The sequence below is a fragment of the Tinamus guttatus genome, unplaced genomic scaffold (genome assembly GCF_059628265.1).
Source record: "Tinamus guttatus ecotype Peru unplaced genomic scaffold, ASM5962826v1 Tinamus_guttatus_pri_ptg000548l, whole genome shotgun sequence".
Lineage (NCBI taxonomy): Eukaryota > Metazoa > Chordata > Aves > Tinamiformes > Tinamidae > Tinamus > Tinamus guttatus.
The window spans coordinates 1640570-1780881 of NW_028289082.1; the positions used below are offsets into that span (position 1 = coordinate 1640570).

General features: G+C 51.7%; 3 protein-coding genes and 1 pseudogene across 3 annotated transcripts; 2 read left to right on the forward strand and 2 right to left on the reverse strand.

Annotated features, from left to right (window-relative positions):
- Positions 1-3045: 3045 nt before the first annotated feature.
- ELP3 (elongator acetyltransferase complex subunit 3) lies at positions 3046-80030 on the forward strand. Its single transcript, XM_088534348.1, has 15 exons — positions 3046-3160; positions 4061-4160; positions 5135-5273; positions 6354-6424; positions 8506-8569; positions 10342-10410; positions 11598-11752; positions 29545-29706; positions 32869-32995; positions 47006-47199; positions 51460-51550; positions 56601-56666; positions 62119-62346; positions 63584-63665; positions 79954-80030. The coding sequence occupies exons 1-15, from the start codon at positions 3142-3144 to the stop codon at positions 80028-80030; spliced, it is 1644 nt and encodes a 547-aa protein (XP_088390474.1). The 5' UTR covers positions 3046-3141.
- A 4588-nt stretch (positions 80031-84618) lies between these two features.
- Positions 84619-88015, reverse strand: LOC104567441 (serine/threonine-protein kinase 35 pseudogene; annotated as a pseudogene).
- Positions 88016-97570: 9555 nt separating this feature from the next.
- On the forward strand, positions 97571-106105 carry PNOC (prepronociceptin). The gene is made up of 4 exons (XM_088534369.1): positions 97571-97645; positions 101957-102102; positions 105573-105897; positions 105933-106105. The coding sequence occupies exons 2-4, from the start codon at positions 101974-101976 to the stop codon at positions 106103-106105; spliced, it is 627 nt and encodes a 208-aa protein (XP_088390495.1). The 5' UTR covers positions 97571-97645; positions 101957-101973.
- A 6421-nt stretch (positions 106106-112526) lies between these two features.
- ZNF395 (zinc finger protein 395) lies at positions 112527-117489 on the reverse strand. Its single transcript, XM_088534370.1, has 9 exons — positions 117367-117489; positions 115566-115729; positions 115257-115369; positions 114551-114789; positions 114366-114466; positions 113580-113823; positions 113177-113269; positions 112957-113060; positions 112527-112638 (listed from the first exon to the last, which is right to left on the reverse strand). Exons 1-9 carry the CDS (start codon positions 117487-117489, stop codon positions 112527-112529), a joined length of 1293 nt encoding a protein of 430 aa, XP_088390496.1.
- Positions 117490-140312: the final 22823 nt, after the last annotated feature.

Here is a 140312-nt window from a genome sequence, read left to right on the forward strand (position 1 = left end):
GTGCATGATGCATGGCAGGGAGCCATGCATCCTGTGTGCTCACTGCATGTTTTAAGGCCATTGCTCACTGCATGTTTTAAGGCCATCTCCTCTGCTCTTTTTTTCTATTTTTTAATTCATTTTTATATATATGTATATTTACGATGCTGTAAAATTACTAATTAATGTTGTTGCCCAGGACTCCGCAAAGCCAAATCATCTATCCTTGAAATAACACCAGGCCTATGGAGTGCCTTAATGCAACTCCCACTATTTATTAGAATAAAATATATATTTGCCATATGCTTTACAAACATTCCTGAGGTAACAGGACGGGCCAGGACCTGGTCCAGAGAGACACAGAGGCTCCATCCGCTGCCTCCGCCGCTGGCTCTGGGCAAGCGGAATCGCCCCGGGCTGCTGATCTGCAGAGGCAGATGGGATTTACCCCGCTTTGATAACGTGCTCCGAGATATGCGGATAAGAAAACGCTAAATAAGAGCAGAGGAGGGTTGTTTTGCGTGTGCCTTCCCTCGTAGATGTGCATTTCCCTGCACTGCTTGGTATTTCCAGATCCTGCACAAGGCCGATTAGCCGCGGCGCTTCATTAAAGAACTCAAAGTACCTCCTAAACCCCGGGGGCCGATGAATCAGCGTTGCTGCATGTGAATTCCAGCAGTAGGAGCAAGATCAAAATGCAGGCCCTAGGCTACAGCCACGCTCAGATGTGGGGAGCAAACCCAAACACGCCGGCCGCGCTGTTACCCAAGCTTTACCACCCGCTTCTGCCCCAAACTCCACCGGAATTCACCTGGTGCTCCTTGCCGAGAGCCGCGGCACAGTTTGGTGTTGAAGCTTGGCTTTGAAGCCAACGTGAAGTTTTCCTCATTATTGCTCTTCGGAAGAAACAGGGATTTGGTTCGAGAAAAGGAGCGTGTGCAGCTGAAGCTGATGGGAGTCACGGGTGGGAGCAGAGTTCGATTAAAAAGGAGGAATTGGGGGAAACTTCCCACTGAAGGGGCAGCCACGGGAAGGAGGAGCATTCACGGAGCCAAGTCCCAGCTGCAGTTGCTCCAGGTTATCATGGGGCAACACGTGGGAACAGAGGAGCACAGAGGTGCCCGGGCAAATGGGAAGAGGCCAATGACAGTAGCCAAGGGCGAGATAAAAACTTGCTGCAATGGGTGGACGTAGCCGGTAGCGAGGAGAGCGCCCAGACCCGCTCACGCAACAGGGCAGCGTGCGGGGTCGCATTTATGGACATGGAAATTACAGGAAGGGAGCGGGGAAGGAGGATCAATTTGAGGGCAATGCCTTGGCCTCGCAGCAGCCACCTCACTGTGTCTGGCAAGGGCCTCCCGTGTGTCCCGTGCTCCTTGGGGACCAAGTCACACGACGGGCAGGGACACCCGGCCTCTCACCACCCCTGCAGAACCGGGTTATTTCCCGGGAAATCCTCGCCTTGCCCATCTCCGTTGCTGCAGAGGGAGGTGCCAGCAGGATCCGCCTGCTCCGACGCCGGCCGCCTGCCTGGTTGCAGCTGCTCTGCACCCGTGCAGTCCGTATCCCGCTCTGCAAACCACTTCCAAGGAGCCGGCTGGCAGCTTGGGAGACCTCCTAGGATGTGAAACCCCCGGTGCAGGCAGGTCCAGGCGCTGCACAGCACATCCCGCACCAAGGAAGCTGGATGCAGCCCTTGGGAATGGTTCCCGGCAGCGCTTCCAGCCTGCTCCCTCCCAGCATCGCTTCCCACCGCCAGGATGCTGCCAAACCCCGATGGATGCTCCAGGATGATGTAGGAGCCAAGTCCCGATGCTCGCGCCGTTCCCACGTGCCCAGGCCCCTTTCTGCAAGCCCTGCTACCCAAATCTGCGCCAGCCGCGAGCGCCGTGCCAAAAACCTCTCATTTTGCCTCTAAATCACACGGCTTTTGAAGAAAGTGCTTTGGAGTTCCCCTTTGCCACCTTCTGCGGCAAAGTCACTCCCGCTGGATTACTCCTGTTGCCTGTTCCTGGCTGATCCAGCGGTTTTTCCTATTCCCCCAAACCACGAGAGCGGGACACATAGAGATGCCACCAGCTCTCCTGATGTTTTATAGGTTTTTTTTTTTTTTTTTTTTTTTTTTTTTGTGGCTGTCAGCAGCAAAGACGCCGGAGGAGAGCGCTGGAGGAGACGTCACTGCAGGTCCCTGCTTGGGGATGCCAGAGCTCCCGCGGGCTCCAGGAATCCCTGGACGCTGGTGGATCCCCACAGCCCTTCACAAGCACCGCAGCGGCCGGTGCCTCCAGAGCCCTCGGAGCCGGATTCCGCCTTTGTGTGGAGGTGGAGGGAGCTCCTTGAAACCCTTTGCCACCATCTAGTGCCAAGAGGGAGCAGAGGAAGGAGGACAAGGGACACAGGGATGGTGTGGAGGAGGCTCAGGGGAAACCTTATCGCTCTCTGCAACTACCTCTGTAGTGAGGCGGGAGTGGTTCTAAATCCCCCAAATAACCATGGATAGGACAAGAGGAAACGGCAGGACAATGGAAATGGTGCCAGAGGAGGTTCGGGTTAGGCATTAGGAAGAATTCCCACATGGAAGGAGCAGTGACGCTAGGCACGGGCTGCCCAGGGAAGCGGTGGAGTCCCCATCCCTGGCAGCGTTCAGGAAAGATGCAGAAGAGGCGCTCAGGGACATGGCTAGCAGGAATGACGGTGACAGGTCACAGCTGGACTCCGTGATCTCCAAGGTCTTTTCCACCCCTAGCGATTCCCTGATTCTCCTCGGCGCCGCTTCCCCAGGGCGGATCCGTGCCCCGCCGCCCCTAGGACACCCCCCGCTCCGCTGTGTCTTTCCCCCTGCTTCTAGGCCACCCCTGGCACCAGCTGCGCCCGTGTCCCCTCGCCTGGAGCCCGCGATGTCCCCGCTCGAGGCCACCCATCCCTCGCGGCCGCCATTTTGTCACCTCCCCCCCAGCCTCTCCCCTCGGGCGGTGTCGGTGCCGCCCCTTCCGCACTGCGCATGCGCCGCGCAACCCCCTCCCGCACCGCCTCCGCGTGTCGCTTTACGGCAGCGCCGCTGGGCGCGCGGCGTTTTCACGACGAGGTGAGGCGTGCGGGGGCGCTTTACGGCGGCAGCCGTTGGCCCGAGCCGTGAGGGGAGCGAGCGGCGGCGCCGCCAACATGAGGCAGAAGCGGAAAGGTGCCCGGGGGAACAGGGGATACGGGATACGGGGACACAGCCGGGAGGACGAGAGACACGGGACAGAGAACATGGGGCTCTGCGGGCACCAGGGGGACAGGGGACACGAGACACGGCCGGGGGTCTGCGGGCGCCGGGGGAACAGGGGACACGGCCGGGGGGACAGGGGACACGGGATACGGCTGGGGGGACATGGGACACGGGGACACAGCCGGGAGGACGGGAGACACGGGACAGAGAACATGGGGCTCTGCGGGCACCAGGGGGACAGGGGACACGAGACACGGCCGGGGGTCTGCGGGCGCCGGGGGGACAGCGGATACGGCCGGGAGGACAGGGGACACGGCCGGGGTTCCGCACCCTCCCCGGGCCCTGTTAGTGCCAGGGGGACACGACAGGGGCTCTGCAGATGCCAGAGGGACACGGGACACGACCGAGGCTCTGCGCCCTCCCCAGGCTCTGCAGGTGCCGGGGGGCCAGGGGACATGGCCGGGGCTCTGTGGATGTCAGGGGGACACGGCCAGGGCTCTGTGCCTTCCCTAGGCGCTGCAGGTGCCGGGGCTGTCTCTGGTGAGGGCAGGTCTCTTTCCAGCATCGTGTTCGAGGCGGCCTCAGGTTCCTGGGGCTGCTGCTGTCGCACGGCTCCTGTGTTTAGCATGCAGGGATACTTAGTTCTTCTGCTGGGAAGGGGAGCTTTCCTTGGAAGTAAAGGAAAAGTAGTGATACGAGCCTCTCTGTGAAGGGAAGGTGCAATCTGGTTGCGCAGGTGCAAGGTTTCCTCCTTGTGGCGCCCTGAAAACGCAGGAAAAGTTAGAAAGCTGAAGCAGATGCGCATTGATTGTAGCAGGTGGCTGAGGAGTCCCCGTGTACACGTGGGTTGTTGTTTGGTTCTTGTTTCAGGAGATCTCAGCCATGCAGAGCTGATGATGATGACGATAGCGGACATCATAAAACAGTTAATTGAGGCCCATGAGCAGGGGAAGGATGTGAATCTGAACAAGTAAGTCCCAGAATCACAGAATAATTATGGTCGGAAAATACTTTCAAGATCCTCAAGTCCAGCTGTAGTGAGTCCCAAGGGAACCTGGCGGTTCATTCCTGTGCAACGTGTCCTGTGCAGCCTGTTACATCTAAGCTTCATTTTAAAACAATATTTTGCTTCCATGGGATATTGTAACTCCTATTCTGTTGCCTGACAATGAAGCATGTTGTAATTTCAGCTATAAAGACTTGTCAGTTTTGTGCTGATAGAAAATCCTGCCTTGCCACTGTATTGGCAATGCTCAATGGGTTGTGTTGTGAAAAAAGCCCCCAAAAACCTGTGTTTGCCTGTGTGTCTCCATCTGTAGGTCCAAAGTGCATCCCATCATGTCAAGGGGAGAATAATTCATGCAATATGCAATATTAAAGCATGTTTTCTTAGTAATGTATTACAAATGAAGTTGTTTTCTCTTTTCCCTTCTTTACTTATGTAGAGTAGTGAAAACTGAAGTTTTGGCCCAATATCCCTGTTTTATTTTCATGATCTAATTGTAAACTTCTTGTTGATGCTGGAAACGAATTATTGAAAATTAACCTCTCTGAGGTCTGAGTTTGTGGGAAATTGCTTGGATGGAAGTTTTATGTAAAGAATAATTCACTGAAAATGGATAAGTTGGAGTCTCTGGGGCTGCTTTATTAATGTTTTGGGTAAAACCACCTTTAGAAATTAAACACACAGAAACTCGAAATATTGGCATTTATTGTGCACCAGTTTCACTTGGAATTTATTATTTTTTTTGTCCTAATGCTGAGTGCTGCTGTTGTGGTAGCTGGGAATATCTCTTTGCTTTTTAAATAAGCAGCCCGAAAAGGCAAATTGGGAGAACCTGCCTAGATCTCCCTCTGATAGCACCTTAGCACGGTAGCCCTGCTGTGGGATACGGCTGGACAAGTTTGATGGTAATCCCTAATTTGAGGCCTTTGTGCTTTTAGGCTGAAAACGAAGACGTCGGCCAAGTACGGGCTCTCCGCGCAGCCTCGCTTGGTCGACATCATTGCTGCTGTTCCGCCCCAGTACCGCAAGGTGCTGGTGCCCAAGCTGAAGGCCAAGCCCATCAGAACTGCTAGTGGGGTAAGAACACGCACCCAGCGCCCCGTCCCCTCCGTCTGCCACCGTCCCCTCCGTCTGCCACCGTCCCCTCCTGCATGGACAAGTTGTGCTGGGTGTAATCGCCCATAAAGATGAGGATAGTGAGTGTCCAGAAGCTTTAATGAAGATGTGCTTCATTAACAGCACTGCCAACTTCGAGGTTGTCTGTTCTGTGCTTTCAGAGCACCTGTGTGTTTAATTTAAGGCATGTGGGAGAAGAGAAAAATGGGATGCAAAGGCTTCATTTTAACTTATGAAGCAAACTAGCATTAGTTGCTCTAGAAAGTGCAGCTTAATCTGCAGGCCCTGCCAGTGAATATTAGAGGTGAGATGTTAGTATTTAACGTGTTTCTTTGAAGAAGAGTATGGATGGAAAGTAGTAATGCTACTGAAGTGCATCTTTTTAAATTTTAAGTTTCTCTATCATGCATATATAGCATGTCTAATGTCAAAGTTAACAAAAAATAAAAAAAATAATCACAGGGAGTGTTCACTTCTTTAGTTTTTTGATTGTTTCTTTCTCCTGTGATTATGGAGTATTTCACTAAAATCTTACTCCAACCAGAATTTCCAAAAATATGATGTATTCAAAGTTGAATGCTCAAAAGTGTCCTTTCACAAGGACACTCGTGAAAATCTCCCTCGTCTCTATCTCTTTTTCCCTTGCTCCTTGTAAAAAACGATGATAATATCTTATACTGTCCTTGCTGTGTGAGACATGACTGGAAAAAAAGGAGGAAGCTAATTTTACTCTGTTCTCTTTGCTTTATGTCATCTCGTTTGAGCACAATGATTATATCAGGCCTGACACAAGACAGCTGATTCTCCCAGATTATTCTGAGTTATGAAAATATATAACAATGGGATTTATATTTCTTGGTATATCATCATCTTTTCTTTAAGAGTTAATGCACAGATATTTTAGGTGGTAAGCTGAGCAGAAAACATCTATAGTGTCTTGTAACTGCCTGTCTTTATATAACCTTTCAAGGTGCACACTGTTTTAGTAACTTCTGATACAATTACTATAATTTCTCTGCTCTGTAACTCTGCTTATTTCAGATTGCTGTTGTGGCCGTGATGTGTAAACCACATAGGTGTCCACACATTAACTTCACAGGCAACATCTGTGTGTAAGTATGACAGCTTGCATCATCTAGGGAGGGCTATTTTCCAGTATTTCTGTATGAATCTAGTATTGTAGTAGCATTCTCTTGGAGATTGTGTATATATCCACAGACTTGTTTTCTCCACAAGGAAAAAAAAATGCAGGAAATTGGATTCTAAGTGCAAACTGCCCATCCTTGCACAATGGACTAAAGAATCCCCTTGATTTCTTCTTCAAAGACAAAACCTTTTTTTTTCATGGGACAAACCCTACTCGCTCAGTGGAAACATTTTAGTGAATAAAGTAGCCAGGCGAATATATGAATGATCAAATTTGCTGTATTACTCTGATTTAGAAACATGCTTTAAGTTTTTGTGCTTGTGTGTAGTGCTCCTGTAGAGCAGACAGGGCAAGTGGCTCTTAGTCACAGCAGTGTATCTCCAAGTCAGAATTAGAAGTATTCTGCAAGGAATATGTTTGTGTATCTGAATATTTTTACATGTGAGAGTAGTCAGACAGGAGAAGACTGTTATGGAAAAGAAATGGGACCCAATCTAAACAATTTGGGAACTGCTGTGCTGAGACTCTCCTGAGATTTGGGTGTTTTCTATAAGAAAACGCTTGCTGTGACAGTCTGGCTCTGGAACGAGTTGCCAGGACCTTGTGGCACTGAGGGGTTAACTTCTAAAGTTTATTTGAATTAAGAAACGCAAGGTGGGTGTACCTTGAAGTGTGCTGCCTCTGCTTGACTTTAGAGTCCTGAAATCTAATCTGTTTTTCTAACCATATCAGTTAATCTACTAAAAAACGTTGCTTCCCCTTCCCATGTGGTCCTTCCTAAACCCTCAGTGTATTTTACTGCCAGCTTCCTGACGGAGCTGGTTCCATTCTTATTTTTGCATCAGCAGCTATTTTGTTTGAGATGTTCCAGGTAATAACATATGTCAAGTGTCTTGGATTAGATGTCATAACTTTCACCAGGAAATTAATTTGGCCATGGTTATTTGGTAATTAATTCTGTAATGGTGACAGATAGCTTAAGCTGAGTTTGCATGGCAGACAACGAGGATGTGAATTGATTTTACTGAGAACAGAATGTGTCTGACTTGACAGAAGTGGATTTTTTTGTGTGATTCTCTGTGTTTGAGATCTGCACCATAACATCTGCTCTACTACCTTGTCTACTGGATGTGGGTATTGCTAAAGTTAAAGATGTTGTTGATCTGGCAGGTGATCATTGAATGCAGAATGGCTGTAGATTTGCCATTACTCCCATAGCTGCCAGGAAAACAACCTAAGGTCCCTTTAGAATAAATGTATATATATTTTTAATTACTGGTTCATGTACAGTTCATCTCGCAGCTAGCAGTCGTTCTGTGCTGCCTGCAAGTCTGCTTTGCTGTATCAAAGAAAGTTTCAAACAAGTTTTCCTTTGGGTTCTGCAATGGTAATTTAACACTAAACTGCCATGCAGTTATCCAGAATAAATGAGGCCTTACTCTTTTTAAGTAATCTTAGTGGGCCATAATCTTCAAATAGTGCATCTGGAGTTAAGAAAACAAATGTAAATGGGCTTTCACATTATCAAGATGCTTAAATTCTACTGCTTTCTTAAAAGGAAATGCAGATTGTTTAACTGGCTGCTGTCTCCATTAAAGCTTTTGTTTCCCAAGACATATATTTTAAATGAGACAATTTTTATTTGATAGATTTGTGGAAAATATTTAGAATTGTTTATGTTTGAAATTATTTAAATCTAATAATTTATTACTAGCCCAAATTTACAGTGCAGCTTCCTAAAATAATTCCACGCTCCAGGAATATGTTCATGGTATGTTTTTGCTTGCAGTAAAACCAAATTAATAGGACTTATGTAGATGCAGTCATCTGATGGGTCTGAATTATTCTTTGACCTCCTATTCTAATTAAAAGTAAGTGAAAAGCTTTTATTCACTGTCCTATACTTAGGAACTGAGCCCCTATCTGGTTAGAAAGGCTCTCAAAGACTGGACATGGACCCTCTCGCATCTATGTGTTAGACCAAGAGAATCATTGCAATTGCATTGATTTGTCTGATGCCTGTTTTCTGTTTTTTCGTATTTGCAGATACTGCCCAGGTGGACCTGATTCTGATTTTGAATATTCAACGCAGTCTTACACCGGATATGAGGTATAAATTCTATTTGTTATAATGCATTTCCTACATTTTCTATAAATTTAGATTAAGCTGCCTTTTGTCTCTACAAATTCATCCTTGTAAGCATAAGCAAAAGCAGGGTCCATAAACTCCAGCCCTAAAGCAGCTCTACTACAAGACTGGGAAGTCTTCTCAATCCTCGTAGCAGTTGTTTCTTTGTCCTGACTTTGCTGCTGTTGATATTGCTTTTAATTTGCTTTAGAGCAGGAGTGAGCAGCCTGGGAGGCTGCGTTGCCTGACTTGCTGCTGTGGGAGTTGTTTTCATCTGAATCCTCACTTGTGGCAAGTAGTGAGTGAGCAGGAGCAGCTGGGCTGGTATTGGTGTCTCCTGGTGCCTCTTTGCTGTTTCTCCTTGGGAAACACTAGGAAAGTGCAACTTTCTACTTGTGAACTGCTTCTGGAGCTACTCTTTCTCTTGGCCTGAGATGCCTGGTGACTCTGGCAACGTGAACGTTTGTTAGGTAGTTTAGGAGCCTCAGTTTGAAACACCAGGAGGTAACTCCTGCTTCCTGCCAACTTTTAACTCTGGCAGAAGTCAAAGGAAAAAGTTTTTATGGCCTCCTGTTTCAGGGGCTTTTATTTAAATGCTAGCTATGATTCCTATTGGAGTTAGCCACCTGCATCAAAAGTTTCCTTCCTAAACAAAGCAACAGGAACACATATTTACATATATGGCTTAATATAGGTTCAGTGGTAAGGGTAGAGAGCCAGAGCCTTCTCCAGATTAGCTCGGTAGAAGACCGAGAGGCAACAAACTAAGTTTAATAGCAGCGGATCTCGCTGTGACTAAGTTATTATGACTAGTTTTTACAAAACAATTTGCAGCCATTCTACAGGTATAAAGTAGTAGAAGGGCTAAATTACCAACTGGATTAATTTGATAAATAGGGATGCAGCATCTTAGTATGATTTTTGTCTGATATTATCCATTATTTAGTGTTTTGAAATTTGTCCCTTAAACATTATTCCCAAGTCAGAAAATCTGTGTATTATAAAGCAGTATTATACCTACTTTATAATTCACATCGGTTTGGGTATCTTTTGCATTCATTTGTTAAGTCTTAACAGCAGATGGGAGTTGTGCATGATGAGGAGAGTCCTTCAGAGATTTTAATATAAAAGATAGGAAATACTAAACAAATCCAGCATACACAAGATACCTAAGAATCTTACCTTAGAGTATTATTAACAGACTTTTGTCAGATAGTAAGATAATTTTTAAGTTTTTAGGAATTTCCATAAAAAGCCTATGTTTAGCTGAAGGAAAGCTTGAAGTTCAGATAGAGCTCTGGAGGACAATCCTTGGCCAACTATTGTGCAAGTGAAGAGAAATTGAATTTAACGAAACACAAAAAATGGTATTTTGAAAACCACTTTGTATTTGAGTTCTGCAGTGTTTTTCTTATGAATTGCTGCAGAGGTTATTTATTGTCCACCCTGTCATAATTCATTAAAAATCCGAAATGATATCATTCTTTTTATGTTGTATTGCCATCTTGGGACAAAAAGGTATTTTGTTAAAATTTTTAAAAATACTGGGTTTGAATTAATATAATATCCAAAAAGATTGGATTTATTATGAGGATTTATATTTGGACTTACAGCTGGATGGATTCTCTACTTGTGAGTTTGAAATCATCAGGTTTAAATGCTTGTAGAACTGAAGAATCCATTTCAATGCCTTTTTTAATCTATTTTTAATTGCGGTTAATAAAACTGTTACTAAATCAATCTCTGTCTTTTAGCCAACATCCATGAGGGCCATTCGGGCTAGATATGACCCCTACCTTCAGACAAGACATCGAGTTGAACAGGTAAATCTCAAATGTCCTGTATTTTGGCTAAATCCAAAAATTATGGCGTTTAATTTGTGGTTAATCTTGTCAGCCCTACCACCTTTTTCATACCTCAAACATTGCATCTCCAAAGTGTTATTTACTGGGAGGTGGTAGCTGGGGACTTGCTTATCTTGTACTTTTTGGTTTTGGATGTTTTCAGTACCCTTAGATATTTGCATAGAGAAAAGAAAAATATAAGTAGCATTTCACAAAGTTATAATCTACCATTTGATTGGCATCATCCAGTAAGAGCATGGGATCTTAAAATTAAAGCATGATATGGTTTACTAGATGGAAGGTGGAACCAAGCTTCTCATCTTGGTGCCCAGTGACAAGACAAGAGGTAATGGACGCAGGCTGAAGTGCAGAAAAATCAATTTAAGCATTTAAAATAACATCTCTTTTACTTCTGAGGGTGGTCAAGCACCAGAGCAAGTTGCCCAGAGAGGTTATGGAGCCTCTGTCCTTGGAGACACTCAGACCTGTGTCCTGAGCAACGTTCTGTAGGTGACTCTGCTTGGAACAGCGGGGTTGCACTGGTCCTCTCCAAATCTATGAATTCTCCATGAATTCAGCCTCATTCTCCTCTCCCACAAGTTTTTAAGGATAGTTCTGTGTGGATTGGTGCAGATAGGAGAAACTTCTTCCTGCTGGCCCTGTCCAAGATTACTTCAAAGTGGAATTAATGTAACCACATTATCAAGACCCACGCTCAGGTTACTCATCTGCCTTGTTAAGAAGGCCTGTTAATGCTGAGCACAGCCCCTTAATGTGACCCTGCATTTCTAAACTAGCAGCTATCTTGAATCTGGGTGGCTGAGTACACAGATTTCGCTGTATTTTCCCATTTAGAAGTATCCTAGTAGTATTTTTCCATTTTGAGCTTCTTTTTATGAAGAACTGCCACTTTTGCTGCTCTTTTTCTTTTGCTCTCTGTATCATCTCTCTCTAAAGCATCTTTCAAAAACTGTGTTTTTGCAGTAAAAAAAGTAATTTTTGATGTTTTGGGTGGGCTTATGAGAAGACTGCAAGAGTATCAATGGTTTGTCATGTCTGAAAGGTTTGACAGGTGGTGAAGGAAACATTTACACTTTTGGGAATGTCAGGGTTTTCACATAAGTCTTTTGGGTAAAAGTCACTCACTGGTAATTTTAATTTTATAGCTGAAGCAGTTGGGCCACAGCGTGGATAAGGTTGAATTCATTGTGATGGGTGGGACTTTCATGGCCCTGCCTGAAGACTACAGGGATTACTTCATCCGTAACCTTCACGATGCCTTGTCAGGACACACGTCCAACAACGTAGCAGAGGCTGTCAGGTAAGCATATATATATGTATATGTGTGTGTGTGTATATATATATATATTATCTAAAAGTATTCTTTAGCCTTCTTACCCTCATTTAAAGGTAGTTTTTTGGTCTAAGAAAAGTACTGAATAAAGCGTTCAGACTTCAGTTTTTGAAAGGCAATATTTCCAGTTAGATATCCAAATAGATTTAGGCATGAGGTATTTATAGCTTGGTGTCCAGTTTTGCTGTGCTTACTGCGTAGCGCCAGCAGAAGATAAGGTCATGGTTTATCTCTTCTCTTTTTTTTTTTTTTTATTTTTTTTTCCTGTAGGAAATGCTAATTTTCTCCTAATTTCTTGGCCTTCCATCTGGTCTTCTGCCTTTATGTGCCTGCTCCTTGCTTTGGAGTCGTGACGTGTGGCGTTGCCCTAAGATCCTTCCCTTCAGCTGGGAAGGGGAGCTGATCCCAGCTTGGAGGGCAGCCAGGCAGCAGCTCCTGGAAGGGATGAGTCACCCCGAGAGCGTCAGCGCTCCCAGTGCTGTGCCCAGTTATCCGTGCAGTGGTTCTGCCTGGCAGGGAGAGGCTCTTGTTCTCATTTTACAGCTGATGAACTGAAAAGCAGAGAATGATTCGGTTGTAGGTGCTTTGAGTTACTAAGTAGGCAACTGTGTGGTGTGAAACAGAAGAAAAACGTCAAAGGTTTCACGTTTTGGAGCTGGTAGGTGATCATCTCTACTGACATTTTTAGCAACGTGCTGCCAAAGTTTAGTGAAATGGGTTTTACTTGATACCGTTGTCACCTACTGCAGAAAGCGCTTCTAAACTGGTTAAAGTAGCTGTTTTCTAGTTTCATATATTAAAGATGTAATTTAATCTTTATTCCTCTGGAGGGCAGCATACACTTTTTTACTTTTGTGTGTGGGTTTTTTCCCCTTTGTCATTCAAAGACAAGAAAAAAGTGCTGTGCTGCTGTATCCAAGTGGAATTATCAAGGCAATAAAATCCTGAACAAGTTGAGGAAAGAATTGCTTTTCTCTGCAGTGTAGGTGTCATACAGATCATACAGAGGTACTTTTAATGGATCATTTATTTTTGAAGGCTTCCTTGAAGGTATTGTTAATATGCAGAAATCTTTGAAACTACCTCATGTTAAAATACACTGCAAAGAAGCAGAAATGTAAAATTTCATTTGCTCTTGTGCCCTGGTTGCAAGGTCTTTAAGAACACAACTCTTTTTTGAAGAGTGGGATTTGCTGTTTTCAAATTAGCTTTCTGCCTGTGTGTACATCAGTGGTTCAGAAGATGGTTATTCAGTGTTTTCTGCTGCAGGTCTCTAGCTAATTTTATTGGAGACAAAATTATTTTTGGAGTAATCTGCCCTTTGCTCTGCGGATTATCAAGGAAGCTCATTATGACGCAGACTGTGTGACCAGGTGATTTTTGGGTGCAGAAGTGAACGAAATGGCTCTGAAATCAGTGTGCTGCCTTGCAAGCACCCAGCGTGAGCAACCCGTCGCTAGCAATGTGTGGGGCTTTGCTTTTTTCAGCAGGAAAATCAAGATATTTATTTTTAACGTAAGATTCATGCTAAATGATTAGTAAATGGAGGCAGGTGGGAGTTACTAAGGTGGCACTTCCCAAATAATCTAGAGGCGACAAGATTGTGCTTGAGATGAATCAGAGCTTTTTACTTTTTGTGCTTATTGCGTGCAGCTGTTGTACTACGTCACTCCAGTACTGTTTAGAGATCAATACGACTTGGAATAAACTTTCAAAGTGGAATTTTTGTTTCTTTGTGAGGGTTCAGCCTTTCCCGCTCCCTCCTTTGATTAACAGAAAGCGTGCTACCAGGGGGGAAATTGTCAATATTTTGCTCGTTTTGGGTATTATACTTTGCAGTATCCTGAGATCTGCGCTCTCTCATGCCTTCCTTCCAGTGAGGCTGCAATAGCCTTGAGATTTTTTTCCTGCTTGTAAAAATGATCAGTAAATTTTAGACTTTCTCTAGTGGTCCTCTTCACGCTGAAAATGACCTCCAGATTTTCCAATAGTATTTCAGAGCATGACCTTTGATTAAACCAGTGCCGCATCTATTTGTATAGGCCTCGGTCTACCTAAAACCACGCGTTTTCCCCCTTCTGCCCTGTCATTTCTTTCCCTTCCTAACTTGAGCTCTGATTTTGTGTCAAGTGTAGGCTTTGCAGTGATTATGCTGACCTTTAATGCCTGAATTGTGCCACGCTGATGGGCTCATGAGTCTGGCATTCTCCTCTTGTCACCGTTTGGATTTTTTTTCATATAATACTTTATCTTAACCAGCCCACTGCAGCAGCTGGTTTCAATCAATCACATAAAAAGGATCTGACCCTTTTTAGTTCCAACCAGCAAGGTACAATCATACCCTGCCATGAGGGAATATACTGCTTCTCATCAGGAAAAATCATGTCTGACTTATTTTTTTTTAAGCCCTTCAATTGTGCTGCCCTTTGGGCCCCAGCTGATGTGCTTAGCTGGCTCCTGGCTTTTATAGATTCAGAAACCTGTGGTCAAACCAACTCGGGCAAGCTATGCAGCTGCAAAAGCACCTGTGCTGGTATCCAAAGTGACATGGGAGTGGGAATGATCTTTCTCTGGGCAGTGGGACACGGGTCCAGCCAGCTGCTACCAAGTAAATACATGTGAATCTGTCTTCTTGTGTCTTTATGGAGTCAGTGCGGAGCCCAGATCCTCGTGGGATGCCTAGGAGCATCTGGGTGAGTTTGCTGCTTCGTGCTGTGGCCAGGTAGACGGAGCAGCTCACCTGGGAGGTGTGAAGAGCCCCCTTCATAGCTGGATTTATGAAGCAGTAGGAGATCCTTCGCGTGAGAGCACCTGAAATGAGCTGAGAGTTTGGTTTTTACGGGTGCTTGCACTGAATGTGTGAGTAGAAGTGATGGTATTTGCTTAGGCCAAAAAATATGAGTAAAAAAGAAAAACTGCTATGCTTTCATAGTGGACTCTATTGCAAGTGCAGGAAGGAAATGACTGCCCCAAGAAGGTCTTGCTAGTGATTCATCTCTCTGCAGCACCTCTTTATGGCAGTAATAGGTGCCTTTAGACGGAAGGCTTTGCTTGAGGTGCTGCTTTGTGAGATAAATCGGCCTAGGAACGAGGAAAGAAATGCAGAGCCAGAGGGGATTTTTGTTTTGGAGAGAATATGCAACAGCGCAAAGAAATTTTAATTTCTGCCTCCTGAGACGACAGCTTAGGAGATTTCAACGCGTTTCTGGTTGCTTGTCAAACAAGAACGTGGCCGGGGCCATAAGCTTTGGGAGGAGACGTGTGGTTACTGCAGGAGAGTCGCTGTGAGATCGATTTTGCACTGCTGCTTTCTGTACCCCGGGGAAATCCATCCATCCTGGGGAGCTGTCCCCACCAAGTCCAAGTGTTGATGGGGACTGTGGCCACGTTTGTCCTTTCGGGAGGGCAGTGAAACCACGAAGCAAGAAGGTGTAAAAGACACATGCAAATGCGAATGGCTTCTCCTTTGGCTCCTCTCACCTGACCCGTGACTCACTGGAGGTGCTGGGCAGATTTAACTGGCAGCGTGACTCATCGCTGGGCTCAAGGGCCGAGCACCTCTGCGTCTCCTCTGAGCCAGGATGTGACTATTCATGGGCAGATGAAGCCAAAAGAGATGCAGCAAGTGGCAAAAAGACCCCCTAGGCTCTGCACCCACTGTGCGTGCAGCTCCTTGGGCTATGACATGAAGTCTCGTTTCTCTCGCTGTATTTAAAAATGCAGAGAAGCAGCTTTATTTATATTACATATTTTGTGGAAAGATCCTTGTGAGGAGGCCTGGCCGCTCCATGCTCAGACCGTTGCTGCTGCTGGAGCAGTGCAGTGGGTGCAGAACCCACACAGCTGCTTGGAAGTTGTCCCCAGCACAGAGGATTTAGGAATTCGTCATCTAGTGGTCATGCAGGTTGCTCTAAGCAAGCCCTAATTCTGCTTTTCAAAGGGGAAGAATAACCCTGCTTGTAAAAGCTCCCTCTTTATTGCCAAATTTGGTTTGAATTCCCCAAAATAAGACTCGAGTAGGTTTCTGCAGGTAAATTAAGTCCTGTCTTACTGCTGCTATGGCTGTTAATTTAACATGAGGGCACAGACATGAAATGAAATTACCCACAGTGACGAGCGATGCTGTTGCACTTGTCCCCACAGGTGTGTTTTGCTGGCCCCGTTTGTGAGAAATCCTGGCCTGCCTGAATCTCAAGACTTAAGCAAACATGCTTGACCTTGCAGTTAGTACAGCCTAAGAAGATGCTTTTATCCCATTCAGCTCGGTGAGGAGCTGCTTCCACTAATTTATCCTAATTGTGTTTTTTAGCTCCTAAATGTCCCTCTGCAGTGAAGGTGACAGGGGCTTGGGCTCGGGCTCGCCAGCTCCAGTGACTGACACTGGAGCAATTTAAGAGGTTGCTGCTCCCCTTCAGCTACCCTGACCCTCTGCTTGACGTTACGGGTTTCCAAAACGGGCACTACGGTTGTCCACCCTTTTGCTGCCAAAGTGTGTGGGGCGGCGGGAACGCGGGATTGAAATTGGGTAGGGATTTTGGAGGATATGAGGCCAAGCCGTGAAATTCCTCCACTGCAAATTCCCGGGATGAGGTAGTCAGCTCTCACCTCCTGGGCTGCCGTAACGAGGAGGTATTTTGACAGGTGAGCTCTTCTAGTTCTCGCACAGGCCACTGTAATTGCCAGTTTAAGCTACTGTTTTCACTATAATTTGGGTATCTGAGGTGTGGGCGCTTCTCCCGTGCGCAGAGGAGCTGCTGGCAGGGAAAGGAGGGAATAGCAGGAGGTGGCGGAGTTGCCGATTGCTGCGGCTGGATCCGTCAGCGCTCGCCCGGCAGATCCCATGGAACAGCCTGTGGGCAGCGACTTCCCTCGCCTCTGTGCCAGCTGGGAGCTAACTGGCTGTTGTTCTGGTGCCAGATCATTTACAGCAGAGGTTCTGCTCACATTTCCTTTTATTTCCAGAGATTTGGAGACTCGTCCTTAATGTTCCGGAGAGGCAGCAGCTTTTCTTTGTTTGCAGCGCCTCTTTTGTGGTGCAGAAGCCACGTTTGCTGTTAAAGCCTCTTTGCTGCCAAGTCTTCCTTCCTAGATGTCTTCAGCATGGATAACATCTTTCCTGCTTGGAGCACTTGAAGGTGTTTGCCCTCCAGTTGCCTGGCCTCTGTTGGTAACCTGTTACTCCTACATCACTTATTTTCTACTGCAAGACCCAACTTTAGCTGCTGGGTGTGCTATATGGAGGATAAATAAGTGCAAGTCTCTTCATCAGATTGTATCCTAATCACATTAAGAGTAGCTGTTCATCTTGTTCCTCCTACAGCTGTGGAACATGATTGCCTATCGAGTTATCTGCCCCATTCACTATTCCTGTAGCATTTTCTCCTGCATGTGAAATATTCATGTTTGGGATTGACTGTTGATGGCTGAGGAAGGGAGATAGGCAAGATCGATACCCACGGACTTCAGTGAATGCAGCAGCACATCAGGCATGAGTGTTTCTAAGGCAGAGGCTGGAGCAAAATACATCTTCAGCAAGAACTTACAAGGTGGTAGTGCTTATTGATAAGAGAAATCTGAATTGCACCAAATTTAGCAGTATTTGTAAATGCTATCGGTCTCTATTTTGCCCTATGCAGGTTGAAAGGATGGTGGCCCCAGCGGTCGTGACATTGTCAAAGCTGAATAATGCATTTCGTGGAGGGGTTGTACACTTGCTGCAAATTACTGCTGAGCCCCTGCCAAAGGGAATACCTTTCCCCTACACATGTGCAGCAGCAAGAAATCTGGCAAGGAGAACAAGTTCTCTGGTGACCTGCCCTAAAATGTTACCTCGAGGTTGGGATCCGAGTGACCAGGTAGGAAGGAATGGCAGCCAGCGAGGGGATTTGATTTGTGGCTCAGTCTCATGTAACAGTTAAGCCAAGGTTATACTTGTACACAGTCCTGGATCAAATTGTGCTGCTGACCCCAGGATAGTGCCATGAAGAGGAAGCGCAGCCTGCCTGAAACAGGGAGGCCCAAGGAAACCCCAGAGCATGACACCTTCCCGTGCATTACACGGGTGTTACCGAGTTGCATTCCCTGTTTTCCAGGTGTGCAGAAGATCACAGAATTAGATTTTACAGAATCACAGCTCCGATATGAGGAGCTGTTTTGCAGCTCGGCCAGGCCGCAGCGCTGGAGACATCAGTGGCCTCCAGCAGTTTCCTCGCTGCGGGCAGAGGGCTGTGCCTGGAGCGTGCGGTGGAAGCAGCCCCATCCCCAGGGCCCCACAGAGCTCCTGCTCGGCCTCGTGCAGCACAGGCTACTTCCCAGCCCAAATTAAAATGCGCTGGTAAAAGAACACAATGCCACTTGCAGTTCCCTCAGCTGCGCTTGCCTCGTTGATGGTGCAAGCTGAGAGCTGTTGCCTTTCGGCAGCACTCAATTCACTCAGAAGAAAAGTCATTTCCTAGTGAAATGGCAGGGCAGTGCAAAAGCTAAAACCAGCAGGTTTAATGTTCTTATTTTTCAGAAAAGGTGTCAAAAAGTGGTGTTCCTGAGACTGAGAACTGCACAGTGCCAAGGCTGTTTGCTTTTGCAGCGAGTCTGCCCTGGAGTTTGTTGCAGCTGCGCGTCCTGGGATGCTGCAAAGCCAAATGCTCCCAAGTCACACACTGACAGCATTACAGCCGCCTGTACAGCCTTAATTCCAGTGTCTTCTCTTTATGCTTTGACTATATATTATTTTTTAAAAACAGTTGGGTTTCTACACTGAGTGGAAGGGCCTTGGGGCCTTGTGTGTAAGCAGGTTCTGTTTGTCCCTGGAAGTTCCTGCGGGTTCAGCCGTGGGGCTGCCCGCGAGCTGGGTGCTGGGCTCCCCTCGCAGCCGTCCGAGCTGCTGCCAACTCGTGACTCAGCTCGTGCCGCCGCGGCCGCCCACGGCCCATTGAGTCACCGCGGGCTCCGGTGGCCCGGGCGCCCTTGGCAGCGGAGCCTGGGTGCGACGCAGCCCGGAGCTGCGTCCTGCGCCCGCAGCCTCGGTGCCCATCCAGGCTTTTGTGCTTGGGCTTTGATGTCTGATTGCCCGTTGTGCATCTTTGGGTATGTCAGACATTCCCATTTCTTCCAGCGTGGGTTTCTGTCCCATGCTCCTTTCCAGTCTTTGCTTTTCCCCACTTCTCCTGTAACGTAAGTGGTCACTGGCTTCACCTCTCCATTGAAGTCTTTTCCTCGTTTTCTCTTCTACCTCTTTGCTGCTGTGTTTATCCAGAGTGCATTCCTGTGAGCTGTCCAGGTGCCAGGAAGGGAGCAGCAGCCCATCAGGAAAACATTCCACACTCAAAATCCAGGTGTTCCCTTGGCAGGGAAGTAGCCAAGGGAGCTTTCTTTGGGACTGGCACATCCTCCCTGGAGTCACGAGGGATTTCATGCCCAGGGAGCCTGTGGGTTTTAACTGTTGCAGCAGCATAAAGTATTTTAATGGGACAGTGCTGGAAGAAATATCCGTGGCTGGAGCATCACGTGCTGCCGTAGAGCTGCGGAGGATGGAAAAACCAAAGCAGTGAAACGGCACCAACAGGTCTCGGGGGCCTTTGCACCAAATCTCATGGACATGGAGCTCTAGCTGTGTGGAAAAAGCAAACGTGTGTTTTTATGCTCTGCAGAACTTAGTTGAGCAAGATCCCAGTGCTGCGTTACAGGTGAGAGCTGCTTTAGCGAGAGAACAGGATTAGCTAAACCACAGCTCCTTGCTGGCAGTTTTGGCTGATGACTGCGCTTTATTGGCTCCGTTTATAATTTTATTGATACAATTTCTTCGTTTCCTCCAAGCAGCAATCAAACTGTTTTCCTTCCTCAGGCCAAATGTGTTTCTGAAAGTGTCAGATGGGAACAAAACGAATTCCTTTGGGAAGGTAGACGTGGAAACGCCAAAACGAGCCCTTTCCTGGACCCTCCCTTTATGCAACAGCAGATTTTAGCGTGTTTAGTCCTCCTCTATGAGCAGCTCTGCAATGCTGCAAGTGGTTATTTTCCTCCATCATAATCTTTGTTACTAAGAATATGCAACTTTCCCTAGGCCACGGTGACTCAATATCCAAACAGAAACGTGAATGTTTTTTTTTTTTTTGATATGTATAAACTGCACCTGGTGCAGTGTCTCACATCAACTGCAGCAAGGAGAGCTTCAGCTTCAAGTTAGATTATTACATCGAAGAGGAGATTTAATAATCTGGGATTATTAAATATATATCTAAAGGATGCTTCCTCTCATTTTCATACTTCTGGATTTAAGCATTTTTCTCCCCGATCTCTTGTTATCCTGTGTCTGTAACTATATATTGACTATTCCATGATAAAGATTAATTATCTAAATAATTAAAACTCCACCATAGATCATATTGATTTGGTATCAGACAAGTGAATTATTCTTTCAGGGTTCCCCTGGACACGACTGTGCAGCGAAGAGGAGAAACCAAGGGCAAATCTTGGGCATGTCCCCAGGCAGGTTTTAGGACAGTCTTACTTCACTGTAGGTGGTGGCTTGCAGGCTGCTTGCACTTCAGTGCTGCTGTCCTGGCATCACTTACTGCTCAGGGGATATTGGACCTGCTTCTGCACACGTGGAGGAGAAGAGAAATGCATGTAAAAACCTGTCCAATGGGAAGAGCTGATAGTAAATACTCAGTAAGTGTGGAATTTAACTAAAAGAAATTAAAAATGTACTGGAATCCACAGAAGGGACACTTAACAAGTGGCCTTAATCCAATCTTTTTCTTATTCATTATATAATCCTTGGGGAAAAGATAGCAGAAAAGAAAAAATTGATCAAAATAAATTATTAACCACAACGAGCTGCCTGTGGAGAGCTGTAGAAGACCTTGCCCTGCTGAGTGTGAGCGGGTGATGGAGGGGCAGGTGGAAATCAGTGGAGATAGATGTGAAGCAATATATATAAGAACAAGAATAATTCACCCTCTTGTACTTAGAGAGCAGTGGGCTCCAACTTGGGTCATGCCACCCAAAAACAAGATTTTGAGGTTCTAATAAGCAACGACAAGAAGCACTGGCTTGATAGTCACTTTTGGTTGAAAGAGCAACACAGTGTGAATAATTATAATGAAAGGAAGAGAGAGCAATATATTGTTGCTACTGTCTAATTCCATGGTGTTTCCACAGATTGAGCCGTGTTTGGATCTCCCTTTTTAAAAAAAAAAATACGATGAATCCAGGGGAAAACACGGAGAAGTGCAATAAGCATAGCCTGATCTACAGAACAGCATGCATGTAAGGGTCAATTAAGTAACTAAGACCCTTCAGGGCAAGAAATACTTGATTGTGGTATAGAAGAGACCTGTAAAATCCTCAGTAGCACAGAAAAGGTGATCTCTCATAGCCCAAGAACTAGGGGCTTGGAAGAAATATGAATTAAGGACAAAGGCAGCACCTTTTCACATAGCACAGCCTTGAAACATGGACTGCTAAGTACTAAAGGTATCTCCTGCTACAAAAGCCATCACCTCTGGTTTGGGAAGCCTCTGCAGAGGAAACTGCCAGAGGCTGTAGAGAAAAATATCCTTGCAGGCCTGCCCTGGTGCTCGTGCTCTGGTCTCTGCACCTGCAGTCACTGTGCTGCAGCCCTGCTCCCTAGGACAAGGAGGCAAAGGGCAAAAAGCAGCATAAAGGAGGAGGAGATGAGCAGTTTCCTCCCCGTGCAAGCCTTGCTTTGTTGGTTTTTTTTCTCCTTTTTCCCTCTATACCTTTAGTTTTGACAGAGGCAGGCAGAAAAGGGTTGCATGGCTCCTATTAGAGCCTTGCTATTTGTGGGTTTTATCTTTTCATTGCTGTTTTTATGTTATGCTTGGAATATTTCACTTTAGCATATGCTTATACCTAGTGGCATTTTCAGTTGCAGCTTGCTTACGATTTGTTGCTGGAAAAACAGCAGCTCTATTGCTCTTTCCTTGAACTTGATGGATGAGGACTCCTAAAAAAAGCCTGTAATGGTGGAAGGTCTTGTCAGGGTTTTCTGCTCACTGGCCTTTCCTCACCTCCGGAGCTAAGAAAAGCCTTGCAGCTCACGTATCCTTTGGGAGCAGGCGACGAGGATGGGTTTTGACACGACTCTGCGTGTTTTAGCCCCGATTGGGAAGAGAGCAGCGGCTCCCGGAGAGGTCGGACACGGCTCCAGCCTCCTCGCCCCGAAGCCCTTTACGTCCTCAGGATGATGCTCCGTGAAAGCTGTGAGTGATGCTACAAAAACAAACCCGCCGCCCCCCTCTTCCCTTTATAGGCGACATCATTACCTCCTCGTCGTTAGAGCTAGAGTTTAATTAGTCCATGGAAATAGCCCGCTTTTGATTAGGCCTGGAGTGTGTTAACGTAGCGGTGCCGCTTCTGCTCGTGCTGCGCTCTGTCTTCAGAGGGTTTTCAAGATGAGAGAGCTGTTCATTGCAGCCACAAATGCGGTAAACAAATTAAAAAGGCAGAAAAAGGCCAAGTTCTAGGGTGTTTTTTCTATTTTTTTTTTGCTTAAGAATGGATACAACATAGATCCTATCTTGGATTTCGAAAACCAAGTAGCAGGAGGGAGCCTAATTATGTATGACTTAACCTGTTGGTTGCATTTTGGGGGAAAAAAAGAAGAAAACAAATTCGTTCTTGCTAATCTGTTAGTGGGTGGTATAAATACTGTTACTTTATCAAAATTTGAACGTTATATTTTAGGCGACAAATTATTGTATTTTAAGGTACCATATATATATTTTTTTCAATATTTGAACACTAAACCTGGGAAGCTGCTGCTGTTAAAAAGACCCAGCGTTTGGTCCTGCTCCTGGTGACAAAGCAAGCCCTGAGATGTTGTCCTCAGCAGGGAGCAGCCTCAAGCCCAACCACTGCGGTTCCAGCTTCTGGAAATACCTGCTCAGGGCAACGATCCGAACTGCGACTTCTGAAGTGCCTGATGAGTAAGATGCCACCCGTCTTCTTCCCTAGCAAGAAATCGTCGATACTGAATTAATTATTGCTAGTTGTGGTACAAACACTGGCGTTGTGATAAGGCAGCAATGGGTTTTCAGGATATTGAGGTGATGCCTGTTTGCAACCACTGCTGCTTGCAGAGTGAAGCACCTTGCCCTGTCATAAGGCCAAGAACCTTCTGCTCAGGACTTCTTTGGTCCCTAATGGAAACTCTCGATTTTCCCACCCAGCCTAGGAAAATTTCCCTTTTTCCAGCAGGCTATAAACACCTTTTAAAGGAGTTTTTTTGCCTGCTTTTTTTCCTGAGGATCATTTGGGGGAAGGTGACAGCAATGCGGGCCCTTTTCCCTTGCCCTTCCCAGCCGAGCTGCAATCAGTGCCCACTGATTGCAATGTTCCCTCTGAAATGCTTTTCCTCCAGATTGATTTTATGACTTCTGGGTCCCTTTGGCATTACTGGAACAGTATGGAGAGCCCTGGTTTGTGGAAGCTACTGCTTTGGAGTAATCCCATTAGCAGCAAACACTGCTCAAGTAACACAAACAGCCCCATAATTCACCCACTCTTCCCACCTGTGGGCGTGGGGTTGGATGAGCTGTCCTGGATCCTTCCCTCCTTCCTATATAGGCAGGAACACCTGCAAACTTCTTGCTCTTGGCGACTGCTTCCCCTTGACGTTGCTTCTGAGCTGCTGCTTCTCCTCATGCCTTTTTCTGATCTTTTTCTCTCTTTTTCCTTCCTCTTTCTGTGCTCTGCTATTCTGAAGCTCTTGTAAAGCAGATGGATAATTCAAGGCCTCGTTAACACGCTGCATCCCTGCAGTTTATCCTTCCTGAGCTTCCTGGGACAGGGCAGGTCTTTCTAGCATCCCTAACCAGGGAGTTTGGATGCTCCTGGGTTACGAGTTGTAGCTAATTGCTGCTTTGATGTTCGGGTCTCTTAGCTAATGACTCTTCTATTTTTTTGTCTCTAGACCAAAGTTTAATTGAGAGTGAGCAGAGGCTTTGTTAATGAGTTGTTTTGTGCCAGGCCTGGGCCATCTGGTTTTTCTCTAAATGAGAAAGTACCCTGAGACCCTGTATCAAAGTGCCGTGCTTGCTGGAGAGGTAGGTAATGGTTTTTGATCTAAAAAAAGGGGCAGTTTAAGAGACAGATTTTGACTTGTGCAGCTTTTCTGCTTGATGTACCATTTTTTTCTGAATATTCAAATATTCTCAAATGATTAAAGTTATTAATCCTCCCCATTAATCCTTCCTCATAGCCATAAAAATCAATGTAAAGCAAATGGGGTACTATAATCATGCTGAGAAAAAGTGACTTTATCCTCGGTCTGTCTATGCAAATCTTAAGGTTTGTGTATCTCATTGCATTCCTTCATGGTGCTTAGCATTTATTTTATTTACACAATTCACACCTGTGGTCACGCTTACTAATACTGCCCCACTGCCATCCTGTGCTATCCACTTGTCTCGACTTCTTATTTTTCTTGGAGCGTGATGGATTTTTTTATTAATTTCACTTCAGGTTCGTTCACACTATTACAAATAGCAAATAAGATTATTCTGAGAATAAGAAGTAGGGGAAATAATGTTACATGCTTGCTGCTCGAGAAGGTAAAAGCCACTTCTGTTTCCAGCTCCCAGAAGAATTTTGCAGGCAAAATTCTGATGTTCCACCTGGAAATTTGGTGAATTTGACAGAGTAGATGTAGTTTTCAACTGGTTGAGTTCATCATATTCTCAGGGCTTTCTTTCTTTTGCTTCTTTGGGTCTTCTAATAGTATTTTGCTGTGTTCATCATCAGGGTTGTCTTAACCTCTTGCCTCTGATTATCCCGAAGGCAGTCTTTTTAAAAAAAGCAAATTCACCATCTCCATTTTCATGCAAAACTACTGCATCCTGACAGTGAGGTTACAGGGATTTTTGGACAAGTGAAAGGTCTAATATGCTTAAGCTTAGTAACATATTTTGGCTTTTAAGAAAGAGGCCAGAACGTGTCACCCGTTGCGTTGCTGGTCAAAACAGGCGTAACAGAAAATGACTGTGAGTGACCTGAACGGTTCCTAATAGGATTCTGTTGGTTTTGCCTTTGGGCCCTGTGTTTAATACTTGTGTTAAAATAGTAATTTCTGAGCGCTGGCAGATGCTATCAGTACTGGAGATGGGCAAATACGGAATAAATCTGTACCCTATAGTGAGCTGTATACAAGCAAGCTGTGCACTTGATTATGGTAAAATGTAAAGCTGTTTTTCTAGGAATGGTGCAGGTTTCTATTCTGAGAAGCAGTGAAGTATCTAGAAGACATTTAGGAGTTAAGTCACATTTATCATGAGCTTTCTGTATGATTCAGCAGCCAAATTACCCTTGACTGTATAAATAGTGGAAAATTGGATAGGAATAGGCAAATCATATTCCATCTGGATTTAGCACTGGTGTTTCTGCAAAGCTCTGGGGCTGTTTTTGGTATTAAAGACAACAAGCAGAATGCTTAAAAACTAGAGATGTGCTGAGAAAAGACATAAAAATATCAAGATTAGAGGATAGGCGCTTACGGAACTACATATAGATCTTCTTGAGCTTAGTTTGATGCCTGGAGGAGAGCATCATGGTGGAGCATGAGTAATTTGGGAGATTTCTGGAGTGTGGTGCAGAGGTCTCCTGAAGTGGCTCATCCAGCTCCTAGTTGGGAGAGGGGCTTTGCGAGACCTGCTGCTGGCAAAGAGGTGTCAGGACCGTGTTCAGGGCTGTGATCCCAGCTGCAGTAACTGGGGGATGGCAGAGGGCCATGAGGAAAGCAGGGAGCAGGAGGAAGGATCCTCAGAATCCAGGAGAGCAGCCTGCAGCTTTTCCAGGAAATGGAGAGGTGGGATCCCATGGGATGCTGCCCTGGGCAGGACGGAGGAGCCCAGCTGGGCTAAATGGTCTTGAAGGTCATCGTGAAGCTGCTCTGTGTTCGCCTTGAAAGGAGGTGACAAAGAGGTCCCCAGTGCCTGAAGAACAGTAAGTGTCAGGCCCATCTTGAGCAGTGTGTGAAGGGGATTTGGGACCTCAGGAACCTCATGGAGCGTGTGCTGGAAGCTGCTTCCACGCACAGGAGGGTGGCCAGGAAGCTTCAGCACAGGCTCATCAAGGTCAGAATGTGCCTGAGCGACCTGCTTGCCTTCTCTGGTGAGATCGATGACTCATTCTGTGGAGTGAGGGAAAAACAGCGGACGTTCACCTTGGCTGTAGCAAGATTTTCTAAAATGTCTCCCATAACATGTTTGTAACTGAGTTAGGGAGGAATGGACTGGGCGAGCGGATGACAAGGTGGGAGAAAAACCCTCTGACCTGTCAAGTGTTAAGAGGAGGCAGTCGATGGCTCAAAGCCTAGACAGAAGAGCAGAAGAACCTTCATATGAGGGTGCCAGAGCCCTGGCACAGGCTGCCCAGAGAGGCTGTGGAGGCTCCTTCCCTGGAGATGTCCAACCCACCTGGATGCCCCCTGTGTCCCGTGCTCTGGGTGTCCCTGCTGGAGCAGGGGTTGCCCTGGGTGATCCCTAGAGGTCCCCTCCAACCTCAACCGTTCTGGGATTCCGTGAAGCTGCTGAGATAATTAGAGACTGGAGCACCTCAAATTCAGGTGACAGAAAACAAACAGGTTCAGTCTGGAGGAGAGGTGGTTAAGGAGAAATCTCATTGCTGTCTTCAACTACCCCCACCAGGGGGTTATGGAGGAGGTGGAGCCAGGATCTTCTGTGAGGTGCCCAGTGAGAGGAGGAGAGGTGCAAGGAGGTAGGCGCAAGGAAAAAATCTTTGCAGTGAAGGAGGTCAAAGCCTGGGACGAGGACCCCAGATGGCTGTTGATATCTCCATGGATGGAGAACTTGGAAAGCTTAAATTTCTCTTAATTCACTGACTTTTTTAGTTGTTTTTTAACGTGGTAGATTATGGGTTTGATCTCAGCTAAGAGATATGGGAAACCACCATGTTTCCAGTGGGAAGACTTTTGATGAAAAGTGGGAAATTCAAGTAGATATTTGGCAGAGTCAGTCTTGAAAAAGCCAATGCACTATTGACTGGGGAGCTGTAAAATGAGATCAGATTTCAAACATCAAAAAAGCAAAAGAAAGCTCCAAGAAGCTTTCTGCACAAAAAATAAATAAACTCAGTGTGTGTCTTGATGCGAAACCAGTGTTTAGGAGATAACATTTCAAAAAGTATTTCCTGCCTTTTTCAGGTCTCTGAGCTTTTCCTCAACCTTGAACTTTCTAGAAAGTCCTGGTGAGTGAAGGAGGTGCTGACAATGATAGGGAAATGATGAAGCTAGATGTGGAACACCAAGATGAGAAAGAAAAAAACCTTAAAACTAACCCTCTGTCCCCCAAATTAGTTGTGTAATGAAAGTTTGTGCTGCGTAGTAATAGTAAGTACAGCTCCTTTCATAAAATCCTGGTTTATATAATCTGGGAAAACTTTTAATTGATGTCCAGCTCTACTGTTCTGTGTTTGGCTTCTGCTGTTTTATAATTTCAGGGTTTGTGCCTTTGCCTGGTTTTAGTATTAGGTTTCAAATGAAATAAAAGCGCCTTTTCTGCGAAGAGGAAAAATGCTCAAATACCCAAGATGTATTAAAGTTGGCAAGTCAGGAGAAGGGAGAAAAGCCCAATTTCTCTTTATTTGGGGAATAATAGAGGTGTGTTACCAAAGCCGTTTGCAATAGGAGGTTGGTTGTCCCACCCTCCTTTCCTTTTTTAATTATTTAAAAGCAAGGTGTAGCTTTTATTAAACAGAAGAACTCTGATTGAGCCGTTCATCTTAAAGATAGATGGCAGATTTGTATATATATTTTTTATTTGCTTAGCACAATTCTTCTCTACCCTCTCCGAGGCGTTAAACATGAAGCACAAGTTGTGATCAGCATCAGCCCTTCAATCTGAAATCCTATTGATCCCTTTAATAGATGTTACAGTTCAGGGTACATTGGTGTTCATTATATTCAGCTTTTCCATAAGTTGGCCATAAATTTCCTCTGGGGGGGGGGAAAAATAATTATTTTGGTCTCCCTTCTGTATTTCTACTCCGATTGCAGGTGGTTATTCCTTCATATGAGCACGTCCCCTCCGGCACCACGGATGAATTATCCGGTGGCTTTATTTTTTCCATAGCAAAGGTTTCCCTCTCTAATTCTTGCAGAAGAAGACAGCCCTTCCTAGCCCCATGTTAATGAGTCACATGTTGGCAATGTTTTCCCTGACACGATAAACAACTGCTCCGTTCGTCTGTCAGATCAGTGAGCCACAAACTCTGAAATGTTTTAATGTTTTATGTATGCTTTTTATTTATTTTTTCTCCCCAATATGCATATTTTGACAGCCATTATAGCCTTCCCCAAAATATCTTAAGCTAAATGCATTTTAGGTTGGAAGAGTTTGAATGGATCTAGTGTTTTTGTTTGCGAAGTTGAATCTACTTGTTTGTACCTCTACTGCTTAAAAAAGAGAAGAAGTTAATTCTGGAGCTTGGTTTTTGGTTGGGAAGTTTCCAGTTGGGCTGGGCTGGAAGTCAGATGAGGAACCTTTAGAGAACATCTAATAAAGTGCTGAAATTAGTCACCCTAATGCTTTTGGCATGCACTGTTCTTTCAGGTATCGGCACAGCTCGTCTCTTACTCAAGGCGTCCTCTTTCTGACCACATTTAACATGGGGGTCTTCATCATCTGGGGTCACTAAAGAGGCCAACGTCCTCCTTGGAGAGGAGCTGTTAATCCTGCTCACATCCTGCTTTGGGAATTACCCACGTTATCTCTGCCGTTTCAGGTGGCTTCAAGAGAAGCTTCCTTCCTCCTTCCGTAAATCTCTTCTGCGCCGCAGTTGCCTGTTACACAACGTCCACATTCACCAGGAGAGGTGGCTATTTTGGGGGTCCGAGTGAAGCCATTTCCATACAGAAACGAATATTATCCCCACTGATGGTGTTGGAGTTTGCGTTGATTTACGCTTTCCTTTTGTGATCCTTGGTTCAAGGCTGCTTTGAATTGCTTTTTGTTTTACCCTCTCATTGATCAATAATTTACTGTTTGTCCCCAAAAGGAGGTTTTTAGATTAGCTGGAACAATTAATCTCAGTCAGACATCCAGTGGTAAATGGGATGGAGGGACAAAAAGGTTAACAAGGAGCTTTTTTGGTGTTAGACGTCAATGAAGTTGAGCGCATGCGAGTCGGTCGCAAGGGTAGAGCTTTTCTGTCCCCTTCGTGGGTGTTTTCTTATCACAACGAGTCAGGTAGCTCCGAATCTTGTCCCGAGGTCTGCAGTTTCCCCTCTGCACCTTGGGGACGCAAAGGAAGAGGACCTGATGGTACAAAACCCTCTCTGGGCTGAGAACCGAGCGGCTGGACGTGGTCGGCCCGTTCTGCAGCGCAGCCCTGAAGCCGAGCACAGTTTCTCGTCGCCCGCTCTGGTGTTCCCTTTTGCTCAGGCCATGTTTCCAGGTGACAAGGACTGCAGGCTCGACCTGCTCTGAGAGCCTGTTCCTAACCAGTGCTGTTTGAAAATAGCTGAATAAAACAAAAGAGCCCCCCTTGTAAGCTCCTGTACTCTGCTTCTCCAAAGCAAAGGCCAGAATTCCCTTGTTTCCTCCCTCATGTTGTTTCCTCCCTGTGTTGTACGAGTGTTGTCAGTTGCATCTTCCATCTTTGGGATTTTTACCTGGATTCTACCTGTGGCGGCGATTGGGAGCAACCCTCCCCTGAAAGCTTTTGGAAACCGAGGTCACCTGCGAGACCATCCTGATTTTAACAGCCTCAATTCCTTGCAGGTACTCGGAGCGCAGCCTCACGAAATGCATTGGGATAACGATAGAGACCAGACCGGATTACTGCCTGAAGCGGCACCTCAGTGACATGCTGTCCTACGGCTGCACCAGGCTGGAGATCGGCGTGCAGAGCGTCTACGAGGACGTGGCCCGGGACACCAACCGGTAAGGACAGCCCTTCCACGTGAAGCCGAGCGCAGCTGCTCGCTGGTTCATTTGAGTGCTCCAAAGAGCAGTGTCTGACCTGCTCGTTTGAACACGCATTTAGTTTTGACCATTTAGCTTGTTTCCTCACTCGCGTGGCCGTATGTCTGTTAAGAAGAGAAGTAATAAAGTGTGAAGACTTCGTGGACGATGTTGTGGTATCGGGTAGACCGTGACTTTGTGGTGTGCTTTTTGGAGAGAGTCCAGCGCAGGGCTACAAGGATGATCAGGGGCCTGGAACATCTGCCCTATGAGGAGAGGCTGAGGGAGCTGGGCCTGTTCAGCTGGAGAAGAGAAGGCTGAGAGGGGACCTGAGCAGTGTCTAGAAGTACCTCAAGGGAGGCAGTGAGGAGGATGGTGCTGGCCTCTCTTTACTGGTGGCCGCTGACAGAACTAGAGGAAACGGCCACAAACTGAAGCTCCAAAAGTTCCCCAGGAACTTAAGGAAAAATTTCTTGCCAGTGAGGGAGCCAGAGCACTGGAACAGGCTGCCCAGAGAGGTTGTGGAGTCTCCTTCTCTGGAGATCTTCAAACCCGCTTGGACGCAGTCCTGTGCCACGTGCTCTAGGTGACCCTGTGTGTGCAGGGAGTTGGACTAGATGATCTCTAGAGGTCCCTTCCAACCTTCAGCATTCTGTGATTCTATGATTCTATATTTTGTTTGCAAGTGGTGTTCTGCTCCGGCGTTGTTTGTTTTTTTCATCGCTTCATAAATATATGCAGTATTGCCAAGCAGCAAACGAGCTCGTAGTTCCTGTCCCGCATAATTCGTAGCGTGTGGACTCGAGGAGGCGTTTGGAGGCACTTCACGAGGTGACAGCGTGTTCTCTCCAGCAGCCACGTTTTGCTGCTGAGCAGCAGAGAGCTGCCTCTTGGCAAGGGCAGCGTGCGAGGCAGCCAGAAACGAGACCTGCTGATGGATGAACCGGAGCCGTTCTGGGCGTGCGGCGTTTCCAAGGATTGCAAAAATACATTCACAAGAAGTCTCCGCTTTATTCCTCGTCATCCCGGAGCTGTGGCCAGAACACTTGTTCTGCAAGGCAGCATGTGCAGTACAGAGGCTCGCTTGCCTGTAAGGGGTGGGAAGAACATTCTCTCTTTGTCATTGCAATTCTGATAATTCCCTTAGCATTCAGAAGAGGTGACTTCTCTCGTGTTTGTCTTCTCATTTCTGACACACGTACAAGCTGCCTTCATTCTCGCTGCATATTCCAGTCACCTACGAAAGATGCTTAATACCCACAATCACAAGTGATGACAGGGAATCACGGGGAAGATTCCGTAAGCAAAACGCATTTTTGTTAATACCGCCCTTAAAGACAGTAGTGCAAAATGGAACATTTTCTTCTGGAAATCCCAAGGAAGGATCCCAAATGGGGTTTCTCCTGAGGGTTTAGCTGTAGTATTGCTGGTGTGTGCGAGTGCAGGATGGCACTGCTGTGCCGTGGCCACCCTCCAGGTCTGAGCAGACAGGGAAAACCATTCGTGGAGCAGCTAAAAGGCAGCACTTCCATCCTCTAGATGTCAGAGCTTTCCAAAGGAAAAGACCCGTACTAAGGAATGTAGCTGCATCTTGCTCCTGGACTGGATGTGTTCACTAATAGCCAGGTCTGACACAGGTTGTAAACCTAACAAATCGTTTGGGTTTTTTTTTTTCCAGCTTTTAATTCTTTTTTTACAAGCTCTTTTTAAAGAGGGAGTGTGAAGCCCCACTTAGATGTCACCTCTGCACTCATCTCCGTTTTCTTCCCTCCCAGCTTTATCCATGAGATGGGACTTGCCGCCCTAAATCATTCCAAGCTCGATGTCACTCCTGGCTGGGAAGCTTCTCTTGCCACTTTGCTTTCCTGCTGGTGAATCAGTAGTAGTACACGACTGACTCTATTTCCCCAAGAAGCAATCCTTTATAGAATTGTGTGTATATAAATATATATATGTACTTTTTTTAAAGGTTTTGGCGCTTTTCAAAGCTGCTTGCTGGATTCTTCCAAGCCTGGGCTGCAGGAATCCCGAGTTTTTTTTGCAGCAGGCTCTTGGCTCAGCTGCCTCTCTCCACCTTTGCAGAACAGGGAATTGGAATGTGTGTCTAGAGGAGGGTGATGCAGCTTCTGGCTTCCCAAACGCCCTCACTTTGCTGTCACTTTGTGGGGGAGGTGTTGTGCTTCAAACTTTTAACATTTAGCTTGTAGCGAAATGTCAGATTACAACCAATTAGGCTAACTGTTTGGAAATTACTTTCTATTATGTTCCATAAGTCATTAGTGAGGTTTTTTGAGCGCTTTGGGTGGCTGTGAGGCAGAAAAATATTCAAGAACAGATCTCGGCATCAAATAATCGAGTTATTGATGCAGCTCAGATTCCACTTCTAAAATGAAAATAATTTTTATTTATAAAGCAAGTCTCCATTTGCTCCCCCCAGGCTACTCAGGGTCTTGACTAATACTGTCCTTGAACAGTCTTATGAAAACACCGTAACATTTCCCCCAAAAGTCATAAATAAAATTGTAGCCATAAAACTGTATGTAGACATTTAACAGCAGCAGAATCTTTGAGCAGAGAGGAAGGAAGAGCCCCTTAAAATAAGGAAAGAAGCTGCCTGGGTTGGTTAGCATTGAGTGGAGAGTTTGTAGGGCTGGCCTGGATGGTGTGAGTTTGGGATCTAGAGGCCTGGTGAGGAGAAGCAGGGCTGAGTGCTGAGCTGTTGGCAAGGGAACCCCAAAAACGAGGAAAACTGGAGCACAGCTGCAATGGGAGGAAAATAGTAGGAAAGGTGGGAGCAGACCCTGGGAGACCAGCAGTGGAATTCCCAGGCTGCCAGGGAGGAGCTGGGAAGAGAAAAGCAGAGATTTGGAGGAGGACCCGTCACACGTGATGGGAGCAGCTGGTACCTGCAAGGAGCCACGGAGACGGGAGTCGAGCGAAGAGCTTGCTGGAGGCTGCTCACATGGGGCACGGTCAACCTTTTCTCCTGCAATCACTTGGTTGCAGGTGGTTTTTCTTCCAGCTGGTTCTATGTAGCTGTCACCCAATTGGGCCTGTGAAAACCCAGGGTCTCGTGCGTGGCCGTGCGGTGCCCGCCGGGCTCCGCCGCGCTTGGTTCTCACCCCGTTTCTGCCCTCGCAGGGGTCACACCGTGAAGGCCGTGTGCGAGTCCTTCCACCTGGCCAAGGACGCCGGCTTCAAAGTGGTCGCGCACATGATGCCCGATCTGCCCAACGTGGGTCTCGAGAGGGACATCGACCAGTTCGTGGTGAGTACGGCCGAAAACACCCTAATGCCTGGGGGAGGTTCCAATTTATCCAAGGCTGCCTCCCCTTCTTAGCTCCCCTAGACACAATACAGCCAGGATGCTTTCTTAAGGACAAATAATTTAAAATTCCCATTTTGAAGGAGCCGGGTAAGAAAGATTTGTTGAACTACTTCATCCAGAAAATTATATCCTTGCCTCGTGAAAGACTGAGTCACTCGGGTCTCTGTGGAATATAGCTCTTCCGATATTAACTATGGCTGTTTTTTCCAAGGTGGTTTTCTTTCCTTGGATTTAGAGCTGTATATGTTTCAAAGGTAAAAGCCTACCATCTCAAAGGCAATTAATTGCAAAGTAGAGTATGTAGGTGCGCTATATAGCGTCTGTGTTCCTGACTCAGTGCTATTCAACATCTTTACCACTGATGTGGAAGAAAATATAAAATTATTTTCAAGAGAAACGGAGATGAGGAATAAAGCACATGCAGCAAACAGGGTAAGGAATTACCCATTAACGCCAACATTTGTTGTCTTTTCAAGATAGATGATGCAGGAATTAGTGTCCTGATACAGGAATCACAGGTGTATTTCCATGCAAGGTCAGACAAGGTGATCGTGATGGGGCTTTCTGGCATGAAAAAGCTATCGATGCACAGGAATATTTCAGTTAGAAATCCTGAAATATTCAAAGATGTTAGAAATAGATGTGTGTTTTATCTCAGAGTTTTGCCAACATCTGGGTAAAAGTAATCCAAAATGAAGATATGCAGTACAGAATGGACAGTGCAACTAGGTAATTTCTCGAAAGGGTTTTATGCAAAATTCTGTGAGCACTTCATAATGTCATAGTGCTTAGTAAATACAATATTCATGTGGCAAACTAGAGATGAAATCAGTGACAGGGCTGGAAGTTAACTCAAGTGTCCTGACCCAGGCTCTGTTGCTCCTGAATTATTTTCTTATAATGCTGAAGAAGATAAAGAATGACAGTGGACATCAAATTAGCTGTGTTCTCATATAATTACTTGTGCTGCAGGGTAAGGCAAAACCTGGGTCCTCTACTGAATACGTAGTGGAGTGGTAGCTCTAAACCTGGGTTCTTTATGGGCCTGTCATTACTGAACTAGTATTAGGCAGGAAAGGATTGATGATGGTAAGAGAGTGGTAGTGACTTAGAGATATAAAACCCTAACCTTGGATACGACCCAAGAAAAGGGAAACACTAATGTAAAGTTTTTGCAAGATGTAAGAATGAAGAGGGAGAAATTACGTAAGGGCAGAGTTACAAGCTGCTAGGCAAGGTCTTATTTGCTGATTTTTATACTTCCATGCTTACTCGTGATGAATGGCAAAGGCTTTTTACTCAGAGACTCTAGAGTTTCGTTGCAGGAGGTTTTGGGAAGCTCTGGAAGAGGTTTTCCAGCAGTCCGTTTAAAAGCTGTAACTTCAAGTGCTGCTGAACTGCCTCCAGGTTCAGCAGAGACTTTTCTTGCTTGTTAGGGGGCTGGTAATGCCGTGCTGTATTTTGTCCATTTAGTGCTGTCAGTTTTTGCAGAAACAGAAGAGACAGAAAGCAAAATACTTTAAAAGAGGAGACAAAAATGCGGTAAAATGCTGGAGGTTTGCAAGCCTGGGGATTGAATTAAACAAAATCTGGGAAAACAGACTGTAGCAAAGAAACAAAGACAAAAAATAGGGTAGAAAAAGTCAAAACCTCTCTAGAATATTTCTGTGAGAAGAGTCACAGCTTTCGGAGCTGGGAGAACCGGTGCTGTCAGAGCAGCAGCTCTGGGACGTGGCAGGAGGGAATTTACACTTTGTGATGGGAAGGATGAGAAAATGACAGGAGATGAGAATGGGATCTGGAGAGAGTTAAGATGTCTGTGAGTGGAGAAAAAGGAGGGGGAAAAATCAGATGAGCCTTGTGGGCTGGAGTGGGCAAAAAGGCTGTAAGGAGGGCTAGGAAGGAGAAATGATGAAGTGGTAGAAAAACAGATGGTGGTTTAAGAGGGGGACTCGAGAATAAAGAGGGGTTGATGGCAGAAGACCAGCTCAAGTGACAGCTGCCTTGATGAGTTAGGACATTTCGGGCTGGATTCGCCGATCAAATTAAGATTTGATGCCAGTAAACACGCAGATAAGGAGCTGGGGGATGAGTAATCGATGTGGAGCCTTCAGGAAGCTGATGCTGCGGCGTGAGGAAGAGAAATGGGATTCGGAAAGGCACGTTGGTGGGGAAGAGGGGAGCAGGGTGGTGCCTGCATTGCTTTAATGCAACGTAAAGGAAAGAGACGTAAAGGAAAGAAGCGCATCAAAGCACATGAGGTAGAGCTCTCCTCCTCTCCTCTGCCTTTCTCCTCCTATCTTAAATGCTTTATAATTTATTTTTGAACACTTGTCTTGGATAGGAGAGAATAGAGCTGGGGAAAAATGACCCTTATTTTTTTTTCAGCTCCCTGCACTAGTGAACCTAATAATAAAAAAAAAAATAGAAAACAGTCATTCTTTTTATCCTGAGGCTTCAGCTAGATACCACGTTCTCAATTTCCTGCCTTAAATTTCTGTGTTGTAGTTTTGAGATGTTAAAAACAACTTATGTTGTAAAAGAAAACAAAAACTACCAACAGCAAAAACAACTCTTTTTTTTTCCTCTGTTCTGCCATATAAATAGTATTCCGTGCTGGTAAATATTAAATGCTTATATTGCAGAGAGAGGAACCAAGTGGAGAGCATCTGTTGTGTTCCCACAACAGTACGGAGCCGTTCATTAATGGGGCAGAGCTGTTTCATGCACTGCGTGATTCTGTATTTTTCTTATTCACAAAAAAAGACTAAATCTCACTATAGGATGCAGCTGACTATTCGGAGCAGTCACTGGCATCTCATAAAGGACCCTGGTAGATTTTTGCTTTTGGAGTAGAGCTAAATGAGTTTCAGAAAATGCCTTTATTGGTTGTGATGCTGAAGCTCTTGCCAGCCATGGGCTTTTCAGACTGGAGAAAGATTCTGGTGCCACAAAGGAACTAAGATGAGTTTAGAAAGAGGTTTGTGCGCCTTGCCTTCATTACCAATTGATAAATTAAATATAGGGACTTCTGGGAAGGTAAAAAAGTGGTGATTTTTGCCTACTGAGTACTAAAAATTCTGCGTGCTGCTTGAACTTGAGCAGATAATGATGTCTGCTAAAAACATCACTTCTGACCCGTGCGACCTATTGATTTTTGAAGCATTTCCTACTACTCCCTTCCAGCCATAAGGACACCCATGGGTTGCTTTTTTGCAAGTTTATCTAGGTTTGCAAATTTGGGTGCACATATAGCAACGGTTTCCTTGGAAAGTTCAATAATTAACAATTAAATTAGTGATAATATAAATGATTTATTGAGAGGAGTCGACCTGTTTTCATTCTACGTGTGTACTCTTTTCGACAGCGTGCGGCAGGTCACGCTCCCTTGGTCCATTTTCCTTGTGGATATTACCAGTTTTAAACCCAGAATGGATTTGCAAGTTCTGTGTCCAGCTGTGCCGCACTCCCCTCTCTTCCTGCCCCTACTATGTCTTTTTTTTGCCCGTTACTGCTGATTCCTTTTATCATCCTGGAGGATTTCCTTTCTACCTCAGGCCTTTTATTCCCATCCCAACTCGGAGAAGACGCCGCAGGAGGGAACATGCTCCGCTTGCCCCGCCAGCGGTTGTGCCGGGAGCATCAGGTAGCGCACACCCAAGCGCACACCTCGCCGCGCACACCCGCCGCCGCCTGTTGCCGGCAAGCCCGACGGATAACACCGCTCCACAGTGCCTCACCTAGCAGGTGGTCCGGGAAAATAATTAGAATAATGGCTGGAATAAATCAAGGGCTCAGCGGGGATAATGGAATTGTTACCAGAGCAGACACCTCATCCTGCGGAACGCGATAAACATTCGGCTTTGCTGCTGGAGCACGAGAGAGAGGAGGTGACTCTAGGGGTAAATGGTTGGGAGGACTCATGAATCACACTTGCCAACAGGGCTACCAAGCAGAACTTCAGGATTTAAGCAAAAGCTTTAGGAGGCTAAAGAATTCCCGGGGCACTGTTGCTAATTCCTTCTGTTTCTGCAGAGCCACGAGGTAGTAATAGCAGGGGCAACAAACTGCAGCTGTTCTAGTATAAATTATATTAAGCGAGTAACATTTATTAATGGAGAAGGTATTGCTGGTTTTGCTTAATTTATTTTTTCCATCGTCTCCATCTAAGCTTGATTCTCTTTGGTTCCACTTGGTCCTGCGGGAGGGGTGACTGCAGACCCATCTGAGGCCACACAGGAATAAAGAAGTGAAGGTGGAAATGCAAGATCCCAGATTCCCAGAACAGTTGAGTTTGGAAGAGACCTCTAGGGATCACCCAGTGCAACCCCTGCTCCAGCAGGGACACCCAGAGCACGGGGCACAGGGGGCATCCAGGCGGGTTGGACATCTCCAGAGAAGGAGCCTCCACAGCCTCTCTGGGCAGCCTGTGCCAGGGCTCGGGCACCCTCACACCAAGGAAGTTCTTCCTCACACGGACATGGAACCTCCTGTGCTTTAATTTATACCCATTACCCCATGTCTTAATGATCCAAGCTTAGGCAGAGAGCTGCTGCCTTCTCTGGGGTGCTGACCACGGGAGAGAGAAAAATACCATCCGAGTGCCACGACAGGCCATTCAGCTGCCCTGAATCAGGGACACGTATTTGATGGTATTGCAAGACCTGAAATGTGGTTGTTTCACCTCCAGCTGTAAATGCAGTTACTTTTCCTGAGGGTTTTCATTTTTTATTAAGGAGCTGAATTTCATAATGAAATTAATATATCACAGCTCTATCAAGAGCTTTTAATAACTGTAATAAATGATGATTAAGCTGCTGATCTACATTGATTTTTACTCTTTTGGGAAGACAATTATCTGTGTTTTTAAATACATCTCTGAAATGTTTAGTGGGTTAAATGATTTGCCTTTCTGCTAAGCACCTCGTAGAAATGCCATCGCTGGCAGGTGGCTAGCATGAGCTTGGAGCATTTCCTGCCTGCTTTTTATGGGCACGTTCACAGAAGCAGATTAGGTGTCGTTTAATGACCAGCCCTTCAGAAAGAGCTTCTAGAGCATTTCTTGGAGACTTAGTAAACGGGAGAACTAAAGAGCACTTCATTTTGGAAATAATGATAGTTTCACAAACTATGGCCAGTGCCGTGATAATTTGATGCTGATGCAAATCCTGGTGGTAAGAAACAGGCTATTTCTAGATTATTTTCACAGATAATTGCGCTCGTGTTTCTGTGGATAAAATATCTAGATAAAGGGCTCACTTCTGCAGATGGTCAAATTATGTGTGCAAAGCTCCTCTCCAGTGCTCACAGGGAAATAACCTTTGCTTTCCTGGTGTGTTTGCGGCAGCTCTGGATGTGTTTCCCATAAAACAGATCTGATTGTTCCGTCTTTGGATACGTGAAAACCACAGCCCTGCGTGCGGGATGCGCAGGAGGAGACGAGCTGGGTCCCTCGGTCCCTTCTCTCTTGCGCGAGCTCCGTCGGCGACACGGGTAGGATGTCACGGTGGAAATGGGAAAAGGCCAAGGATGACGGCTCCGGTGGCGCCGCCGTCCTCGCGGCGGAGCGTTTTCCAGCATGGAAGCGCTGCCTATCGCCGTACCTCGAGGCTGGACATGATGAATTGCCAGACTGTGCAGAAAAATTGCATTTGTTACGGGTCTGGGCTCACCTCCTTTGTCTCTTTGGAATTAGTATTTTGTCTGCACGCGCAACTTGCTCTAGCTCGCCAGCCGTGAAAGGTGGATAATAACAAACATGGTCTTTAAATAGCCACCCATTCAGAAAAGGCTTCTGCTAAAGATAAGGGTACAGCTCAAAACCTTTTCCTACCTGAGCTAAAATATCATTTCTGTGTTTAACGCTCTCCAGACAGCTTGGGTTGCCTGCAAGACGTGCACTGTTGCTCTGTCTCTGTTCATGGGGTGGTTTGCAATTCAGAAGGTTTCCTGGGGGTGTTTTATTCGAGCCCCTTGCTGATGAAGTCACTAATGTTTATACAGCTACATATATGGGAACATGAAATACATAAAGGAGCAAGAATAGGATAAAGGGTTGAGCCTTGGGTGGAAGGTGCCAATTTTGCCAAGTATTCAGGCAAACAGAGCAGCATTAAGTTATGCTGCCAAATTGTGGTAAAATACGTGTTTTAACCACAACTCAGCAGCACATCCTAATGCTTGTCCCCAGGGTGGGGACACCACAAAGTCCAAATTAAAACCCTGAGGACTTAAATAACTCTTTTACACTCTTTCTCCTTTAAGGCTACCAGAAAGCATTAGTGCTCTTGCTGGTTTTGCAGTGAACATAACTGAGAGAAGCTTCTGCAGGGCAAAATGGGGTGGGAGAGAGCATATGGTTGTATCATGTTCTTTATGGGGAGGAGAGGCCTGCTGAAGGAGGATTAGGTTATTGGAAGCATTATGAAGTTGTGGATTTCAATGTTTTCTAAGGCAGGAGACGTTATTTAAGGTGATCTGTGTTGCAAAACTTGTGCGCTAACTTATGACAAAAACAAAATGCTGTATTTCCTGCCCTTGGGTATAGCTGACCCTCTCAGAAACATGCAGACCAGAGCCCTGTGTTTGGTGAAAGTGAAGGTGAAACTTCACAGCAAATCGATGGAGGTGTTCCCATGGGTTCCTCCAAAACTGTGTAATAAATGGAGCCTCGCGTGGAGCACCTGCAGGACGGAGCAGATGGGGCTGCTTGGTGCACTGAGCACAATCTGGAGAGGCCGCTCTGATAGATGCTGTGTTCAGGGGTCGGAACACGCTCCAAGGTCGTGCCGTGATGCCCACGGCCTCCTGCAAATGCTGAAGTCCTCTTCTCGTTGCTGAGTGCCGCAGCCCAGGGTCTCTGTGGGTAAATTCTGTGCAAATTTGGTGAAAATAACATCTTTGGGAGGCCACATAGAGGTCCTGAGGGTCCAGAAGTGAAAATCGGCCACGAGAGATCTGGAATGGGAGGAAATTCAGCATTTCCTTCGTTCTCCAACAACAGGAGTTTCCTCATTTTAGCAGGTAGAGAATTGAACGTGGCATTTATGAAGCCGCGAGGAGCGCAGCCTTGGTCAACAACTTGTTGCAGCTTTGCATTTGTGGGCTGACTTTTGTGTTCCTCTAAATTAGTTCGTTTTCCTTAACACAAGAGCAGATGGTTAATGCCTAATGTGCCTAATGCAATGTTATGAGTGACTGTTAACGAGGAGTCTCTTGTGTTATGAGACACTCCTGGAAATGTTCCCTGGGACATCTGGATTTAATGTTTTTGAGGCTGGGGAAGGGAGGAGGCAAGAACGGCCCTCTGAACCTTGAAGAGGGAACTACAAGATCCAGAGTGAACAGCAGGTAGGATATTAGCACGCAAATCTACTTTTCTTTATTCAGCTTTCCAAATCAACATATGATGCATCACAGAACATCCTCAGGTAAGCATGTAAATGAGGCAGCAACGAAAAATACGTGTGTTTACTAATTTGTCTCAATTACTCTTAATACCCCAATATGACGTATTGGGGTCCTCAGGGCTGTACTGCTGCTAAGCTCCTCGTGTATTTTGAGCCTGTTCTTCTAGGAGTTTAAAGACTGGCAAAAGAAAGCTGAAGAAGTCTTCTGTTCCCCCTCTGTGCTGCAATATTTGATGTGCTGTTTTTCCACACATCATTTTATACCAGTGTTGAAGAAATTTGTGGGCAACTGGGCAGAAAGCAGATGTTAATGGTGGTTGTAGAGCTGAACCTCTTGTGGCAGAAGAGGTGGGTTTTGTGGCACAGCTCTCTTGGTTTAGGAGCTTCCATAATCATAAACCGTATGGTGGAATTTGACAGCTCGACATGTCAGTAGCAGTAAGGACTTTATTACGTAGCTGTCAATAGCCAGGAACATTTTAGCAGCCTGCTGGAAATGGGTCTTTCCTCCCTTGGTTGCAGAGTGCTGCATAAGTGGTCCCTGGAGACTTGGAAATTTGAGTCTCCTGCTTTGGAAACTCTTGGCCACCCGATCCCATCTGCAGGAGATGCTGTTGTGAGCGCAGGCGTTCGACTGAAGTGGCTTGATTTATGTCTGCGCCTCTGAATCATTTTTAGACAGGTTCATGATATCGAATATATTGCAAGGTGCATTTCAAAGGAGCCTAATTAAAAATACTGCTGTGCTGACCGTGTTTGCATCAGCCATCATCAATTCAGATGCAGGATTTATGAATTGCAGCTGGGAGTGTCTCCAAAGAGCACCTGAACGTGCAGTAGACGTTGCTGATGGAGAACAGGAAATGCTTCTCTCCCTGGTGGTCCAGAATTCTTCCCTCTTCTCCTCCTGCTTTTGCGTGTGTCTCCCGCTACCTTGGGAGTAGATTGTGGGCAGCAGATTGCGTATTAAAAATAGTGTTTCCTGGGGAAACCGGGCTGGGCTCATCCTTTTGCTCTTCAATCCCCGCTGCGAGCAGATGACCCGTCATGGAGGACTGCGAAGCCCCGTGGTGGGACCTCGTGGGTGCAAGTTCTGGGCAGCTGTGAGCTTTTGTCATCTTGGAAAACGCAGAAATTAATCATTATCTTCACCTAGAGTTAGTTTGCACACAAGACACCCAGACTTAGAAGTGGCTTTCCAGCACAGAGCAGAAATCTCAAGGGAAGGTGAACAGAGCCAAAGCTCTGATCATTGGTGGTCGTTGAGATCCCTGGGTACCAGCTGGACCCTGGCATTGCTTAGTTTTCATGTAAAAGGTATGGAAGAAAATAAAGGAAATTTTAAAAGCTTTGGTGCTTTACGTCTGGAATTGTGATGTGTTTGCCATGAGCAAACACATTGCCCATATGTGAACCCAAAGCAACCTTGGGATTTCCCAAGCTTGTGTTGGGGAGATATTTGAATTGGTTTTATTTCAATTACACATATTTAAAGCTCATAAATGATATCATCTCATGCTCTGGTAAGTCCAGGGGGTCTAAAAATTCCACGACTGAGAGACGTTGAGGTGGCTTAAAAATGACAGTGCCTCCTGTGGCTGCCGGTGCTGCGTGTCCCTCCTCCCCAGGTGACAACCGGTGCCCAACACGAGCCCTAGAGTCATCGCTCAATGGCCACTGTAGGTATTAGCGAATGCAGATCCTATCGCTACATTTAATTAGGCTGCTGTTTGCCAGGAAGAGGGGGGGAAATGCAAATCTGAAGTTGGAAGGGAACCGCGTCTTTGAGCCACAAGCTTTTATTAATGCCTATAATTAAACCACTAAGTGATTGTTCATTCCCTGGAGAGTTGGAAGTGTCATTCAGCGTTGTAGCTTTCAAGTATTAACCGTGTTTGTGGTTATAAATAATACAGCTGAGGGAGATAAGGGATGCTGTAATATGGAGAGTTAAGATATTGTTTCTCTTAATGCGGCTGGACACGAATTTAATCATCTGTTTAATGCAGGTAACTGAATAAATGGACCCGTTTGAGTACGTTTATGGCATCGGACTGAGCAGTAACTCAATTCTACTGGGCAGTCACTCAAAGCTGGAGTTTGATGACCTTTATTTTTAATATATCCTGACATTTTAGTAAATAGCTTAAAAATGGCTCTACTCATCCTATAACTGTTATCTCCTGAACTATTGAACATCTCGAGAGCAGGAGATTGCAACGGATTCTCTTTCTGTTGGAAAGAAGCACAGGTGAAATCCCACAAAACGTATTTCTGTTTTTTGGAGCGAGGGGCAGAAATGTGGCTTTTGGTGCTCTTTAAAACATGTTTGTCCTATGACAGAACGATAAAGCAGGACGAAACCACTGCACAGCCTGATGCTGATCCACATCATTTGACCCTGCTGCTGCAGTTGTGAGTAGAGAGGTGGATGACGGATTTTCTATTTAAAAAAGATGTTATGAGGCAGATAGGGAAGTATTTTCACCTTGCTATTTGAGATCGTGGCTTCCTCTCCAGGCTGCATCTCCTCTTGCATTTTGTTATTTCTCACTCATTTTTTTCTTTATTTTTTGCTCTGTATTACTGTTGACTTTTGTTTCTTAACCACGGTCTGCTTTGTTGGGCAGTAATAATAATGTCAGGCAGTTTTTAAGGCTCAAAGCAATTATGGGCCTTGGACAAAAGGATTCCATCATCCACTTTGATGCATCTGCATTGATGGAAAAATCAGTGGCTTCTTGGCATCTAAATGACTAATTTTACACCCACTAGACCCTGATTATTCATAGTGGCAGGGAGTTTATGAGCTGCTGGATGAATGGATCCTATAGATGCCATTAGCTTTAATAACAGGGAACTTCTACAACAAAGGCAGATGCTGGTAAAATCAATTACTATTCTCATAAAACATGTTAGTGGCTAACTTGTATAACCTTGTGGACTGAATAGGTACTGATGGGATCTTACTAGGATTCGTGGTTTGTAATTCATAGAGCAGCTGGTCCTGCGAGTCAAATATGTTTGTTTGGTGCTTGGATGAAGCAAAAAATTCTGAATTCCAGGACTTTCTGGTTACTTGTCATATGATTTGCCGTGGAAGCGTGCTCAACTTTTCTCTTAATACCACATAAATTGGGCAAGGATGGGAGAAACATTATATAAGGGCATTTGACCACTGTTATTAAGCTGCTTGAAAATCCCACGGACTCTGCCCATCCTCTGTGTGCACAAATTAAACATTTTACTCTAGTGTCCATCGTTGTTATACAAAAAGTGTTCAGCTGCACCGGGCTTGCAGCCTGGAGCTGGAGGGGAGAAAACTTCACGTCCAAAGAAAATTGGTTTTGTGGCTTTGAAGTTGCCTGTGTTTCCATCTGGAATATTCATGCATGCGAGAGCTGCATCCTCAAATGATTTGAAAAGGGGGGAAAAAATGGAAATACACAGGGATCCTTTTTCCTCTAGGTTGTCTTTAGCCTCTTGCTTTAAAGTGCATTAGCAGATGCTGATTTAGGTCCCGATTGCTGAGTAGTGTCGTTGAGAAGCCTCCTGTTGACTCTAGAGATGCTTTCAATGGTGGTCGCTGGAACAAATGCTGCTTTAAGGATTGAATTTTTTCTCTTGGCAGCGACATGTTCTGAGCATTTTTATCACGTAAAGACACCTTTTTAAGGTGTCTAATTTAAAAAAAAAATTGGCTGGCGCTCCTACCAAAGCTTTGGATGTGTTTGCATTTTGCCTGCCTTTATTTCAGAGAGACTCAGCCGTTTTTCCTCTGTAAACAGGTTTGATTAAGCTCTTAAAAGCAGGAATTTAAAGCTTTAAGGTTTGTGGCACGGACCTGCCTTGGCGTCGCGCCGCGCCGTTCCACAGGAGCAGGGGCTCCGGCAGCCAAGGAAGGGAGCTGTGTTGTATTTAGAAGGTTTTGTTTAATAGCTAAACTTGAGGAATGCTTTGAGAAGCAGTTTTAGACCTGAATGCCGAAAGCTGTTAGGTTTTTAATAGCAGCGTAACCAAAATACGGAGCGGCGTTATCAGCTGGCTTCGTATCCGACGTGAAATCCACAGCGCGCGGGAAGTCGCCGGCCTCCCCGTGTGGAACTTGTGCCCTTGCCTGCACCAGCCAGGTGGGTTTCACCTGGGCCGCGTCGATGTGTTTGCAGCTGATCTGCAAGGTAAATGGGCCAAGGTTTAATATTCCAAATATTAAATATTTGGGGTTGCTGTGGATATTAATCCGTGTCCTTACGGGGGATGGGATAGCTGGTTTCCTGGCCGGGTCGCTGTATCTACCCTGCGTTATCTCGCCGTAGAAGTGCCATCGTGGTCTTATCTTCAGGTCTTTCCCGTGCTCGGTGCTGCTGGGCTCCCCTCTCCGGAGGGTTTCCTGCTCCTTCTGCCCTCTTTGCTCTTTAGAGCACCTCTAGCTGCCTCCCGAGGGTGGCAGCGCGTCCGTTTGGGCTGTGCCAGGATGTCACTCTCCTGAATTAATCGCTGCCCCTGTGCTGCCTAATGTGCCGTGTGGCTTCGGATAACGCACCTGCTGCCGCCGCCTGCCTGGGAAAGGAACCCGGTGATTTGTCTTCCTTGCGTTTTGAGGGACAGCAACACCCTGGAGCAGCGGGAAGGGCGGTCAGCCGAGCACGGAGCGCGTCCGCCTTTGCCGCTGGCCTTGCCCGTAATGTCCAACAACCTTTTGGGACAGCAGGGAGGTCCCACGCTTCCGAAAGATGCATGGACAGGTAAAATGGCCCCCTGTTCCCCCATGGGGACAAATCCCCTGGCTGGTTTTGCTCCCCCTTGGTACTTGGCAGGTTCCTCCACGACCTAATCCGACTGCCACACGAAGGAAAACTGCTCCCGTGCGTTATCCTCTTGGCCAGGAGCCCGCTGGGAATCGGAGCGGGCACGGAGGGACGCGCAGCGAGCGGTGCAGGCCGGGGAAGGAACCAGCACGAACCACCCCAAAGGGCCTGCAAGCAAGGGAAGACCCTTTGTTTACTCTGGTTGACACCAATATCCGTGTTTTCCGTGATATCCCTGTTTTCTCACCTTGGGTGGTGAGGAGAAACCTCACAGCTCGTATCTTGGCCTCGCTGTGCAGAATTATCTATTTCTGGCCCACTTCTTTTTAGACCATTTCATGAATCATGTAGCTTGACGGCACACATGGACGGTGGCTCCCCTGCCTGGTTTGCAGCCTGGGTGAGAAGGGAATGAGTTTGACAACACGCCTGGAGCCTGACCGTGGAGGTGGTGGGTCTTGCACTTTCTGCACAAACATTCTCCTGTGCTGAGGATCGTTCTAGCTACCCCACGGTGGGGAGTGCGTGGGCTTCTTGTGCCCACGGTGCCCTGGTGGCCAAGAAAGCCGGTGGCATCCTGGGCTGCGTGAGGAGGAGCGTTGCCAGCAAGCGGAGGGAGGTGGCTCTGCCCTGCTGAGACCACATCTGGAGTCCTGGGTTCCCGGATATGAGACATGGAGCTACAGGAGCCAGTCCAGTGGAGGGACACGGCGATGATGAAGGTGCTAGGAGGAAGGCTGAGGGAGCTGGGCCTGTTCAGCCTGGAGAGGAGAAGACTGAGGGGGATCTCATCCATGAGCATGAGTATCTGAAGGGAGGGTGCAACGGGCACGGGGCCGGATTCTCCTCAACAGGACAAGAGGCAACGGCAGCCACTGAAACACCAGAAGGTCCCTCTGAACATGAGGGAAAATCGGCCCTGGCTGGGAGGGTGACGGAGCCCTGGGTCAAGCTGGGGATTTCAAGTGGGCATTAGTGTAATCCAGTATTAGATTTGCCCCTGGGCACTGTGAAAAAGATGGTTGTGTCATTGCTTAAGTGGCTTTGATGGTAACTTGGTGCTTTGCAGGGTGCTGCTGTGGTTTTTTATTCATTTTTGTAAGTGATTTTAATCATTGCTACTGAAATTTAATATGGGAAAAATAGTGCAATTGTGTAGTGTGAGCTAGTGTTGATCAATTTGTAGCTCCGTATTGGTATCCAGTCATAAGTAAGGAGGAAATGCAGCTTGTTCTCCCTTTCTGCAGGATCGTTCCGAACATCCCTGTAGAATAACTCCTTTTTTCTCCGTTGTTATTCAGATGATGTGTCCCAGACACATTGATTAATCTCTAAATGTTGTCTATTGAGATGGAGGATAAGTACCCTCGTTTCTATTGTTCTAATTCTGGGTAAAGTCTGTTACAATAAATGGTGCAGTATCTGTTGGATCTATTGAATTCCTGCTGAAAGGTAGCAGGAATGCACAGGTCTGACTTACAGCAGTCACGTGTTTGTTTTCTTCAGTGCCTTTCTCCCTAAATCTAGAATATACTCCTTTATTCCTAGAAACGTTGTAAACTGATAAATATTCAAAATTCAATGCAAGCCGGGCATTCTTTAGTAGCACTTCCAGTTGTGTTTTATAAAATCTATTTCCCAACCTGTTTTGTTGGGGATGGTTTTGCCCAGCTGGGGGCTGCTGTAGCCCCAGGAAATCCAGCTCTGACTTCAGTTTTTGTTCTGTTTTCCAGGAGTTTTTTGAGAATCCTGCCTTTCGCCCGGATGGGATGAAGCTCTATCCGACGCTGGTGATCCGTGGCACGGGGCTGTACGAGCTCTGGAAAACTGGGAGGTACAAGAGCTACCCCCCCAGCACCCTCGTGGATCTGGTGGCGAGGATCCTGGCCCTCGTCCCCCCCTGGACACGTGTGTATCGCGTTCAGAGGTAATGATGTTCCTTGGTGGGCCTGGCACATTGATTTATTGCACAGGGAGGGGTCGTTACTTTAATTGCAGCAAGATGTGACTCACTCTTCTATTATTTTCCAGTCCTAATCGTTAGCGCATTAAAGATTTTTAAAACCGCTTCTGTCTGACTACGCGAAAGGCCAAGTAAAACAGGACGATATTTAAACCGAACTGCCTCTCTGATGTGCCCATATATATTTCCAGATTTCTGGAGGCCTCGCTGGTGCTGTCAGTTAGACCAAAGCATAGGATGTGGAAGGAGTAATATGATGTTGATGGGAAAATTGCCACTAGACTGTGGATTAAGTTTCCTATGTTCAGATTCCATCTAGATCCCCACCTTCCAGAGAGCTAGGTAGTACTTACATTTGAGCTCTGTATTTTCAATGCCTCTCTTGGCTCTTTTCTCTTCTATTATGTCTTTCATCTGTCCGATGTTAAGAAGGGAGGCTGTGCCATCATTACCCATTTTTGTATGTGCAGACAATATTCAGTTGATTTCTAGCTATGTGAGTTGGAAGCAGTGCCAATGCATAGCACTCAGAGCAGGCAAAGTGAGAAAGCCTTACACACTTTTGGAGCACCTTTCTAAATTTGCTAAAGAGGAGGAGAACCAAGTTATTACTATGGTGTAGCTTGATTAGATTTATGAATGTGATTGTGATCTGACAGTCTGCAGTAACTGAGCCGCAGTTTGAGATCCCAGGAGGTCCCTTCTTCAATTCTTTGTTCCTTTGAGAAACTGGGAGCTGCAGCTAAATTCTGAAAAGGGGAAATGTTAACCACATAAAGAAGGTAAAACATGTCTTACAGGATATCTTCTTTGATCAGAACCACAGGCTTTTCACGTCACTCGTGGAAGCATTTTCAAAGGCAAAACTCTTGTCCTCTTCCTAATGCACTCCACTACAGACACAGCAGTGCGTTTGCTCATGATATTGCTGGCATAGCATTGTATCCAAAAATAAAGCTGCTCGTTTTACAGGGCTATGAATTTGCAGCCTAGTGGGTTTTCTCCTAAGGAACACAGACCTGGAAAACCCACTCGTGCGCTGCGTCTGTCAGCAGCAGCAGCCTCCAAGCAGCTGTCATGCAGTCCTCGGTTATTACGTTCCAGTGCAATAATTGTTTTCTTACTGACTGGCTCGTGTTATCTGAAATTTGTTCTTGGTGATTACAGATTTTGACACCTCCGGTGCAAAGTGCAAAAGCTATTACTTGGATCTAAATTGCCTTCAGGATCATTGTGTTGCTCTGTAGCACAATAATGAACAAAGCCTGGTTTCTAAAATGTTTGCCCTGTATTCCCAGGACTGCTTTGCTGGCCCTTACCAGGGTCTCTGTTGGGGATTTCTGTTCTCTGTTGGTTTTCAGGTTGCATAAGGACTGAACACTTCAGTAATCGGTCACATATTCAAAATTACCAGCTTAAGGAGTGGAGTGAGTGTGGAGGAGGCATCAGGACAGTGGAAAAACCTTCTGCTTCCAAAAACCTAGTTAAAAACGTGCAAAATGATTGTGAGGATGTTACTAATGGCTGGTTGGGAGAGAAGGTCTTCATGGGTGCCTCATGACTGAGATGTTTAATACTCTATTTAACCAGAGTGCTTCAGAACCTGCTGTGCACCCAGGTGCTTTGGTGTGTGAGACCTTTCCTCCTATGGATCCCTGTGTTTTGTGTGAATATTATTTTCACTTTACTGATGGACATATAGGCCTGGAGAAACAGAGCGCCCGAGTCCTTTGGGATCACCTAACAAGTCAAAGTTGAGGGTAGAATCCAAGTGTTTTGATTTGCACCGTGTGTGTGAACCAGCTGCTTCACAAGTGCTAACGTAGAGTGTTTGCCTGTGATTAAGAATCGAATCTTCGACTTTGAAAAGTCCAAGATTAGATACCCGCCATTGAATGTCCTGGCAAATAACACATTAAGTTTAATAAGGTCGTGATTTAATTCCAAATCCCTGATTTAGCTGGAGTTTATTTAGCATTTTAACAAGTCCTGAAATCACTAGTGCAATGTTGTCTTTCGGCTGTCCAGAAAACACATCTATCTTGTATACCCATGATGTACATAGAATATTTATTGATATATCCTGCCCTGATCTGAAATGGGGATAAAAAATTCTCCCTTGCTTCTTTTTTCCTTAAAACTTTGTTTATCACAAAAGTGCATGTCTTGTTTTCGTTTATTCCCTAGTCGGCAGATGAGAGGCTACTGTATTTTGTATTCTCCATTTATTTGCAATAGTTTATTTACTCTTTCTTAGATGACTCTGGGTTTTTGCTGAAGACCTACTTCAGGAAGATGCAAGTGCGTTTCATCCGTGCCCCTTTAGGGGCAATACGTGCAGCCTGACTTTTTGGAGCTGGTCCATAATTAGAGGAAAGGCATTCGGTTAGATTAGCACTGTAGATCTAACATGCCCTGATGAAAATGCTCTTCTCCTCCAGTGTGTCCCTTAGTCACAGTGTGAAGTGCTCATTTCCTCTAATTGAAGCCCTTTGAAATATGTTGTGTGGGCTCTGCAGCCTCTTATTTACTCAGAGAAATCCACTGAATAAATGAACTGGTTAGCTAAGTGTATTTTGCCTCAACTTTTCATCAGGCAAGTTTAAGAGGTGGGGAAGCTTTCTGAGACCCTTGGGCTTTAGAGAAAGAAGATTGAGGAAAGTAAGAAAACCACAAGGCCCCCAGGACCCAGCTGTCTGTTGGCAGAAGTTGTGCCAAAATTGGCTTGTATTTAATGCTGAAATAGGAGAATACTGGCATCCGAAATACTTGTTTTCCCTGTCCACAATAAAGGATCCCTCCTTTTCTTGCCCCCTGCCAGCGACTTGGGACAAGAGTGAAACAGCCCAAGGATGGGGCCTGCAGGACCCTCTTGGCCCATTACAGCTCATGTTCATGTACTTGCCCAGAATAGGAACTGCTAACGGTGGCCGTGATGTGAACACAAGTCCACAAGGAACTGAACAGATCTCAATTAATACCCTTTATAGAGGTCATCAGACAGCTGCTCGATGGTGATGACTTTCAATCACTACTGAACCAAGATGGATTAAGCTAATTACATTACCAATTCCCCAACCATCCATTTCTCTGTGTGTTTTTTGATGATATTCTCTTCTTTGCTCTGCCAAGTGCTTGTAGAGAAGAAGAGAAAGGAAGAATACTCATCAAAGGATGTGTGTGAACTGCATTTTGAGACTAAATTGTTCTACATCGTGCTAAGCATCTTTCACACTTGTATAGTTCTTATTTCCCTGTAGAAAATCTGAGGGGTTTCGGATTAGATAGTACTTGAGTAGGTTTGTCCGTGTCTTTTTAGAGTGTTTTTAATTTTAAAATACTCTAGAGTTTTATAAGTGATGTTTGAAGATCACCTGTGTCTAACTGCCCCAACGCTAGTTGTAATTCCTACTTTATTCTCACAGCCAGCTTGTGCTTTCTAACGTGCCTTTTTGCCTTCTGCAGTGCTGCTTATTACATCCAGGGGTCTAATGGGTTATCAGAGGTGTCAAGGTAGATTTTAAGTCAGAAGAGGGGGAATAATTTGAAATTACTCTCTATAATATAGTGTTAAATGGAAGTACCCTTTTAGTACCACCCTTGCAGAACTGAAGGAAGATTTCTTGCCATTTACACACTCACCAATTCCCATTCACAGGAGGGCCCTAGATTTTATGTCTGGGCTTGGCTGCAAATCATTTCTTAAGCAGGACTTCTTGACTTTTAAACAGCTAGTATCCCAGTTTAAAATAAGTTGTAAATCTGGTGATTTTTTTCCGTATTGGACATTCAAGTTGGTCGCAGCAGAAAGATGTGGCCTGGTTCCCAACTGCTGGTCTCCCGCAGCAGATATTGTGACCTATGTCCTAGGCAAGGCACAGGCTACACTGCATGAGCCACATACACAATTTTTTCAGCTTTCCAAGTGAAAAATTGAAAACAAAATTACAACCTACCTGTCGGGATTGCAAAAGCCTAGTCTTGTCTTCAGTCTTCTTACTAAAATGAGTTCTGTAGTGCTGTTACCTCTCCATTTTTCTTGTGTCTTTAGTTGACATTGCCGGTTATTTTTCATTCAACCAATGACTTGAAGCAAAGATGATTCAGATAAGTACTTCAGGCTTCTGCATAAGATCTTGGCCTCCGTGACCACAATAGCACTTTCAGGTTTAATGCCTTCTAATGCAATTTTTTTGAGGTTTGGGTTTTTCCTTTCCTATGCAGAGATATCCCCATGCCACTAGTCAGCTCTGGAGTGGAGCACGGGAACCTGAGAGAACTTGCCTTGGCCAGGATGAAGGATTTTGGGACACAGGTAAAATATTTGTTGATTGTTGACTTTATGCCAAGTAACTGATTCTGGGGGAAGAAAAGGGATGACCACAAGACAGGATAGGGGTTAGGTTTGCCGCTGGAAAAAAAATAAGTATGTTAAGTTTTGTGTTAATTATTATTGTTATTTTATAAGTTAAATGGTTAAAAATCACCTTAAGGATATAAACTGTTTTGGATCTTTTGGAACAATTTTTAGTTTAGAACTCTTACCTCCACCCATGTAGGTACTTGATAACTAGTTTGTGATGTTCCCGTTCTTAGCAGAGTTAAACCTTCTAAACCAGAGAGAAAGCAGGAGGGTTTATTTTTAATTTACGCTATTAGAAATTATCCTTCCTTTCTGTTTCCCACGCATGCACTTGTTTGACTGAACAACTGGAAGAAGGCTCTTAGTCTGAGGCCGGAGAAATCTTCCAGGAGAGATTTCGGCAGAAACAAATGAGACTTGATATTCTTGATATTTCTGAGTTTAGATAAATATATACGCGGAGGTGGAGAGAAGGAGGAGAGTGAGAAATTACATTTATATTTTAAGTCTGAAGCAGGTACACATGCCCACTCTTGATTTTTATGGGAAGGTGACTATAGCAGTCAGCATCTATAGTGCCCCATATAGTCCGCTGTGACACTGCTCCCTCTTTGCAGAATTACAAGGACAGGTGGAGGGTCCTGCCCCTGGGCAGGAATAATTCCAGGCACCAGCACAGATTAGGGGTTGACCTGCTGGAAAGCAGCTCCATGGAGAGGGATTTGGGAGTCCTGGTTGACACCAAGTTCCCCGTGAGGCAGCAACGTGCCCTGGTGGCCAAGAAGGCCAATGGGCTCCTGGCTGCAGCAGGAGGAGCGTTGGCAGCAGGGCCAGGGAGGGGATCCTGCCCCTCTGCTCAGCCCTGGGGAGGCACCTGGAGCCCTGGGGGCAGCTCTGGGCTCCCCAGGACAAGAGGGACGTGGAGCTGCTAGAGAGGGGCCAGCGCAGGGCCACGAAGGTGATGGAGGGACTGGAGCAGCCGTCGTGTGAGGAAAGAGTGAGCGAGCGGGGCCTGTTGAGCCTGGAGAAGAGAAGGCTGAGAGGGATGTGAGCAACATGGACAAGTAGCTGAGGGGAGAATGTAGGGAGGATGGGGCCAGGCTCTGCTCGGTGGTGGCCAGTGACAGGACAAGGGGTAACGGGTACAAGTTGAACCCCAGGCAGCTCCATGTCCATGTGAGGAAGAACTTCCTTGGTGTGAGGGTGCCAGAGCCCTGGCACAGGCTGCCCAGAGAGGCTGTGGAGGCTCCTTCTCTGGAGATGTCCAACCTGCCTGGATGCCCCCTGTGCCCCGTGCTCTGGGTGTCCCTGCTGGAGCAGGGGTTGCACTGGGTGATCCCTAGAGGTCCCTTCCAACCTCAACCGTTCTGGGATTCTGTGATTGAGGGTTGACAAGGACCTGTGCAGATCATCTTGTCCAACCCCTCTGCTCAAATAGAGTCACCTAGAGTAATTTGTCCAGGATTCTCTCCACGTGGCTTTTGAATATCTCCAGGTGTGGTGGCTCCACAGCCTCTCTGGGCAACCTGTTTCAGTGCTCAGTCCCTCTCATAGTGAAGAAATTCTTCCTCATATTCACGTGGACTGCTGAGAAGAGCCTGGCCCTGTCTGCTCTACACCCTCACTGCAGATACTTGCACACACTGGTGACATGTCCTCTCAGTCTTCTTTTCAGAACAGGCCCAGCTCTGTCAGACTTGCCCGGGTACTCCAGTCCTTTCATCATCTTAGTACCCTCTGGTATTAAGATGGTACCAGAGGTACTGGTACTAATGCTCAGGTGCATCAGGCACTCCTCCCAGTTTTGCATCATCAACAAACTCGCTGAAGGGACCACTCTGTGCCTTTATTCAGGTTGCTGATGCGCAGGTGGGGCAATATTGTGCTCAGGATTGACCTCTGAGGGACACAGCAAAGCTGCAGGTCTCCAACTGGACCCTGTCCCACTCATCACAGCTGAGCTCGGCCCTCAGCTGCCTCTGTCAACCTCTCTGTCCCCACACCTGGCCTGTACTGCCTGAGTTGGCACCTCCTTCCTGAAACCCACTTGTCCATTGGTTTGATCCAGTTGTCTTAAGCCTCCAGCAAAGTCACGTCCAAGTTCCCAGACTAAGCTTGACCCAAATCTCCTACTTTTGAGCCTATTCCAAAGACATTTCATTGCCTTGATATCCCGGTGCTCAGGCAGGCCAGATCCTCACCACAGCTGCTCGCTGGGTTTGTATCATGAGTTAGTGTGCCCTATTTCTAACTCACCTTTCCTTAAAGAGGTTTTAAGGCATTACCACATCCAGCAAGGTGGGATAGGGGCCGTTATGAGGCAACATAGACTGTAATCAGCCCTATGGATTATTCCCAAGAAGGGAAATGCAAGAGAAACCCAGACGTGTGGTTGCATGTGCTTTTGTACTAAACATCACACAGACAGTGAGTATTGGATGAGTGAGTTAGGGGTGGTTTTTATCCTAATCCGGGGGAGGGTAGAACAACTACAAGGAGAGGTTTTGGCCAGTACCATAATTACAGCTTTGATAGGTGTGCACAAGCTTTTAATGTGGTTCATTTTGTATCATGGACAACAAGAAGCAACTGTAAAAGCTTCAGCTCCAACGCGTGTTCCAGGAGCCCCCCACAGGTTTGTATTTTGTGATATTGTTAGTATTTAACACAAATAGCTCTCCAGGCTGTGTTTAACTGCGTAATGCTCTTGCCAGCTCAGTTGCATCTTGTAGCTGTAGCGCAAAAGATCAGGCAATAAACTCCGGACTTCTGGCGTTGACTCCTCCTTCCAGCTGGGCTCTCCATAGTGGCTTAATCTCTCCTGCGCTGAAGCCGCAGACTTTTCCATAAATCTTTCCTCCTGATCTCTCTCCAGCAGCAAGCCAGGAATTGGCTGACAGCTTTGCCAGCCATTGAAGCTTCCATCTCTCCTGCTGACTTTCCACTGCAAAGGCAGACAGGGGGCACAGGCTCCGTGCTGCAGTTCAGCCTTTGCCGTTGAGCTCTGTAGGGCTTCTAGCGAGTCCTTCCCTGAAACCACATCCTTTGAGCTGAATCCGATCAAGATCAGCTGGAGAAGCAGGGATATCTGATCCATGGCAGTCGGGGGTGAGCCTGGTGGCTGAGCTGAACTGAGCTGCAACTTATAGGGCCTGTCAAGCTGGCAGTCGTTGCCTTCAGAAGAACCAAATCTGTTTTAAAAAAGTCTCCGCTGTGCAGATAATTAGAGATTTTAATTTAGCGAGGCAGAAACGCTGCAGCTGGTGGCGTGAGGAGCCAGGCCGTTTGCTGCAGTAGAGCTTGGAACGTAAGATCTGTTGCGTTCTCCTCGTGTCGTACGAGTCAGCTCCGAGTGTGCTTTTCCCTTTCCTCTGAGCTTGGAAGAGGAGAGAGGAAAGCCAAGGCTGAGAGGGCACTTGCAGGAAGCTTTATATTTAAGGTTTGTGGCTCTCACTAGCAAATACCAGTCACTTCACTAGTGCTGGCACCTCTGGCATCATCTTTGTGCATTGGCTTGGTGAGGATGGGGTTGGGGGATGAGGTTGAGCCGTGGCAACGCTGCAGCGCGTGGCTGCGGTTGCTGCAAAGAAGTGATCCCCGAGCAGCTTGTTGGAAGCACAGGATGCTCCTTGCGCATTCGCCAGCTGCTGTCTGGGGCCAGAGAAACGTGTGTGTTGGACACGGAATTGCAAAGCATCATCACAGAAATACGCTGCCTTTTCCCAGTCCTGGGATTCTTAATGGAGAGTTGGCTTTCGTGGTGCGTGCTGGTTAGGAAATTGTAATGTAGAGAAGTGTGCGTCTCCTCCAGAAGCCCGAGGTTTTATTTATTTATTTCTGTACTACGATGAATGACACTGTAAAAAGGAAGCATTTATCCTCTGCTTTTTGGGAGAGTTTTGTTCTACGTCGATAATGGCATTTAAAAGCAGAGCAGGGCGTGGGATGGAGCTCTGCTTGTTCTGTGCTTCAGGTATTTCCCATAAATTGGTTTTTCCCACACTCTGCTCTTGGCTGGAAGTCTTTTGGAGTTCCTACACAGATAAGTGTTGTTGCTAGAGCAGTTATAACCCCTGTAAGGTTATATCTTCCTTTTCTCCCAATACAGCACACGTGTGGATTTACACCTCGCCGCTTTGGGGAAAACTGTTGTGGCTGCACTTAATTTTTGGCAAGAGTTGGGTTAAGGTTAGCGTTGATCTTTACATCAAACCCACTAGGATGTGAAAGCACCGAGTCCGCTGCAGCAGGAGCCCTTATATGACCACAACTGTTTGCTTATCAAGATGGGTGCCAAATTACTTAATTTTGTCAGTACTGCTGAGAAGTGCAAAAGTTTTGCAGACTATAACCCAACTGTCAAACCCCGAGCTTGCAGCTCTGTCTTCTCCTTTGATTTCTGCAGGAGGAAAGTGTCTTTTTTCAGCTATTTCCACTTTCTGTATTGTTGATCCCAAGCCTTGCTGATGCTCTGTGGATGCTGCATCAGCATGAGCTTTGCTTTCTTATATTTGGGTAGGAATTCTGCTGCTCTTCTCATGTTATCACCTAAAAGCAGGAAAAAGCTTGTTCAAATTCAGTCTTTTTAAGGAACATCTATGGTGCCTTGGTTTAGATTTTTGTCAGTGTCAAAACCTTCCAATGTAGAGTAAAAATGGATAATGTCTAAGTCTTTTCTTGTTGTTCTTTCATGTATGTTGACTTTCCCTGCAGTCCCTGCTGTTTGTGAATCAAAGGGTACGTTTTCCCATGAGACACAATGGTTGCTCAGTGAATTGATTTCTACCAGCATGGCTTTCCATTTAGCACTAAGACCTCTTTCCAAGGTGTATTAGGGATGGATCGGTGAGCATTTTTATTTTGAAGTCTGCCCATTTGAAATTCATCCTCGCAACTTCACGCTATTTCAGTTTAATTTTGAACCCAACGGGTGGCTGGAAATCTGTGTGTTTCAGAGCCTAATGTACTTCTGTGTGATTTTTCTCTCATTTTCTTTTTCCAGTGTCGTGACGTAAGGACGAGAGAGGTTGGAATTCAAGAAATTCACCATAAAGTGAGACCTTATCAGGTAGGATTTGTCTATTCTGCAGGAGTTTGCGTCCAACGCAGTTTGTTGTATGTGTTTGGCATGGAGGCATTGGGACCCATTTGCTGCACATCCAAACCTGTGGTTTGCCATGGTAACTGACTCCAATTTTTCATTTCTATTCTCTCCAGCTTTGGATGCTTTTTGTTTGGGCACAGTCACGCGTTGAAATTTATGGACCACCATGTTCAGTAAAATGACTGGAGCCACCAGTTATTTCACCAGCAGGTTTGCTGTAGCAAAATAAACAGTTTTTCTTTTTCTGCTGCTGTTTAGCCTTTCCCCACTCCATACGGTTACAGATTTGGACTTAGGAGATATCCAAAAGGCTGTGTGCTCATGCTGAACAGGATTTAATATTCAGCAGGCTGAACTTGCAGTCTTTTGTGTCCGCGTGCGTGTTTATATGGACACAAACTGTAATAGACCTCTGCATTCATCTGTATATACTCATATGTGAGTAGATCTTCTTAGCATATGATACAGTTGTGATTTTTTTGTTTTTCCTTTTTCTTTCTGAAATCCTAAAATAGTCCTCAAAAAAGATTACCGTGCGTATTTTAAAGAAAGGGAAATTATATGCAGCTGAATTTCAGTCATCCAATTTAGGCGACTAATTCCCTAGCTCATTTCAGTTATGAGAAGGGATGAGTCCTTTTAGAAAATGATCAGGATGTCCCTGGCTGCGTTTGGGAGCTGAGGACATGAACCTTCTAAGCTTGGGGTGGGATCCACCTTGGTATATGTGATACAGAGGCCACTACGTGATGCCCTGGAAGTTTCTCTTCCTGCTTCTTGGCTGACAGCAAGATGAAGATGTCTCCTCAGTAAACATCTAAAGCTGGGGAAGATGGATCCAACATATGGTGACTCAGACAAATTTGGGAAAACAAAACCAGTAATCTCTCCTGTTCTGTCACTTGTGCTGCCTCTCAAATTAATGATGGTGCTGTTAAAATCCAGCTCGCTGTCTCTCATTTCCCCTGGAGGGTTTTAGAGTTTGTCAATCATATATTGCCTCTTCCTTCCAACGTGGATTCCTCGTGGCAGACGGAAGATGCTGCTGTGGAAAGCTGAATCAGGACGACGCTTGCGTAGCTCTCCCCTCTTCCGTGCGATGGGCACCTGTTGGTTACCCTAAATGCAGGTGGCTGAACTGGAATCAGGCTTTCTGTGCCTCAGCACAGAGAGGGGTTACTTGCAGAGCTCCCCAACTTGCATTTTGGAAGTTCTCCTGGTGATTTCGGCTTCAGGGAGGCTCTGAAGCGAGGTGCCAAAAGTTAGATAGCGTGAATATTTGCAGTGCTTGGAATCTGGGTGATGTTCTCCCTTTGCAAATTGGATGTTACTGGGAGCCATTCTCTGGTTTTGATGCTGCCATTATTTGGAGTCAGGTGGAGGGGAATCCATCATGGAAATGGGTTCTGAACCCAAGCAAATTATCTCATTCTTCTCTCATTCTTATCAGATTTCCCCAAGAACTCAGGCTGTACAAGTGTATTTGTGCCTCGGCCATGCAGCCTTTCTGCTCCCCTTATCTAATCTGTGGTCATTTCACAAAATATCTTCCAAAGATGTCTGTTGTCTGCAGTGCTAATCTGATTTAAATTGTAAATGTCTTGGGTAGTTAGCAAATAGCTTATCACAGGGTTTTCAAAGCAGTGTTATGTTGAATCTTGCCTTTGTTAAGCTCGTCTCCGTGAGTGGCAGGAGGATGTCATTATCTAGTCTCTGCAAAATTTATCATGACAGCAAGCGAGAGGAATTCTGAAGACAGTGTAATTTTTCATGTGCTTTTGGCTAATGACAAGGTATGATGTTTTCCTTGTCTTTGAAAGTAAACAACCCATCCTTTTGATAAGAGAGGCTATCATGTCAGATCTAAAAGTAATTAGTTCCTTCCTATAATTAGTTGCACTTCATGCAACCCCTTTTTGTTAAGGATCAGTAGGCTGTATGGTTTTTTTTATATATAGGTATATAATGATGGTGTGTCTGCTTTTAAAAGTATTCTGAATCTTTTTTTTTAATCAATTTGAAATAGATTACTTGCCCATAGCTACTTATTTACAGGCCTGCCTCTAAGCTGCCTTTTCAATTAATGGCATTTTTCCACAGCCTCCGAGGATATTGGCTTGCTCTTAGAAGTGGTTAAAGCTGCACAGAGCTACGTAATAGTCTTAAAACGCTGTCGTGAGAGCTTGCTGAGAGGAGCTGCTGGAGTGAAGGCTTCTGAGAGGTGAGGGGCAGCGAGCGGGGCTGCCTTGACACTAATGCAGGTTTCTATCTGCAAGAGGCAGAGGCTGCTGTTTCTGCGAAATAAATGCCTTTTCAATCAAGATAGTTATCTCCATGTGGAGCCTTAGTAGGGATAAGACAGGTTTTTTGGTTTGGGGTTTTTTTTTAGCTGCTTTAGGTCAAGAGTGTCGTCTCCATGTGGGATTTTCCTTTATTAGAGCGAGTCTAGCAAAGCTTGTGCCAGCCTTTAATAGGATTGCGAGCTGAGGTGGTGATCTGCCCTGCAAGGAGGGTTATTCTTACCCCGCTCACAGGGTGCCTGGGGACAAGGGACTGCCACCCGCCGGGCACCGGCCCCTGCGTCTCTCCATGCCCAGGCAGGTGAGGAGGGCAGCAGGTCTCAGCCTGCTTCACCTCAGTGTGCCCCAGGATAAAGCCTGGCTGCGGAGAATCGCTCCTCGTTCCTCCTTGCAAGTGTCTTTGGGATGGAAAACGCATAGCGGGGCATGGAGGCCTGCTGGGCTCCACGCAATAGACTGATTTCCCTCCCTTTTTTTCCTTAGGAAAAGGCTGTGAATTCTCAGATCTTGCTGAACTCTTAGCATGGCCGTGTTTTTCAGTATTTCTTATTCTTCCCTTTTTTATATCAGCAATGAGCTTCACCCTAACCCCTTCTCCTATGAGGAGAGGCTGAGGGAGCTGGGCCTCAACCTGGAGAGGGGACCTGAGCAGTGTCTAGAAGTACCTCAAGGGAGGCAGTGAGGAGGATGGGGCTGGCCTCTTTCCACTGGTGGCCACTAACAGAACTAGAGGAAACAGCCAGAAACTGAAGCACCAAAAGTTCCCCAGGAACTTAAGGAAAAATTTCTTCCCAGTGAGGGTGCCAGAGCACTGGAACAGGCTGCCCAGAGAGGTTGTGGAGTCTCCTTCTCTGGAGATCTTCCAAACCCGCTTGGACGCAGTCCTGTGCCACGTGCTCTAGGTGACCCTGCGTGTGCAGGGGGTTGGACTAGATGGTCTCTAGAGGTCCCTTCCATCCTTAAGCATTCTGTGATTCTACGATTCTCCCCAGCGAGCTCAGTGGTGGCACCGCAGCGTCGGAGCGCTGTGTGGATCTTGTCCCCCCCTCGTTTTCCCCAACGCTTCTGCTTTGCTCCTGGAGCTGGTCGCTAGCAGGAGACTCCGCGGGCCACCGTTTGCCAGCGGAATTTGGCACATCCGCAGACATCTGTTTGGGTGCTCGCCCCACGAGCCCTGCGTCAGTGCTGAAACGAGCCCTGCTCTGCAGGCAGCAAGGGCTCGAATCCTTCGTCATGGAGCGCCGTAGGGAGGCAGCAGGGTCCCTCGTGTCTTTTTAATTATTTTTGTTCAGTAAACAAATCTTAATTCATGGATTTCTGGGCATTAGAGATTTGCAGTAAAATAGCGAAGCTCCTTTCCTGAGGCTATGTAGAGAGGAGGACAGTGAGGTGCACGTTGGGGTCAATCCTGTGCCGTGCTGTCCGGAGGGAAGCATTGGAAATGCCAGCAAAGCTCCTGCTTGCAGGGCATCTCTTGTGGTCAAAGGAGTCTCTCTGATGATGGCAGGTAAGTCTACGTGATGGTTCAAATGGGGTTTGCTTTAATAGTCCTCCTCTTGCTGATTCCCCATTTGGAGAGCATCAGAGCGCTCTTGGAGCACCCAAACTTCAGTCCTTTTGGATGGAGGAGCCTTCCAGAAGAGCAGCTGATGTTCTCCAGCTGTTAGCGGGTGCCCAGTTCATGGGATGAGACTAGAACTGGTCTGTTCTGAAAATCCCCACGCGTGTGTTGTGTTTATGTGATGCTCAGGCATTGCAAACCAAGAGGGGCTGCCACCCGCGTGTTGAGCCAGCCAAGGTGAGCAGTTGGGTCTGCTCCCCCGGTGCTCGGGTGGCCGAGGGAACCCTCACAGCAAGGCTGGGTAGCTAGTCCAGCTCACCAGCTCAACTCCAAGCCCAAGTGCTGTGACTCACTGTGTCACCAGAGATGTGGCTTCGTCGTCATCATCAACAAGATACATTAAATTAACTGAGTGTTAACTCTGCTACGTTATATCAGATCTGATCTGATCTCACATTGCCTTAGGGAAGCCTGATCTTGTGTCATTTCTTAGGTCATGGGCCTTGATGATGCTCCCTGTGATGCTAAGTTTCCTTCTCTGAAAAACAGGTTTTCCTGCATTTTGCTCTCTTACCTATCAGTTACCCGTTAGAGCTTCTAGGTGACCTGCAAAACTAATTTCTCCTGCCCAGGCAGAGTCTTTCTCATATTCTCCATAGGCAGTCAAGCCTTTGCTTTTCCCTTCTCCTTGTTGTGGTCTTCAGAAGTGCCTTTGTCTAGATTGTCATCAATAAATGAGGTTCAAGGCAAGTAATACTTTGTTACTGGTCAGTTATCAGAGTACTTGTCCCCATGGTTTGAGTGTCTCCATCAATATCTGAGCACTCACTGCTGAGCTCTAAAGTGCAAATGCACTTCATGATGCATTGCAAAAACTTCTGGGACTTCTTAGTCAACGCCAACCGTCTCAGATCTGCTCCGTTACACTGTCCCGATCATTAATTCATAACTAGGAAAGGGAGTTGACTGCTGCTTAGAAAACCACAGGTTTTAGACACTTCAAGCCTTTTCTTTTGCAGAACAGGGGAGATGTGGCCTAAGTGCAGGTTCACTGAAGGCAGGTGTGAAACTGCTCCTTGTGCTTTAGCTCATCTATAATTAGGAGTAGAAGCTCAGCGCGAGTCCCTTGGTTAGTGGAAAGAGCTGTTGTCCTCATTGATTTTAAAGGAATTATGAAACTCAAGTAGTGTAAGGAAAATAGTTTTATAATTCTGACTCACCAGCTAGCTCTATGGGTCATGAACCTTTCTGGAGAGCTCGCATGGGCATGGAAGACTAGTTTTATCCTGTTGGCAAATATATTTCTATTAAAATAGTCACATGCTTTAATATGACTGTGGTAATAGCTCCTTCGGTTCTTATCCATTACTGCTAAAATCCATCTAGAATTAAATTGGGCTTTAAGAAAGCACTTTGTGTTTTCTCTGAATCATAATAATTTATGGATCCATGAAATTGGTTTTGGTCTGTTCAACGTGTCGCTTAAGTATTTTTCCCAAGTTTCTCTTTTCTCTCCTTGTCTTTGTGCTCTTCGCTGCGTGTTTTCGTTGACCAGATTGAATTAGTTAGAAGAGATTATGTGGCCAATGGTGGCTGGGAGACCTTCCTGTCCTATGAAGACCCGGAGCAGGATATCCTGGTGGGCCTCCTGCGCCTGCGGAAGTGCTCGGAGGAGTCATTCCGAGCGGAGCTGAAGGGAGGCGTCTCCATAGTCCGGGAGCTGCACGTGTACGGGAGCGTGGTCCCGGTGAGCAGCCGGGATCCCTCCAAATTCCAGCATCAGGTACTCCAAGACATCTCGGATTTTCCCTGTGCCTCTTCCTCATCCCTCCCCATTCTAATCAGTGCGAAATGGTATTCAATCTTTGATATCCATGCACATGTTTGGGTTATAGTCTGCTGCAGGAGGAAGAGAATTGAAATCAAGGCTTTTCTTGTATTTCACATGCTAAAATTCCTGTTGCTCCTGGGTTTTTGCTAGTGTGATTGAGTTTAGGCCCTGGTAGATTTTAAGCCTGAAGATTGAGCTTTTTAAAAAAGCAATCACTTTGTCCTCTGTGCCAAAAACGCTCGGGGCTGAGGGTTTAAATTAACTTCCTTGTATTTAATAATCTTTCCCTGAGTATATGCATTAAGATGCAATTTCGTTGGACAGCGATGACGTATGGCCACAAGGCAGCAGCTGGGGAGAAAAAAAAAGGTTTCCGCTGTAAAATAGTAACGTTTCAAAATCTAGGAAGGGCAAAAGGTGGTAATCCCAAATGATTAAAAAAAAAAATAAGGGGGGGGGGGGAAGAAAAATCCATTCACAGTTACCAGCTACGAACATTAAAATAAGCTGGAAATTGAGATTTCACAGCATATGACGCACTGATGTTCATTCAGAAGAGCCACTGTTCAAGAGGTTAAGCAGAAACTGCTCTCCTCAATTGGTGAGGACAATTTCTGATTAGAAGAACGTTTTCAGGTTGAAGGGTTGTGTGCATTATTTAAAATGCCTACAAGTATTAAATGTTCTTAGAATTAAGTCACATCCAGTTCAGTTTCACCACAGCCCGAGCCTGTACATCTTGTCAGGCAAATACACAGACAAAGAGCCCAGCGTAACTCCCGCATCCTAATATTAGATGTGAATTAATCCAACCAGCCATTGGGAGTATTGAACCACCTAACTTGTTAAATAGGGTGGAAAAGCTGTTCTTGTTGGGAAGCGTTGGGATTCCAGCGGCGTTCCTGCCCCTCGGTGTTATCGGGATCTTCTGCACCTTGTGCTTTGGCAGCTCCTGTTTCTCCCTCATCCCGTGAAGCCGGACACGAGTCTGTCCCTGCAAGAGGCCCACGGGTCCCCCAGCCACGTCCCACACCAGCTTTTGTCTTTACCTGCAACAATGTTTTGAGCGTTCCTGCGCCAAAAATAGGAGTCTGCTGGGTCTGTGTTAGTGTTTGAAATGGGACCTTGCTTCTATTTTCCTATTTTAACTGGATTTTTGTTTTCTTCCTTTTTTTTCCTTCCACTATAGGGATTTGGTATGTTGCTGATGGAGGAGGCAGAAAGAATAGCCAAAGAGGAGCACGGGTCATGGAAAATTGCTGTTATTTCAGGTACCTTGCTTTATCCTTTTCCTTTTTTCCTTTATTTTTCCCCCCCACCCCTTTCCTAACTTAATCTGAAAATGAAGCCACTGCAGCCAGCACCACTGCTGTGACCATTCATCGTATTAGGCAGAAAAAGGAGCATCTGCAGCTGCTGCTTAGCCAGGCAGTCAAGCTCCAGCCTCACTTTGCCCAGCACAACACTGTTATTGGGAACAACATGCCAGAGGACACGCCGTGGGGATCCCTCCTGCTCCTGGCTCCGAAGGAGCCCGGCTGCGTGACTGGAGGGTTCCTCCTCCTCCCAAAGCTGCTGTTTCTGAGCTTGCTGCTTTGGCCCTGTCGCAGGTTGTTCCCATTCAGGGCTGCTTTCCTGAATTTAGGAGCATAGGAAATTGTCAGCCTCCCTTTTATAGAAAATTGTCCCCTCCCTTGGAGAGGGTTTCTGCAAGTCCCGTCGTTACGGTGGGCAGTTGTGCTTTTAGGATACATTAAACGTTATCAGGAGGGAGGATGCTGGCTAGGAAAGAGCTGCAGCCCCTTTTCCCACTTCATTTTTCCAAGCAACGTGACTAAGAAAGGCAGCATCAGCCCGTGGAGTCGCGTGGGTGCAGTCAAGGTCAGGGCTGCCTTTGGTTATTGGTACCACTCTCACATCAGTAACTTATAGTAGCTATAGGAAGCTTTTATGGGTTGTATGACTAAGCACACTGGCAAACTGGAAGAAGAAACTCTTGTTGGCATAAGATGCCTTTATCCTGGGGGACTATAGCATAAAAGCTGTAATACAGGAGTCAGTCTGAATGGGGAATTTCATACAATTAACAAATGTCCATCCCAGGTCTGTGACAATAAGGAAGAAGCACAAAAGTGAAAATAGCTTCTCTTTTTGGCTAGTAGCCTCTGGGCTTGGGATGCCCAGAGAGAGGAAGCAGCAATTTCTCTGTGCTAAAGAACACTTCTCTTGACAAGAACAGAAAAAGTACAGCAAATATTTAGAAAAAAATGACTTATCGAAGTATTTGTGTTACTAATTTTAGCAAACAGATGTGATAAAATATATTCTGCATGCAGACACAGTACAAAAAAAATCTGTCTTGCTGCATACGTAGTTTGTGGTATCTTACCAAGACCTTGTCTGTGTTTTTTTTCTGGGGTGCAAAGCATGGTTTTGTGCAAGGTGTCTATAGAATAGAATACTAGTGCATCTGCAAAGAGCAGAAGCTTTCCAGCTGTTTCCTTGGAGATGTTACCACCCGGGTTTCAGTTCTCCTGTTGGTTTTATCCGAAGGAAAAAATGCAGCCAGGAATTCTTTCTCTGTTGAAGGATGAACTTGTTTTTGCTCGTGTTGATTCCAAAATACATGCCTCATCTAGGAACCCCTTCACAAGGTCAGGTCTCTGACACACTGCAGAATTTTGACCCCTGTCTAGAGAGAAGTTTTTAATGGAGAGCTGCTTTAAAAGTGTCTCTCTGCAGGCCTGTCTGTCTCATTAATACTGTAGGTTTTCATTAATGATTTTTTTTCAGTGTGTCCTTTAACTCTGTCCTTTTTCAGTGTTATTTTTCAGCCTGCCACTTTCCAGCTGCATCAATACTAGTCAGCTAAATAGGGGTTTTGAGTATTGGCTGTAGGTTAGAGCTCAACTGTAAGATGATCAGTCGCCGTTCAGCTCGGGTTAGAATTCACCTTATTCTGTACAACATCCAGCACAGCCAACACAGTTACAAGCAGCTATGAAAAACACAAAGGAAAGGAAAAATCCTGGCCGATGTGCACATTAGAAACCTGTCTCCCCGTGCAGGTTGTTGTTGACAAAGGTGGTATTCAACATTTCCTGACAGCTCCGACTGTGCCCATTAGGTCTCGCTCGTTAGAAACCCCTTTCCTTCATGGCAGAGCATGTTAGCTGTCAGAGCCAATTTTCCTTTTGTCCAGACTCCTCAGGGGGTTTGAAACATAATCTTATCTCCTCTTACTCTGCTTGCCTCCTTTTGCACATATAAGCTAGTAAATACGATTAATTAAAAAAAAAAAATCATTTCACTTTCCCAGGAATATCCCCTGCCCCAGGTGTCCCATTTCTTGCTTCAGAAAGAGCTGAATCTGTTTCCCCTTCAGGGCTGATTCGGAGGCATATTTCAGGGTGAAATATTCCCATTTTTATATTCTGTATCAGGCAGTGCTGCGAAATAACTCACTGCAAACATGTAAATGGGAAGCAAATGAGTAATTCATGATTGCCTCCCGATGAAGATCAGTAGGGCCATAATGATCAGTTTGGGGTGACTGATCCCAGCATCCTTCTTCCAAGCACACCGCAGCAGTCAGGAATCCACAACCACGAGGCTGTGAATAGAAATTAAACTAATGCCACCTCTTCCCCGTAGTCTCCACGAGAGATAAAATCATTTATTGTGTTCGATGAGTCACCTCCCAGTCTGTTGGTGCTGCTCGAGCACGCTGTCTCATGTGTTTAAGGAAACTGTGCTACTCTTGCCTTTGCCTTTTTGCAGTTACGGGTAAAAAGGAGGATTAGAACTTTCTAAAAGTAAAACGATGCATCATACCCGAGTTAAATTCAGCTACAGTGAACAACATATTAAGGGGGAGAAGCAACTGAGCTGGCATATAAATCCAAGGTAAAGCTTCGGGACACTTTCAGGGGTACTCTAAAGCATCTAATTCACTCATGTAAGTAGGCTCTTGGTCAGCCCACAAGTGATAAATTACTTGAGTAATGAGTGTCTCCTATGGGATGTTGATTCACGGGCTGCCTTGGAGGTTGCCGAGTGCCAGGGGAGCTCAGCCCTCGGTTTGGGAGCGTTGCTGGGAGGACTGAGGGGCTTGGGACCATGCCCGGGTTTGCTTATTGTTAGAAATGCCATTTTTCATAGCCATAATGAGTGAAGGAGAGGCCCAAGATAAGTGACAAGAATGGGAATGTTAACAAACTTCCTTGCTGATGCTTCTCTCTGCTTCACATTGATGGCATTTGGGGGAAAACTAACCAGAGCTACAACACTGATTAGAGGGATTTGCAAGAACCAAGGCTAAACCTGCCCTAGCAGCTTATTGCTGTGGAACAGCTACTGTGTGCAGTCCTGTAGTTCTTAAGAAACTTCAGTTCTGAAGATCTGGTGGTGTAACAGCTTTTAAAATAAGATTGATTTCTGTATTAAGATTTCAGTATGGGCATGAGCAGGAATGCCACTGTGCTTCATTCTGCAAGGGGCTTTTGGTAGGAAGCTTTTTCTCTTAATATAGCTCTTTGTATGATCTTTTATAGCCACATAATGCAGACTGGAGGCTTTCAGCTCCCTCGCAGCCACTCTATTTGAGTGTCATGTTTTGGAAAGAGAAAACCTTTCTTGATTTGTTAAGGCCAGTGCACACATTCCTAGGTAGTGCTTTTTGCGGTGTTAAATCCCTCCCTGTTATTTTTATTGATTGATTTGTTTTATATTCTCAAACTGTGGTCAGGTGAGTGTATCCTCGTGGTGTTCACTCCCTACCCTCTGTGCTCGTGGATGCTCTGTCAAGTTTTTTGCCTTTTCAAAACAGGAATGTTCCTCGGAGTGGGCAGAGAGCCAGCAGAAAGACAGACCTTACAGGAAATCCAGAGGGCAGGAATTGAACGTATCGGGTTTCCTCCTCTGGGCTTCCCCCTGCTTTATAAAACCCCCAAACTCCCCAAAACACTCGAATTCTGAGATCAGGCAGATACAGAAATCAGATTCATGAGGAAATGAAGGCGATTGCTGTACTGGTGACTGCACCACGCAGCGGCGTAAAGAGTGTTGAATCAAATTGGGAGCAATAGCAGTTATGAAGGATTAATAAATAATCTAGTTTTCTTTCATGGGAGGCTGACACTTTGTCTCTGGTTCACCAGTTTGGGCTCCTGGGTAGCATTTTTGCCTCTCATCAGCTGGGATGGTCCCAGCCGGAGCAGGGTGAGGAGCTCTCCCCATGCCAGGAGTTGAGGTCGGATTTGAGGTGAGCAGCCTCACCTCCGTCCCCGGAAAAGTGATGGAACGGCTCATACTGGCCGTTGTCTCCAGGCACATGGAGGACAAGAAGGTGCTCAAGAGTAGTCAGCATGGATTCACCAAGGGAAAATCTTGCCTGACTAACCTGATAGCCTTCTATGATGAAATGACCGGCTGGATAGACGAGGGGAGAGCGGTCGATGTCGTCTATCTCGACTTCACCAAGGCTTTTGACACCGTCCCTCACAACATCCTCCTGGGCAAGCTCCGGAAGTGTGGGATAGATGAGTGCACAGTGAGATGGATTAGGAACTGGCTGGATGGCAGGGCCCAGAGAGTGGTGATCAGCGGTGCAGAGTCTAGTTGGAGGCCTGTGGCTAGTGGGGTCCCCCAGGGGTCAGTCCTTGGTCCAGTCCTGTTCAATTTATTCATCAATGACCTGGATGAAGGCACAGAGTGCTCCCTCAGCAAGTTTGCTGATGATACCAAACTGGGAGGAGTAGCCGATACCCCAGAGGGCTGTGCTGCCATCCAGAGGGACCTGGACAGACTGGACAACTGGGCGGTGAAAAACCTCATGCAATTCAACAAGGCCAAGTGCAAGGTCCTGCACCTGGGGAGGAATAACCCCAGACACCAGTACAGGCTGGGGACCGACCTTGTGGAGAGCAGCTCTGCAGAGAAAGACCTGGGTGTCATGGTGGACGACAAGCTGACCATGAGGCAGCAGTGTGCCCTCGTGGCCAAGAAGGCCAATGGGATCCTGGGGTGCATTAAGAAGAGCGTCTCCAGCAGGTCGAGGGAGGTGATCCTGCCCCTCTACTCAGCCCTGGTGAGGCCGCATCTGGAGTACTGTGTCCAGTTCTGGGCTCCACAGTACAAGAGGGATGTGGAGCTGCTGGAGAGAGTCCAGCGCAGGGCTACGAGGATGATCAGGGGCCTGGAACATCTGCCCTATGAGGAGAGGCTGAGGGAGCTGGGCCTGTTCAGCCTGGAGAAGAGAAGGCTGAGAGGGGATCTAATCAGTGTATATAAATACCTCAAGGGAGGGAGTGCAGAGGACGGTCATGGTCTCTTTTCAGTGGTGGCCACTGATAGGACTAGAGGAAATGGCCGGAAACTGAAACATCAAAAATTCCATAGGAACTTAAGGAAAAATTTCTTAACAGTGAGGGTGACAGAGCACTGGAACAGGCTGCCCAGAGAGGTTGTGGAGTCTCCTTCTCTGGAGATCTTCAAAACCCGCTTGGACGCAGTCCTGCGCCACGTGCTTTAGGTGTCCCTGCGTTTGCAGGGGGGTTGGACTAGATGATCTCTAGAGGTCCCTTCCAACCCTAAGCATTCTATGATTCTATGATTCTATGATTTTTCCTGTCAAGCCCGTTCAAACCAGCGCTGTGCAAACACCATTGCTTCCCGCAGTGCTTCAGAGTACATTAATTTGCACTCCTAGGGAAAGGGGAAAAGCAAAACCAGGGTTTCCCAGCAGACTCTTTCCAAAGCAGCTTGTTCTCCCTGCCCTTCTTGGAGTAAACGGGTTGGGCTGAACGCGTCTCCTCGTAGCCAAGTCTTTGTTCTCAGGGATGCTTCGTTTGCGGCCAGCGAAGGCCAAGGTGCCGCGGGATTTCCCGGGATGGCTGGAGCTTGTGCTACCTTGGAACAAAGGGAACAGGCGCACGGCGCCCGGGAGGCCGCGCGGGCAGCGAGGCGGCGAGCGCCGCTCCGCTCCGCAGCAGCTGCCGGCGGTGCCCGCTTGAATATCACTTAATTTGAAGAGGGCCGGTGGGAGAGCTGCTCTTAATGGGCTATGGAAGGAGCGCGTTTGTGAGGAGAGAGGAGCATCTGAAGCCAGGTCAGGAAGGGCGTTTGGGGGAAATTGGGTCGTGGATGTGATGGGAAAGGCAGGTATTCCGCGCTCGTGTTGTGTGACGCTCCAGTTGTCCCTCTGGGCTTCCACACATTCCCAGAATGCTGGTTTTAAAGCCCGTTCCGTGGATTCTAATGATTGCAAGTACTTCCTTCCCCCCACATCCTCCCCAAAAGTGCACCTGAGGACCTGCATGTTGGACCAAACAACCTCACATCCCACATCGGCAATGGGAGAGCAGTTCTGTCACCCGCTCACGAGAGTCCGAAGGCTCCGTCCGCTCCTCAGCAGGAGGGAGGAGGAGCCCCCCACCACCTAAATCAAAGAGCAAAGTAACAAAGCGAGTGGCTTGTTTATCATGAAGTCGTTGCTCATTTAAGGTAATTTTCTGCATGAGTGGTGCCTTTCTACTCTTCTGATGTGAGTAGTGTATTAGTATGCAGGCTTGGGTAGCTGAATGGTAGACCCTGGAGGCATCACTCCATTATTCAGAGCTCTGGGGAGGTCTGATCTGAAATGTCTGTTTTTCCATTTTCCAGCATTTGTAATTGCATGTGTGTTTTCTCTGCCTTTTGTTGGTTTTGGGTTTTTCTTCTGTTTTTGTTTGTTCGCGTTCAGGAAACCTGCATCTTTTTTTTTTCTTAATTCCACTGAAACAATTTTAAACATCTTCCTCCTCTGCTGTCCACAAGTCCTTAGGCACTGAAAGTGTAGAAACCCTTGGAAAGTTGGAGACCACCATAGGCTGGCTGAATTCATGATTTTCTTTTTCCATTTGGGGAAATGATCATGTTAGAATTCTGTGTTTAACCTCTTCTTCTTTCTTTCTTCTCCTTCCTTTTAGAAGGCTGATGAATGAAACTTTTGGTCCTGTTTTTTTGAGTTGTGGACCTCTATGTTGAGCTGTGGACCTGTATCTCTATCTCTGTCTCTGTCTCTCTGTCTGGGGTGGGGTTCTGGGGCTGTACTGCCCGTTTTGGAGCCTATAAGTCTTGGTGCTTGCCGGGATCCCCTTTGGAGCTGGCAAAGGGCCGCTGCATGCGGTGACTCGAGCGGCTCTTCCCAGAAAGCTGGGAATTTCTTGGAAACTGCCCCGCGTCCGTGTGGGCAGAATGGAATCGCGGAAGGGAGCGACTTGCAGCAACTTCCCTGCGCGCTGCCCTTGTCGGGAAGAACGAGCAGGGGCTGCGGCGGCCGGATCAATATGCGGCCCGTGCCGCCCCGAGCAGCTCGGGGACAGCGTGAAGAGGATGTCACCTCGGCCCCAACCCCGTGTGGCCCCAGGGCTCCGTGAATCGCAGCAAGTCTTCACATCTGATAGCCCCCGAGGGGCTTTTCTGCCTTGCCAGTCCGTGTGCCTGTAAGAGCCGGCGGCGCTTCCTGCCCTCCCGGTGCCCGAGATCCTCGGGGGTGGTTGCAACGGCCCCCACTTGTACCTTGGGGTGGGAGAAGTGAGAAGGTGGATACAGGACAGTCCTCCAACCTCTCCTGTCGTTTCCTTAGCCGTTGCTCCTACCACTGCATTGATTTATTTGCTTGATGTCTCTTAGCTAGTCCCTTCTGGTCCTAATCCTATAGCAGGTGCTTCCATGGGGCATGGGGGGACATGCACAGCACTGACCCCAGGCAAGAAAGTTTCACCTGTGGCTCTTCACTATGGGCCTTTGATTTTGGAGCAGTCACAGATTGGAAGAATTACACTGCTTCATTTGAACAGCACCAGGCATAAGTACATAAAATACAGCATCAAACTGTGAGCTGTTAGTCCTTCCCCCTCCTAAATCAGATAAGCCTAGGCCTCCTGCCTTAATATACTTAATCAAATTAATAGATCATGGGTCCTTGGTCTTTCTCCTAAGCAGCAATTTGATTGCTCTGATGTCATCTTCGCCTTTTGGTAATGATTTATTTACAGTAGCGATGACTGGAGGGATTTGGGTCAGAGCTGTCCAATTACTTGCAATATCTGACAAACAGCGCCACAAGCCGGATACCTCTCTAAAGTACAGAGGTTGCACGTGGCCCTGAGAAGCAGCAGCATTTCCCCGGTCCCTGGAGGGCGTCATGGATAATATAGTTGGATAATATGGAGGCTCCTGCAGAGAGGGACGGCGGTGGCGTGATCAGGTGTCCCCTGGGTGAAAACCCCTTTCTGCTAAACCTTCTACCACAGGCACGTGCAGAGCCACCTCGGCACAGGGAGCTGCCTCCAACCTCCCTTTTTATGGAGAAAACAGTGGCCGGGTTTAAAGGAGGTGACAGCAGCTTCCGGAGCGGCTCCGGAAGCCGAGCCGGCTGCCGGCTCCTCCAAGGGCAAGGCCAGGCGTGCCCGGACCAAACCCGCTCCGGCAGGAAAAGGTGGCTCCGTGGGCACAGCGCGCTCGCTCGGCAGAGCCTTCCGGGCTGCAGCGCGTGCCGTGACGTCCGCGCGCGTTATCTGCGCTGGCATTAGGCGAGCTGGGCTGCTGCCAGCAGGATTTTCGCCTTATCTCTGTCCTGCTCAGCCGAGGGGGCTGGGATTGAGCTCCCCTATTAAGGGCGCCGTTAACGAGCACCCTTTCCTCCCCGCTTCAAGCAGAGGCCTTTTTGTGGTCTCCGGCAGCGTGGGGAGGTGTCTGCAGCCCACCCTGCCCCGTATCCCCGCGCCGCAGCGCGTCCCCGCCGCGCGCCGCTGACGTCGCAGCCTTATCGCGGCGGCCGCTCCGCTCGCGGCTAATTGCTATGCGGCAAGCTGGCGGCGCTCCCCCCGGCCCCGCTTGCCATTTGTGTGCCGTCAAGGAGAAAATTAACATGGACACGGGCCAGGAACGGCTGCTGCCCGCGCGCGCCGGGGGCCCAAGGTGGCGCCGGGAAGGCACCGCGGATTTCTGAATGGGAGCTGCGTAGGAGCAGGGGATGGCCAGAACCCACGGCTCCTCGTTAGCCGCCTCGTCAGGGAAGTGGAGGAGCCAAAGGAGAGGGGGGAATAATCACCCGGAGCGTTCGCACACCCCTCGCTAACTGCTCATCTCTGCTCAGCTGAGCGCTCTCTCTGCAGAGTGCAGATTTTTCAAGGGAAAAGAAATCCTGGCTGCCCTGAGCGGTATCCGTCGAGTACGGGACACCCTTCCAGCAGGGATGCAAACGGCACTGCTGGCCGAGGGCGCTTGCCTTGTGGTTGGAGTCCAGGAGAACACGGGAGCACCCAGGAGTCCTATCGGGAATTTGCCCGAGGGACTTGCGAAGCGACCACGTCCAAAAATGAGAAGAGACCACAAAGAGACCACAAAGGTCTCTACAAAGAGACCACTACCTTCTGGTAGTCAGTAAACCTTTTCTTGGAGTGCTTTGATGCTTTTATATCAGAAACGCGTGAGGTGGGAACCTCCTTTGGGAGGTGAACCTGAAGGTGCGTGTTGCTGTTGAGGGGAACCCAACATCCCAGAGCTGCCCAGGAGGGAGGTGGAGGGTGATCTGCTCTTCCTCGCTGTAGTTCCCGTGGCCAGAAGTCATTAATATCTGATTTAGTGATCTGTGCTATTAAACTGCAGATCTATGGGAGCCTCTTAAATAGCTTTTAGGTACCAAGACGTTATGACGCTAATGATCTCCTGGCTTTGATGAGCAAGATGGGGAGGGCAAACGAAAATGCTGATTTCTGACCTCCCTACACTGGATAAATCCTGAAAGAGATTCCCAAAGTCATGCACGATGGGCCAAAACTTGCTTCAAGAGCGGACGTGGGATGCAGTAGGTGCCCAGGTACCTGCTTGTTTAATGACTGGTAGACTGTATCCATCGAGATTGCTGTGCTGGTGTTTAAAAACCCCAGCACACAGGAGAGCAAATTGGCTGTGAATTCCTCAGACGCTTGGTGAGTCATCCTAAATCCCCAACCTCGCAGTAATACCTTGCCAGATGGGTTGAATTTTTCAGCAACCATCTCTGGAAGAAGCCTCAAGCCATCGCGTAGAGCTCAACTCCCACAAACCCTTAACGTGACGGATTTGGGTTTTAGCAGCAGGAACGTTTCACTCCCCGTCTCTCGCAACGCCGGTGGCCGCACCAGTAGCAGCACTTTATTAAATTGTAGGAGAAGCTCTGTATTAACTCGTAAATATTTAATTTTGCGTGGTTGAGAGTCAAAAGATCTGTTAAATCTGGCTTCATCCGTTGGAGTTAAAGGCACGTTGGCTTGTGGCCTTCCTTCCTCTGGAAGTGGAGGCTGTCGGTGCAGCTGGGTTTGGGCAGGCCTGTTTAGTCATTAATGAAATATTGCCTCTATAATAAAGAGATCAATGAGATGTAATCTCACCATCTGGAAGCTCCAGGATGGTGCCTAACTGATTTTTAAATGACAAAAATCTGTAAATACGAGGGCATCTCCCGTGTGCAAAATAACACCCCAAAAGTGGGAAGCTGCAAAATCAGTCCTTTATTTCTACCAATAGATTTTATATTGCTTGTGTTTATATAGATTTATATTGGTGACAGTTTTGGAGTTTTCTGCCTTAAGAAAACCATAAAAATGCCCAAGGGACCCATTTGTTAATATTACAGAGCTTTTGCTCCCCTTTTTCTTGTTAGCTGGGTGCTCTTACCCACGACCAAATTCTTGGATCTTACAAGACCAGAGAAAATCTGGTTTATCTGCTTTGTTGCAGTGAAACAGCATCGTCGAGTTATTAACCTACTCTGCCAAGCTCACGTAGCCCTTGGATCCTCAGTTAATTTGTATTTTTATAAAGAGCAAGTTGTAAAAGGGAGGAATAAGGGTCTCCCTTACTCTTTAAGCAGTGGTTGCTCCATCTTGTACGTGAAGCAGTAGAGCTGGCCACAACCTGGGGAGAAGATCAGCCCTGTTGAAGGGGACAACATCTCCCTGTGATGGCATCAAGTCCAGAGCACTCATTTAAACGTGAGTTTTCAGAGCAGGGATGTGATGGGCAGAGGGGAGAAGGGGACAGCAGTGCTATGTGCAGGGCTTGTTATTTGGGAGCAGTGGAGTCAAAAATAATCCAGTCTTGAATTTGAGAGCTTCAAGGATATATCCTGTGTTGCTGGCTGGGTTTGTGGTTTCAGGCAAATTATACCCAGCTGCTTGGGATCTCGGCCCTTCTCCTGGACCGTGGTGATGACAGCACCTGCTAGACAGAGGTGTTGTGAGAATAATGCTTTAAAAAGGAGGAGAAGCAGCCTTTGCAGGAAGAAAGCACAATTTGCATCTGATAGTCACAAAAATAAAGGGTTTCGGGTGCAGCTTTCTTTTTCAGGTTCAGCCAAAAGCAGCATCTAAACTAAATACAAGGTTGGACACAACTGATGTGAGTTTAGTTTCATGGTTATATTCAGTTATCATTTTGGCCTTACTAGAGGATTTCTTTTTTTGGCCTTACTAGGAGAATAATTATGAAGAGCTTCAGACACGCTGGTATTAACCATCGTGTAAGTACATTAAAAAGATATGTCTAAATCACAGCTCTGGCTGTGAGGCTAATTAGCTCGTTATTGTTGCTTCAGCAGAAGGAGGTCATGAAATACTGAACTTTTCTCATCCCGGGATTTCATCCCTTCAGAGATCCTTGGAACACGTGGGTCTGGTGGCACAACTGCTGTGCAGGCAGAATACGTCAGGCTCCAGGGCTGTAACGTGCTTACGAGCGCAAAATCCTTTAAAATATGGAAACGAGTTTCCAAGACTCAGTGGTTTTGGAGCAGAATTATTGAAATACAAGTATTTTCAAAGAACTTTATTTAAAAAGAACCCAGCTTATCCCCGCTTTCCATTAGTATTGTCTGGATTAATGTTGTCTGAGGGCTGCCAGCACATTGGTAGTTCTCAGTATTTCTCACCAGGAATCTGTGGTGTGGAGTAAACGTGGGCACATCTGTGTTTCCTCGCTGTGCTAATTTGAAAATTAGCATCATAATTTGGAGAGGAAAAAAAAAAGGACATTAGATACTGGCTAATATTTTCAAAAGGCCCTAGTTCATTCTAAATTTCAGAGAGTTTTAACTCCCACTATCTGTGAGGAAATGAATCGCCAATTATCTAATGTTAAAAAAAAATCTTACTGACTCTTTAATTATTGATCCAGGGCCTGTTCATGGGCTTCTTAATCTAACAACTTTGGTTCTGATTACTCTGAAGTGCTCGGGCTTTCTCAGTGCCTGCTACGAGCGCTGGCTTTTTCCATTCCCTTGGTGTGATAAGGATGCTTCGGTTATCTCCAATCCTTTGGCTTTTTCCCACTGTTACTATTTTTCGCAGTTGGTGGTTAGTGATTCATGTGAAACGGCCTCATGTTTTCCCTGAAGATAAAACAGCGCTGCGAAAACTGTAAATACCAAGCCAAACTCATCAGAGGTCATAGACGGATATTATGTGTGTTCGTAGCTCGTGCATCATTTTGCAAATGTGTGTTTTTAGGTTGGTTTCCAAAGCATGTGACGAGATAGTTTCCAAGCATAGACAAGACAGTTTGCTCTCCTGTTTCCTTGGGTTGTGTTTGACCTTCGCCGGGAGCTGGAACGTGCTGTTAAATCAAATAGGTTTGTTTGGAGAGCCACAGGTAGAAGGGACTTGGTTCGCTCCTTCCTTGCACGGCTGTCGCAGCTGGAAGCTGAGGACTTGGCCACCTGATCCTGGACACCACAGAGGCAGGACCGGAGAGGACGCCGCGCGGATCCGGCATTCCCACCATCCCTGGGTATTTGAAGCTGTATTTTCAAGCGTTCCTTGTATACACAGACCCTACCACCTTTAAGAACCAGGAAACCTGGGGAAAAGTTGGATCCAGGGCAGGCTGGGGGCACTTGGGTGCTGACCAAGTGAGGCAAAATGTCACCTTGCTTTGAAATCCTTCCCAGATCCAGCTGGTGAGTGGCTGTGGGCTTCCCTGTAGGACATTTGGTTGGGAGCTTAGCAGAGTCGCCTTGGACTTTGTGGAGGTCAAAGCGAGGAGCATAAGGAGCATCATGAAACCCTGGAATGTTTTAGCAGAAGCCTGGTGTCTCCGCCAACACCCATGGGTTGTGTTTGCCCCTGACATCAGACCCCAGATCCTGAGAGACCGTAAAACAGGAGCCGGGTGATCCCTGAGGAACTCCCTTGGGAATACTGGGAGTTCTCTGGCGGTTCCAGCCGTTCGTGGGAAGTGTGCCTGGACCGAGGCAATTCCCTCACAGCTCTTGCTTTGCTTGTTCTTTCAGGTGTTCGTTTAGGTTCTTTTTTTGTTTATTTGTGCCTTTTTGAAAGCACAAAAGTTATACTGGGGCCAGGGCAGAACATGCCCCTTGTTACAGAACTCAGCAGCTCCACAGCCGTCCAGGAAGGAACATCCTCAACCATCCCAAATCCTGAAGGCTACTTGGAGATTGACTGGTGATTCTGGGTCAGATTCCTGGTGTTTTGATAAATGTAGCTGTCCCGCTGCCTACCCTAACCAAGAACCCATTTCTCAGCGCTTCTGCAGGAAAATCCAACTTGACAGAGGTCCTGGGGAGAATTTGAGCAGCTCTGCAGTGAACCCAGGGCTTTATGGTCCTGAGACAAAGGAGAGGGAAAAAAAAAAAAGTGCCCAAGTAAGTTATTCCTGCAGAACTCCGAAGAGGCTCCGCTGTCACCAGGTGCAGTTGGCGCGTTAATGGATTGAGGCAGTTTGGCAAGTGGAGCTGACTCAGGTCTGCTGCTCGCAGCTCCTCGTGCACAGGCTCCACTCGCAGTTTCTAAGAAATATTCTGAGGGGGACGGAAGCCGTGAGGCGTCGCGCGTCTCGACGGTGCCGCTTTAGGAGAGATTTCAGCTGTTGCCGAAAGCCGGGGAGGTCTGGGCATGGATAATTCTCTCGAGTGCCTCAGTAAGTCTCCGCTATGGAGGTTTTATGAACTATTAGGAGCTCTTTAATGATCCTGAAAACAATCTCATTTTCACTTAGTTCTGCGCCTACTGAGCCACGGCAGAGGAATCTTGGAGGATACTCGGCCGTAGGTGCCGTGCTGCAATGTCCCCGCGTGCCGGGGTGAGTCACAGGGCCGTATTGACAGGACCTGCCTGGCAAAGGGGGGTTTGCAGTGAAAGCTGATTCCCACCTTCCTCCGGGTAGGGATCTGGTGCTCACGGCTTGGCCTTCGGAGCTGGAAGAGTGGTGAACTGTGGGGACAAAAAAAAAAAAAAAAACAGCTTGGGGATTTTATCCGCAGAATTCACTGTTATTCAGAGTCCCAGCAGATGAGAACAAAAGACTGTTAAATTAACCAGAAGCTGTTGCCTCAAAATGTGCAATTTGAAGATTGCAGCAAGGGATGCTCCCCAAAACCCTCCGCTGGGGGTTCTTGGAGTAGAGATGACTCTTCCATTAGTGGACCTGAATCCCTGCTGCAGGATTTGCAGCCGGTTATTAGTGTCCCACGGATCTCTTATTCCTGTGAATGGCGCCTCCGTGGCGCTGCCCTCTGCTCGTCGGGGAGGATGGCTGCAGCCAGATTCTGCCTTCAAGTCCGTGTCTTGGCCCCATGTTTCTTCTCCAGTTCTGCCACACTGATCTCAAATCTATCTGCCTCCATCCCGGCTGGGATTTCCCTGGAATGCTTCGAGATGCCTTTGCATACCTGAATCCACATGTTGAATTCCCAGTTCCATGGTGGGCAGAGGGTGAAGGTGTTGTGGGAGCATCTCTAACCCTCCACATGTGGCTTCCATGCTTGGATGGGGTGGCCCTTGGTGAGAGCTTTCCCCCTCAAAACAGCCCCAAGGTGCTCCATGGTTTGGAGCTCTTGAGATGCCCCAGGTTGGGTTGCTGGAGGTGGCAAGAGGGAAGCATCTCTGGGTCGTCCCATATGGGCCACAGCTTGAGGGGTCTCCTCTGGGGAGCCCTTCCTGCTGAAGGACAGCAGTTGTGCGCCAGCTGCAGCAGCGATGACAGAGAATTACTGCATCGTCCCTCTGTTTTGAGAGGATTCACTTAGGCCTTTTAACCAACTCGCTTTGGGCTCTGTCTCATGGGCGCAGCCCTGAGTTGGGGGTTCAGTGCCTGGGCTTCAGTTTGTGTTGGAACGAGGAGCAGCGAGCGCCTGGGGGTCCTGGGTTCGGCCATCTCCGTTTCCATGGGGCAAGTGAACATGGGGCTGCTCCGAGCCACGCGGGGCCGGCTGCTGTTGCAGGCCGGGTCGGGGGCCGTGTTCAGACTTGTCTCAAAGCGGCACTTGGACTGAGGCCGCGCCGGGGCCGCGCCGTCCCCGGCAGCGATTCCTGGAGGGCCCTTAGCGAGCGCCGCCGTTTCCAGGAACTCTCCGCAGGGACGAGATGAGGCAGAGGCGAGAGGGGCCTGGCGCGTCCGCTCTGCCCTTCCGTCCCCCTGCGCCTCCCGCTGCCCCCAGCTGCCGCCCGCGCCCTGTGTAACCGCGTGAGGTGACGGGGGCGGCCGCCCTGCAGGACCTGTGAGGCGATGGGGGCAGCCACCCTGTGTAACCGCGTGAGGTGACGGGGGCGGCTGCCCTGTGTAACCGCGTGAGGTGATGGGGGTGGCCGCCCTGCAGGACCCGTGAGGCGATGGGGGCAGCCACCCTGTGTAACCGCGTGAGGTGATGGGGGTGGCCGCCCTGCAGGACACGTGAGGCGATGGGGGCAGCCACCCTGTGTAACCGCGTGAGGTGACGGGGGTGGCCGCCCTGTGTAACCGCGTGAGGCGATGGGGGCGGCCGCCCTGCAGAACACGTGAAGTGATGGGGGTGGCCGCCCTGTGTAACCGCGTGAGGCGATGGGGGCGGCCGCCCGCCCTCCCGCTGTGGCGCTGAGGAGAGCGGGAGAGAGTGGAGCGGGGAGAAAGGGTGGGAGAAGCCTCTTGTGCTGCTCCATGGAGAGCCCTTGAGCTCATGTGGTCGGGCGGGCAGCAGGGCCACCCTCAAGAGCCCCGCGCTGCCGCCATCGTCGTCACAGAATCCCAGGATGGCTGAGGTTGGCACGGACCTCTAGGGATCACCCAGTGCAACCCCTGCCCCAGCAGGGACACCCAGAGCACGGGGCACAGGGGGCATCCAGGCGGGTTGGACATCTCCAGAGAAGGAGCCTCCACAGCCTCTCTGGGCAGCCTGTGCCAGGGCTCGGGCACCCTCACACCAAGGAAGTTCTTCCTCACATGGACATGGAGCTGCCTGGGGTTCAGCTTGGACCCGTTACCCCTTGTCCTGTCACCGGCCACCACCGAGCAGAGCCTGGCCCCATCCTCCCTACATTCTCCCCTCAGCTACTTGTCCATGTTGCTCACATCCCTCTCAGCCTTCTCTTCTCCAGGCTCAACAGGCCCCGCTCGCTCACTCGTACTGCCCCGGGTAGTGCCCGGCGCCTGCCCTGGGCCCTGCTGTGTTGGCTCTTGCGGTGCCGCGTGTCCCTCCTGCACAAGGGCTGGGCCAGGTTGTTGGCACCCGGCCTGAGGCCTCTCCTGTCGTTGCTCCCGCAGGTGTCGGCACCAGGAACTACTACAGGAAGATGGGCTACGAGCTGGAGGGGCCCTACATGGTGAAGAGGCTGCCCTGAGCCCGCGCGGCCGGCGGTGACACAGGGCTCCGTGTGGAGGGGACGCGCGAGGGGACGGCCCGGGCGCTGCAGAGCCCCTCTGCACCGCGCGTCCTGCCACCCTCCATGACCAGCCCCAGCGTCTGCATCAACTGACAGCTCCGAGCACGGGGCCTTGTTCAACGCGGGTAGGGAATAATTCCCGCTTTTTTATTACGCCGTCATCAGGCCTTTTCTTAATCCCCGCGTGTTGGACTAGTGCAGGTTATTCAGAAACACGAACAAGCTCTTTGTGCTTCGCTCTCTACACCGACGTGTTTCGGGTTAGCCCAAGGGGTGCGATTTGGTGCACTGGAAGCCGCTTCCTTGCTGCTGGTGGGGCTTGAGTTTACAGCTCCAAACAAATCCGTCCTGGGATACAAGGCATCAAAATACCCAAGGCTGGAAGGGAGGCTCTAGCCCGAGTCGGGCTGCCCCCGTCCTGCACAGCAGCTGTTTGAGCAGCCCCGAGGCGGGCGAGTCTATCACCCTTGGCTCCCTGCTCTGGGTTTTGACACCTGAAGGGTTTTCCTGGTGCCTGGTGGATTCACCATGTTGCAGTTGGTGCCCGTTGCCTCTCCTGCACATCAGCCATTCCCACCACCACAAGCATCGCTGGAAACGCTCCCCGCTGCCGCGCACCTCAATCTATGGCCCTCGGGCAAGGCCAGAAGGTATTTCATGTGCATTTCTTCATGCTGCTGCTTTCCAGGTGCTTTATCACAAAATAAACCGATTTTTGTGTCTGATTTTTAGCTTCCTGTGTCTTTCTCCTCGTCCCTGGACCGCTTTTGTGTACACTTGTTTTCAGCGTTAGCTGTAACATCAGTGAACGCCCGAGGATAAGCAGTATTAAGCCTTGGTTAGAAAAAAAGTGGCACTTTTTGAGCCCAAACTGCAGCCCCGGGGGCTCAGCCGCATCCGAGGCCGTGAGCGCTGCTTGCAGGTGGCTCCTTCCCCCTTTCCCTGCTCCCGCCGGGAATGCATCCTCCAGCCCTCCCCTTTTCCAATGTGCAATTTCACAGGAGTTTTGGCCACACAAGGTTCATCCTTCCAAGCGTGAGAGCAGCCCCGGGGCTTGGGCTGCCACCAAGGATGGGGAGGGGAAAATTCCAGGGATTTTGGAGCCTGGCATCAAGGTTCCCAGACTGGGACCACTCTGTGGGGGAGCTCAGCCCTTCCTTAAGGGCAAAGGCATCCTTCCAGGAATAATATATATGTAAATATATATCTATTTTAAAGGAAAAGATGAGACATGCCCCCTTCTGCATTAATTGCAGCCTGTTGCCTTTCTTCTCTACGCTTTGGGGGAAAAAGGGGCCCTTTCCTGCCTCCCCGTGCTCACCACTTTGTTGGCCATCCCCATGGCCACCAAGGCCTCGCGCCACCACCCTGCGAGTTGGGAGGGGTGGCACAAAGGCCCCCTGGTCCCCAGCGTGGGGACCCCAGCAAATACCCCCTGACTTCAGCTGCTCTTCTGTCGTTTTTTTTTTTTTCTATATGTTTTTTTACTGCAGCTCTTATTTTTTTAACGTTTTCTTTTTTTTTTTAAACTTCCCTTTAACAGATGGAAAATGTTCTTGCCCGTCTTAATGTGTAATTATAAATTAATAAAAATGCTGGGTTTTTTTGTATAATGTACAGCGTTTTGAGCGATTAAAGCACATGTATAGACCAGCTAAAAATAAACAGCGAGCAGCTGCGAGGATGCTGGTGCAGAAAGGCAAAACAAGGAGGGGAAGAGCTGAGGAACCGGGTTTGGGCCCCCTGGTTTCCAGCGCTGCAAGGATGTGCAAACCTGCCTGAATCCCCCAAAACACCCGGGCTCACCGGAACGCGGCCCCTAAGACCAGCAGCACCAGCCTTTGCTAAGAGAGGGCAGAGGAGCCGGCAGCAGGTTCAGGGTTATGGGCTGAACGAGCAGCTGAGAAACCCCAATTCCAAATTAACCTTAATTAACCCCCGCAACAGCCCAGTTTGCAAAGCAGAATGGTTTCCTGACTGCTGTTTCCCAGGTTTGTGCAGCTGGTCCTTGGGGACCCTCCAGTCTCGCATAGTCCATTCGTTAGCAAACGAGGACGGGGATTAAGCCCAGTGTCTTCGCTGCGCGTTATTAAACGCTGTGGTTTAGAGCCCGGGGCACTCACAGCATTTCCCCCCTCGAGGGCAAATTAACCTCCCCCTTTACCTGCCCCACGCAGAGCAGCTGCGGCAGCCCCGGCCCCGCAGGACGCGCGAAGCCCCCGTGACGCACACGTTCCAATCGAGTCGGCATCGTTACGAGTCGTGGTATTTATTTTAAGAAAGCGGTTTAGTTAAGCTAAGCAAGAATATTCAAAAGCTACTGTGAAGAAAAATGCTTTTTTGTTGCTGCTAAAAACTTTTCGGCGTAGACACTGCACGCGCTGCCAGCTCATCTGGGAGCCAGCGCTTGGGTACATGGCCAAGCGCCACGGAGCAAAGAAATTATACAAAAAAAGCTCTAATTAAAATCTTGTAAAGACAACGTCTAGGTCCTGGGCCAAGGACGAGCAACCCAGTGTTATCAGGGAGGCTGAGGAGCCCAGGCAGCTCCCAGCGGGTCAGAGACTCCCCTTCCCGGGTGGTTTCGGTCCATCTCGTTGCAGTCCTTACAGGATGTCAGGAAAGACGGATGTGCAAGAGGGAATTAAAAGAAAGCAAGTTCAGACATTCCTGTACGGCCACATCAGGCAGGACCTGGCAATAAAGGTCTTTTTAGCCCTGTTTTCACCTGTGCTACTCACTGCGTAGGACAACGCAGGATCTTACAACACAGAAGTCTTGCGCAAAAATAAAATCTCTGTAGTTCTCCTCTTAAAATTACTGTACAAATAAATAAGTCAACGTCCGCTTAAATACAACCGGTTGGGGAAGCTGGAAGCAGGTGGGACTCCCGTGTGTCTCCCACTCAGTCCACTCGTTCCAAAGGAATCCGGAGCCCTTTGCCATGGCCAGCCCCAGGAGAACACGACACCTGCAGAGGAAAGAGGCCAAAACGCACCGTGAGAGGCTGCTGGGGGGACGGCCCCGCCGCCACGAGGCCCCGAGTCCAAGCAGTCGGCAGCTTCCGGACGTCCTGGGGCAGAGGTTATGTCTGGATTTCATCTTAAATTCAGAGGAAACAGGACCTGAAGTCGTTTAGATGCTCTTCAAACCGCTCCGAAGAGATTCGTAATTCAGCTACCTGCTCTGGAGACTCCCTTGCCCCGGGTAACAAAGCCTCACTGGGAAAAGGTACCTCCTTCCTTCTGCTTCCGACTTGCCACTGGGCATTCCCTCTGCTATTCCCGCGTTTCGCTTTGTGGGAATCCTGCCCAGCTTTCACCCTGCTCCCACCCTGCGAACGCACTGAGCATCACGGGGAAACGCAGCCTCGACAGCAAGTCCGACACCACGGGGAGCCCTCCGAGCCTCCCTCTTCCTTCTCCTCCCAAGGAATTCCCTAGGGAATGGCCCACGCCGGGGCGCGTGCGGAGGCCCCCTGTCAGGTTGGGCTCGCACAGGCCCATGGAGTGGTTTTTGGTGTCAAAAGGGATTATTTAGACAAAAAGCAGTGCTGCTGTTGGCCACTGAGATGCCAGGAAAGAGGAGTCGGATGCGGCGGCGCCGTGTGAGAAAATCCTCCATAAACAGGGAGAGGGGGGTTAAGGCAGTTAACCTGGCCCAAGGGTAATTTGGAAATGAAAAGGCTGGAGGAGAGTTCATCAAGGCTGGTGCTGCAGCCAGACCTGGTTAATTAATATTTTCATTAACATCCCTGGCACAATTACTAGGAGTGCTCTGCTGATGCAAAGCGGGAGGTATCACGATTATTAAAATCGAAAGGATGGAAAAACCACTCAGGATCATCCACCCTTTCTTGCAACAGGGGGTGAAGTTCAGAAAGAGAAAAACATCAGGTCATGCATTTGGGACCAGAAGTTCCTGCGGCAACCAAGAACATTACTGATTTGAAGTAATTCAAGCCAAAAACGTCCCTAGGATACACAATAACTACAGGATTGCAAAGGATTAAGCGCTGTAGATGGGAAAGATGTGATCCTGGAACACAGCAGGATGCCGCCCGGCCGGTCAATGTTGGTGCTTCACAAGGGCCTCGAGCCTCAGCCAGAGCCAAGGCTCATCCATACGGGGAGAAGGGGGCACCAGCAGCCTGGGCAGAGCCAGCCCAGCAAGGAGCTGCTGCCAGGGGCACAAGTGACCTCTACAAATACTGCAAAAAGCAACAAATATTTCATTGTGAAAGCGCCAAGCAGGAGCATGGGCAAGGGCGAGATCTAGGGTGAAAAGGCCGGCTGGCCTAGACAGACACAGGGCCAAAACTACCTAAAAAAAAATGGAATCCAGGAGAAAAACCTCCTTTTTTCTTTTTTTATGCGGTGCTTCAATCCAGTTCCCTTTTCCCCACACTTATCCAGGCCTTATCTGCTGGTTTTACCACGTCCTTCTATCAGTGAATTCTCAGAGCTGCCTCAGGTTACGTTTGAGCCTTGGCCAGAAAACGGTCCCGCGCGAAGCCCGGCGGCGGCACCGACCTGGCGGCCCCGTCCTACGCGACGGAGCGCGGGCGCTTCCTGCCGTAGGAGACCTGCCGGATGCGGCGCTCCAGCTGCAGCGCGTCCGGCCGCTCCCGGGGGCTGGGGGCCAGCATGTCGCGCAGCAGCTCGCAGAGGTCCTCGGGAAGGGCCTTCTGGCTCCGCAGCGGGATCTGCAGCTTCATGTTGGGATTCTCCAGCAGCGCCTCGCCGAGGGGGATGAGCTCCTGGCCTTGGCACACGTACGTCCCTGCGCACGGAAAGGGGTTACACACGGAGAGCAGGAGGCTGCACCAAGCCACGGCCGCGCGGGCTACTCCTCAGGAGCCTCCAGGACCATTTCCAGAGAAATTACCCGGGAAAGGAGCTCCCTGCTCCCTCTTACGCCGCCAGGTCCCAAGGGGAAGCGCAGGGAGAGCCCAAGCGCCGCGGGGCGGCTCAGGAGAGTTAAAGCACAGCCCCTGTTTGCTCAGTTGGCCAAACACTCCTCCATTAAAACGACAGCACAGGCCGTCCACCCTCAGCCGACCGCTGAGGGAGGGAAGTGTAAATTTGCTCCTGGTAATCTAAATAATCCCACCGCTCGCTGGAAATGATTAACCGGCTTCCAAAGGAGCAGCTTCGCGGCCCCCAACAAACGTTTCGGCGGCGGCGGCCTCCGCGCGCGGACAAGGTCGGTCCTTATCGCCCGGCGGCGGCAGCTGCTTTGTTGGAGCCTCCTCGGGTTCCGCCTGCGCTGCAGGACCCAAAACATTTATCAGTGCTTGGCACTTCGGAGAGAAATAAATAACAGGGCCCAAACGGAACCGACTTGAAAACGACGGGAAAAAAAAAAGCACGATAAAAGCAGAGAGATTCCGTGCTGCTTCCCAGGGCTGCTGCGGAGCGATTCCTTTTAAGTTAAGGATTTGAGCGTTTAGCAGACAGGTACATTATGATCTCGGAGGCTGGGAGATGCCTTCAATTATTATGCTAATGTGCACAACTGGCAGGCTCTGCTCTCGGGATGGATTTTGTGCTGCAATATGTGTTTCTGCAACCATTTAGCTCTGTGTTTCACGTGTGCTTTTACACAGGGGATGTGGGAGGAGGACGAGTCGCCCCCACGAGATCCTGCGTCTCCGAGCAGGGGGGGAAACGAAGCTCATCCCAACACCCAAGCTGGGATTTGGGCTCCTTGGAGCCTCCTTTCAACACCCTGAGCGATCCCATCCCTTGGATGCGCCGAGTTAGCGACGCCCACGAACTCAGCAGCCCCATGCTCAGGTTTGGGGTTTCAGAAAACACTCCTGAGCAAATGGGGCACAGATAAAAAGAGGCCAAGTCTTGCAGGGAGATCGTAGCTGCCACCAGACGCGTCACCAGCAGCTGCCTGAGTTCTCTGGTTGCAAATCCTTAGTGTCACTAAGGGCCATTCCCATTTTTGCAGAGCATTCCTAGGGGTAAGGAAGTCTGAGAGAAAAGAAGCCAGCACCGATCTCGTCTCAGCCTTTCAACCTTACAGCAATATTTTGAATGGAACCTTCCAAACAAAGATATCACTTATGAGTACAGAAGGGTTTCCCTGACTTACTGATACAGCCTGAACACCTGGAATCCTGCATAAAAAGCAACCAAATAAGGAGATTGTTCTACAGTTCCCTAAAAAAAAAGACTTAGGAGAGCAGAAAGCAACGTGTGTGCAAATTCCTGGAGAAAACCACATCCCACAACAGGCTAAAAAATGCTAACGAAGCCCGAGGGAAGAAGAGGGAAGAGAACATTCCCAGCCAACAGGAGAGCTCGTATCCTCACCGAGCAATTCCTTCTCCGTGTCCCCGTCCCGGAAGGTGATCCTCTCCGCCATGGCCCAGAAAATGACGCCGAGGGCGAATATATCGGCCTTGGCAGTGTAGTGGCCCTCCCACACCTCCGGGGCCATGTAGAAGTTGGAGCCGCAGGCGGAGGAGAAGCGGTGCTGGTTCACGTTGCCCTTGCCCTGGCACACCTTGCTGAGGCCAAAATCCGCCACCTGCAACACAGAGAACCCCACATCAGGGACTTGGTGAACACCAAGCTCACGGAACAGCGCTCGGAATTCCCGTTATCGCTCCGTTCCCCATTTGCTTCCTGCTGTTTGCTCGTCCGGGGATGCACAAAACAGATCCCTGATTGCTGGCGTCCTGCAAAGCGCAGTCTGATTAAATCCATTTGGGCATAAATGTCCCTCAAACAACAGCGGAGGCGACGGAGACGGGAGCAGTGGCTCTCCCTGCTCCACAGTGGGCGCACGGAGTCTCCCACATTCCCTTCTTAGCCAGGGCCATGAAGATGACGCCGATTTAAGTGTCTCTCAGTCTCTTAAGTGTCCCCAGGTCAAAGGACAAACTCTCAAGATGTGACTTACCTGCAGTGTGCAGAGCCCCTGCTCTACACGCAGCTCCTGGAAGTCTGGGAGCAAAGTGACCCCCGGCTTCGGAGCTGCTTCCCGGAGAGCCCCGGCAGACTTGCAGTCGGGATACAAGGAATGTGGTTAATGGGCTGTCGCTGCCATGGGCTGTTAACGGGCAGGACGACGCTCTGCACGTGCTCCAAGCAGTGATATTGGGAGTGGGAGCAGGTGGAGCAGGGCAGTGTGTTCCCAGATTTAGGGGAAGGGAGGTTATTGCTTGCAACCTCCTTGCTTATCCGGCAGGAGTCGGAGAGCCCTGACCAGGATGAGCGACGTGAACGAAGGATTTTCAATAACGCGTCACCGTGACCCATCCCCACCCAACGCTCCTAAAAACCCCAAACCCACAACCGCCCCACAACCTTCCCGCAAGCTCCGGGATACGCCGCATCCCGACGCTCCCAAAGCCCGCAGGGCCGCGTTTCCTCCCGCTACCTTCACCACGGGCCTCCCGCCGCTGTGCGCCACCAGGATGTTGTCGGCCTTGAGGTCCCGGTGCACGATGTGGTGGCCGTGCAGGAAGGCCACGGCGCTGCTGAGCTGCCGCATGAAGCTGCCGTTGAGGCGGGCGTCGGGGCCGCGCGCCAGCAGGTACTCGTTCATGGTGCCGCCGTCGCAGAACTCCATGACGAACCAGAGCGCCGAGGCGGCCGCGGGCTCCGCGCAGCGCCGCCCCTTGAGGCAGGTCTCCACGAGCCGCAGGTGGCTCTCGGAGCGGCGGCAGCGGCGGCCCAGCGGCTGGAAGCGGCGGCCGCTCTGCAGGACGCACTCCTCGAGCCGCACCACGTTCTCGTGCCGCCGGCACACGCTGCGCAGCGCCCACAGCTCCTGCAGCGCCAGCTCGGCGCTCTCGGGCGCGCGGCAGCGCACGCGCTTCACGGCCACCCGGGCGCGCGCGCGCGCGCGGCCAGCGCCTCGTACACGACGCCGTAGCTGCCCCGGCCCAGCTCGCGCACCAGCCGGTACTTGGCCTCCGCCATGGCGCTCACGGCGCGACGCCGGGCGCCGGGGCCTTGCCGGCAGCGGGAGCCTGCACGGGAAGAGGGCAGGAACAAACGGGTAAGGTGGGAGTTTTGCATTGAATCTCGTTAGAGCCCCCGCCAGCCCCTTCCCGACCTCCCCCGGAGCTGTCCCCCAGCCCCTCCTCTGCCTCCTTTTTTCCTGTTTTCTGCCCCAAACCCAGGGCTGGTACTGCCAGAGCTCTGGACCCTCCTCCGCTTCCCACCTCCTGCCCGGCCCTGAGGGCTCCCTAGGGCCCGGCTGCCCCATAGCCCCCCAAGCCCCGCCCCCTCGCACAAACCCCGCCCCTTCCAGCACCAGCCCCGCCCCCGAACCAAGCCCCACCCACTGAACCCTCTGAACCCCGCCCCCTGAACCAAACCCCGCCCCTTCTGAATCCCCAGCCCCTCAAACTAGCTCCGCCCCCAAAATCCAAGCCCCGCCCCAAGCCCCGAGTCCAACCTCGACCGTACCCTGCATCAGCCCCGCCCCCTAAACCAAGCCACACCCCTTCTCTACCCTCCGCCCCTCAAACTGGCCCCGCCCCCAACAACCCCCACCCCACCATCCAGCCCCGCCCCTTCCCAACATCAGCCCCGCCCCCTGGACAAGGCACCCCCCCATGTTCAATCCCCCGCCACAAGCCCCACCCCCAAATTCGCCCCGCCCCAACAGGCCAAGCCCCGCCCCTCAACCCACGCGCCCTCAGTCAAGCCCCGCCCCATCCAGCGCAAGCCCCGCCCCGTCCAGAAGTCCTGCCCCTTCTCTTCCCTCACACTCAAGCCCCGCCCCTCAACCTAGCCCCGCCCCCGTAGGCCAATCCCCGCCCCCTCCGTGCCAGCCCCGCCCCTTACCCTACCGTCCCCAACCCCCTCCCGCCCGGCCCCAGCGCGGCCCCGTCCCGCGGGTCCCAGCGCGGCCCCGTGCGGCGCCGCCGCCCCGGGCGCTGGGTCGGGGCCCTCCCGGCGCCGCCGGCCCCGCGCGCCGCCCCGCGCCGCTCCTCACCGCGCCGCCCATCGCCCGCCGCGCGCGGCGCCTCAGTCGCAGTTCCCGCCGCCGCCGCGCGCACCGCCCTCCCGCCGCACCCGGCCAACCAGAGTCGAGCAGGCGCCCCCTCGCCCAATCACAAGCGAGGGACGGAGCGCGGTGGGCGGAGCGGCCACGGCCCGACCCAATCGGCGAACGCCTCCATCCCCCGGCGGGCGCTGCCCCGCCTGAGCGGGAACTTCTGCACATGCGCACACACACTCCCCTCTCCGTTAGAACTACAAATCCCAGCGGCCTTTGCGGCGGGACGACGGGAGCGCGCGGAGGTCAAACCTCGCGCGGGCGGCGGAGCGCCTTGCCTGAGGGATGTATGCGGTCGAGGAGAGGTGGGTTTGGGATGAAGAACCGCTCTGGGCTCGCACTGCCAGCGCACGAACGTTTATTGCACGTCTATGTATATTATATATCATCGCACCAACCCGAGGTGGCAGAGACAGCGGGCTCAGCGAGAGCCAAGAGTGATTCTTTTCCCCAATCTCATCCCTTTTTTGCCACGGTCCCGCAGGTGGGAGCACCGGGAGGAGCTGCAGGAAGCCCCCCTGCTCCTGGCCCTGCTCATGCAGGAGCAGCCCTCAGAGGCCAGGGATGTCGTGGGAGTAGGAGAACATCCTTACGGCTCCAAACCTGCCCGAAAAGTAGAATATCAGGGCTCTGCCTTTTCTTTATGCAGAGAGCCAGCGGGAGGGAAAGCCCTGTCAAACCACCCCCCAAATCCTGTCTCCCAAATCTTCTCTCCCTGTTTTGATTCCCAGCCTTTTCCCATCAACTTTCAGCCTGCACTGTGTCCTGCAAGGAGGATTTTCTGCTGCTCAGCTCCTTGTGCTGCTTTTCACATTCCATGTCCCTTCTCGCCCTGCAAAAGGTCATTCCCTTTTTCCTCACGCTGGCCATCTGCGATCGGAGAGACCTCCGTGCCGGCTGCTTATTCCCAGTCCTGGAAACCCGCAGTCTTTCTGCCCCGGGAGCAGGACCGGGATAGGCGACGACGTCTCTCCGCGTTCCCTGACCCGCGACCCGCCGAGCTTTTCCTCCCCGTCCATTTTAAGGTCATGCAGAACCTCATTTCACTCCACGTTTATTTCCGTAGCTCTTTTCAATCAATGCCACAGCCTGCTCGCCCGTGGCTGCCTCATCCCAACGGGGCCGGCGCTATTTTTACATTCCCCCAAAAAAAAAGAAAGGAATAATGAAGCGGAGCATGAAGAAGCCGCTGGCGTGGAGTGAGTCACTCCGTGCACGTCCTCCCTGGCCCGCGTGACCCCCAACTCCGGCCGCTCCAACCTGCTGGGGCAGAGCCGGAGCTCGGGATTCGCTCCGGCGAATCCAGCGGGCCGCGTGGCAGGATAGAGAGGGAAAAGGAGGGTCGGATCCGTCCCGGAGCCGCCGGCTTTGAAGCACCGTTTGTAACCCCCACGGATGGCGCCGGCACCGGGATCCTTCCGTGGCCGAGCCGGGCTGGGAATACGTTAGCGGCACGAGGCTCCGTAAGGAAAAACAGAATAAATCAAAGCCCCTGCAAAGAGAGTTGTTAAACACCCGGCCCATTAAGACACTTTGGACTCTATTAAAAAGCGCCGCACATCCTCGCGGTGACTCAGAGGTTTTATGTGCAAAGAAGACAGTGATGTAGCAGTTCTGCTTTCGGAAAGCACTTCGGGCTCTTTTTCCCCCCTTTTTTCTCTTGTTTTGGTGCAATGGGGCTTAGCTGCTCGCGGGCCGTGGGTGCGGGCGAGCGGAGGCCGCGGGAGCCCCCCGGGACGGCGGGTGGGCAGGAGGCTCCGGGGCCGCCGAGGAACGAAACCTCTTCACGTTATTATTTTTCCTTTTCTTTCCCCCCTTTTATTATTATCGATCCGTAAATGGGTTTCATTAAACTTCCCGAGTTTTCTCCCTGCAGCGAGCACCAGCGTCTTGGGATCGCGGGGGTATTTACAGCCCTTGGCAGGGCAAAGGCTCCGGCCGAGAGCTCAGGGCTCTTCTCCACCCCCAAAATCGGCTTTTCCGCACCCCAAAATCCCATTCCTGCAGGCGGGAAAGGCACGGAAAGGCGGGAAACGCTTGCGGCGGGGTGACTCAGTGCTTGCAATCTGCTTCCCTGCATCCAGCGCCGGCACCATCCGTCGCGGGAGACGGGAACAGATTTTTTTCCCCAGGGAAGAGCGGTCCAGGGAGCGCTGCCACCGCGGAGCGGGGGATGCTGGTGCCAGCTCCGCGTCACCAAGCTCCTTTCCGGCTTTATCCCAAGGTCCCGAGCCCTGCGTGGATGATCCAGGTGCGAAACTCATGGCGCTTGTGCCCGCGTGGCCGGTGGCTCCGCAATTACTGGAGGGGTTTTTAATGGAGCCGCTCGCTGAGCACCACCCCTTGGGCCCTTGAGCCCATGCACACACACACATATATATGTATACATATATATATATATATTTGCATGCACACGTATATACATGCACGTGCGCACACCCACGCTCATCCTGCAGGTGTTGCTGCTTTTCCCACTCCATCTTTGTCACTCGGACCAAAAGAAGCCATTCCCGTCCCTCTCCCTTTCTGCCTTGATGCTTTTCCATGCTTTTGCCTAAAGCCAAGCGTTTCCGCCGCGGAAACCTGCCTTTCCCGCTGGCGCAGCCGAAGAGGAGCAGAGGGAGGCAGCACGGGGAGCTGTGGGGATGCAGCGGGAGCTGCTCCGCAGCCCATTCCGGGTCCCTTTGGTGGCAACGCGTGGACGGAGCCCCGTGACGCGGCTCGGACGGCACCATTGGAGGCCTCTGCTCGAAGCCCTGGTCTCCTGGAGCTCTCAGTGTCTCCAGGGACTGAGATTCCTCCGAGTTTCCCGGGCGCCGTTCCCGTTGTTGGCCAGCAGCTCCATGGAGAGCTTTTCCCTGCTCTCTACCTACCCCCTTGTTGCCTCTTGGGCCCGTTGTCCTGCCCCTCTGAGACGAGCTCTGCGGCCTCCACCGGTCTTGGTTGATCTTCTGGAGCAGCGGAGCTGAAAAGTGGGCCTAACACTCCAGATGTGGCTTCATAAATGCTGAATACAGAGGAGCAGCCACCTCCCTCGAGCTGCTGGATGTGCTCTTGCTCTTGGTTTGTCCTCCACCACCACCAGGTCCTTCTCTGCCAAACTCCTCCTGATGCCCTCTGCCCCATCACCCCAGTGAAGACATCAAGCAGCATCGGCCCCAATATTCGCGTCTTTAAGACACCGGCCAGGCCAGCTCCGTACGGACACACCTGATTTATCCATACGAGGTAATTTGGGAAAGGACGTTCAGCAAATTGCGTTGCTCCCTGCTCCGGTGCTAAAAAGCAGCTGCAGAGCAGCTCGAGCGGCAGCGAAATGAGAGCGATCGTTGGTTGCAACGAGGTGACACCAGTGCCATAAAGCAGCCACCACCGCCTGGGAGCTCCCGCTGGGCAGCAGCGCCCTCGGCGCACGTTAAAAGTGTTGCAGTGCAATCGGATCCGCACGGACGCCCGGGATCGGCGTTGGGATTGCGAGCGGGGGGCTGTGCTGGAGGTTGCTGTGACACGAAGATGTTTCTCACCCCAGGAAGTCACCGGCTTTTCTCAGGCCGCTGTCCCAGGCGCGGGACCAGGCGGGTACAGGGGACATGGGGCGATGGCCCCATGGGGTGGATGGAGCTACGGAGCGCAGGTCGGCAGCGGGTTGGGATATGGCTGGGAACGCTCTCCGGTGTTTTTCTGGGCACAAAGACCCTCTTCAGCTGCTGTCGCTCTCCAAAAGCGGCTCCATCCTCTCCAGCCCTGCGGTATCAGCTCTCAGACCAGCCTGTGGGGACGCCCATGTCCTGCTTCTCCTGGACAATCCAAAGGGACAAATCCTCCTTCTTCAGATTTCCTGGACCCTGTCACGAAGTTACAAATAGATGAACTAGCTCCCCATCTTATTATTTCTAATAAAAGTCCTTCCTGACCATTACAGAATCTCCATTGCCTCCTCCCTCCCTTTGGATAGAATCAGAGAACCACCAAGAAACGCAGGTGGGTTGAGATCTCCGGAGGTTCCTGGTCAAACCCCTGCTCAGAAAAGGGTGAACCTCAACCAGAGGAGGCTGCTCAGGGCCTGTCCAGTTGGGCTTTCCATATCTCCAAGGATGGGGAGCTCCCCATCTCTCCAGAACCAGGTTTCCAGCCCCCATCCCAGCTTCCCACTGCCTCGTTGGCACCAGCTCCGGCGCCCGTCAGACCCTTCCTGCACTCACTAAAGTGCTGGAAAACCAACCTGGCAAAAAAAGCAGCTATTTTTCCACCCAGGGAATGGAATCAGCCCAGTCAGAGGAGCTGCCCAGCATTAAACCTGGCTCAGGGAAGGTGGTAGGTGTGTGGGAACAGGAGGATGGAGATGTGGGAGCAGGAGGATGGAGATACAGGAGGATGGAGATGCAGGAGCAGGAGGATGGAGATGCAGGAGCAAGAGGATGGAGATGCAGGAGCAGGAGGATGGAGATGTAGGAGCAGGAGGATGGAGATGCAGGAGCAGGAGGATGGAGATGCGGGAGCAGAAGGATGAAGATGCAGGAGCAAGAGGATGGAGATGTAGGAGCAGAAGGATGGAGATGCAGGAGCAGGATGGAGATGTAGGAGCAGAAGGATGGAGATGCGGGAGCAGGAGGATGGAGATGTGGGAGCAGGAGGATGGAGATGTGGAAGCAGGAGGATGGAGATGCGGGAGCAGGAGGATGGAGATGCAGGAGCAGGAGGATGGAGATGTAGGAGCAGGAGGATGGAGATGCAGGAGCAGGAGGATGGAGATGTAGGAGCAGAAGGATGGAGATGCAGGAGCAGGAGGATGGAGATGCAGGAGCAGAAGGATGGAGATGCAGGAGCAAGAGGATGGAGATGTAGGAGCAGAAGGATGGAGATGTAGGAGCAGGAGAATGGAGATGCGGGAGCAGGTGGATGGAGATGCGGGAGCAGGAGGATGGAGATGCGGGAGCAGGAGGATGGAGATGCGGGAGCAAGAGGAGGGAGATGTGGGAGCAGGATGGAGATGTAGGAGCAGGAGAATGGAGATGCGGGAGCAGGTGGATGGAGATGCGGGAGCAGGAGGATGGAGATGCAGGAGGATGGAGATGCAGCAGCAGGAGGATGGAGATGCAGGAGGATGGAGATGCAGGAGCAGGAGGATAGAGATGCAGGAGGATGGAGATGCAGCAGCAGGAGGATGGAGATGCAGGAGGATGGAGATGCAGGAGGATGGAGATGCAGCAGCAGGAGGATGGAGATGCGGGAGCAGGAGGATGGAGATGCAGCAGCAGGACTTGCCCAGCTGGCAGCACCAGGCCAGTGGACACCGTGATTCATCCCCTCTTCAGCCTCTTCCCCATGGACCATCCCTTCTCCCAGACCCCGGAACCTCGCTGCTTCCTTCCCGCAAGACCTTTGCACCCTTCCCTAGACCCCAAGGTCCCTGATTCCCGGCGGGAGTTTGCTGCACCTGCAACCCCTGGAACTGGAGCCTTGCTGCAAGCCCCGAGGCCGGATCCCTCCGGATTCGCTCCACGGGAGCCGCAGCTCCCGGGCGGCTGTCGCTGCCTCCCGGCGTCGCTGCCTCCCGGCGCCGCTGCCCGGCACATCGGCTCCCGTCGGAGCCGGCGGGTTTCCAAGCAACCCTCCGCATCCTCCGCGGGGCTTCGATCGCTCCCGGCCGCGGTGCCGCGCGTGGCCCGCGGGCAGGCGCCTTCGTTAAGGTGTGTCGATACCGAGACCAGAACCGTCTCCAAACGGGTTCCAGCAGGGCCCGGCGGCTGCTTCTGAGCCCGCCTGCTGGACCGAGAAGGGACAAACTGTGCGTGGGGACAAGGACACGGCCGCGCTCGTCCCCCCGCCGCCGCTCCGGGATATCCCGGTTTGTGGCAGCGGTGCCGCGCGGGGAGGAGTGCCTGTTCTCCGAGGGGAGGAAGGGCTGGAAACGCCCCCGAGCTTTGCAGGACCGGGAGCCGGCCCCTCCGTCCCGGCGGGATGGGGAATGGCCCGTTGCTGGGGGCGCTTTGGAGAGGAGGATCATTTACGGCAGCACCCAAAGTGCATCCACGGCTGCTGATCCGCGTGTGCTGGGTCCTGTTGCTGCTCCCGGGATGCTGCTCCCAGCTTTCCCGGCTGGAACGTGGCTGCCTTGCACAGAACGGGTTGGAAGGGCCCTCTGGAGAGCATCTAGTCCAAACCCCAGGGCTCCAGCAGGGACACCCAGAGCACAGGAGGGTTTCCAGAGCCCTTTGGACTCTCTCCAAGGATGGAGACTCCACAGCTTCTCTGGGCAACCTGCTCCAGGGCTCAGTCACTTCCCACAGGGAAGTTCTTCCTACGTTTCCGTCGGTGCCTCTTGTGCTATTGCTGGGCACCAGGGAAGAGCCTGGCCCCATCCTCTCTACACTCTCCCTTCAGCTATTGAGTCACCCTGGGGAGATCCCCCTCACTCTTCTCCAGGCTCTCCAGCTCCCTCAGCCTTTCCTGCCGTGTCCAGATGCTCCAAACCCTTCAGCATCTTGGCAGCTCCCATTCCCAGATCCGCGGGACGGAGTTAATAGGAGCAATAACCGGGCAGCATTTGCAAGCAAAGGGCCTGTCTGGGGAGGCATCTCCGAGGCGGCTGCGTCCTCGTTCCGCTGCTGGCGACGTTTCAGGGATCCATGAGTCCAAATGGCTCCTTATGGGAAATAAAACTTCCCCTAAGCGGCAGCAGGGCACCGCACAAGCACACGAAGCTCCTGTTTCCAGCCCAGAGTCATTCCCGTTTCCAGCATGCCCTGGCTCCGGAGTTTTCCAGCTCCTGCATCCTCCTGGCAGCTTTAAAATCCCATTGATTTTCCCCTCGTGTCCACTCCCATCTGCTTTGCGTCCTCTTTATGGAAAGGTTGGTTGGATTTTGTTGCTAATTGCCCCTCAGTTTGACTCCTCCAGCTCCATCCCTGCTGGGATTATCTTCCCCTTGAGCCCCATGGAATTCATGGTCGGACTCCAACTTCCCAACAGAACAAAAACAAAAAAGAAGGAAAAATGAACCCCAAAACCCCCCCAAAGGGGTGTTGAAGGACAGTGGTGGCCCCATAAGCCCAGGCCAGAAGGTGCCACCACCGGCAGCGGCTGATCTCCCAGGGACACCGCTAACAAAGCCGCCAGATTCGCTGTCCTCATTCCGCAAAGGGGCAGATGTGCCAAAAATCCCAGGCGAGTATCCAGGCTGCTCCCTGGACATGGAAAAATACCGCGGGGATCTATGTGCAGGGAGCTGCTCTGCAAAGAGGGGCGTCTCTCCCAGGCGCCGGCTTCGCGCTCCGGAGCTGCCGGCATCCCTTGGCAGGGCTGGGCCAGGCCGAAATTTTCCCCTAAAACGCCCCAATTCAGGCTCTGCTCCCGTTTGTTATTCCGGCTTCAGGATCCAACCCCAACACGACGCCTTGGCCACGACATCAGACGAGTCCCCACCGTTGCCACCACCGTTCCTGCAGCTTCGCCGCTCTTCAGCTATTCCACGGATTTCCATCTCCCGATGCCCCCCACTCCAGGCGGATGTGACGGGAAGGGGGGACACCAGCGTGCCAGGAGACGGGCTAAGGAGGTCGTGTCATCCACGAGGACGGCTGGGAGCGCCGGCGGGAGCAGGCGGAGCGCCGGGAAGCGCCAGCTGGGGCAATCAGGGCATGGAGAGCCCTCCTTCCTCCTTTTGCTCTTCCCGATTTAGCTCGGGATCAGGCCAATCGCCCAATTTCTTCCCCAACGCTTCAGCTGAGGGTCACGGTCTCCCTGCCGGCTGGATGCTAGGAAGGAATGAGCCAAATCTGAGGAAAACCTGGATTTGGTAGGCTCTCCTTGAGGACCTGGGCAAAACACCTCAGCCCCATACCCTACTTGCAGGAAAACAACATGCCGGGAACAATTTGTGAGCATTGGTGTGACACAAGGGACACTTTCCAGGGGGAAAACCAAGCCAGAACGGGGAAGAGTATCATTCCATGTGGAAAGGCTCCCAAGGAGGGCGTTTAGGCCTCTTCCCCGAGGCCGATCCGGCTCCAGCGTTTCACCTGGCACGTGGCTCCGTCTCCTCCTGGGGAGGAGGAAGAGGTGCCTTCCTCGCCGGAGAGAGCCCTGGCGGATAAGCCGGGAGCGGGTTATCCACAGCCGCTCGGAGCCCCACGGCAGCGGGATGCGAGGGAGGATCCCACAGCCTCCATCGGGAAGTCCCCCACATCCCCCTGCATCCAACAGGGACCACGGGGGACGTGGGGGCACCCGGCACATCCCTCTCTGCCCGGAAAACCCGTCACTCGCCACCTCCATCGGCGTCTCCCGCCTCCATCCCAGCGCTCCGGCCCTGCGCCGTGCACCTGCCTCCCGCGGAGGCCGGCGGTTTTCCCTGCGGGAGCGGGGTCCGGAGCGGCGGGGAAGGGGGGGCTCCCGGGGGTGGGCTCAGCGGCGCACGTGTTCGCGGGCCGGGGCGGGAGGCGCGTGGATGCGCCGCGTTCCCGTATATATATCCCGGCGTGGCAGCGGCGCCGCGAGAGGCGCCCGTCCGAGGAGCCCCGCGGCCGCCAGCGCACCCTCAGGTAGGCGATCCGCGCGGGATCCGCGCCGGCTCCTCCGGGGACGCTCCCGGCCGCGCCGCCCTCCGCACCGAAGGGTTAAGCCGGAGCTCTTCCCGCGGGAACGGCCGGCTCCGCGCGCCCGGGATGCTGCTGCGGGGCGAGCGGCCGGCGAGAAAGTTTTGCCGGCGCGAGGCGGCTCCGTGGGAAAAGGCTCCTTGGAGCGGGAGCGGCGGGGATGCAACAGGAGCCACCAAGAGCCGCCAACGCCGGAGCCGACGCGCGGCATCCTCCGGGCGGCATCGCCGCTGCTTCCCCCGCTATTCCCGGCAGGAGAGCAGCTGGATAAACGCCGGCTCGCGGCTTTGCCCTCCTGCGAGGCTGAATGGGGGGATTTGGGGGGCTTTGCCTTTTTCTCCTGGGTTGCTGTTGGTTTTTCCCTGTTTTTCCCTAACAAAAGCTTGGCGCTTTGTGCCGCTCTCCCCGCGCCGCTGCCTCCGCTCCCGGCTGCGCCGCGACTTTCCGCGCTCCCGGTCCGCGCTCGGCAGAGCCGGAACAAAAGGGGCTCCGGGAACTTTGCGCCTTGGCCGGGCTCGCGCGGACGATGCTCCCGCAGCCCCCGCTCCGAGAAAGAGCAGCAAGGGCAGGAAAACCGCTCCGCTTCCTCCCGGCGGGAAGAGAGGAGGGTGGGAAGGAGCAGCTGGGAATCAGGGGGTGGCAGGTGGATGTGGGAGAAATTCCCTTCCCGGGGTTTTCCAGCCTTTCCCCAGCCCGAGCCCCCACGTCGGGGGCTGCTCTCTCCGCAGTGGATAATTTGCTCAATTATGGGTAATTACCTGATCGAGGGGAGAGCAACAAAAGGCAGCGCTCGCTCCTTTCCCAAGCGCCGGCAAAGGAGACGGCTCCCTGGCTGGAATAAAATCCCCCCGGCTCACAAAAACCCCGGCATCGAGGTGCTCCTTGCTGCTGCGGGAGCTCCTATTTCCCCCTTTTTCCCCTTTTTTCCCCTGCCTTTTGCCAGAGTCAGACTCACTGCGGGGGTTTTTGTCCGGTGATGGCAACTTTGGGATTTTATCCGGTCGGGAGCGGAGCGTAGAGGTGTTTTAGGCGGTGCCGGAGGGGGACACTGTGGGACCGTGCCGCGCTTTTCCTCTGGAAGCGGCTCCATCCCGGCGCATCCCGGGCTGCCGCGTCCTGCCCGTGGGCCGGGGTCTTGCCGTGGCCGCGGAGTGTGAGGATAAGCTGGGAAAAAAGGAAAGATAAATGAGCCGGGGCGGCCGCGGGGCGAGGATTTCGTTTGCACCCCGATGCCGATGGGTTTTCCCGTCCCCTCTTTCCCAGCCGGACGGAGCCCCCCGGGCACCACATGCACGTTTGGAAATAAAATAAAATAAAATAAAATAAAATAAAATAAAATAAAATAAAATAAAATAAAATAAATGAAAGGACATCTCTGCAGCCACCTGCTTCCCCTCCCACCTGCCCTTGCAGGGTATTAATGTCCCGGGTGCGCGGCTCTGCCGCATCCGCTGGCCTCTGAATTATCCTTGTTCGATCCATATATCCCCCCCGGAATGACGAGCAGGGAACAGGGGAAGCTCCTCCGTTAGCGACCTGCAGGCTGGATTTGTGGGAAGGCTGTTGTTTTTACCCTAATAATAATAATAATATCCTCAATATGAGGGCAGTTCAGCTGCTAACGGAGCACAAAGCCGGTGTGAGGCGCGGGCAGGCGTCACGTCCCTCCTCCATCCATGGGGAGACGGAGAGTTTTCGGAGAGGGAAAAATCGGGGCAAGGATGGAGGGGAGAACTTCACCCCGTCCCGCCGAGCAGGGGCCGTTTTGGGGCAAATGGCAGCATTTTTAGCAGCTCTCCTGCTTCCAAACGGAGCTTTAGCCCTTCCTTTGGCCTCCCGACACGCCTGGCCAGGGCGGCTGAGCCGCTTAACGGCTCGGGATGCTCCGGAGCTGGCGGGGGGGATATTTTTCCCTGTTTCCCGCTGTATCCCCCTGCCCTTGAGCCTTATCGGCAGCGCGCGGGCGGCCCCGCGGGGAATTGCGCGTGCCCGGCCGGCCGGCTCCGATAACGGCTTCCAATTAGCAGGCGCCAAGAGCCGGGGCCGTCACCGCTGCCCGGTGCCACCGGCTGCTCCTCGAGGACGCCGCGAGCTCCAACGCGCTCGGAGGGACGCGGAGCCCGCGGGTGCCCGTGGTGCCGGGGATGCCCCCTTTGGGGCTCCTTTTTGCTGGATTTGCCCCCAGAAGGGGCTTTGGGGACAGCCCCGGGGTGCTGGGGATCCAAGCTCCGCGGCACGGCCCGCCGGGGCCCGCGGTGCCGCCCGGAAATCCCCAGGGATGCTCCCTTCTCCCTGCCCTGCTCTGCAAAGAGGTTGCCAAACCCTGGGGGCTTTTGCCAGCGTCCCCGTGCCGCAGGCAAGGAAATCCCAAATCCCGACGGCGTTCCTCGTGCATCCTCTTTGCTGGTGGCCGGATCCACCCAAGGACCCCAAATCCGGCCTTTCCTGGCTGCAAGGAGCAGGGATGTCGGAGCCACCAGTGCAGAAGAGCTCTGGGATGAGCCCTGAGCCCGCTGGCTTTGCACATGGAGCAAGGAGGAGCAAAGCCGCCCTCGGCACCCCGGAGCCTCCCGCTCCGCTGCCTCCTTCCCTGCAAATCCCGCGGTGCCCGGGATGAGCTCTCCTGCCAAAACCGCCCGGCTCGGATGGGAGGAGGCGCCCCAAAACTCCCACCTTCCCGCTGGCTCGTGGGGAAACGGAGCCGGGAGAGGGGACGGGAGCTGCAGAGCCGGCTCCGGAGCCGCCTTCCCCGCCGAGGCCCTGGATTACAGAAAGGAGAGGCCGATGCGGCGCGGAGGCCGCGTGGGTACAGCAGAGCTCCCCGGATTCTCCTCTCTGCCACATCCTCCTTGGGGGACTGGGAACACCTGGAGATCCATGGCCGAGTCCCTCCCACTGGACAAGGCTGGGGGCGTTTGCTGCCGGCTGCAGGATTCCCTGGATTCCTCATGGAGATGAGCACGGATTGCGGCACCGCTGTTGGGGACCGCCAAGGAGGACACACGCTCCGGCCCAGGATGGGATTCCGCTGCGTGGGACACCAGGGCGAGCCCTCGGCACGGAGCTTCCCGTGGCGCCTGCCAGGGAGGGCACAAAAGACTCGACTGTTTAGGGGCGATCAGTTTTAGGGGAGAAAAGGGAATTCTCATCCCTTCATCCCTTTGCAGAAATTCCAGGAGTTCTTCCCACTTCCCTTAGCAGGGAGCCCCTTCTGCTGGATGCAGCTGCTCCGAGCCAGCTCCGTGTTACTCCAGGGACCCAAGGTGCCACCAAGGGTGGCCTTAACCTTCATGTCGGCGCCCTGCTCTGCTCCTCCACTTCTCCCTGTCCCCTCACACGAGTCTCCTCGCCCACCGCCGTGCCCGGAGGAGCCTCTTCCGCATCCCAGGCGCTCGATCCCTTTTTCCGGCACGCTCCAAGCCAGAGGTTTCAGGGCTGGCAGATGTCTGTGGTGACCCATCCATCATCCCCCGAGGGACCCATGGCGGCAGGGCCGTGGTCCGGGCTGTGTCCCTTGGGATGAAGGGAGAGCTGCTGGCCCGGGGAGCGGTGACGGAGCCAGAATCTCCTCCCGCTTGGAAGGGGGCATTCCCCAAGGCAGGGAAATGGGGATGTGCCATGGGCAGCCTTGCATGGCTTCTCCACTTCTCCACTGCGTTCCCTGCTCTGCCCGCTCCGGGACTGGTGCGGGAAGCAGAGCGAGGGCTTGGGAAAAGCCCTGGAAAACAACCCCAAGGGAAAGGGGGCTTGGACAGGGCACGGCAGCTCCCTGCCTCCGTGCTGGGAAGCAAGGAGATATCTGCTCGCAGGGGCTGTCCTGCGCCTCGGCCAGAGCCGGGCGACCAGGAGCTCCTCGTTATCCTTAATGATGGCCCATGCAGGCGGGAACACCCGGGAGCACCGGGGTTGGGCGATGCCGGGGGATTTTAGCGGATTCCGGCCAGGATTTCGGACATCAGCGCTCCTGGCTTTGCGTCCGGCGGTGCTCGAGCTGCGGCTCCGCCGAGGGGGCTGAGTTTCTGTGCCAAATCTCCAAAAGGAGACGATTCCTGAGCTCAGGAGTGTCAGGATCCAAACCGTCTCCCCAAACCGCGCGGGGGGCAAACGGGCGCAGGGCAAGAAAGCAGGTTCCGAAGAGCTCCGTGCATCGCCGGTAGCTCCGTTGGGACGCGGAACCTCGGGAGCAAACGCGCCGCGGGTGCCGGGAACGCGCTCTCCGGGGAACGCGCTCACCGCGTCCGTGTCCCCGTGCCGCAGGCGCCGCGCTCGCCGCCATGAGGGCCGTGCTCTGGGACCTGCTGCTGCTCTGCCTGCTCGCCCGCGTGCTCGGCGACTGCCGCCGCGACTGCCTCCGCTGCGACCGGCGCGCGCACGGCAGCCAGTGGGACGCCTTCGACGTGCTCGTAAGTCCCCGGAACGCGCCGCTCGCGCCGTCGGAGGCTCCGCGGACCCTTCGGAGCGTCGGGAGGGCACGCGCGGCGCCGCGGGCGCACGGGTGGCAAAGGGGCCCCGGGTGCCCAAAGGCCCTGGCAGCACCAGCTTGATGCTCGGGGCGGGTTTGCAGCCGCGTTATGAAATGTGGTGATTTGGAGGGAGAAAAACAAAAATAAACCCTCCAGGACTGCCGAGGCAGCCTGAACTGCAGTGCAAACGAAGCAGCTCGATGGGAAGGGAGGGATTAGCACTGCAGACCCCCGGGGCATCCCCTCGCCGCCTGCTAACCCGGCCCCTGGATGTGTTTTGGGAAGAACGCCGTGTTGCCAGGTGCCTTCCGGCACCATTCGCGATGCTCCAGGGACAAGGCCGGAGCTGGGAGCTGTTGGGAGCTCTGGACAGGAGCGCGCTGCTTCCCGGGAGCGCGGCAGGGCAGGAGAAACCTCTGGAAAAGCAGCCGGGCTGGGAAAATCTCCCTCCCAGCCGGGACCCTGGGATGGGCTGGGGAGAGCAGGGGGTTAATGCAGCCCTGAGAGGGACCGGGGCGGCTGCACGAGGACGATTGGAGCTGTCGGGAGCAGAGGAACCGGGAGCCTCTATTGGAGGTGGAAGAAGTGGCTGGAACTGGGTACAAACTGCCAGAGCAGCGACCAGCAAGTCCCATGTGGCTGCCCAGACTTGGGCAATGTGGAAGCAGTTTTCCAAGGGCTGCAGAGCCGAGACTTCACGGAGAGGAGCGAGAGACCCCCTGAGCTAACGGGCACGCGTCCCCCACGGGGCTGCTGCTGCCAAGGCAAGAAGGAACCGATGGAGCAAGGAGGAATCACCGACACCCTGGTCCCTGCAGCCGTGGAGCGGGGGGCAAATCCGCGCTGGCACCACAGGTCTCACCCCCTGGCCCAGGGGCTGCTCGGGGTAGCGTTATTCCCTGTTCCTCATGTGTGCTTGGATGCCTGGGCTCAAACAAATCCAGCAGGGAAAACCTGCAGACAAACGGGAGCTGAAGTGCCGTGCGTGAGCAGGAGCCAGCAGTGCCGATCGGGAGCCGTCTACGCGCCGGCGGCAGGAGCGGTGAGACTGTTCCCATGTGAATAAAGGGAATCGCGGGATGCCAAAGACCCCGGGATGTCCACGCTCCTGGTTTACGGTTCGGTCACAGGACCACAGTGCCCACTGATGGCATCTGGCCTAACGCCCAATGCTCTGGTGCATGTTTCAAGTCAGCTGGTGCTGATCAGACGAGCGATCTGCAGTTTGGCAGGGCACGTAACCCCGCGGCAGTGATAAACCGGCTCTGAAGCCCCACCAGGGCCAGGGCCAGCTCCAGTTCAAGCCCCAGAGGAGCTTCCAGGGCAGCAAGGACCAGCGCAAGTTTCCCCTGTCCTCAATACCCGACGCCAGCTCAGGGCACTGTGAGCGGATCGTGCTCCTTCCACGTGTGTCTTGGCTGCGGCAAATGAGGGCTGGATGGGGACACCTGAAGGGCTGCCTGGATCCAGGTGACGCTGAACAGCCTCCAGCTCATGGTGCCACCCAGATCCATCGCACAAAGGGAAGGACACAAACCTCGTCCCCACAGCGTCCCTCCTCACTGGGGCTGCTTTGCTTTCCTCCTGCTCACCCAGCCAGGACGTGTCCTGTTACCTGCAGAGATGCAACGCGGTATCCGAACAGCCTGGCTTCCCTCACGCACCAACATAAGGGATTGCACCTGTCCGAGTGTCTCTCTACTGTTTTCTCCTGATTTTTTTTCCCCTGGGTGTTGGGTTTTGCTGGTACTGTGTAGCTTGGTAGGAAAAACAAACACCCCACAGCGGTCATGGGGTCTGGGGTGTCCAAGGAGGACAGGGTCCCTCAAAAATAAATGTGTAAAGTGCTGGAAGGCACCCACAGGTGCTCAGGGAGGCAGCAAGGATGAAGCCACTCGGTGACCTTTGGAGGATCACGGCAATCAGGGAAGGTTCCTGAGGGTTGGAAGAAGGCAAAAGTCACCTCTGGCTTTCAGAAAGGCAAGAAAGAGGATCCAGTGAACTACAGGCTGTTGGATCTCATGCCTCGATGCCTGGGAAGGTGATGGAGCAAATAATCCTGCAACCATTACCAAGCGCATGAGCAACGGGAAGGCGAGGGACAGCACGGATTTACTATGGGGAATCATGCTTGAGCAACCCGAGTTGCTCACGATGACATGACTGGCTGGGGAGATGAGGGAAGAGCAGTGGATTTTATCTTGACTTAACTGTCACTCCCTGGCAGCTGACACCATCTCCCATTACACGCTCATAGGCAAGATGACAAACGACGAGCCAGGGAAGTGGTGAGTGGGGTGGGTTGGAAACTGAACGGCTCAGAGAGGTGGCATCAGCCACAGGAAGCCCAGCTGGAGGCCAGCACTGGTAGGGGACACTTGGGGTTAATATTGAGGCCAATGCGGTTTGTTTAACCTCAGTGAAGGGACAGAATTTCCCCTCGACAGCCTTGCAGATAATGAGGAGCTAGGACGAGTGGGTGACACAACAGGGGGTTGTGCTGCCCTTCAGAGGGACCTCAACAGGCTGCGGGGATGGGCCGAGAGCAACCTCATGAAGTTCAGTAGAGGGAAGAGCAGTTCTCCTGCACCTAGCGGGGAACAACACCATGTCCCAGGTCAAGCTGGTGACTGACCTGCTGGAAAACAGTTTTGTTGAGAAGAATCTGGGTGGGTAGTCACTGTTGACATCAACGTGACCATGAGCCAGCAAGGTGCCCTTGTGGCCAAGGAGGCCAATGGTCTCCTGCGCTGCATTAGGCCAGGTCGAGGGAGGTGATCCTGCCCCTCTGCTCAGCCTGGTGGAGGCCCCATTTGGAGTGCTGGGTCCAGTCCTGGACTTCCCAAGACAAGACATGGAGCTATCGAAGAGCACGGCGTAGAGCTACTAAGATGCTGAAGGGTTTGGAGCATCTGGACATGGCAGGAAAGGCTGAGGGAGCTGGAGAGCCTGGAGAAGAGTGAGGGGGATCTCCCCAGGGTGACTCAATAGCTGAAGGGAGGGTGCAGAGAGGATGGGGCCAGGCTCTTCCCTGGTGCCCAGCAATAGCACAAGAGGCACCGACGGAAACGCAGGAAGGAAGAACTTCCCTGTGGAAGTGACTGAGCCCTGGAGCAGGTTGCCCAGAGAGGCTGTGGAGTCTCCATCCTTGGAAAGAGTCCAAAGGGCTCTGGAAACCCTCCTGTGCTCTGGGTGTCCCTGCTGGAGCCCTGGGGGTTGGACTAGATGCTCTCCAGAAGGCCCTTCCAGCCCGTTCTGTGCAAGGCAGCCACGTTCCAGCAGGGAGCCTGGAAAAGATTCCAGCGCTCTGGAAACCTTCCTGGCCATGCTGTAGCACCGGGGGTGGCACTAGACGGTCTCCAGAGGTCCCTCCCGGTGTCTGACTGTCCTCTCTCCGTGTCCCCTCGCAGATCTGCGTCCTGGAGTGCGAGGGCCAGGCCGTGCCGCGCGCCACCTGGGAGCTCTGCGCCGCCACCACCGCCGCCGCCGGCCCGCAGCGAGCGGACGAGGACGACGCCGGCGACGCCGCGGCCCGTTCCTCAGAGGCGGAGGGCGGCGGGCCGCGCGGTGCCGGCCCCTGGCCCGCGCTGGCGGCGGCGGCGGCGAGGCGGGCGGCGCAGGTAAGCGCCCTGCTGCGGCAGCGGGCGGCCGAAGACGGCGGCGGCGGCAGCAGCAGCGAGGCGCTGCTGGAGCGGAGCGGCCGACGCGGCGGCGGCGCCGCGGCCAGGCGCCCGGGTGCCGGCGGAATCGAGGCGGCGGGCGGGCGCCAGCGGCCCGGGACGTGCAGAAGCGGTACGGGGGCTTCATCGGGGTGAGGAAGTCGGCGCGCAAGTGGAACAACCAGAAGCGCTTTAGCGAGTTCCTCAAGCAGTACCTGGGCATGTCGCCCCGCTCCAGTGAGTACGACATAGCCGCCGACCTGAACGAGCACAACGAGATCTAGCCGCCCGCGCCGACCCCCCCGCCGACCCCATGGCCCCTTTTAAAAGCGGCCAAAAAAGTCAACCCTTCCTCATCCTCTTCCCTCCTCGCGCGCCAGCACCCAAAATGGCGCCGGGCGCAGAGCCCCAAAATGGCGCCCAGTGCAGCCACCTCCCGCCTCATGAGAGGCAGCGAGCGCCTCTCTGCCCACCTCAGCCCCTGCTCCCCACAGGCCCCAGCGGCTCCCTCAGCCTGCAGCAGTTATTTTTATGGTTTTTATTTCAGTTTTAGCTTTGCGGCCCCCCTCATCTGCTCCCAATGCCCCCAGCTTCTCCCCTGTTTTCCCTCAGCGAGCGCCATTTTGGATGCATGGCGCTGAGGCGGCGGCTCCTTGGGGCAGGCTGGGGAGGGCAGCGCGGTGGGGAAGAAACACATTTCCCAAGGGAAAAAAAAATGCCAAATCTTAAAATTCAAACTGCCTTTTTGAGTGTCGGCTCCCCACAGAGGAGCCGCGGCCCCTCCATTCTGGCAACACAGCCCGTCCTCCCGCACCGCCATGGCTTTGCTCAGCGTCCAAGGACACGTGTTTTTGTGTGTGGCGGCCCTGGGAGCAGCCCCTTTCCAGCAGGCAGAGACCTGGCCAAAGCTCATCACAACAATGGGTGAAAGGATGTTTCAGGGCCCCCTCCATCTCCCTCACAAAAAAAAAGGTGGGGGGGATAAAGAAAAAAAATCAAAATATACCCCTAAAATACCTATAAAGTGAAAGAATTGGGGGAATTAAGGAAAAAAACCCACCTTTTTTCTTTTTTTTTCTTTTTTTTAGTTCTCTAAGAGGCTTTGCCACGACACCCCCCGGCCTCATCCCCACTGCCGGAGCCCCGCGGGGGAGAGAGCAGCTCGCGGGCCGAGCTGCCCCCAGGCCTGCTGCGCTCTCCGCTCAGCTGCTTTTTCCCCCATTTTTTTCTTGTGTTTCTTTTTTTTTTTTCTCCTTTTTTTTTCTTTTTTTTTTTTTTTTTGTAGCGTTCCGGCACCGTGTCCCGGCTCCCGCCGCCAGGCACAGGCAAAATTAGGCCCCGCTCCCGTGTCCGCCTAGCCGGCCTCCACCTCCACCCTGACGGACCCCCCCAAAAGCGCTCCAGACTCGCACGCGTTCGGCAATCACTTTTCTCCCTCCTCCTCCTCCTCTTCCTCCTCTTCCTCCTCCTCGAGAGCTCGGGACCGCGGCCGCCGCCACCGCTTAAACCAACACGCGAAGAAGGGCGGCCTCCGGAGCCCGAATTATCCCCCCGCTCCCAGGGGGCAGTGGACTGCGGGCAGGGATATTGTTGGGGTGGGAAAGAAAAAAAAAGTTAAAAAAGGTAAAATAAAAACAAATCTGGCAGGATTTTTGCCAAATTTTAGTCTGGAAACACCCCGGTCTAGACCCGGGATGGGCTGGGAGGGGGGAACCGCATGGAAAATGATGCACTTGGGCTTTTCCAGCACCGTGGTACCTCGTGTGGCCGCTGTGATTTTTGAAAAGCCTTTGGGTGTTCGATGTCCCCAAGCCGCTCCTGAGCCCGGCCCTCGGCTTCCTCCCCAGTGCGGGAGGGCCCCGGCGCCCCACCATGCCACCCATCCATTAAACGCCGCTCCAAGAAAGCACCTGGCACCATTTTCCTTTATCATCTATTTTAAATCTTGATTTATATTTGAGGGCGCTTTTCCTTGCGGTCTCCCGAGGACTCCGGGGTTGACTTCTTTGCTCAGCAATACGGCCGTGTCTGTGTGTCCCTTGTACCTCTTCCCCCGCCCCATGGCATGTCTCGTGTCCCAGCTGCTGTCCCACCACGACGGGGGCGGAAAAGGGGGTTATTTGGGGATGGGCCATTCCCAGGCTGACGACCGGGGCGCTTTCCTGCTGCCTATCCCGCCGCCGAAAGCATGACCGGGCAAGCGCCTCGCCGGGGTCTCCCCCGCAGCACTGCCCCTAACTGTTTGTAAAAAACAAAAAACACGGCAAAAAAAAAAAATCTCAAAAGAACCTGTTCTTTTTAATTGTTTCATACAAAGATTTCTCCATTAAACTTGTACATAGCAAAAAAAATCAATAAATTAGTTTACTATTTCTACTATATCATTGCGACTGGCAACCAATCACTTGGGTCAACACTGGCAGCGCAGGGCCCTGCTGGCCCCGCTCCCCTCGCAGCTCCCAAAACTTGGAGTTTTCCTAAAAGTTACATGAGTCACTGTGAGATGGGTTAAAAAACACAGGATTTAAGGGGGGAAGGGAGGTATTTTGAGTATCAAAGCTTGAAGGGGAGAGGGGGGATGCCCCAAGTATCCAAGAGCCACCCGATATGGAGAGCGTGGGAGATGCCAGGTTTGAAATGTGGGTTGGCTCCAGCGGAGCAATCCCGTCTCTATTAAGGAAGGGCAAAACCAAGAAGGAAGCAGCCTGGATAGATGGGCAGTATCACCTGCCAGCTATTGCGATAAATTGGGATGTTGCAAATGTTGGGATGTCCAGGAGGGGAGAGGATTTCTGCTCCCGTCACGCGTCGCACCCAAACTCCTTTGTGTAAAGCAGCAGGGCCTTCGCGTCCGGGAAAGTGCCAGGATCCCGGCTTGTCCCAACTTGTCACACACGATATCACTTGATAATTAACTTTGCCCCCTTGGAGCCTTCTGCATCTCTCTGCATCCCGCTTTTTCCCATCTCCCGCAGAGCCCCAAGCCAGAGCACGGCTCGCACAGCCAGAGAAAAGAGAGGTGGCGGTGAGGGCAAATCCCATGGATTTGGGGGCCGATCCCGTGGATTCGGGGTGCCGAGCGGCATCTCCAGCGAGAGCCAGGGCACTATTTTTTAGTGTTGCCATGGAAACGGCGCCGAGCTGCGGGCGGCCGCCTCGGGAGCCGGGGCCGCGCGGCAGCCGGACGCCGCTCCCGGCCCTTTGCCGTTATCCCTTCGGAACCGCCTTTCTCCTCCCACCGCCCTTCCCTGCAAACAGAAACTGGAGGGAATCTGGATTTTTCTCGGAGAAAGGCAACCAAAACCTAACTAAAAGGAAGGAGCGCCGCCACCCGCCGCGGCGAAGCCGGCGCGCCGTTCCCAACGCCGGGCCGACACTGCTATCTAGTGGTGCAAAGTCCCGGCCGGAGCTCCGGGAACGCCGGGAACCCCATCCCGGACATGGCGGCGGGCAGGAGGCAAAAGCCAAAGCAGAGACGATGAGCGACCAGCCAACATTTTTTTTTATTATTTCTTATAAAATATATTTCATATTGCTGCTGTAAAAATTACATTTCACTTTTTAAAATTTTTACAAAAAAAATCCTTTTTTTTTTTTTTTTTACAATAAAAATAATACTTGGAAGACAGCTGAGAAAAGCTCCAACAAGACAAGAGAGTCACTGATACAGCAGTCCCTGCCTGGCCAGGTGGCCACAAATACCCTCCCCGTGGCCACGGCTCCACCGAGGACCACGCTGCGCTCTCCATCGACCCAACTTTGGGCTGAAAAACCTGGTTTTCCTTAGGGTCCAACTGTGGGACATCACAGTATCCAGCCTTCCATTAGTGCCCAAGAGAGCTTCCTATATACATACATACATATATATACGTGCCGGGCCAGGGGAGAGCGATCCCAGCCGGATTCGGCAGCCAGGGTGACCCGCCACCGGCCCAAAGAGCTCGGAAAGGTTTTAAAGACTCGCGTGCCAGGAGAGAAAGTCAAATATTTGGGAATCTGGTTGGAAGCAAGTTGAAAAATATTAATAAAAATAAGGGAGGGGGTGAAGGAAGCCAAATGCCACCAAACCGGATAGACGCTGTAGAAGTCTGCTGTTGTTTCTGCAAAAATAGGATTTTTTTCCCCTAAATGTAAAAAATAAAGATACCTTCGAGCCATACAAAACACCCTGCACCTGTTTCTCTGTAAAAAAATGCAAACGTCACAAAAAAAGCAGGAGAGCCGCGAGCGTCGGGGCGGCTTCGTCCAGCCAAGTCCGCACGGCAAAAAGCCGGTGGATAGGGAAGCCGTAGGGATGTCCTGCCCGCTCGCCCAGCCGGTCACAAAACGACCCGATACAAAATATTCCCTGGGGAGAAACCCCTCGGCTGTGGGGGGATGAGGCACTACAAGGGAATGCGGGACCGGCTTCCCGGGATGCGCCATCGCAGCCGGAGCTCAGGCTGAACCGGCCTTGGCCCTTATTCCCAAGTTATTTACATTTTCCTATTTCTCCCCCCTCTCTTTTTTGTTTGTTTGTTTTTTAATCGTGTTTAACATAAAGCAGAACCTTCTGATCTTCTGTTGGTGAAAAAAAAGGATTTTTGCAGGAGACGGAAGGGCTTGGGGTGCTGGTGCCCGATTGTCCAACGCGACACCCTGTTTTTGGAGGGATAAATCCCTTCCGGAGACTCCCCAGATTGTCATCAAGAGGCAACTGGGACTCCATAGGGCTTATTTTAAGTTTCCTGAGCTCTCACCCTCGGGAGCTGCAGGATCGAAGCAAGGAGGAGGGGAGCAGTATCGGGAAGGGATGCAGCCTGCCGCCTCGGAGCCGGCTTCGTCCTCCTTTGGGGCAAAAACGGCACAGAAAGGGCAAAGCAAAAGCCTCGAGTCTGTCCCCTGTCTCTGCAAGTTGGGGGGAGCAAAGGCACAAAGTCTGTGGATAGTCCAGATTTGATTTTTCCCTTTTTCTCCCCCACTTCCCTGCTCCGTGCACAGCTCCAAGCTTTGATTCGGAGGAGTATTTGGGAACTGAGAACAGAGAGAGGCACCGAGCAGAACTTTCCTGAACACCTTAATCTCCAACCCACGGGAATTTGGGGGTTTACACCCGTTTTTTTGAATGATGCAATCACTGACCACCACCCAAAACGCAAGTAGCAGGTAAAAGCAGCTCAGAACAAGGGAATTTCATCTTTCAGCAGCCTAATTTTTAACTCTTTCCTACCGGGCTCCCTGGCGTGCTGCTCCCAGGGCTAAAACCCTCCTTTTGGCCACGTTTTGGGCCAGCTGCTCGGCCAGGGACAGGGCTTTTTTTCCTCTCTCCTTACTTTCCAGAGGCCAAATGTGCATCTGTCAGTTTAATGCGGAAGAAAGATCAGGTTTGGAAACAATATACTGTTCATATGTACAAAATTACAAACAAAAAGATAGTCAGCAAGCACCTGCAATACATATATATATATATATATAAACCCGCTTTGCCTGCCCACACACCCCCTTTAGTGACAGGACTCTTGTTGACCCAGGAGAATTTTAAAAATAGTAATAATACTCTAATATTTGAGGGATTTTTTACTATTTTAGACTAATTGTACGGTCCACCACAGCACCGAGGCCCCAGCCTGCTGCAGGCACCCGCTCTCGGTTGCATTTTATGGCCATTGAGAAACACGGTGGGAAATCCAATCCTCCACCGACACAGGGGGAAAAAAGTGGGGGAAAAAAGGCAAACAGGGTGTTTTCCACCCAATCGGAGGCCGATTCACGGGGTAAAACCTGTGCAATATTCAGGAAGACGCCACAGAGATGAGACATGAGCAAACACCTGCACGGAGACGACCGCTTCGGTGCCCGACGGCTAGGAGCAGTCTGAAGAGCGCAAATACAAATATTAAAAATAATTTTTAAAAAGTTGGAAAAACGAGGCATCTCCCAAGCCTGCTTTTGCACTCTGGGGTTTTCTGACGTGTCTCTGCTGCAGCATAAGCAGGTCCTTTTAGCAGACCAGGGCTCCAGAGGCTCTAAAAGCAAATATTTACGTGTTGCTGAATTGGGGCCGTTCTGACCCGCTTAGGGCAAAAAAAATCTCCCCCAGTCCTGCCGGGTTGCCAGCTGCCTCTGCTAGAGGAACCTCTATGTTTTTTAGAAGTTATTTTGGTTCAGTCTAGCTTCAAAAGGCGCCATGAGGACCACGGGACACGAGCCAAGAGCTCCGATTCCTGCCGCTGGGATAATTCGTGCACCGCGAGGGCCCAATGGTTTTTGTTTTAAAGCTCTGAACGTTACCAAAACGCTGTCCCTTAAGGGGTTTGCACTTTCTAGGTAGTCAAATGCCAGGGGAAGCTGCCTCGGCACCTTATCCCAGTCCTGATGTGGAAATCCAGGCGAGTTTTAGCAGTGATCTGGGAAAAATCAGGAAGCGCTTTGGTCCCTAGATCGCCCCTAAGCTCTCCTGAGCACCAAGTAACCAGCTTCTTTCCTCACATCGCCCCCCTGTTTTTGTGGTAAAAAGGGAGATTTTCATCATTTCTTTTTAAAAAAATCCTGGAAAAAAAGGTAAAAAGGAAAAGAACCAACCCAGCAGATGTACAATATACAGAAGGGGGAATTTACAGGCAGCTCTCGAGGTCTCTTGTGGGGTGGCAGGAGACCCCGCCGGGGTCCCGGCTGCGGCTCCGTGGGCGCAGGGAGCGGGAGCAGCGCCGCGCGGCGCCCGTGGGCTCAGTCCAGGAATCGCTGGCAGGCCTTTTTCCACCGGCACGCCGTGCACCACTGGTCCCGGTGCTCGATGCCGTAAACCTTCCGGCACTTTTTGGCTTCTCCGCGGACTTTCCTGCAAAGGAAGCGGGACGGCTCCGTTCAGGGAAGTTGCAGGTGTGGCGGGGGCTACGACACGTAACCCAAACCAAGCGGCGTTGCAGGAAGCCCCCAGCTGAGATACGGGGATTAACCCACCTTTTAACACCGGAGCAATAAACAGGGGGGGATTAGAACTGCTCTGGTTTCTCAGGGGGGACACGGGGCTTCTGGAAGGGCCTCCGGAGCTCCCCGGCTTGGCCCGTGCTCAAGCTCCCTGTTTGGGACGGGCTGGATGTGCCCCGTGCCCGTGGCTGCCTGGTTGTGCCCGCGAACGGGGCGCGCGGCCTCTCACCTGGAGCCGAGGGACACCCGGGGAGGGGACGCGACGATCAGGTGGGACTTGAGCAGCGGGGTCCCTGGCTGGGGCTCGCTGAAGCTCAGCGAGCGGCTCCGAACCTGCGGGAGAAGGGAAAACCATCAACATCCAGGCAGGGCCAGGGGCACGGAGCCGCCGGGCACTGCAGGGAAGCGGCACGGAGCCGCGGGTGACGCCAAGGACAAAGGGGACTCACCGGCGACAGGGACGGGAGCGTCGAGGTGGCCGTGGCCCAGCTGATGCTGGTGAAGATGTGCGGGGACACCGGGATCTGAATCGAGGGCAAGGCCTGCGGGACGAGAGGATGCGGCTCCTGTCAGGCTCCCAAAACCCCAGCTCCTAAGCGTTTGGGAACGCACGGGATGCCGGAGAGCCGCGGCGGGCGCTCCGCGTCTCCGGGTTTTCCGTGCCTCAGAAGCCCGCGAGCTGCTGACTCGGCAGCTCGGGACGTGCCGGGATGCAGCGGGGCCGCATTCCAGGCGCGCGTTATCGCGCCCGCCCGCCGGGGCGGGCCGCATTCCGCCGGCACCGGAATCGCCGGCGCCGGGAGCGCCCGCCCCGCCGAGCGCCACCGGCTCCTCCGCGGCGGCCCCGCTCACCTGGTACGCGTGATCCGCCTGGATGTGCCAGAAGGAGCTGGGCGCCGACTGGCTGAGCGCGCTGCCCGGCGGCTCCGGCGCCGGCGCCTCCAGCAGCAGCGCCTCCGCCTTGCCCTGGAACACCACGGGGGCCGACGGCGACGTGGGGCTGGCGGCCGGCTCCGCCGCGGGCTCCTCTTTCACCTGCATTTCCGTGTAGTAGAAGTCCTCCTCCCTCCTGCGCTGCTCCGAGTCCGCGCCGTCGCTGCGGCGGCGAAAAAGGGGGAAAAAATAACAAGGATTGAGCGGCTGCAGCCCGTCCCGCCTTCCCCAGCACCGTTCCCGCCTCGGGAGGGTGCTCCCTGTTCCCGGGGGATCAGCACGTCTGGAGATGCTGCTGCATCCAACGCTGCTGCCAACCTCCCTGCTTTCTCACTTGGTTTATTTCACGGAGGGAAAATAATAAAAAAAAATCCCCAAAGTTCATCCACAGGGTCAGGAGCCTCCCCCAGCTCTTTCCTAGGATACTTCTTTTGCTCCGGACCCGTGTGCTGCCCACTCTGTCCCCTCCCGGTAGCACATTCGCTGCTGAATATTTCTGTATTTTAGGGCCCCGCGCGCAGCAGCCTCGGAGCCACTAGAGGGGGCGGCCGCCGCAGGAACGGCGCAGGGAAAAGCCCATGGAAAACCCGCAAGAGCCTTTATCCCAAGGAGGAGGGCACGGCGGAGCGCGACCAACCTCCCCCTCCTCTTCCCACCCGCATTCCCGGGAAGGGGACGCCGAAGGAGACGCCACCTCCGCCCTACCCGAGGTGCTGGGTCCTCACGTGCCGCTTGATGCCGACGCTGGAGCGCAGCACCTTGCCGCAGCCGGGCCACAGGCACTTGTACACCACCTTCCCCGAGTTCTGCGCGGAGAGACGGGCGCCCGTGAGCGGCGCGCGGCGCCGGGGCCCGCGCGCGCCCCGGCCCGCCCCGCGCGGCGCCGCTACCTTCCTCTTGCGCGGCGCCGGCTCGGCCAGCAGCACCGGGTCGCCGTCGGTGTCGAAGCCGTCGTCGCGCGGCGGCGAGCCCGGCGCCTCGCTCGCCGGCTTGGGGCTGCCGCCGCGGTGCGGGGGCGACGGCGCCGCCGACACGTCGCTGCCGCCGCTCCAGTGGCCGCTCGTGGTGCTGCTGCCGCTGTCCGACACGTCGCCGCTCTCCTTCCAGGGGTCGCAGGGCGCCCGCGGCGCTGCGGGGAACAGGGCGGACGCCGAGCGGTTAAGAACCGTAACAAATTAGATATAAAACACAAATAAAATGCTTTTTCTTCCACACCGGCAAGGGCCCGGGATTCCCCTCCTCCCTTCTCTTCTCCGGCCGAGCGCGACCGTCGTGCTCTAATCCGGCTTCCCGGTGTTTCCCGGCGCGGGGGCAGCCGGCCGGAGCCGGCATTTCCCACGGCTGCCGGCTGCTATTTTTATCCCTTGACTCCCGGGGAATGAAACCTCCTCTATAAAAAGGAGCGGCCGCCCCGCGGGGGACTCCGAAGCCGCTCGGGAATATGTCCGGTGGATTATCCGTCCGGGAAACCACCACGCGGCGTTGGGAAAGGGGAAACTGAGGCAGGGAGCGGCACTGGGAGCCGTCCCCTGCCTGCGCTTCCCAGTGAGGAATTTCTCTGTGTGGATCCACGCGCGGGAAGCCGGGGGGACTCACGGGGGCCGCCGCTCTCGCCGGCCGGGGGGCTCTGCAGCACGGGGCTGCAGGACAAGCTCGTCAGCACCATGGCGGCCACCATCTCGTCCATGTCCACGGCGGCGGCGGCCTTCCTGCGGCGGGAGCAGAGCCGTGAGAAGGGCAGGGAAAGGGCGGGATGCGGCGGCACCGGGTATTGGCACCCGGCGCTCGCCCCCGCGGATACGGGGAGGAGCAGGCAGCGAGGGCCAGGAGGGGCTTTTAAATCCCCATAAGCCGAAATTCCACCGCCCCCCGGATAATCCATAGAGGCTGCTGCGGAGCACCCACCTCCCGGGCACGTCGATGCTGCTGGACACGGCCCTGCGGAGCGGCCCGGCGGCGCCGGCCTCGGCCCTCGCGTCCTCGCTCCGCTCCGCCAGCACCACCGGCGCCCGGTCCCTCGGCGGCCGCTCCGGCCCGGCGCCCTCCTGGCCGCTGCAGCTGGGAACACCCTGGAAAACACGACGAGACGCGGCCGTTTGAGTGCCCCGAACGGTGTTTCCGTGCCGCTCCTCATCCCCACCTTCGGCCTCGCTCCCGGGCCCCCTCCTCCTCCTCTGCATCCCGGTGCCGCGACGGGACGTCGTGCCGGATGCCCGAGGAAGCGATGTTGGGACTCCCCAGGACAGAACCGGGGACAACTCTTGCCGCTGGGGAGGACAAGGATCATCCAAGGAGTCGGCTGCTCTTCCGACGCCGCTTTTCCAACAGCAGCCTCAGGGCAGAGGAGCCCCGTGCACTGTCCTTGCTCCATCGTGCCCTGTCCTTGCTCCATCCATGCCCTGTCCTTGCTCCATCCGACACGGCCAAGGCAGCGCCGGAGCCTGCGGTGCCAAGAGCTCATTCCACGCGGAGCAGCTGCCACCCGAATCCTGTCACTGTCCTTCCGCAAGTCACGTTCCCGATGGGAGCAACCTGCAGCTTCAGGATGTCCTCAACGGGAATGTTGGCCACGTCTCCGGGCAGCACGGCTTTGGAGAGGCTTTTTCCCTGGATGGATTTTGTTTGGAAACCCAGCTTTGCTTTGCCTTGGTGGCATCGTGTGCCAAGGGCTTAAAGGAAACCCAAAGGGGAGACGGGAACGGAGGTTTCCTGGACAATCTGATCCCAAGGTTGCCCCTCATCTTCTCCTTCAGTGTGAAGGAGACATTCCCGCCTCACCTTTCCCATGGATTGTCTCATTTCTCTCACTATTTTCCACCACCAGCATCCACAAGCCTATTCCCGTTGACAGAAATGGATCCGTGCCCCAACACCCCGCACGTGTCTCCAGCCATTTCCAGGAGCCCGGCACCTCCTTACGGGAATGCCGCGAAGAAGCCAACGGAGCACGGCCGTGGCCATGGCGAGCTCCCGTGTTCCGGGAGCACCTCGGCTGGGAGAAGCCTTCCCTGGGCTAACGGGAGCAGGGCCGGGATCGGCGGGGAGCAGGAGACGCCCTCGAGGCCGGAGCACGGAGCAGGAAACAGCTCCCCGTCCTCTGCTCCAGACCCGGGGCAGGATGTGCCCTCGCCACGGGTGGCGGTGCCGGCTCCCTTGGGCCCGTTCCCGAGGAGCCATCCCAGCACGTGGGGCAGCGGCCACAGCCCGGCTCCGTGCCCGGAGCAGCCAGCGCTTCCCTCGAGCCTGCCCCAAGGAGCTGCTCCGTGCCGGGCTCCGCAGCACGGCGCTCCCGGCCTCTGGAATCCAGCAGGGGTTCAGGTGGAGAGGGGACTGGAACAGGCTGTGGAGGCTCCTTCTCAACCCGCCTGGATGCCCCCTGTGCCCCGTGTTCCGGGTGTCCCTGCTGGAGCAGGGGGTTGCACTGGGTGATCCCCAGAGGTCCCTTCCAATCTCAGCCATCCTGGGATTCTGGGAGACACGTTCCCAAAAGAGAAACCCACGGGGAGTTATGATGCGCACGGGAATCACCTCCCGTCGGCACGAGGACGCCGGAGGTGCCGCGCGCTCCCGATGGAGGAAGCAGCACGGCCTCTCCCGACACAACCCCACGCCTGGGATCAGGATCCCGCGGGACGCGGCTCCCCGGAGCCGGCACGGCTCCGATCCCTCGCGCGTCCTGCGCGGGGCGGCCGGCCCGGCTACGTACGTGCTGTCCCGCGCGGAGCGGCGGCGGCCGCCGGGCGCTCTCCTCCGCGGCCGCTCCGGGCGCCGCCACGCGCGCGCCGAGCAGGGAGCGCTTCCCCAGGCGCCGCGGCGGCGCGCCGGCCATCTGGGACACGCTGCGGGCGAGACACACACGGGGCCGTTAGCGCCGCCGCCGCCGCCTGCTCCGGCCTCTCCCGGCTCCCTTCCCAGGGGACACCCCCGGCTCCGCTGTTCGGGATGCTCGGGAGAAGCGAGCGCTGCCCCAACACAAGTCCCACTGCAGGGATTGATCCTCACGGATGTTCCCTGCTCCTGCCACCACCCTCCGGTGGCCTCCAGCTCCAGAGGGAACCCTATGGCAATTCCACAGCGCACGGGACCCGCTCCCGGCCCCGCAGCTGCATCCGGAATGGGCGAAGCCCACGGAGATGCTCCATGGAACTGCCAGCAAACCGGGACGTGGCCGGGATCCCCTTCCGCAGGGATCCCAGGGGCGCTTCCCGGCGGAGCGGGAGCCTGGCTTTGCCACCCGCCGCACACATCCCGCCGGAGGAGGATCCCAGCGCGCGACGGAGCCTCTCGGAGCCCGACCTCTGCGCCTGGCTCCGGCCCAGCCGCCTCCCGGGATTTCCCAACGGGAGGAAAGTTCTCCGGCAGGGAAACCACGGCCCCTTTCATCCACTCCCCGCCGGGGCCGGGCTGCCCTCGCCGGCACCTCCTGCCGTTGCTTTTTTGGGAGCAATCCAGATCCCAGCTCCTATTTCCCGACCTGCTATTCACCCCAGCCCAGCTCCGAGCAGCTCTGCCGATCCCGGCGCCCGCAACACGTCCCAACCTCAGCTGCTTTTCCCGAAATGCCCCCCGATGCCGGCGTTCCACCCCAAAACCATTTCTCCGCAACGTTCGCAGCCGCGCGCTCGCCCCGATGCCGCGCGCCGGCGGCTTCCCGCGCTTTCACATTCCCGGCGCTATTCCCGGGCTCGGCCCGGGGCGTTTGCCAGCGCCGGGATTAGCAGCGCGAGCCCCAGCGCCCGGGACGAGGAGCGGCGCCTTGTGCAAGAGGAGGCGGCGACCGCGGGACGTGCCCGGAGCCGCCCGCTAAAAATACTCCCTGCAAACGCCAAGGGGGGGTTTTCCCCCCTTTTTTTTCGCCGTCAGCAGCATTTTCCACGCGTTGCAATTCCGGTGTCCCAGCAGCCTCTCCCTGCCAGGTGCTGCCGGGTTTTAAGGGCTGCTTAAGAGCTAAACCGGCCGTGTTTTGCGATGCTCCGACAGCTTCGCTGCTGCGTTTGGGGTTTTTTCCCCCCAAAAAAGGCTCCGATGGGCACGGGGAAATAGCAGCTCTGAATTTAGCCCGCTCCCGCGTGAGAAACATCCATAAATCCATTAATTTAAAATAGATGCATGCAACGGGCAGGAGTGCTTTTGCACTGCAAATTCGGACCGAGGTTATTTCGAAGGGACAAACCCGGCGCTGCAGTCGCTTCACTCCAGCCCCGCTCGGACACAGCAGCAATGTCCGGCTTTTCCAAGAGGGATTCCGGCTCCCGGAGAGGTCTGGAGCACTGCCGACCTCCCTGGAAAGGCAGGCTGCCGAATCCATGCAAAGGAGCCCGGTCGCTTCCAGGGAAAAGGGGAAAAGCTCTTGGGAGAACTCGCTGCAAAATGCAGCTTAATGAGTGTTTTAGGCCGCTTCTCTGGGAAAAGCGGCAGCGGGAAAGCCGGGCGCGGAGGGGTTAAGCGGCAGAGGTCAGGAAGGAAAAGGCGGCAGCTCCCTGCAAGCCGGGAGCGATGGGAGCCGCCGGGAGCTCCCGCACGGGGACAGAAAAGTGGGAATCGAGCGCGTGCAAAGGGGCAGGGGGGCCCGTCCGGAGCCCGATGGCTGCAAAAAGCAGCGCCTGGGGCAGCTGGGACACGTGGGCATCGCTGCAACGCGGAACGCGGCACGCGTGAACTGTGCGCGCGCGCACACGCTTGCACGCCGCACACGCGCGCAGCGTGCAAGCGCGACGTGCATGCGCGAGGCGAGTTGTACACGCACGTGTGTGAATGTCGTGCACACGCCGTGCACGCACACGCGTGTGTTGCACGCGCACACGCATTAGTTGCGCCCGCGCCGCACGCACACGTTTGCACACGCGTGGGCCATGCACGCACGTGTGCGCTGCATGTGCGGGGGGGGGGGGGGGGACTCCCACTCCACCCCCCCCAAAAAACGGAGCCGCCCCCATTGCGCACGCGCGGGAGGCGCCGCCGCCGGGACCCCCCCCCGCCCCGCTCCCGTCCGCGCGCTCCCGCGCTCCGCGCCGCGTTTTGAAATCCCCCTTCCCCACCCCGCGCCCGGCTCGGCCCGGCCCCGCCGCGCACGTACGCGGCTGCCCGCAGCTCCCGGCCTGGATCGCGTCCCGGATCGGGAATGGACCGCGCCGGGGAGGCGCCCGCAGCGCGGCGCGCCCGCGCCTCCGCGCCCATTTTACACCGCATCTACATAAACATACCCAAAACACGCGCGCCCGTGCGCGCATACGCAGGGAGAACGCACCTCTCACCCCCGCGGCCACGGCCCCGCGTGGCCGCGCACACGCCGCCCCCGCGGCGGACACGCGCGCAGCCGCCCCGCGCAGCGCCGCGCGCGACACCCCCCACGCGCGCCCCTTCCCAAACCGCGCCACCCGCCGCTCGCACGTGGCCGCCCCGAGCCGCGCAGTTGCAAAAAAAAAAAAAAAAAAAAAAAGAAAGAAAAAAGGCGGTAAAACGAAACGCTCCTTTTTTCTTTTCTTTTTTTTTTGGCAAAAAAATGTATATATTTTCGTTCTGCCCCTTTTCCCGCCCGTTTTCCCGCCGCACTCACCGCGCCCGCGGCGCCGCCGGCCGGTTAAAGCTCCCGGGGCCGCGGCGCGGCTGTAAACAAGCCCCGCGCTCGCTCGGCCCCTTCCTGCGCATTGGCCCCGCCGCCGCCGCCCCCCGGCCCGCGCCGACCGCCCCCTTGGCTCCTTCCTCCTCCTCCCGCGCCTCGCGAACGCGGTTTATCTCTTTCTTCATTATTTTTAAGGGCGAGAGGAGGCGCCGGTGGCGGCCCCCGGGCACCGCGCCCCAAACCCGCCCGCTGGCAATGCCATTACCCCCGCCACAACGCCCTTTCGCTGCTTTTCCTTCTTTCCCATTTTAAAAATCTTATTTCTACTTTTTCCCCCGATCTCTTCTAGTGCTTTCCCCCCTTTTCCGCTTCTAAAACCTTATTTCTACTTTTTTTTTTTCCCGAGCTCGCCCAGGGGGCTGCAGCCCCTTCTGTCACACCAGGTTAGCAAGGATTAAACCAACTCCGTCATCGTTTGCTGTCAAAAACGGGACAAAACCCCTTTTTCCCCACTTCGGAGAGGGGAAAATGAAGCTGGCATCTCTGGGAATAAGCCACGGCCGGCGCTTCTTATCATGCTGAAAAATAAATAATAAATCGGTGTTTTTTGCTGCTCCAACAGGAGCCGATTGCAAACATGGCAATGTGCAATCCAATGTATTTTTTATTACTGTAATATTTCACATCACCCTAGCCCCACGGGGCGTTTTGGGGGAAATACTCTCTGGATAAGTGTATTGCATTTTTTTTTCTTCTTCTTCTTCTTCTTCTTATTATTATATATATCCAGAAACAGGGTGAGCAACAGGCAAGGAAGATCCCTGCCCTAAAGCACCGGCAATGGGCTAAAACGTAACTTTCCCTCCTATTTAAGGCTTAATGGCTCAAGGCACCGACCTTAACACTTTTACATTAAGGAGTATCATCAGCAGTGCCCATCACTACGTTTAACTTTTAATTTTAGGGGGGAATAAGGAAATTAAAAGCAGAATATCCTTCCCCTGGCAGCAGTGCTCCCTCCTGGCCCACTCTGGCTCTCGCCTTTTAAGAAATCCACAGAGGCCAGTTTGCTTCAACACATTAACCCGGCAAGAGAGAAACGCTGGGCCCTTTTCCAATGTATATAGGAGGGAAAAGGGCGTATTTCTTACCATTTTTTATTATTTACCACTTATTATTAAAGTGCTGATGTGGAGAAGAACGCTTGCAAAAAGTAAGTTTTTAGAGAGGATTGGGTTGTTGTTTGATGGTTATACTAATTTTCTTAAGCTGCGCTGTCCATATTAGGACTCTGGTATTTCTTAACGCTATCTGCCGCCTTATTTTCCTCCCGTAAAGACGGGATATGAAGGCGGAGCAACCAGGGAACATTCGGCACATCCCGACGGATGCGGAGCTCAAGTCGCCACCTCCTTCCAGCGCGCTCGGGCTCCTAAGTCACCTTAAAGAGTTAAATTTGGGGGCTCTTAGGGGTGTGGAATGAGGCAGGTGCTCCGTGCTGCCTGCTCCCAATGGAGCCGGAGGGAGCTGGGAGGCGCCTGAGGGATGGAGGGGGCAGCCGTGGGGCTGGGAGGTGCCCCCCAACCCACAATCACCCCTCGCACCCCGTAGTTGCCCCTCGCACACCCTAGTTGCCCCTCGCACCCCGTAGTTGCCCCCATAGCCCGTGGCCGCCCCCCGCTCCCCTCAGCGGCGCCGCCCCGCCCCCCCCCCCGGCCGCGCGCCTACGTGACGCTCCCCACGCGGCGGCCGCGCGCGCCCCCCGGCCAGGGAACAGCGCGCGCCGCACGCTCGGCGCAGCGGGGCCCCGCGAGGGGGTGTGTGCGCGCGCGCGCCGCAGCCAATCGGCAGCCTCGGCCGCGCGGAAGGCGGCCAATCCCGCCGCGCGGCGCCGCGCGCCGGCCAATGGAAAGCGGGCGAGAGCGGGGAGGCCCCGCCCTCCGCCTCTGTGGTGAAGGCGCCAGCGCGGGGCGGCTGAGGCGGCGCGCGGGCGGCCGCGGGGGGAGAGCGGGATGGCGGCGCCCGGCCGGGCCCGCCTCTCTCCCTCTGCCTCCGTGCCGGGAGGGACGAGCTCCTCGGCGGCTGGGGGCGTCCCCCGTGTTTCCCCGAGCCTCAGCGCCGGTCCCCGGCGGGGCAAATTCCCCCCGCCCGTAATGGCGTAGGTCGCTGCCACTTGCTTCCTCCTCCCTCCCCTTCAGGCTTCAGCGGCCACCCCGTGCTCTTAAGAGTGCTGCTGGTAACAGGCCGTTTTGGGGCGTTTTGGCGTTATGTAAAACCCTTAAATGCACCAGCCACCTGGGAAGGGCTCTTTGAAAGAGTAGGAGGCACCAAGCAAATGCTGGGGGCCAAAGCTTAGCCAAAGAAGGAAAAGTGCCATTAAAGTTTTGAGAGAAAACTGCTGCTCTTGCTTCTCAAGCATTTGGTCCTGAAGTGCAGGAACTTTGGCTTCATAAATACCATTTTCTTTGTGTCTGAGGCTAAAGCAGACCTGGTGCCTGCTGTAGCGCACGTGCAGGTTTCTATCGGCCAGGATGTTTCTTCACCCAAGCGTTGCAAAAAATAACCGCTTTTCAACCCATTAACAAATGCCGTAAGCCCAGGAGAAGTGAATGAATAACCTGTTGACTTGGGGAGGGTAAATGAATAATTCTGCCCATCAAATATCTAAAATCCAGAAAAATTTCTTGCTGACAGTGGCAAAACCTGCCTTAAGAGGCTGCTTGTTTTTTGCTTTCAGGGTTTGGGACTGATGTAATGAAAGAGGCTGAACAAGTGCTAAATCACAGAGGAATTAGTCCTAGTAACACCTATATAAAATCTAGATTTAAAGACTGGGTGTAGTTGTAAGAGCGAGCATATAGCTTAAAAATATATGGTCAGGGCTGGTTCATACTGCTTGTTTTTTAGGTCAATGTTGCTGAATCCCAAAGGCGAAGGTCCATGGTTGGAGTGGGATCAGTGAGTGCTAAGAGCGAGTGTCACGGGGAAAACTTGGGTTGGGATTCATGGAGCTGCCTCACGTCCAGCGGGAAGCTTTCCTGGTGGCAATAATTCACTTTTAATCTTACTGTCGCGCTTAATGGCGCTAACGTGCCTCTAATCCATTCATTTGTTTAATCTCTTTTGGAACCCTCCAAACTCTTGGGGTCTCTGCCACATCCTGCCCCAGCAGGTTGACCATTACCATGCTTTGGGTGAAAAAAAACACTAAAAAAGCCCTTATTTTTGTTTCGGTGGGATCCTAAGCTTTTGTTGTTGGAGTTTGCAGCACAATTATTCCGTGTTCTTCTCGGCTGAGCTCATGACTCATGGGGACCTTATCAGAGTTCTTCTTGCCCCATCAGTCGTGCCATTTGCCAAGGGCCCTAATCTCCTTTTTTTTTTTTTGGTTTTCCTTATGTGGAAGCGGTCTTCTCCTGCTGTTTATCCCTTCCCGGCAACTCTAGTGGTTTTTTGCATGTCCTTTTGGAGGCGGCGTGGCCTGAGCTGCAGCAAAATGCAAAATGTGGCGCAATACGGATTTATATAGCAGCAAAATGGTGTTTACTGTTTTGTTTTCTGGTGCTTTCGTAATAAGTGCCAGCATTTCGTCTGACTGCTGCTCAGCAATAAGCTCATGTTCCCAGAGAACTATCAGCAGTAACCCCCAAATCTCTTAAGGCCATAATTGTATATATGCGATTAGACTTTTTTCTTCTTTTTTTCCCCAAATGTGTTGCTTTGCTCTTACTGACATTAAATTGCATCGTCCGCTTCATCTCTTAATTGCGCTGTGCCATGGGATCTTTCCTGCATTTTACAGTTGCAGATATAGAATTACATATATATTTATTTATTATATAAAATCATTTTGTGCTGCCTGCAAACTTTGTCACCTCACTACTCACTCTCCTTGCAGACTGGGTAATGATGTGTTGGACAACAGATAGCCCAGTCTGGATCCTTGAGGGATCCCATCTGCTAACCCCTTTCCTTTGGGAATAGACATGAAACTTTATTTCTGTGCTTTTCTCTCTTTTTAAAATCATTTTTCCAGGTTTTAAGCAGTTATTGATCGAGCAGAGAGCCTTCCCTTTCTATCCCACGATAACTTGAGCCTCTTCAGGAGTATTTGACGAGAAATCTTGGGAAACTGCCCAGACCGGTAAGTGAAAAGCTCCAATAAAACATCCAACACAGTGGTTAGGCTATTTCACATTCTTTAAGTAAAACGAAGGCAAATCTACCTTCATCTTCTTGTTTATTTGTCTTTATAGATTTTTTCCAATATTTCTATGTATGCAATGTGAGAAACATCTTTTTTAAAAAAGAATTAATTGTGCAACATTTTAAAATAGGAAAAAAAACACAATTAAAAAAAAAAAACAAAAGACCATACATAAAAAAAAGTCCATGAGATGATCATTAGTCACAGCTTTATATTCAATTAATATTAAATGTTAGCTCAAGTCTCCCAGTGCTGAGCTGTTGAGCAAGAGATCGGCCTGGCTCTACCCACCCCCTCACTGCTCTCCCTGGCATTTAACTTTGGCCTCTGTCCATCAGCCTCAAAAGCTTCTTCACTTCTGAATGTTCAGGCTCAGGATAAACTGCCCAACTGACATTTTGAATCTATTAATATAATTCATTCTGTTTTGATACGAGACGTAGCCAAGCCAAGCAGCTAAATTAACCAAATTAACCAAGTCAATAGGAGCTTGTGCCAGATTTGCCTGCGTGCCGTTGTCATTGGGCTGGACCAACGCTTGCTAGGAGCTGAGCATCTCCAGACCAAAAAAATCCAGATCTGTTGCTAATTTTTGCAAAGTTGTTGCTAGTCCTGTGGAATTTCTTGTTTTTGAAGGCCTCAGCTCATGGGATCTAGTGATTTACAGAGAACTGGGGCAGAGTGAGGATAAAATTGAGTAAATTTCTAGCTAAATTTCTAGCTCCAGCTCGTGTGCATTCTCAATACTGAATTTTTACCCTATAGACAAGGCCAGCGGGGCCAGGCTTTTCCATGAATGGAAAGGTACCTGCTCCTTCCTCCTGCTCTGAAGCAGAATTATCCCTTAGTCCAACCAGATCTGAAAAATTCCCCGAATTTCTGTGAGAAGGAAGGGATAATGGCTGGGACACCATCCTGCTCAGGAAGCTGTTGAGTGTGTTCCTGGCTGCAGAAGCGAGAGCAGTGCCATTGATCAAAGCCTCCCTTTGGGGTGTCCATGTGCTCGTGCCACACTCAGACGCAGCTGGTAGTGAAAATCCTCCCAAATTTACAAGCAATGAACGTGGAATTTCTTTTTTCAGCTAGGATGCAGCGAGCGAGAGGGATGTTTCAACACGCCTTTTACACTCCTTGGACTGAAAGCCGGCGCTCTGATCAGTTTTTATGTCCTTTGGATAGTTCTTCCACATGGGAATGCATGAAGCACTGAGCAGGAAGAGTCCATTCTCAAAGCCTCGCATCCTGGACTGAACAATCCCGCTGGGAAAGCTCCCTGAAAGGCTGTTTTCACAGCACCCCCCGGTAACACAGAAAAGCTCTTTGGAGTGGGTCGGATTTGCCGTGGCAGCATCCCACGGGGAAACCCTGAGCCGCACGGTTCCGACTACTGCTCTCCGCAACGGCTGTTTTTTTACGTTAAAACTCCCAATGAAAACCACGATGTAGAGCCACGCTCCCGAGTTACGTAACGCTGCTGTGTGCAATTTTGCTTCCTTCAGATGCCCTCCAGGCTCCGCTCTGCCGACGAAACCGCCTGCAAAACTTCATTCAGGCGGCAGCAGCGGCGCCTGCAAACGCCGGGCACGTTCATCCGAAGGAACTGCGAGCTCTGCCTCCTCTCAGGGTTGAAACGCGAGCTCGGCTTGTGGGTATTTACTGCCATAAGGGGCGGCCCGGCTCGCTCGGTGGCGGCACGGCCCCGAAACGCCGCCGCGTTTCCAATCGCGCTACGAAAAAGGAAACAGGAAAGAGCTCTGTAAACATCTGCGACGGAGCCGGCGGCGCAGCGGGCTCCACACGGCCACGCTCCTGAGCCGCCTGTGCCGCAGGCAGCGCCGTTTCCCAGCCAGCTTTTCCGCAGCAGTGGGGAAAACTTGGAAGCAGGAGAGGCAAAATCTTTGCTAATCCTGCAGCCAGGCTGCGTGCGCTGCAGATCCCACTTGCTTTCCCTCAGCTTCTGCCTGAGCTCGGAATGGGGAAATCTCACTGCATCCTGGAGTCTAAGACAGGACAACCTGAGCAAGCACGTAATAAATCACAGCAATAACGGCGGGGACACAAAATTCCTGGGGGTTTGGGGGTTGCAGGTGTTTCCAGCATAACTCTGTACAGGCCAACGCTGCCGTGAGTGCAGTGAGCCAGCTCCTCGCCGGCAGATGTGGATTTTATCCGCTTTCCCACAGGATGGGAACAGCACAGCCGTGGGTGCCCCCATGACAGAAGACCCAACCCTCACCATTAGCCCAAAACTCAGGTGATTCCAGAGTGTTTCTCAACACACCGTGCGACTAACCCCCTCTGAGACACCCTGCTTGCACGTATCGCACGTTGTTTTCTCCGCCTAATGAAAGGAGAAACAAAAATGTTTGGAAATGTGATGCAAGTGTTCCCCGACAAAAACAAAAAACAACAAAAAAAATCAACTGGTCAAAAAAAAGCCACTGAATGTGTGTCCTGTGGTTGCACAAATAGACTCGCTCGCGCGCACAGCTTTTACAGTTCCTGATTTCGGCCATCCCGATTCCTGATTTTTCTGTGCTCGGGGCTGACACGACTGCAAATTCAAGAGCTCTTGGCCGTTCCTGGCTGCGGCGGAAAAGCAACTGGCTGCGCGAAGGGGAAAAAACTCCTGGGCGCCAGCGCCGAGGCCGGGGAGGGAGCTCTTCTCCGCGCTCCTCACGCCCACGGGCCCTCGCGCCGCTCCTCGGCCTCACGCGCTGCAGCTGGCAGCGCTTCAGGCAGCGCCAGAAATAACCGTGCCGGGGAGGCGCGCGGTGCCCCCGCGGCGCAGGGCGCTGCACGTGCGCGCCGGCCCTGCCGCGGCCACGGGAAATGCCCCGAGCGGCTGCGTCAGCTTCAGGCGCTGCTGCCCGAGCCCCTCAGAGGTTTCCTTGTCTGCTTTTTGCCTCCTTGCTTTTTTATTTTTTAACTCTGGCCTTTTTGCCTTTTTTTTTGTTTTTTTTTTTTTTTATTCCTCTCGTGCTTACTCATATTTAACTCTTCGCTCTTGCAGTTTTGAACTCTTCCAAAACCTGGGAAAAGCCAAAGTGGTGGGAAACAGGGATGGATATGTGGAGGGGCAGGAAGAGCTTCTCCGCAAGGAACGGACAGAATATCCCGGGAAATGCCACCCCCAAGCCCCTGAGTGACTTGGGGACAGTGAATTAACTGTCCTAGGAGGGGAAGTTAGTGGCTTGTAACCCCTTCCAACCCAAGCCAAGACGTCCGTCTTGCAGCTCCTGGTGATGCTCTGGGACGCCTCGTCTTGGGATGTTCCTGGTGCTGAGGGTTTGCACGGCTTGGAAAACCCACGGGGGCTGGTGGTGTCTCCGTCTGCTCCTTGGAGAGGCTTTTGGGATCCCGGACCTGTGAAACTCGCTTCGCCCTGCCCCACAGTTCGGACCTCCTGCCCAGCCAACTCCAGGTCCTTCTCTCTGCTTCATTAAAAGAAAAAAAAAAAAGGGAAAATTAATGATTAACCGTCTTGTCCTTCGAGCCGTGCGTAAAGAGGACAGACGTTTGCTGCCTGGGAGGAAAATCCCTGACACCCAAACACCTGCACTGCGGCGGCCGCCTCCTGATGAGGCCACCCCTGCCCTGTTTGCTTTTCCAATGTCCAGTCGATATTGTGATACAGACCTGTACTTTACATATATCAAGCTAAAAAAACGAGTTTTTTGAAGGGGCATGGCTAGTTTAAGAACCCCCCCATGAGAAAGTTGTGCTGCCTTGGGAGCGCTCCAGCCCTTCTACGGAGCGGCCAAGGTGCCGTGGGCCTCATCCCGCCGTCCTGCCGCAGCCCAACCGCTGGGTTAATGTTTATGAAGGGCCGGGCAGTGCCAGTGCGGAACCATGGAATAGCCAGGGGACACGGGAAGCAGAGCAAACCCTTGGGAAGCGTTTTCCCAGCTGGCTTTTTCGACGTGTTAAAAAAGAACTAAATACTCTATCGCCGTTAAGTCCCCCGCGCTGGGATCCCGTGTGCGGGGAGAGCTACAAAGTGCTGCTGCTCCAGAGCTGCCGGCTGCTCCTGGCGGGAATGCCAACTTCCAGGATCCTGTTTCTCTGTGCCAGCTGCCCTGAGGGGATCGTCCCTGCGCCCATCCATCACTAGGACCGTCACTCCGGGGCCAACGTGTTCCATGGGCTTCGGTTGAGCCCCCGTCACACTTTGGGCAGGGGGATATTCCGGAGCCAGCGTGGATGCCCGGGAAGGGTTAAGGCTGCAGGCGGCCCCGGTTAAGGACCATGGCCGAGTTCCCGGCGCCTCTGGACCAGACGCTCCGCAGGGAGCAGCACGCGGCACCCGGGACACAACAGGCTGCAAAAGGCCCCGCTGCAGCAGCAAGGAGCACGTGCGCCCGGCCCGCGGTGCCAAACCGCGCTGTGCCGGAGAGGTTCCGGAGAGGTTCCGGAGAGGCCCGGCCCGCGGGGGAGGCTCGGAGGACGCGCGTGCCCGCCGTGCCGACGTGACTCGCGCGCCGCGTCCAGGAGCACACGCCGAACTATCAACAAGCGAAAATAGCAACGCAGCAGGCGCCCGCGCCAGCAGTGACGGCGCAGCGCGGCGGCTGCGTTATTTTGCTTTTAAAGAGAAACCCTCGTTTTCCTTTTTCGGCTCTGCGTGACTCCGGCGGAGCGAGGCTGTGCGGGGCGCTTTCCCGCGGTCGTCTGGCACAAGCAGACGGAGGGTGTTGGAGCGTCCGCTGCACAGCCGGCCCGGCCCGGCCCATCCCGCGCCGGCTCCGGCCTCGGGCAAATATTGATTCAAGCAGGAGGCTCCGGGCGGCAGGAGCCACCGGGATCGCGCTGGTTGTTTCCCCTGCCTGTTTAAAGCCGCTCCAAGGGGGGCGTTGGGCTGTTCCTTGTCACCATGTGCTGTCCGAGAGCACGTGCGTGTGTCTGGGGACACAGGTGGGCACGCACAGACATGCACGTGCATGTACACGTGTGTGCACTCACAGGCACACACATGCACCCACATGCACGCCGGTCGCGTGCACACACACATGCATGCACGCAGGGGCATGATCTCATATGCATGCATGCACACAAGCATGCACACCCACATGCATGCGTGCACAGATGCATGCACTGACATGCATGCACACGTGCACAGACCTGCATGCTCGTGTCTATGCACGTGTTAAAATATGCATGCACATGCATGCGTGCATGCACTCACATGCGCGCATGGTTTTACACACATGCACACACGTGTGTGCATGCACACACACACATGCATGCAGTCATGAAGGCACACCCACGTGTACAGACTTGCATGCAAGCACGTGTGCATACACACGTGCATGCACACAGGCATGCACACACGTGTGCACAAAAATGCATGCACATACACGCCTGTGCATGCACACATATGCATGCACACACATGCACACACATGCACGTGCGTGCGCACACGTGTGCACATGCACACATGCACACACGTGCATGTGCATGCGCACATGTGCACACACGCATGTACAGGGACACATGCGTGCACATACACACATGCATGCACACGTACTTGTGCACATGTGCGCACACGTGCACGCACACATGAGCACACACACACATGCACACACATGCATGTGTATGCACACATATATGTGCACACGTGTGTGCACACATGCACGCACACACGTGTGCACATGCACACATGCATGCCCATGCACACATGTGCACACATGCATGCCCATGCACACATGCATGTGCACACACGAGCCGTGACGGACCCTGCGGCCGCAGCCCCGCTCGCTCCTGCCGCCGCTCACGGCCCCTCCGCTCGCTCCCCGCTCCCACCTGCGGCTGCTCCGCACGCTCCGGGCCGGGCAGTGCCCATTCCCAGCCTGGCTCCCATCCTCATTCCCAGTCCTATCTTCATCCCTGTTCCCGTCATTCCCATCCCCGTCTCCACCCCTCTTTCTGTTCCCATTCCCATCCCTGTCTCTGTGCCCATCCCCATTCCTCTTCCCATTCATCTTCCCCTTCCCTCTGGGAAGCCTCCTGGAGCTACATGGGGCTGGACTGGCCCTCTAGCTGTTCCTCCCACTCTGTCCATGTTCCTGCCTGTCCTGGATCCTCATCCACCCTGGATCCGCCCTTTCCAGGATGCCTTTTGGGGATTCCCACCAGCCCTGGGTGCCCCTCCATACCCCTCCATGCCATGCTGTCCTGTCTCATCCCATCCCATCCTCGTTTCCCAATGGCTTTTGCTTTTCCGCTGTTCCATGCAGTTATTAGGAGCTCTCCAAGGCCTGCGCCCTGGCCCAGGACGTGACGGGGCCGCTGCTTCCCTGGAGAGGCATCGGGAGAAGCGGCCACCGCGAGGACCGTGACCCTCGGGAAGGGTTTTGGGCCCATTCCCAGTGGAATCCTGCTTTTCACAAACACCGAGCACTCCGTATCTGCCGTTCTTTTTACGGCATTAGAACAATCATTTGGCCGACGTTCCCCCAGGCCCGGGGCTGAGCCACCTCCAAAGTGCCCATTCCCAATTTCCCGCATCCCAAAGTAGGCAGCTGAGGTGACTCTTGCCGACACTGCCCCAGCCTGGGGGCTTCCAACCGCCCCGACTCGGAGGACGGGAATAAACCCGTGCCGGGGCTGCGTCCATGGCGGAGCCCGGGCGATTCCCTCGGCTTTCCCGTGTTCCCGCGGCTGCCGGCGGCGCCTCCAGCCGCGTGTTCTGCAGAGGGCAGCACGAGCCAGGAGATGGGCTGCAGCCTCTGCCGCCGCTTCCCGGCCTGTGGAAACCGCTCCAATCCACGATTCCTTCGGCAAGACGCCTTAAGGAGTATCCCGCTGTGGATGAAGCCTCTTTCCTGCCAAACTGCTTTCCAGTTGTTCTTTTTTTTTTTTTTCACACAAAATTCCGTGTTTTTCTCCCCGCTTGTGGAGCATGGCAGAAAGCTGCATTTCTACGAGAAGCCTCTGAGTGTTTCTCCGCTCCCTGCGGTACAGCCGCCCGGGAGGCTGCAGGATTTGGGAAGGTCTCCGGAGCTGCCGCCCTGCAGCCGGCACGTGCGGAAATCAAAAAACAAGGCTTTTTCCCTGGAAACTGGATTAATTCAGCGGGTTACATCAAAGTTTCATGGATTCTTGAGTACAAAGTCTGCCTTCTATGCTGCAGTTTGAGGAGGAACTCACACTTTCGGGGCCTTCTGCTTTCCAAACCTTGAAACACTTCGAATGCACCGAGGTCTACCCCGAGTGGGCATGGAAATGTAAGGAATAACCATTGGGAAGAACTTGAAATAAGGTCCACGACGGTGAAACTGCCCAGGGCTAAGGCACCCGCTGCACCGAGTATCCCAGCACCTGCAAAGGAAAACACGGAATCTCTTGGGAATTTCCCTGCTGCTTCTTCCGAATGTGAAGTTGTGAGGAAGAAAGCGGAGTCCCCGCGCGCTGGACCCGGCGGAGGGAAGCGCCTGCCCTGCAGGGCACGAGTCTCCCCAGCTCCGGAGCGTTTGGAATTTCGCTCAAAGCGACGTCCCGGGTCGCTGCCAAGTTCCTGTCGCTCTCTGGAATCCCACGGCAGCGCAGGCCCGACGCAGCGTTCGCTAGGAAGGGTCTCTCCGAGGCAAATGCTTCCCTGCGAGAAGGGAAAAGCTCCTCGAGGACAGACGGGAGCCAGAGTGCGGCAGGAAAGCGGGAGGCATCGGGAGCCAGCGCACGCTGGGGCCGACATGGAGAAAAATCCCTTCCAGAATGAGGAAGAAAAATGTAGCAAAAACTTTCCCCCCCAAAATAATTGCTTTTATGCGAGCTGCCAAGGATCTGCTGGCAAGGGGCTGAAATGGGGGTGGAATAGGAGAGGAAAGGGAACAGCACGGGGAAGAAATTAATAGCGGGAGCGGTGCCGATTCGCATTTAGTTCTCTCCAGAAATGCACTGCTAGAAGTGGCTGTATTTTCTTTGGACTTCACCGATGGTGACACTTTGCAGTTTCCTCGACAAAGCGCCGTCCGAAACCGCTCGCCTTACGAGGAAGGTAAATACAATTATCCCCCTTTCAACACGAGGCCGCGGGAGCAAAGCCGCAGCCGGGCCCGGGGGCTGAGGAAATTGGCCGTCTTAGGGGATTCACACCCGTTTGCATCATCCGAGGATCTGCCCGGGAAAGCTCATGGAAGAGACTTGTGCGGCGGGAGAACGAAGGAAATCCGAGTGCCGGCTTCATGCTGTGAGCAAAACTTCCCTGCTTTTCGTGGGAGCGGGCTCCGGAGTTGCCCCTGCCCGGCATTTTCCACGAGCTGGTCCCAAGCCTTTGGAATAGCGAACGGTGCCGCCAGGAGCAGAAACCGCTGTGGGAACGTGGGCCCGGTGAAGGGGTCTTCACCCGGCAACGCGGAGGGATGGAAAATGCTCCGGAGGGGATTTCGCACCCAGGAGACGGTGCAAATTTAAAGGATCACGGAAAAGTTGGGAAAATGCTGCACGGGGTGGATCAGGCAGAGCCTTCGTGCGGGGTATTTCATGGAAGTTTTCCCAGCAGCAGAATCCATAACAAGGTCTCAAATGATGAGAAACTTCCCCCCGAGACGCTTGCATCCCAGCAGCAATCCCGGCACATGCTCACTGGCTAAGAGCACGTTATTTTCCACGCCTCCCCACAAGGATATTCCAGCAAGTCTCCGCGGCAGGGAGCTGTGCGGGGAAAGCACATCTTCCCATGTGAATTTGCACTTTTTGTGGGATAAATGCGAAAACGAGCGCGACGTTTCTTTTGTCGTGAGCACAACCAGCACCCCCTGCAGCACCAGCCAGGTTCTGGCCATGCTCATTGCCAGCAGTACAAGGGTTCCCTCTCAGCAATGCGATTTTCTCTAGAGAATGCAATTTTGGGGCAATTTGGGGGCTTCCACGCCGCTATCCCACAGGTGACAACCCCAAGAGCCGCCGCGTGGTGTCTTTGAGGAGGAAACCGGCTGTGTTTGCGACGCACGGCTCCGTCCGAGGCCGCCTGTGTTCGCTGCACCCAAACCAAGACTCGTGTCAACCGTTCCTAATCCCCAGGATATTCCTGTCTGTCTTTCCACTTCGCTAATGATTTTAAAGAGCGGAGCTCTCTGGCCCGAGCGTTTGCCCCTAACGAAACGTTCCCGCTCGTCGGCCAGCACTGGGTTTGGGCTGGGATCACTGGTGGATGGTGCAAGGCGGTTGCACCAGTATCCCAGATTTTGCTGTCCCAAGTATCAGTCGGGAGGTTTTTCATTCCTTTCTCTTGCGCCGGGCTCCAGGAGCCAGGAAGTATGGAGTTATCCCGGAACACTTTGGTTAGGGTCACACATCAGTTTGGGACGTGGCATTTTTTGCTGCTTGTCTTTGCAAAGCATCAAGTTGTTCAACCACGCTGCACGGCAGGGTGAAATATTCTATATATATTCCATATTTTCCATAAATTTTCCAAAAATATTCCATATTTTTGCAAAAGGGTATCACTCCTAAGGGCAATTTTGCTCAGACAGATTTGCCCGTGAGCCAGGCACTCTTCCTCCCCTGCTGGCTCCTTTCCACGTGGAATTCAGCAACCGGAGAACTATTATTGGATATTCCAAACATAGCAGATGGCTCTGCATTTGCTGAATCCGAAGTGAAAAGCACTACAGCCAGCAAGAAAATCAAATGCCATTTTTCGCTGTCCTTGCCCTTGCTGGAGTCTCCCTGGGAAGAAGTCAGGGCTCCCCCGGACACACAGTTTGAGAAGTGCCGCGACTGCAGGGACAAAGGGGGACGAAGAAATAATTCCTGGGACAGGGAATGTTAGTTTGTCACCTGCACGGGCGCAGAGCGCGCTGCGTGGCTGCAGCGGCGACGCTTCTCTCATGGAGGAGATCAAGCACAAACACAAGAACTGCAGCCTCTAAGGGAGCAGGGAGTTAAGAGAAATGGTAAAAAAAGGGAAAAATCCAACAAAGAAGAACCCGAGATGTGTCACAGGGAAAGCCTGACACAGGGAAGAGAGATACAACCCTGCAAAGCTGCATGTTTACTCATCGGCCCTTTATTTTTATGCCAGGATCTGAAGCATTTGGCAAATACAAATTAAACTCCGCAATCTTCTGCTTTGTCACGGATGAAAAATCCTCATTTTTATCAATGGGGAAATGGCTTTGGAGTCACGGCTGCAGCGTGGCCACGTCCGGCCCTGTTCTCCAAAGGCCAAAACTGCCAGTTTTCTGGGAACTGATCCATATTTTTCTGCTAAGAAACTGTCATGAGGCTCTTCCCAGAGCAACCTGCCCGGCAGCGGAGATGGGATCCCTTTGGCTGGGGGACATTTGTACCCCGAGGCTCCCACTGCACTTTGCAAAAATCAGCAGGGCTACAATAAATAAATAGATGAATGGCTGAACACCCCAAATGCCGGAGGTAAAAATAATAATAAATGATGGGCAGTAAAATACTGAAGGTAAGGACATGTCCAATTGCTCTGAGCTGGGTCTATAATCTAGTCTTAATTTTATCTGACATTTTGTGATGTAATTTTTACTTTGTAGTCCATAGAATCTCAACGTGCATCTTTCCCATATGGAAGGGTTATATCCATGACGGCAGCACCTCAACCTCTTCTCATACTATTTCCTCTGTTTCTTCAGTAAGAAACCAAAAAGTGCCACGAGTGCCTCCATAGACCAAGACTCTGCTTCCTAAAAAACCCATCAACAAACGTGGAAGCAGCTTCCACGGCCCCTCGGCAGATTTCCTCATCTGTCATTTAATTCCCCCGATTTTCCCAAAGAAAGACAGGACGATGCCCCTGGCGCTCCTCACTCACCTGCAGTAAATCCACTCATAAACCCTGCATGCAAAAAAAAATTAGTAAAGAAGTGGAAACTCTCCATAAAGATGCAAAAAAGAATCACTTGAGGCTTTCCTCCTTTTTCTGTTTTCCACTTTTGCCACTGTAGCAATTTTCCTCATTTAATGTGTTTTCCTCACACTTGTTTTCATCCCCGTGTCATTAGTCAGCCTTGTTTTGGTGCCTGTGTCATTAGTTTGCTTTTTTAAAAGGCTTTCAGTGAGTGGCATTTCTTACCTGCATGGTCTCTAATTCCCCTTATTTCTCGCTGTTTCCCTTCTCCCACCTCTTTCAGGCCCGTCCTCCTTCATGTCTCTCCCAGCAGGGTTCAAATGCCCCCACTCACTGCTTAAGTCATCCTAGAATTAGAAATCAGAGAAATTTTGGAACAGAAATGAAGCGTAGAGCTACTTATGAAGCTGCAGTGTGTTCTAGCTTTTATGTATTTACTAAAAATCTGCTGGTGGGATGAGCAGTAAAGCTAAAATGTGCAGGTGAGGCGCAGTTTGAGGAAGAACCCAGTTGTTTTTCACAGAATCTGCAGGTCACAGCGGCACGAAGGGCTGGGAGGGAAGCAGGAGGCGACTGCCCTTAAACTGCATCTCGCAGGGACAGGCCTGCTAGAAGAGCTCTGCTCTGGAAGCTGTTTCATAGGAACAAGCAGGCAAATGCTCCGGATACACAAAAGATGTATATGGAGGAATCCCACGCTCCGTCTTTGTGGAAATTCCCAGCTCTACTCCCACCTCAAGCAGGGTAGGACAGAACTGCAGGAGATTCCCAGCCGGCGCACGGATCCTTTTAGCCGTGCTCGGATGTGGTAAAACTCCCTTTGTTCAAATCAGAGAATAGGTTAGTAAGAGGAGGGCAGATCAAGGTGTGGGAAATATTAAATACCGCAGAAGGGCAAGCTGGTGGCTTCTGTTCTCCCTGTTCATAGCCCCAAATCCAACATCCTCTCCAGTGCTTCCGTTCCTCCTGCGCTCAGGCCGATCCCAACATTCCCGAGAGTTTTCTGGATTCCTCTTGGATTTCCTCTGGAAATGCAACCTGGAACACAAACGTGGGATGATTATTCATTGTAGCAGACATCTGGCTTTTGGGGGTCACCTTAAAAACAGCTGCTGGTTTTCTAACCTCATCCAAGGTCTCCTCGCTCGGTGCCAACTCGCGGAGCCTTTAGCTGCTCTCCGTAACCCCCGCAGCTCCCGGGAAGCTCGCTCAAGTGATCCCGTTAGGTCAATATTCTATATTTTACCTCTTTCTCACACACACGTTTCCCCGCTCAACCTGGACATGGTGTTTATTTGGGATATATGTTTATGGTGATAGGTATTTTGTGGTGAGACAGCAGGACTGAGAGCACCTTCTGTGCTGTTAGCAGCCTCAACAGCAAACGGTTCATTTCAGGACAAGCTTTCGTAATGCCAGTATTTTTCAGGTTTAATCCTTTTTCTTGACAAAAAAGGCACCTCTCTCTTGCTTTTGTCCATATTTTATGACCCTAATATGACAGACAGTATGAGAGGTGCATTCGATTCCTAAATTTGACACTCTGTATCCCTGAACAGGACATGTGCCACCTCCCAGGTTAGGCAATTCCTGGTTAAGAGTTTTTGTATCAAATGAGTTAAAATGCTCCAGCTCTTAAAACAGTATCAGTTAGGTCTCTCATAATGCCACAGACCATTAAAATATTGTAGCAGAGCCAGTCTTGAGTCCATACTGTCAATATTGCCCTTCCTCAAGGGCCACAATTTCTGCCAGACTTTTATTTTGGAAAAAATATATATATATATATATATATAAATGTATTTATATATATATATATTTCACATGCACATCTATAGATTATGTAACGGTAAGAGGACCCTGCCACCGTGTTGCCACTGAGGGGAAGTCTTGCATTGCTCGATCGGTGGCTTTCCTTCTCTCAGGAACCATCTCTGATTTCTCTAGCAGAAATGCTCTAGACGCGTCTCGGTCCTGCCTTCCCTTTCCAGCCTGTTCTGGGCTCTTACATTTGCTTTAACTTGAGTTGCGGGCGCCCTCCCCGCACGTGTCTCAAGTCACCCGGGGGTCCAAGCTCTGCCACGGCCCCTCTCGAGCACTTCTCAGCCGGGCAGGAGGAGGAAGACGCGTCCCCACGTCGGGACGTGTCCGTGTTGAGCCCCCTCATCGCACACTCAACCCACTCCAGAAACTGCCCTCTCAGCACCTGGAGCTGTCAACAACATCCCTGATCCGCTGCAGCCGCTTCCTGCCTTGCCCAAAGCAGCGCGGAGGGCTCAAATTGCCGATATTCGGAGGCACGGCCGCACCAAGGGCAAGTTCCCGGCGCTGGGAGCTGGAAACGCCGCCGGGCCGGGCCCACGTCCCCTGCCCTTGCTCTGCTCCCATCCCTCTCCTGCTTCCTACTTCAACCGTAGCAGCTGACCTGGAAGGAAAGCAACAAAAAGAAAACCAGCAAAGCAGCGAAAAACAACGGACAAGGGTCCGGAATTGCCCTGTGCTACCTGCAGGGGAGAAAACGGAGCCTCTTTGGCGCTCTGTAAGCGGCAGCCGTGCGGAGGGCGCCCCGTTCCACGCGGCATCGGGCTGATTCGACACGACAAAGACGTCACCCCGCTAGGACTGCAAACACGCTCTGCTCAAGCACTGCTCACGCTTTGCCTCTCCTGGATCCCTTCCCCTGGGTTTGCCTTGTATTTCTGATCACTTCTGACACGTCGGTTACCCAGGTCAAAACATCTCCCGCTGCAGAGGCGCTTGGCAGAGGCGAAGACTGAATTAATGCAGGATTTCACCACGCTCAGGAGTCCAGCAGACCTCGAGCAGGATGTAACGGGGGTACCCAGAACCACTCACCATGGGCAACAATTTGGGATCTGTCCTGCCCGGAGGAGGGCGAGGAGGAGCAGGCGAACGCTGCGGGAAGCCGGAGCAGGAACCAACTCTCGTGCCCCTCGTGCAACTACTCATGGGTTTAAAAGTAAGTACTTAAGTGCCTGTCGGCTGCACGAGGGCTTTAGAGCTCTTCAAGCTAGTGAAACGGATGATGCTTCAAAGGCATTAAAAGTAGGTTAAGGAAAAGTATTTCAGAGACCGAGGAGATACCTGGATAAAACTGGCAGCCTTCAAGTGCAGATGAGTAAATAGAGGGAGTTCTCAGCGGGGCTGTTTCTGCAGGGTTAGTGAATAGCTCTGGTTTATTCCCCGTTCAGCACTTGCTCTGCTCAGCACGATGCCAAAAAAGGACAAGTTGCACCAAGCCTGTCGGGAGTTAAAACCAGGCATTCTTCTCCCACGGAGCACCTAGGAGCCAACGGCAAACAAGAACGAGGAGAAGACTCTAGTCAACATTATTAATATCAACATTCCATATAAATGATCAATATCAATTAGCCAAGTACATTACAAGCAGGTATCTGCTAGAACAGCAGATGCTGGCTATTGAGTAATATAATATAATGTATGGTACTTCATAGATTAGTAATACCTACAATGAATAAACCCGCAAAATATATATATTTTCACCCCCCCACACACCCTTTAGCCTTCTGCTCTGATGAGATAAGGAAATGAGGTTACTTGATTTCCCTTTAGACCTTATAATCAGCCACACTATTTTAATAATCTTCACTTAGTTCCACTTTCTGTTTCTTAAATGTTCTACAATACAGCACTGTTTTATTGCAAACTCCACAGGGAGAGCTTTCGGGTGCCAACAAACACAACCAGAGCGATTTATCCTTTTCTTCTTCTTACTCCTCCTTTTAAAGGCCATGAAATATTCCCACCGACCTGCAGTTTTGTTTTTTGAAAGGCCTTGCACTCCTCACGGTGGTAAATACACGGCCTTGCTATCAGTAACTTTAAATCAACACGGATCTGCGTAAGCACAAATTGCTTCCAGAATTAGGGTACCTGCGTGTAATGAGCAGCATTTCCACTACTTACCACAACGTTGCGACGTCCTTTCTGCAACCAGCTGTGTTATTAACCTGTCCAGTGTCAAGAAGAATGGGGTATTTACCCCTTTAAAGATAGGAATTAGTAATAGCAACAGTAATAACTTTAGTTAGGTATACAAATATAAACACGTTATTAATCATTAACAGAAATCAGCCCATTAATAATGTTTCAAAGCTCTCTAGGAGAGGAACTGTGGGAAACTGAGATTTCCTCTGTTTTGTTAAATTTGGTCTCTCATTCTCTCTCTTCATTAAACAAAAAACTTATTGTTTTGGAAAAAATCTGTTGCTATTTTGTTTAGCTGTCCCTCTTTTGACACCATCTGTGGTCAGATTAAAAGCCGGGATCTGAATCAACATCTCTGCGTTTAATCTCTTGTTGATATTTCTGTAGATTGAGAGGTTAAAAAAAAACCCAAAACATTACTAGGGGCCAGCCAGTTTTTCAAGTTTGAATTATGCCCGTACAATCTTAATGAATTTCTTAAGTCGAATGTAAATATGACCCTGGAATGTGGAAACATGTATTTTTTGCTCTCTGAGGTCTAATAAAAACACAAAAGCGTCCTGTGTGGTTCCACGCAGCGCTGGAAACGCTTTGGAACGTACCCTCAAACCGAGGCAGCTCGAGGGGCCGAAATCCAAGCGCGCGGAGCTTCCTGCGGGACATTGAGTGTTTTCCTCCTAATTGTTTACAGTTTGCTCTCGGCTGTGCCTGCGCTCGGAGCCGGCACCGTAAGAAGAGGCCGCGAGACGCGAGGCGGCCGCTCCGCTCCGCGCCGCGCCGCAGCGCCCGCGCTGCCCGGCCGGCCACCGCCGCGTCCCCGGCCGAGGCTCCTGCCCTCGCACCGAGCGTAAAATAGGTCACGGCAGAGGGACGCGGCGTCTTTAAGTACGGCCTGAGCCGGATTATCATTAGGTTACGTAACCGCTGATGAGCTGCTTTTCATTAAGGCTCCCCGAGCGAGCAGGGGAGCGCTGCCGGGGATGCCTTTCCTTGCGGGATGCTGCGCTCTCCTCCCAGCTCCGGGGGCTGCGGATCGCCGGGGTGCCCGAAGTGTAAAGCGACTAACGGACCTTACGTGTTAATTTTGGTTGAATT

Coding starts and splice junctions, on each gene's coding strand:
- ELP3 (XM_088534348.1), top strand. Junction 6,425..8,505: donor TTCACAGGCAACATCTGTGT/GTAAGTATGACA, acceptor TCGTATTTGCAG/ATACTGCCCAGGTGGACCTG. Junction 51,551..56,600: donor TGAAGGATTTTGGGACACAG/GTAAAATATTTG, acceptor TTCTTTTTCCAG/TGTCGTGACGTAAGGACGAG.
- PNOC (XM_088534369.1), top strand. CDS start 101,974: ATGAGGGCCGTGCTCTGGGACCTGCTGCTGCTCTGCCTGCTCGCCCGC. Junction 102,103..105,572: donor GGGACGCCTTCGACGTGCTC/GTAAGTCCCCGG, acceptor GTCCCCTCGCAG/ATCTGCGTCCTGGAGTGCGA. Junction 105,898..105,932: donor CGCCGCGGCCAGGCGCCCGG/GTGCCGGCGGAA, acceptor GGCGGGCGCCAG/CGGCCCGGGACGTGCAGAAG.
- ZNF395 (XM_088534370.1), bottom strand. CDS start 117,489: ATGGCCGGCGCGCCGCCGCGGCGCCTGGGGAAGCGCTCCCTGCTCGGC. Junction 114,790..115,256: donor CGGCGAGAGCGGCGGCCCCC/GTGAGTCCCCCC, acceptor TGTTCCCCGCAG/CGCCGCGGGCGCCCTGCGAC. Junction 113,824..114,365: donor GTGAGGACCCAGCACCTCGG/GTAGGGCGGAGG, acceptor TCGCCGCCGCAG/CGACGGCGCGGACTCGGAGC.